General features: G+C 34.9%; 1 non-coding gene across 1 annotated transcript; it reads left to right on the top strand.

The window, feature by feature from the left end:
* The first annotated feature begins 12,075 nt into the window (after window positions 1-12,075).
* Window positions 12,076-12,149, top strand: Trnat-cgu (transfer RNA threonine (anticodon CGU)). The gene has a single exon. It is a non-coding gene; the product is annotated as a tRNA-Thr (tRNA).
* The last annotated feature ends 132,030 nt before the right edge of the window (window positions 12,150-144,179 follow it).

Raw genomic sequence — 144,179 nt, 5'->3', positions numbered from 1 at the left:
AGGAGAATGGATGGAATTCAAGAATATTATGTTGAGCAAAATAAGTTAACCTCAGAAAATCAAGAGTTGTGTGTTTTCTCTCATATGGAAACTAGAGAGGAAAGAGGGGAAGAAATGTATGTGTATATGTGGGGAGTGGGATGAACATCTCATGAAATTTGAATGGATGTCAGTAAAGGAAAGGGACTAGGAAGAGGGAGATATATTAAAATTACATGCATACATATTAAATGCATGTTGCTATTACATATAACTTAAATTTGTGTATATATATATATATATATATATTTCTGATGGTAATGAAAGACAAAAAGAATATTTGATGCTGATATTTGTTAAGTACAAAAATAAACTGTCTTCTAATCTAAGAGCTATAATCTTGGATAAAAAATATTAATACATATATATTCATGAAACTAACTGGGTTTGAAACTTCATTGTCATTTAAAGGAATTATTTTATTCACAAAAGAATATTTCTTTTAGTGATGAAACTTATTCTATATTATGAAGTGATAAACATTTTATTTTTATCAATTCTGTATTAAAATAAATTATTTAACAAAATTATATGCTGTGTTAAAATGAAGCTTAACTAATTTTCAGACCTGCATAGTAAGTTGCTTTTACTTACAAACATGGAAATAAGCAATGATATATTTCAAATTCATCCCAGAGGCTATTTTCAACTTCTCATTTAAAATGCAGTTTTTACATTCCATGTCTTGGTACAAACAAAATTACATTTAATATTACTGAAGATGCTTCTTGTTTAATGATGCTGTTACATAATAATATTCTATTATGCCATCAGTAAAAAAGATTCCATTATGTTGGTATAATTGTCATCAATTACACATTGTAAAATGCAAATATGTTACTAATTGAAATTATGTAGCTAAAGTTTTACTAAGGTGTGTGTTTTATTGAAGATATGGAAACAATAAAACATTTAGTTCCTTTAATGACATATTTTATGATTTCTGGGCACAAGTCAGGAACCAATGTGCCAAGGAATAGTATGACACATTATTAGTTTTTTGATGTTCTTTACTCTTCAATTAGTCAACTGACATGATTCTTATCATTCAGTTATTCTTCTCTCAAATTAATTTAAATAATTTAATAAACTGAAAAAAATGTATTTTGTTTCAGTGGTTGTATAGTTATAGTGGAATCTCTAAATGCTCAAAGAAGATATTACGTCATACTATACTTCACGAGAAAGAATGGCAGAATACGCTTACAAAACTCTTCTGTGAATTTGCTTAGAACAACAGGAAAACTATCAAATTGGCTTTTCAAAATTTTGGAAACAAACTTAAGCAGCACAAAAATCCTGGGGTCTGGACTCAAGAAAAGAACTGCATATTGGCAGTGATAGCGAACTTTGTTGAATTTTAACTTACCCTATTTCCACTGTAGGCTTAAAAACCAATAGTCTGGAAGTCAGTGGTGGGGTCGCAGAGGAGGATTAGAGTTCCTTCAATGCCTTCTTCTCAGTGAATATCTTTATCTGATCTTTCTGAATTTCCTGGAAAGTACCACTTGCAAATGCTTGTCTTCATTTGACCTAACCCAGATCAGCTACTGTGAGATCATTGGCCTTTTCCAGGGACTTTTGACAAAAACCATCAGGGGCAGTTCATTGTTTAACAAAGCAGTTGCTTGGGGTGACTAGAATTGGGTCAAAAATTAAGCAAAACAAACAAACAAAAATGATTTAAAAAGCTGAAGAATAAGAGGTCCATAGGTTCATTAAAAATTTTTCTAAGGTAATTCATATTTCTGCAAATACAGGGCCATGTGCAAGACTAGGCAAGCCTGAGAAGGAAGCTCACTTGCCTAGGAAAGACTTAGGGAGGCCCTAAATTCTCACCTTTCACTATCCTTAAGCCTCTGTACATGCAGGAATTGGAGAATAAGCAAACTTTTAAAAGGTCTGCCTAAGCTCCTAAGAGCATTGATCAACCATTAGCTACATTAAGCAGAAAAAAGAAAGAAGACTGATACATTAATATCAGAGATGACAGAAGAGAGATTATTGTCAACTTTGCAGAAATAAAAAGATTACAAGGGAATCTCTTATATGAACAGTTCTTTGCTAACAAATAACCTACATAAAATGAAAGCGATGAAACAGGGAATCTGAAAGGAACTATAACAAAGAAAGTGATTCAACAGTAATGAAAAAATTTCCACCTGGCTTCACTGTTGACTTCAATCAAATATTTATAGAAGAATTAACACTACTTTCACACAAACACCTCAAAAAAATTGAAGTGAACAATTCTCAACTTTTATGAGACAAGTATTACCTTGATACCAACATCAGACCAAGTGATCCAGGAAAAAAAGAAAGAAACAACAAATATCCTTTACTATTACAGACAAAAATATTCTTATCAAAATACTCGTCAACCAAATACAGCAATATATAAAGAATTACACTTTATTGCCTAGTAGGATTTTTGTCAGTAATGCAGTTTTTCTTCTATGTATCAAGGTAACACACCCTGTTACTATTATAAAGACAAAAAACACATGATAATCTTAGGAGATGCAAAGGAAATATTTCACAACATCCAATACCCTTTTATGTTAAATGTTCAGGAAAGTTGAAATAAAAAGGACAAAATGACAAATACCAAAAACCCAGAGCTTACACCATATTTAATGGTGACAGACTAATGCTGTTGCCTTAGAATTAGAACTGTCCATTGTCATATTGGAGGTTCCAGCCAGGACCAATGAAAATCATCCAGAAAAAAAAAAAAAATAGAACTCTTCCAGAAAGGAAGAATCATATTATCTCTATTTAGATGACTGGGGATACAGCTCAGTGATAATGTACCCCTGGGTTAATTCCAAGTAGCCACCTCAGCAAAACAAAACTAAACAAAACAAAAAACTATTAGAGCTAATGGAAGAGGTAAGCAGCAAGGAGAAAGATACTAAATCAAGGTAGAAAAATTCTTTTTATCTCTAAATTCTAGAAATGACCAATCTGAAAAGTAGGTGATTCCATTTATACAGGTATTTGAAAGAATAAAATAAAAATAGGAATAAAATTAACAAGAAGCACATGAATATTAACTAAAAGAAATTTAAAAGACCTAAATAGGTAAATGATCCCAAACTTCATGTTTTAGAAATTTGAATATTGTGAAGATGATAATAGGTCTTTGATTGGACTATGGATTCAGTGCAATCCCTATCAAAATCCAGTTGTTCTTTTCACAGAACCATGAATCAATGAAATAGAATGAGGATTCCAGAAATTCGCCTTTATATGTATAGTCAATTTATTTTTTTCTACAAATTTCCAAGACAATTCAATGTGGACAGGATAGTTTTGTCAACAAATGTTACTGGGATAGAGACACCCATACACGGAACACAGTGACAGTGACCACCATCAACATACTATACATCCATCAAGCACAATGAATTGAGCACATAAATATAAGAGCTGAAATTGCCCTTCTTAGCTAAAAAAAAAAAAAAAAAAGTAGTCTTGATCCTCTGTGAGTTTGTGCAATGATTTGTAACACTAAAAGTACAAATAGCATAAGAAAACAGATAAATTGGACATCATAAATAAAACAAACATGTGTTGCCAAAGACAGCATTAAGAAAGAGAAACTGCAACCCATTGTTAGAGTTCAGGTACAAGATTCCCCAAATATTTCAAATTGAAAAAGTTTGAGAATCCAGCAGCAGTAAGGCAGTCTCTCTGACCTTCCCATAGCCTCTCTGCTGTGAACTGCTTTTAAAACTTAGGAAGGATTTTCTGACCACCCACTAAAGAAGGGCAAATAAAGAGGTGCCCTCTGCATACTTGGAGAAAGGGAGCTCCCTTATCCCTGAAGAAGACAGGAAAGGATCTCTGCTCCTTACCCCGTGATCATCCATGCCCTGTCATATTTCTGAACTGCTCATCAAATCTACTATTAAAAACAAATAACAAGAGAAACAAAACCCGTCTAACTCTCTGTGATCTCATTTCCTTCTGAAGACTACTAGGGAAAGGTGTTCTAAAAACAACTAATTTTAGTAACAGAAATCAGAATACAGGTAAGGAAGGAAAACAAGAGAAGAAAGAAGAAAAATATTTTTATTTCCAATAAATCCTTTTTCATTTCATTTTTAATGTATTAGGATAAAGAGCATTTCATTAAAATTGCTAGGAATTATCAAAATATATTTTAAATATTATTCTATGACCTCCTACAATCCTTTAAATAAATTTAAATGATGGTATAAGTATCATGCATTTATTTATGTTCAAATCTTTGCTGAGCAACTAGTAAGTGTAAGATTATATATTTGATTCTATTAGTAAACTACATGTAGTTAAAACCAAACGTTTAATTATCTTTAATTCTCTAAGTGTTCACAAGCTGAAGTAAAATACTTTAATACTTTATTCTTGCACAGGTAAAACCTTTAAAGATTTAATTAAATACACTTACAGAAGGTTTTTAGGTTCAAAACTCCATTCACTGTCCTAATGAAAAAAATGACCATATAAATTGATGTAATTAAAAAGCAACAGTGAGCTGAGTGAGGTGATGCACACCTGAAATTCTAGCTACTCTGGAGGTCGAGGCAAAAAGATCACAAGTTCAATGCCAACCCACGCAACTTGGCAAGACCCTGTCTCAAAATCGAAAGGGCTGGGGTGTAGCTCAATGGAAGAGCACCCCTGGATTCAATCCCTCATACTGCAAAAAAACTTAATAATAATAATAATAATAATAATATACAAAAAACCTGAATTCATCCTATATATTTTAATATAATCACGAACTATTTTACACAAACACACGTCTTCAAAGCTAAGTATAGAATCATGCCATCACTAGTGTGGTTAATTGTTCATTGTTAGATATTAACAGAGGTAAACAGAATAAGAAGTGGATGTCCGTGAAGAGGAATTTTCATCCCTTTCTCTCTATTTTTCCATGGTTTGAATTTTTGCAACAGGGATGATTGACTGATTAATTTAGAAGAGTATGGCTTTCTCTTCTCTGCAATTACAAATCATGAGAGTTAGTTGGGTAAAAAGCATCACAATTACAGCTGTGCTCCATTTTTCTCCTAGTGCTCAGTACAAGATGAATGGCAGGTGGGGGAGGAAAAGTTGAAAAGGAGCCCAAGTAAATGCTTTTGATCCAAAGTGTGAATAGTAAGCCCGGAAGACACGGGATGTACATGCACCAGAGATGGAGTTTAATCAATCACTGTTACTAAAGAGATGTGTGAGGTGAGAGGAAAAGTAAGACTTGACGTGAATGATCAAGAAGGTAATGATAATTTTGATTAATAAACAATAAAGGAAATGAAATAATTAGAAAGCTGTATTTTTAAAATTGTGTATGTGTTTGCACTGTGTAGGAGGGAGGTCAGAGAGGGTAGGAACTTTTTGATTTTTTTAATTGAGTTATAAAATTTCAAGAGGAAGAAGAGAATTAAGAGAGAAAAATAACAGTCAACCTTGGAGACAATGATGCCTACATATCAGGTGTTAACGTCCATTCTCTTTAGTAAATATAAAAGTTAAGATATAAAGAATTCACATGTAAATCCGTATGTAGTTTCTGTGACAGCCCCTGATTTTATGGGGTGCTTGCATTTATATGTTTCTTTTACACCTTGCGTAGTAATGGCAAATGAAAGAAATATAGGACACATTAACTTACACACATATACTCACATGCTTATATAGCTGTGTGCAGAAGGAGCAGTTTGTAATAAAACTGACAGCTCTGAAGTAGTGAAGAGTTTTCTCTTTCTAACTGAATTTATATGCATAGAGTTGATATTTCAGATGTTATTTTTGTGGTGAGATCGTCTTTTGGGACTTCAACTACTGGGGATAAAAGGAATATGATGTTGATAGAATTCAAAATGCTGTTTGAAGAGGCAAGCAAACGTGGATCTCTCTTATTACCTTCAGAAAAATTGTGGAAAATAGCAATCTTATGTCAATTATATTAAATATACTTATTTTTATATTTTCAGCACAGGGCTTTGAAATTTTAACAAGATTGATATGTAAATGATAAGTTATCATGATATGATTTTAATAGCACCAACACATCAGAAAAAGATAATTACCATCTTACACTTTCAACCATCCTTGGAAAATTTAAAATATGCAGTTGGGTTTAGGCATTTGGTAGTTGTCTCACACAGAACATATTTAAATACAAATGCTTTCTAAATACAAATCTTTGACAGATAAACATACAATGATTCAAAATAAATATCCTGGCTTCCAAAACTTTACTATACATGTATGTATCAACATCTACACATAAAAATCCAGCAATTGATTTAAATTCACCTATCAAATGGCAACAATAGAACTAAACTAAGCATAATAATAAATATTTGGATCACACAACATCAGGGGTTGAAAAGAATGTGTACATCTAATTTTAACAAAAATTTGCTGCCCTCTTAACAATGTATCCATAATAATCTGTCCCATGCTGGTTTCTATAGTAATGACATATCTGTATGTGAATCCTATTCATTTAAGACTAGTTAGTAAAAATAAATGGCCATTATCTGTCACACAAAATAAGCAAGATATTAGGAAAACATTAAATAAGATATAAATGTTAAACATTTCCTGGGGTTCTACGCATGTGGTTCTACACTTTGCCTTAGTAAAGGCTACATTCACTGAGCAATTGTTTGTTGACTTTCCACTCTAAGTGGACATCAATCTATACCGTGGAGAGTAGGCAAGGTACTCTCCACAAATGTGGTTCTAACACATCATGTAGTATAATTACAGACAAATAAACCATTACTTTTATCTAAAGATAGAGGTACCATTAAGAAAAAGATCGTGTTTGTGATACACATGTTCACAAGTGATATGCAGGACAGAGGTGACATTTGAACTTCCTCCAATGACAGGAAGTAGCCAGTCATGTAAAGATGGAGTTGGGGGAAGCAATTTGTAAACATCTTGAGATGGGATGAACTTAGCATGGTCAACAGAAAGAAAGGAGGACTGTATTTATGGACACAATGAGAAAGGAAAAGATTGGGAAGAGATGAGAGGAAGGTAAGTCAGGTCTCCTTTTTATAGATTGAAATTATTAAACTTTGGAAACCTCAATAAGTTCTAGGGTGAGGTACTATGATTATCACAGGAATATAAGTAATAATCTCAGAAAGATTTTAACAAAGCTCCGTGTATGCCACAGCAAAGCTTCTAAATTTGTTTCAAAGTTAGTAAATCTTTGAAATTCAAACATGGTTATAGGAAAGTTATGAAATAATGTAGCTATTAAAGCATTAGCTAAAGTGTATAGTGACTCAAAAGCAATTTTTAGTATTGGCAGGTTTATGCTTCTAAGTTATTTCTTTACTTCATTATTGTCAATTACTAAGTTGCATTAACTCATCATGATTTTTCCCTAAGAATGTACTCTTATATCATTCCTCATTATTCAGAATCCCTTTGTTTACGATCCCATTTTTGGTCAGTTTTTCTAGATTTTATAATAGGAATGACTGAAAAAAGAAAAAAAAAAAAAAAAAGGATATACTTTCTCCTTCTCTCAATCACTATGCTATCTCTTGTCAGATGATAGAGTCTGTCATAGGCCCAAGAGGAAAAGACCCAAGGTGGAATTTTCTCTAACATTTTTAGCTTCAGGAAAGTAAAAGAAGTTGCGAAGTCAACTGATGAAGCCCAAGTTGTCTTGTGAGGTGTACCAATAACTCCAGAAGTGAATATTGTCTCTGTTGTGTAAGACAACCATCTGCACCAATCAAGGAAGCAAAGGCAAACTCTAAGGGTGAAAACATTCTGAAAAGCCTCAAAGAGAATTGTTCTTTCTCTTTTCACACGTTCTGCTTCCTCTCTCTCAGCAACTTACCTATAAGATTACCTACAACTTACCTACAAGATTATATTTGTGTCAGTGTTACCCAGGGTTACAAAATCACTAGGCTGTTGCTTTTGCACACGTGACAGTTAACTCATGACCCATGAGCTGTTGTTTAAATATATCCACTCAGGGCAGTCCTCATTGTTGTCTTGCCTTGATGTGCTTGTGAAGCCATGAGATTTCCAGTCCAGTAGAAAACAACTTATTGACATTATAATTTACAATCTATATTTTATGCTATTCATTCTAGTATTGAGCACCAAAAGGGAGACTATTGAGAAAAATAATTTTATACACATATTAACATCAATTTTAAATTGATTCTTTCCAATCTATCAAAACTTTTTGGTGGGGGACATAACAAGAGGATATGTAACAATTTGTAGGCTATTTTTAGTGAAGATGTGTGTGTGTGTGTGTGTGTGTGTGTGTGTATGTATGTGAGAGAGAGAGATAATATCAATATGTATATAATATATACTATATTCACAAGCAATCATGTATGTATTTATATAGGTACAAATGTAAATGGTTCAAGAAATATAACTTTACAGAACAAGGTCTTTAGTGACTTTTATATTTGGATCTATAATGTTCCCCAAAAGTCCATGTCTTAGAGGTTTGCTTTCCCAGAGTGATACTATTAGGAGGTGGTGGAAACTTTTAAGAGGTGGGACCTAACAACAGTCTAACATATTGGCACAGGAATTGACTTCTTTAACAAGGTTTCTAAAGCACAAGAAATAAAACCAAAAATCAATAAGTGGGATGACATTAAATTAAAAAGCTTCTGCACAGCAAAGGAAACAATTAAGAGCCTGAAGAAAAAGCCTACTGAATACAAGAAAGCTTTGCTACCTGCTCCTCAGATAAGGCATTGATATACAGAATATGCAAAGAACTCAAAAACTTTAACAGCAAAACAACCAATAGCCCAGTTAATAAATGGGAAGAACAATTAAACAGATACTTCTCAAAAGAAAAAAATACAAATATACAACAAATAGATGAAAAAATTGTTCGACATCTCTAGCAATTAGGAAGATGAAAATCAGAAATTCATTGAAATTTCCTCTCACTCCAGTCAGAATGGCAATAATCAAGAATAAAAATAAATGCTGGCAAGGATGTGGGGAAAGTATACTCATACATTGTTGGTGAGATGGCAAATTATGCAACCACTTTGGAAAGCAGTATGAAGATACCTCAAAAAACTATGCATAGAACCACCTTCTGAACTAACTATCCCACTCCTTGGTATATATTCCCAATATCAGATGTCAGCAAACTACAGGGATGTGTCCACTTCAGTGTTTATAGCAGCACAATTCACAATAGCCAACTTATGAAATCCACCTAGATGCCCTTCAACAGATATGAAAATGTAGTATATATACATAATAAAATATTAATCATAAAGAAGAATAAAATTATGTCATTTGCTGGTAAATGGATCCAACTGGAGATCATCATACTATATGAAATAAGCCAGACCCATAGAGTCAAAGTTCAAATGTTCTCTCTGATATGTGGAAGTTAATATAAAATAAGGAGAAAAAAGAATAGAAGAATGATAAGTCAAGTAGATTGACAAGGAGAAAGGAGGGATGGGATAAGAACAGTGGAATAAATCTGACCTAACTTTCCTATATGCATATATATGAATATACAGCAGTGAATCTCACCATTAGGAGCATCCGCATGGCACTCATTAAAATTAAAAAATAAAAAAGCTCTAAACAAGTAGCAGAAAGGTCAGTAGAGGAAAGGATATGGGGAAGGGAGAAGTAGAGGGAAAAGGGAAGTACTGGAGACTGAAGTGAAGCAAATTATATTGTATGATTTTATAATTATTTCAAACTGAATCCAAAAGTTACATGTGACAGAAAAGTAGAAAAAAATAAGAAATCTAAAATAAATTTAAAAAATAAGCTGAAGAAATAAAAATAGGTATCTCACCTCTAAGATACCAGTGTTAGGACTCTAGTTGGATTAAAGAGTTATTAAAAATAATTAGGCTTACAAAGAAAATTCAGGCTAAGGGATAAATACAGATGGTCTCAATGGTTCAATCCCCTTCCAACTGTATATTTCTCACATCTGAAATCCTTTTGGTTTAATAATAAAATTCATGCCTAAAAGGAAAAAAGGAGGTGGGACCTAGTGGAAAGTAGTTAAGTCATTGGGGGCATACCCTTGAAGGGCATTCTGAGATGCAGAGCCTCTTCCTCCTCTCTCCCTCATCCTGGTGGTGATGGAAACAGACTGTCTCTGTCTTGTACTGCCCCACCCTGATCTCCTGCCTCACCACAGGCCCAAAAGCAATGGGCCACCTGACCCTGACCGAAACCTTCCAAACTGAAGTCAAGTTGATTATCTCAGGTATCCTGGCAACTGGAAACTAACACCACATCTTAACCTAATGAAATCAATCACGACAGCTAACAGTTTTCTAAGGTCTTTTAATAGAAAAGGCCCAAGATATAGTGGAAGGAGGAAGAGAAAGGGATTTCAGATGAAGAATTAAATGTGTAACATAAGACAGAGACACAATTTGGCTGGAGCAGCTTTCTGCAAATTGGAGGAAATTGTTCCTGCCACAGTGGAGGCCTTGCCCTCAGGCTCCCTTCTTGTGAGCTGTGTTTTCTTGAAGTTCTCCCCTCTTGGTTGCAGGGACTCTGCACCTCCAACACTTCTTGTTCTTGGCTAAGCATGCACCTCATTGCTCACACGCCCTGCTCTCTCCCTTGCCACCTGTCCCACTCTCTGTTCCTCTCTCTTCTACAGGCATTTCTTTAATCCACTGGATTCTAGCATTCTTGAAGAATCACTCATTGACCATCTTCCATTTCTCTACCCAGTCTCTTTGTCAGAGGTTGACTACAGAGTTTTCAAATCTCACTTTAATTATACATGCCGAAAAGTCTGCCATCTACAGTATCTGAAAGATCATGACTGAACCAATTTACTTCTTCAAACATTAACAGAGTTCTCAGTCTATATCAAGTAAAATGGCCAGACCCCGGTGGCAGATGCCTGTAATACCAGTGACTCAGAAGTCTGAGGCAGGAGGATTACAAATTTGAGGTCAGTCTGGGCAACTTAGCTAGATTATGTCTCAAAGTGAAACATCAAAAGAACTGGGAATATAGCTCAGAGGTTCAATGCCCAGTACCAAACAAAACAAACATCAAAAAAAGGTCATATCAGGTAAAACCAGTAGCTACTCCAAACTACCTTCTCTATAGGCATTTTCTTAAGTTTACTAAGTGCAAGATTAGACATCATTTGTTATTATTTTCCCTATCACAGATAGTATTTAATATTCATTAATTTTATTTTGTAATGTTGCCCAAAACTTTCAGTTCTAATATAATCTCAATCCAGGCGTATCACCTCATTGAAAATTAGATAGAAAGTAGATTTTTTTTCATTTACTTTCTCCTCACTATTCCAGAGAACCAATTACTAACCTTCCAAACAAACTCCGTCTTCTTTCATTATGGACTGATAGTGCTTATAAGCGTTCCCCGATACCAAGTTGCAACACCTTGAAGGTCTGAGTCTGCAGTCATTACCAAGACTGATCATCAGGATCAGGGTAAGTCCAAGAGTGAAGGACCTGAGATAGGTATAGTAACCTCAAACCGACAGTTGATGAAAGATTCCAACTCTGAATATGTTAGCTGGTTTGATATTCAAGTACCCAAGGGTGCTATGGAATCTGGGAAATCCCAAAGACTAATTTTAAGAACAGCAATATAAATCCTTCTCCTGCTGTCTCCCTCACACATGCATGGGTTTGAACACACTCAATTTTTCTTGTGACTCTTTCCCTTATTTGTGATATAACTGAATCTTTGAAAAGACAATTCCATTTATGTATTTATTATGAACATATGTGTGACTTAAGAAAAAGGATTAAACTGATTTCTTTATTTACAGTAGTAAATTAATAATATTCTGATGAGTGAACCAGAAGCAGAGTGATAAATCCATAAGAGTGATAAAATGTTTTATTAAATATTTCAAAATATTTCAGATGCAGAGAACAGATGAGATTGTAAAAGAATGGCAAATGCTATGTGGCAATGAGTTGTTTTTTTTTTTTTTTTTTTTAAGTAGTGTAGACCAATATTAAAAACAATCTCGGGGCTGGGGAGATAGCTCAGTCGGTAGAGTGCTTGCCTCGTAAGCACAGGGCCCTGGGTTCGATCCCCAGCACCCCCCAAAAAAAAAAAAAAAACTCTCTTATATGGGCCAGATTCCCAAACTCCACAAGATTTCCAGATAAATTCATACTAACAATTAATAAAATGTGTTCCAAGTAGCTTTCTGGCCTTGCCAACTAGGGAGAGGATGAGAAGGAATCTCAGATTCCCCATGCTATCTCCAAAATCACCTGTAATTTTTGTTTCAAATGTTAAGTTCCTTGCAAAAATTTTTTTCAATTGAATAAAAATAAAATTCTTTGAAAAGAAAATAAATGGTAGTAATGTTAATAACTGGGAACTTATAGACATGGTTTCTGAATAACATGGAAAAGTGGACAAGAAGTTTCTAAGGTTTAGTTTGAACTCTAGCTTTCCAGGATTTATGCTCTTGCATTCTCATAACTCTAGTGAATTTACCCATCAATTTTTAAAAACGTAATGGACTGTCAGAAGGTGTTTGGAGAAAGCACTTCATTATTGCTACCAAATGCCTGATGCATGCCTGGTTCTGATCCCTCTATTAAGAATCAGTAAACACTTGCAAATGACCTTAGATGAAGGGTACAATGTGACCTCTGTGTAAAATAAGAACACCTTCAAAAAAATTCTTCTTATTTATCTAATGACAAAACCGAAATTCATATTATCTGACTCAGACGCATCCTTAAGTCCAAATTTAAAGAAAATTGGAACATCATAAAAGGGCCGTCCTCAACACCCCAACCTGTGCTTCTAGATAACCGTGATGGGTACTTGGTGAATCTTATTGGCTTCCTGTTCCTCTCCTCACACACTTGCCACCTCTATGACTACATCAAACTCTGCATTCCACCTTGTATTTGAGTCAACATTTGCAATCAAGACCTTAGAAAATGAGTTAGGATAGATTAAAGAGCCTCACTTCTCAGGAATACCTGCATTTTTAATAACAATTAAAGACTATACCATAGATGTTAAAGGCCCTGAGCTTTTTAAAGGTAAATGAGTCAAACAAAACACTTCTAGAACGTTGAGTAAAGCACCATACAAAATACTGCAGACGGCGGAAAATCAGAGTCCCTGGTAGTTTTAAGGCAGCAAACCAAATCACATCTGAAGCTGAAGCACAGGACATGGGTGTAACTTTTAGCTGACACATCCCTCACTAGTTCCCAATATGTTGTGCTTTTTCCAGTGAAAAGACATACCTCCTACTGCCCACTCTGCCAGGGTATCGCCTCATATAGCCCAAGAAGGTGATAATAACAATGAACAACAACATACTGATAAAGATTTCATGAAGGACTTCTCATGTGCCAGACATGTGCCAGACATGAGTTCAATGCTTTTTACACATTCTCTCACTTAGTCCTCATAAATGGTTCATGATTCAATGTGTTTTCATTGTTCCCCTTTCAAGAAAAGTAAATGGGAGCTAGGGAAATCAGGTATCTAGTCGATTGTTTCAAATTAATGTATGAGAGGGATAATTCAAACCTAGGTCTGTTTGACTCCAAATTACTCAGAAAAAAAAATAATTGCTCTTGAAGCTCATCTCCACTCTGATGATTTTTCTGATTTCTTTGGATTATACAACTTCTCTGAATTTCTGCAGTATATTATGTCTCTATTACTTAGTCACCTATTTGAATTTGAACATCTCTAAAATCTGTATCTTGTCATTCCACATGAATTTTTCTGCTTCAGATATATGATATACATGCATAGCCAGCAATGCAAAATTATATTAGTATTCCACTTATCTTCTCTTGGGAATAATTCATGGCTTTTTATTTTAGTATGTAAATCATACTTATAAGGGTTTATACTTAATACCATTTAATACCATGTGTTGCATGGTAATTATAGTTCATGATACATATTTAATTCAATTATTCAAAGGTTTGAATGTACATAAACAGAACTTCTATACCACAATTTTCCCGTTCTGAAGTTCTTAATTTCTTTAATCTACTGGTGGGCTGTATAATGCCTGGAGTTGGGAAATCAATCTTATGAGAAAGCTTTTTAATTATATATTTCATATTACTTTTCCAGTTATCCCACTTGTCCCAGTTGCTCCTCCAGGAGTATCAATAACTTACAAGTTGGTTGCAGTCAAAGCATGTTTCATGTATGCATATGCATACTTGAAAATGTCACAATGAAATCCATTAATTTGTGCAATCAATATGAACTAATGATTGAATAAAAATGATTGATAAATTGGAATTTTGTTTAACATCTTTCAAACTTGCTTTGTATCTTCTTGCCTTACAAATCTGAGACATATTCTCAACTTTATTCCTCATAGACTTTCTGTAGACTTTGTATAGGATGGCCTGCCCTTCATCTCCAATTTGATAATTAATAATATCTGTGGGGAACATTCATTTCCTAACATTCATTTTTGAAATTTCATCTCATAAGTCATGTGTTTTTGTTAGCCAACTCCTTCTGTTTTTTTTTTTTTTGTAGTTAATGTTTATTTATAAAAATTTGTTTTTGTTTCTTGAATACTGCATTTTTTGTTGAAAGAAAATAAGCGTAATGTTGTTATTTTCTTTTAAAAATGTTTCTTAATCTTGAACATCTGATTTTTCTGCCAAAGTAGGAGAGATGTTCCAGTGTGCCCAGTGATTAAATGAATACCACCACAGAGCTGTTGGATTGCACTTCTAGGACCAGTATCTGGGCCCAGGATTCAGTAGCACTTGGCAGAGTGCTGAACCAAAGGGCCATGTTGAATTTGCTTTTAACAAAACAGCTGGTTTATTCTTTCTAGTTTTCTATTTGACCTGACATCAACTCTAGATCTGTGGTTGGACTGTGCAGGATCCTAATTCTGGCAATACTGCTCAGTGGGTCCTAAACCAACCTTGCCACATCAAGGACAAGTTTCCAGCCAGTTCACTGCTTTGAGTGCTCTTGGGGGCATTCACTTAGCACAGTGATCTCAGGTCTGTAAAGGACTTCTAAGGGGGAGAAACATAAGTCCCAGCTTCTTTTTTTTTTTTTCTTTTTCCAAGTTTTATATCACATTAGTGAATACTTACAAGGACTCTGTCAAATGACTGAAAATCCATTAGCCACACTTCTTTTTGCCAAAGTTCTGCTTCAGTCTGTTCCTGTCTGTACTGTGTCTGGCAAACACTTACATTCACTTTACACCATTCATCCTTCACAAAATTCTTTATGCTAACATAGATTTTCTTCTTTATATTCTTTGTTTTGTTGTCACAGTCATGACTTAGTAGGATGCTATTAGATTTTTATTTGACTTAAAAATCTCATGGGTATGAAATTGAAAGGTGTGGTAAAAGATCTGGTATTCTAGGTAAGGCATGAGGCATAACTTCCTAAAGAAAATCTGATAATCTAATGCAGAGGAAAAAGGTAACCTGACAGACATATGGAGCATGAAAAGGGGTGGTCAAGAAACAATATTTGGAGATTCCCACAGACAGGAAAGAAAATAAGCAGAAGATAGGGAAACATCAGGAATGTCTATGAGTAGGATCTGTGACTGAGACTAAAATAGAGAAGCAGAATTTAAGACTCTAAAGTTGGGAGGATTATAGACTGATGAGATCAAAGCAAAATTGGCTTAAAATCAAGATCTAGTTATCACTAAGTCACAAGATACAGGTCACGACAAATCAATTTTTCAGAATAGAACTAAAATGACTTATAGAATACTGACCTGCAGTACCTTAACTCTTAATGTGTAGGGTCACAATGACACTGATCATTAAGGAAAAGAAGATGACTTAGTTTGAGGAGAGAAGAGATACAGAGACAGATACTGATATTTGCTATAATTTTATCTCTTGTGGTACTGGTCTGTGTGATAAGAATCATGGAACAACTCACTAAATACAACTCACTAAGGAATGGTATGCTAAACAGAAATTGGAGTTTTCGTGGTTTATCCAATAACTCATTTCTCATTTTCTAAATGCTAAGAAAATTATCTTTAAAAAAGTGATGTTATTGCCTAAAGATTTGCTATTTGTTATTAGCATTTGTATTATATAAATTGAAATTATCCTTAAGTTACTTTAGGAAAATGTTCTTTATCATATTAGTGGAACTGGGTCTCTTATTAAATATTGGTTATTCATAAGCGTTCTTACAAAGTTTCATCAATATATAAATTTTGTTTTCCTAATTATAATATTTATATTCATTTAATAAGTATTTTTCCTATACCACTTGAATGCCCACTTCCATGTTAATTGTTATATATACACCTGATTAAAGAAACCTACTTAGAGATATGATTTCTTGCCTCATAAAGGCAATAAAATATTTGATGACAAAATATATGTATGAAGAACTAACAAAAACTGTTTAGAAGATTAGGGGTATGATTGAGTATACTTTATCCAAAATGCTTGGAAACAGAAGTGTTTCAGATTTTGGAATTTTTCATATTATGAGATATCATATAGACTTAGCAATAAAGTGTCCCTAATCATAATAAACACTAACTGAAATGTTCAGATTCTCTGATTAGCGGTGCTTAACCTGTACAAACATAAACTTGCTTATACATTAATAATCATATATTAAAAACAAAATAATACATTTTTCAAGAACATTACTTATGGAAAATTTAAAAAGCTGCAAACTTGCTATGGAAAGAAAAACATATCACATGGATTATCATTAAGGGAAACTTCAGTTGGATACACAGATGTTCACTTTGGTGAGCTACCCACCTTAATCTTGTACGGCTGGGAGTCCTAGCTGAATTTCCCTGCCCCAATCTTGATTATCTTGTTGACAATGACCATGACAACTGAAAAGAACCATAACGGGAGTGAAAAGAGGTGTTCCCAAATTCCTGGAAAATCTCTACCTACTCTTAGGAAAGATATGAATATTCTCCTTTATCAGCCTAATCCTACCCTTCATTTCTTTAACCCTCCATCTAAAATCTCCAGATTCCCAACAGGTGGAGAAGTTGGTTTGCAAATTCATCTCCCACTTCTGCTATTGTTAGTCAAGAATAAATTTCCCTTCACTGATCAATCAGCACCTGGTCTGTACAGTTTGGGGTCACAAACTGGTGAAAAGTTCAATCCAATTAATGAGTAAATAAAAGTGAGTAGAATCTCAAAGAAAAAAACAGAAAGAACTGTTGTTCCCGTTGCATATTAATTTCATTTTGGTCTATTCCTTAAAGTAGATCATAATCTGATCAACTACACTTATTCTCATGATATTTTAATTCTCAGAAAACATGTATTTTCATGCCTTCTTTTACAATTAGATGCATAGATAGATTTAAAGTAAATATATTATAAATCTCATATGAATGCAGTCTGGACTACTCTAAGTATTATTTTTCAATATATACTAAATGAAGTGAAGTCATTTTGAACTAATTTTCTGCTAAGGAAGTTTGACATTTTACTATTCTTCCAAAAGACAACAACTACTAGATCTAAGGCACTCTGTTTTTTATTGAGGTAAATGTACATTTCAGCAATAACAAAAAAAATTCTAAAACATGGTTTTCATCTAACCACTCTATGGATACAAATCATCTAATAGTTCTGCCATTACCTATTAAGTAAAGCAGAACTCAAAGCTGAACGTTTAATAGTGAAGTGACTTGAGCCCTAGAAGTCATCTTGCCTGAGAACCTACCTAATGCAGCTATTGTGGCTGCATTTCATTAATACAAAGAGTGAAGTCAGGAGAAATAATATGCACAGGAGGGGTGAAGATGGGTCTTATCACAAGCATGGTTCACTACACATATAGCCAACTCTTTGTACTTGAATGCATCCACCATGCTAGAGCAGAAAGAATCCAGTGGATGTCAAATGAAACAGAAGTCCGCTCTACACTAGGCCTTCCCTCAGAGGAACACAATTTTCCAAATTTCAAGCAAGTAATTATCACTGTTAAGAATGATGCTGACGAAGGATTTGGGGAGAAATAATTCTTCATCCTTCATCCTTGAGGTATAGCACAAAGAAGGCAGGAATAGAACTGAATACCAATAATAAAATCTGTACTCTATGATGTTCTCAATGAGATATAAAGTAATCACCTAAATTTTTTATTACAGTATTAGGGATTGAATCCAGGGGCACTCTACAACTGAGCTACATCCCCATCCCTTTTCAGTTTTTATATTTTGAGACCAGAACTGCAGTGTCACAATCCATTAGCTTATGGTACTTACAAAATAGTTTTTATCTGATGATCTGGTTTCTCTAAATTGCCCAGGCTGGCCTCTGACTTGCAATCCTCATGCCTCAGCCTCTCCAGTGAATGGGATTATAGGTATGTCTCCATGTCCAGCAAAACTGAGGAGTCTTAATAAAATATTTCATAGTTTAGTGGTTTCTTCTGAGTCATGAAAACCTTGTTCAATCAATTATCTAAAAATTTGACATTGAGTACTATGCTTTAAAAGTAGGTTTCCTTCCAATACACTCAACCTAATACTCCATGCGATAGTTTGAAGAGGTGAATCTTTGGGGCAAGTGATTAAATCACAGGGCTTTGCATCATGAATAGATCAGAGTCCTTGCAAAAGAGACTGAATGCATACCCTATTGCCTCTTTGTCCTACCGACTTCCAGCAATAGTGTACCTGGAAACAGAGAGAACCTTCAACAGGTACTGAATCGGCTGGTACCTTGTTCTTGAACTCGCTGATCTCCAGAATTGTGAGAGAGGAGTTTCTGCTGTGTACCCAGTCCAAGATATTTTGTTATCATAATAGGAACAGACTAATACATTGAGTCATGAAAGATCTTTTGGGAAAACAATGTTGGGAAGACAAGAATATAAATGAGCTTAAACAAATCATTTGAATAATGAAAAAAAAGGAGAAGCAAATATAAATGACATTTACATAATTAATAACAATGGAATCTGTTAGTTAATACATTGGGATATCTGAGGGAATGTTTATAGAAGACTATTCCCATCAACTGAGAAGTATTTGTTGCTTTCTGAGAAGTAACTTCTATTTCTTTTTTCTATTTTCTTTGTATTATCACTTATGGCAGCAGGAATACATTATTAATAATAACTTATACCAATAGCTAAATGGAAACTAGGTTTAAGTATAATGACCCCAGAGCAGCTATACACTAAAGTGATTACTGAATCATTAAAGAAAAATTATTTTGTGTTCAGTACATATATAAATATATATATATATATATATATATATATATATATAAAACCCTGATTTATAAATGGTTTGCAAAACACAAAAAATTATACTCATTCACCAATCAACTTGAATCAGAAAGAATAATTAAATTCAGAAATTTAATTGAGAAAGTTCAATTAAAATTCAATTTAAATTTTAGGAGCTATTTCCTTTAACAAGAGACCTATTAAATTACATGCTATTGCAATCAGGCATTAAAATAAATAATAATAAGAGCCACCAGAAACATCTGTTAACAGCTTGCATTGTGCAGCACAATTTTCTAAGTACTCTATTTGCATTAACTCTACAAAGTATTAGTGATATTAATTATTGTATTAATAATATTTCATAACAATAACATCCATTATAATAACACAAAGTCACATTGATAAAGGAAGAAGTAACAAAAAATTGAGTTTTAGTTGAAGATTATGTACCTTAAATAGTTATTCTATGGCAAATTGGTAAGGATCATAGGACATTTTGATTTCATGCAAATGGGTTCTCTATTGTTTTGTATGATATGTAGAACATATATATTCAGGTAGTTTGTTAAATATTTTATCTCCATACTCTAAATAAATTATCAATTGACTATTTTTTAGTTATGACAGAAGAAATTATTTATAATCAACTAATAATAATCATTAAATATATTACAAACACTGGAGCTGAAAAAGTGATTATATGCTAGTCATATTCCTTAAATTTTAACTTATAAATGCTTAAATAATTTAAATATGCTTAATTGTCATTAGATCCTGTGGATGATCTAATGTTGATTTTTATTATAAACAGAAAAATCTTCAAAAAATACAACTTTGTGCACGGAATAAGAATTTTGAAATTTAATTCTTCATAGATTTCTACAGAGAAAGAGAATAGCATGACATGAATTTTGTTTTAAGAAAGTCTGCAGTTAATGTATATTCTACATTTTCTTTCTTGCATGTATAATTATCTCTATGAAGTGTTCCCCTGCCACACAGTCAAGTGTTCCTAATGGACTTTTTTTTAATACTCCTTATCAGCAACTCTGATCATATACAACATCTTACACAGACTATAAATAGCCAAACCACCTTTGTGGTTCAGAGACAACAAATCAATGCATGATAAATAACAGTGCTCTACTTTTGACTAAAAAATGGGAGGTTAAAGTGTTTCCCATTATCACTAGCAAGAAAAAAAGAAAATTTTCTGTCTTTGAAAATAGATGTTAGTTTGTCTTCTTGGCAGAATGTAAGTTCATCCATAGAAGTCACTGAATAGATTCTTAGTAAAATGTTTTTCATAATAATCTATCCAGGCCTTTCCAAAATCAATGTAAGAAAAATTCTTTATTTATACATACTATCTGCAATAAACATTTAACACATTTAATATATCTACGAAGAATTATTTAAGTACTGAGTATATCAGGTACAAAGAGACACTTTGTTCCTATTACATGGTTCTAGAATACATAAGGGAAATGTAGGTGTGAATAAATATATACAAAGTATTATGTATTTGCAGTAGTACAAACAGAAAAAAATTAGATTAATTATGATGGTGTTTTCATATAGGTAGAGGTAAATAAAGGACCAGAGGAAGATTATAAATGAGAAGAAAAAAATGATGAAAGAAATGGTATTCAAACTGGATCTTGATAAGTAAGTCAATTACAGCATATTAATGAGTAGCCCCAGAGAAATCCACATTGACTAAGTATATACTCCAATACCTATAATTTAAGTAGGGACCACCGAGACTGGAGAACAGAAGGACCAAGGAAGGAAGTCACATGATTAAATATTGGTTCTAGCTATGGACAGCCTTGAGTGCCAAGACACAACATTCGTAATTGATTTGGTAAGACACAGAATATAAGTTATAGAAGAGCAAACATGACTAGGGAGGACAAGAAGTCCACTGAAATTTGTAGGAATGATCTTGAAAGACAGTCTACATAAAACAAAAGGAAACCCTGAAATGAAGGAACTTATTTTAATATGTGCTACACAGCTATGGATATAATCTGGCACTTTCTTAAAGCTAACTTTCCCAAAGAAACATGTCTTTAAAAAAAACAAACAAACAAATAGGCAAAAACATGCTAAAGAAGATCACTTAGGAACTGGGGCACAGTGACACACACAAGTAATCTCAGCAGCTCTGGAGGCGGAGGCAGGAGGAATGCAAGTTCAAAGCCAGCCTCAGCAACGTGGGCCCTAAGCAACTCAGTGAGACCCTGTCTGTAAATAAAATTGTAAAATTAGGGCTGAGGATGGGGCTCAGTGGTTAAGCACTCCTGGGTTTAATCCCTGGTACCAAAAAGAAAAATGAAAAAACAAAAAGAAAGAAAGAAAAATAGGGAAGGGCAGCAGAGGAAATTTGTATCAATTTGTATGAGCAATTTCTTTTCCTTTCTTTTGTTTTTGTGTTTTTTGGGTTTTTTTGCTTTTGTTTTGTAAGCCACTTTTATGTATTTATTTGTTTTACCTTACGGATATTACCAACTTCCATGCACCTTTAGAGAAAGAGAAAAGTGGTTTATGCTTACTATACATTAACACACATACACACACACAAAAACGAGCATTTTTGTGTGATGCTTCCCCTAGTAGCAAGTCAAAAGGCTACCCACCCTCTCAAGTATTTTCCTACAAAAAGACAGAAAAGAAAAAAAGTTCAAATCAAAAAACCTTTTCTTTTTGTACAGCGACATTAATTATGTTGTCGGCTGAAGCCGAAAGAATGAGATAGGCAGAGGCAATCTGATTCTCATCTTGTTTAAACTTGTCAGTTTCAAAATGAAGTAGAGAGTTAGTCAGAGAAAATGGAGAAGGCCTCCTTCCTCATTTGGAGATAAATGGGACATCTAACTCCTGCCTTTTTTTTTTTCTTTTTCCTTCTTTGGAAGGAGGCTCGCTCACCAGCAGACACCCATCTCCTGGACTGGGCACTGCAACTTCAGACCCTCCTCGGAGAGCCAGAGGCTGAAGTGCATGTGAACATCAGAGGACACTCCTGCAACCCAAACAGTGACCCAGCATTCCTTCTGCCTCGGTCCCTTTGCTGAGAGAAGACATGTCTCTAAAGCATTAGGCACTGCCAAGACTTATACATATCTTCAGTTCAATTTTGCTTTAACCCAGTGTTCTCACTTGGAGCTTTGCTGTTTCCTGTAGCTCACTAGGCAAGCCCAAGCGCAAGAGAATTTCAACAAGCATCTATTTGTTAAACTCTGACTCCCCAGATGGTCTTAATATGTTGTATATAGCCCAGGAAAGCAGCAGGGTAAGGAAGGGCAAGCCCATGAAAGGGCAAAGGTGGATGAGGTGTGAACAAGATCACCCAGTGAAGGGAGGTTTAGAAAGTACAAGGGACAGGAGGAAAGCAACCAGGGGAAAGAGCAACCAGTTTACAATGTGCACAGAAACCAAAACACAAGGATATCTTGCAGGACATTTACCAGAAGCTTAAATACAGACTCTGCTCAGTGAAAGTATGTTTTATTAAATTGTGGATTCCCTCTCCCCATTAGAGTTTGTGAATACATAACTATTTTTTTCATCCTTCAAAAAAGCCTTTAATTTAATCAGGTGTTAATAAGGGTGGAAGGAGAAGAATAGGCCTTTTTTGTTTCTCATTTCTGTAATAGAATTTTTATCCCAAAGAAAGTAAATAGATTGAAATAATCTCCATTTAAAATTAGCTAAGACAATGCTACGCATGAATGCTCTTATTGTTGAGATTAATATAGTTCTCCAAAATCCATCTATTATTTCACGTCTACACTACTCTGCTTACTTACATGTATTTTCTGGATTAGGTGTATTTTTAAAGTGTGTTCTTAAAAATTGGTTTAAGTGTCAATTTTTTAACCGAAGCTTAGAAGTACTGGTGAGTATTGACTTTATGAGAAAAAATTATCACTTGAAGCAAGATGTGTACTTTGTTCTATTCACCAATGCTCTGCTTATATACAACTTCCTTGTGACACTCCAATAAGACCCAAAGGCTGTATTCCTCCCTAGATTTGGGTTAGGGTACATGGGCTGGGAGATTACAGTTTATCTTGTCCTCTTCATGACCTCAGTCTTAAAGGTCATTTAATGATGGCAAACAGAATACAAAAAGAAAGCAATAGAAACAAAACCAACAATATAGCTTTCTTGTCAATTTAAAAAAAAAAATAACTGATCCTGATAAGTAACAAAGAATCTTGATTTTAAAAAAGAAAGTGCATTCACCAATTTTTCTAATCTCTTTAAAGTTTTTCAATAGTTCCAAATTAAATCCTTTTCACCCCTATCTCTTTATCCATCAGAAAATCCGAAGGGTATTTGGATTCAGACATCCATTGCACCAAAGATCTTTCATTACACAGCACAAACAGGCACTTTTATTGAACAAGAACCCAATTACTTAACCTAGCTTCAGATTTCATTCTACCCTGCGGCATCTATCCTGACAGAGGCCTACTAATCTCTTCTGATGGACACTGCTACATATCAGTTCTGATACACAGAGATGATTCCTAACCTTCTTGTAGAGAACCACTGATTAAATAAACTGAGATGCCCATCTCAGCTTCCTTGGACCAATGAATAACAATGAGAAGGCATCTAGGGGCCCTTCCCTCACAAGTAGGGTATGCTCAGAGAGGAAAAAGAAGAAGGAATATACATTCGGAGAAAATGACCAGCATTTCCCAAAGCATTACCTAAAGTTCTTCCTAGTTTATTTCAGCACTTTAAATTATCATCATACTTCCTGAATTTTCTAGAAGAAAATCAACTTCTTAAAACTCTAATACCTTTGTTGGTGCCATTTATTAAAAAAAAAAAAAGTTTTGATTAACTCATGTTAATGACTTTACCAATTTTCAACACTGAAAGCACAGAACAACCTAGTAACTTCTAAAGGAGACTGCCCCATCCCTAGTGATGCTAATTTATTTCAGGCCTGAAACCTGGGTATTATTATTTTTCAAGGTTTTTCAGGTGATTCTACAATATATCTAAGATTGAGAAACATTTTCAGGGGTGTGCTGATTATTATCTTAGAATAATGAAGGGGTCTTGGAGATAATTTAGTCTGTCTGCCTTCCGAAAAACTTCTCAAAAGCGACACTGATAAACACATCAATCACTACCTCACAAAAAGTCTATTTCTTTGTTTCTTTTAATATTAACTCTATGTTAAAATGTCTTCAAGAAAACCCAAAGCATTCATGTACAGGACTGTTCATAACACTATTAATATGAATAAACTCAAAAATGTAATGCCCACCAATGCAGAACTGGAGCCTGTAATATATGTGAAATAAATTATATATGTGTGTGTTTGTGTGTATTTAAACACACATATACATCCTTAGGATAAGGTTCAGTACAGGAAATAGGAAGAATACTTTCAGTGTAAAATCTTTTAATGATGGACTTTTGTTTATATATACATGTATATGTATGCATAATGGCTTTTGGAAGATATTTTAAATAGCATTTTTATAGAGGAATGTTTAGGTGCTTTTTATGCTTTTATTATTTTTATTTTCTAATCATTTGTAAGAATTACTTTCATATATTTCACGTAGCAGAGATTTTTGAATACTTGGATAACATATCACTGTTATGTTTCCTTTGGAAAATTTTCAGTGTCTACTGAAAATTGATATGAAATCTGTTCCCCACACTTCTTTTACAAGGGGACAGAGAGAAGTTACCATCTTCTACATGATGGTTTTTAACTCACTGAAAGAACAAAACATTTTTCTTTGGTGACAGAAACTACTTTTTCAACTTTTCTTTTTTTTTTTTTTTTTTTATAGTATAAAAATGCTTTATTATTGTTTTCCTTTTTTTGAAATTTAAGTCTATGATTTTAATTCACTTGAATTTTTTTTTATTTATTTATTTATTTTTTTTTACGTTTACATAAGGTAATGATGTTTATTATATTTTTCCCCTCCCTCCCACCCCTCCCACCCCTCCCACCCCTCTTTTCCCTCTACACAGTCCTTCTTTCCTTCATTCTTACTGCTCTCCTTAGCCTAACTCTAAACCTAACCCTAAACCTAATGCTAGCCCGTCCCACCCCCCATTATATGTCCTCATCCGCTTATCAGCGAGATCATTCGTCCTTTAGTTTTTTGAGATTGGCTTATCTCACTTAGCATGATATTCTCCAATTTCGACCATTTGCCTACAAATGCCATAATTTTATCATTCTTCATTGCGGAGTAATATTCCATTGTATAAATATGCCACAGTTTCTTTATCCATTCATCAACTGAAGGGCATCTAGGTTGGTTCCACAATCTGGCTATGGTGAATTGAGCAGCAATGAACATTGATGTGGCTGTATCTCTGTAGTATGCTGATTTTAAGTCCTTTGGGTATAGGCCAAGGAGTGGGATAGCTGGGTCAAATGGTGTTTCCATTCCAAGCTTTCTGAGGAATCTCCACACCGCTTTCTAGAGTGGTTGCACTAATTTGCAACCCCACCAGCAATGTATGAGTGTTCCTTTTTCACCACATCCTCGCCAACACCTGTTGTTGCTTGTATTCTTGATAATCACCATTCTAATTGGGGTAAGATGAAATCTTAGGGTAGTTTTGATTTGCATTTCCCTTATTACTAGGGATGTTGAACATTTTTTCATATATCTGGTGATTACTTGTACATCTTCTTCTGTGAAGTGTCTGTTCATTTCCTTAGCCCATTTGTTGATTGGATTATTTGTATTCTTCGTGTAGAGTTTTTTGAGTTCTTTATAGATTCTGGAAATTAGCGCTCTATCTGAGGTATGGTTGGCAAAGATATTCTCCCACTCTGTAGGCTCTCTCTTCACATTGCTGATAGTTTCCTTTGCTGAGAGAAAGCTTTTTAGTTTGAATCTATCCCAGTTGTTTATTCTTGCTTTTATTTCTTGTGCTATGGGAGTCCTGTTAAGGAAATCTGATCCTGAGCCAACAAGTTGAAGATTTGGACCTACTTTTTCTTCTATAAGAAGCAGGGTCTCTGGTCTGATTCCGAGGTCCTTGATCCATTTTGAGTTGAGTTTTGTGTAGGGTGAGAGATAGGGGTTTAGTTTCATTCTATTGCATATAGTTTTCCAGTTTTCCCAGCACCATTTGTTGAACAGGCTATCTTTTCTCCATTGCATATTGTTGGAACCTTTGTCTAGTATGAGAAAATTGTATTTATTTGGGTTTGTGTCCATGTCCTCTATTCTGTACCATTGATCTACCTGTCTATTTTGGTACCAATACCATGCCATTTTTGTTACTATTGCTTTGTAGTAGAGTTGAAGATCTGGTATTGCAATACCCCCTGCTTCGCTCTTGCTACTGAGGATTGCTTTAGCTATTCTAGGTTTTTTATTCTTCCAGATGAATTTCATAATTGCTTGCTCTATTTCTGCGAGATACATCATTGGGATTTTAATTGGAATTGCATTGAATCTGTATAGAACTTTAGGTAGTATAGCCATTTTGACGATATTAATTCTGCCTATCCAGGAACATGGGAGATCTTTCCATCTTCTAAGGTTTTCTTGAATTTCTTTCTTTAGTGTTCTGTAGTTCTCATTGTAGAGGTCTTTCACCTCTTTTGTGAGATTGATTCCCAAATATTTTATTTTTTTCGATGCTATTGTGAATGGGGTAGTTTTCCTAATTTCTCTTTCTGAAGATTCATCACTTATGTATAAAAATGCATTGGATTTATGAGCATTGATCTTGTAACCTGCTACTTTACTGAATTCACTTATGAGTTCTAAAAGTTTTCTGGTGGAATTTCCAGGTTCCTCTAAATATATAATCATGTCATCAGCGAACAGGGATAGTTTGAGTTCTTCTTTTCCTATTCGTATCCCTTTAATTTCTTTGGTTTGTCTGATTGCTCTGGCTAGAGTCTCAAGGACGATGTTGAATAGAAGCGGTGAAAGAGGGCATCCCTGCCTTGTTCCAGTTTTTAGGGGGAACGCTTTCAGTTTTTCACCATTTAGAATGATATTAGCCATGGGCTTAGCGTAGATTGCCTTTATAATGTTTAGGAATGTTCCCATTACCCCAATTTTTTCTAGTGTTTTGAGCATGAAGGGATGCTGTATTTTATCAAATGCTTTTTCTGCATCTATTGAAATAATCATGTGATTCTTAACTTTAAGTCTGTTGATATGGTGAATGACATTTATTGATTTCCGAATGTTGAACCAACCTTGCATCCCTGGGATAAAACCCACTTGATCGTGGTGCACTATCTTTTTAATATATATTTGTATGCGATTTGCTAAAATTTTGTTGAGAATTTTTGCATCGATGTTCATTAAGGATATTGGTCTGAAATTTTCTTTCCTTGATGTGTCTCTGTCTGGTTTAGGTATCAGGGTGATATTGGCTTCATAGAACGAGTTTGGTAGGGTTCCCTCCTCTTCTATTTCATGGAATAGTTTGAGGAGTATTGGAATGAGCTCTTCTTTAAAGGTTTTGTAGAACTCGGCTGAGAACCCATCTGGTCCTGGACTTTTCTTTGTTGGTAGGTTTTTGATGACCTCTTCTATTTCATTGCTTGAAATTGGTTTATTTAAGTTGTGTATGTCCTCCTTGTTCAGTTTAGGTAGTTCATATGTCTCTAGAAATTTGTTGATGTCTTCAAGGTTTTCTGTTTTGTTGGAGTATAGATTTTCGAAATAGCTTCTAATTATGTTTTGTATTTCACTCGTGTCTGTTGTGATGTTTCCTTGTTCATTCCGAATTTTAGTAATTTGAGTTTTCTCCCTCTTTCTCTTTGTTAGTGTGGCTAAGGGTTTATCAATTTTATTTATTTTTTCAAAGAACCAACTATTTATTTTATTAATTTTTCCGATTGTTTCTTTTGTTTCGATTTCGTTGATTTCGGCTCTGATTTTAACTATTTCCTGTCTTCTACTACTTTTGGTATTGGTCTGCTCTTCTTTTTCTAGTGCTTTGAGCTGTAGTGTTAAGTCGTTTATTTGTTGATTTCTACTTCTTTTTTTGAATGCACCCCATGAAATAAATCTTCCTCTAAGTACTGCTTTCATAGTGTCCCAGAGATTTTGATATGATGTGTCTTTGTTCTCGTTTACTTCTAAGAATTTTTTTATTTCCCTCCTGATGTCTTCTGTTATCCATTCATCACATAATAGTGTATTATTTAGTCTCCAGGTATTGGAGAAGTTTCTGTTTTTTATTCTGTCATTTATTTCTAGTTTCAATCCATTATGATCTGATAGAGTACAAGGTAGTATCTCTATCTTCTTGTATTTACTAACAGTAGCTTTGTGGCATAAAATATGGTCTATTTTAGAGAAGGATCCATGTGCTGCTGAGAAGAAAGTGTATTCATTCTGTGTTGGATGGTATATTCTATATATGTCTGTTAAGTCTAAATTGCTGATTGTGTTGTTGAGATCTATAGTTTCTTTATTCAATTTTTGTTTGGACGATCTATCCAGTGGTGAGAGAGGTGTGTTAAAATCGCCTAGTATTATTGTGTTGTGGTCTATTTGATTTCTGGAATTGAGAAGGATTTGTTTGACGTACGTGGATGAGCCAATGTTCGGGGCATAGATATTTATGATTGTTATGTCTTGCTGATTTATGCTTCCCTTAAGCAGCATGTAATGTCCTTCTTTATCCCTTCTGACTAGTTTTGGTTTGAAGTCCACATTATCTGAGATGAGGATGGATACTCCAGCTTTTTTGCTGTGTCCGTGTGCATGGTATGTTTGTCCCCATCCTTTCACCTTTAGTCTATGGGTGTCTCTTTCTATGAGATGAGTCTCTTGCAGGCAGCATATTGTTGGATTTTTCTTTTTAATCCAATCTGCCAGTCTGTGTCTTTTGATTGATGAATTCAGGCCATTAACATTCAGGGTTATTATTGTGATATGATTTGTATTCCCAGTCAATTGACTCATATTTGTTTTGGACATGATTTGGTTTCTCCTTTATTTGGCTATTCCTTTAGGCTAGCGCCTCCTGTTGCTGATTTGCATCGTTGTTTTTCATCTCTTCCTCATGGAATATTTTGCTGAGAATGTTCTGTAATGCTGGCTTTCTTTTTGTAAATTCCTTTAGCTTTTGTTTATCATGGAAGGATCTTATTTCATCGTCAAATTTGAAGGTAAGTTTTGCTGGGTATAAGATTCTTGGTTGGCATCCATTTTCTTTCAGGGCTTGGTATATGTTGTTCCAGGCCCTTCTAGCTTTTAGGGTCTGGATTGAAAAATCTGCTGATATTCTTATTGGTTTCCCTCTGAATGTAATTTGATTCTTTTCTCTCGCGGCCTTTAAAATTCTGTCTTTATTTTGTATGTTAGGTATTTTCATAATAATGTGCCTTGGTGTGGGTCTGTTGTAATTTTGTATGTTTGGAGTTCTATAAGCCTCTTGTACTTGGTTTTCCATTTCGTTCTTCAGATTTGGGAAATTTTGTTATTATTTCATTGAATAGATTGTTCATTCCTTTGGTTTGTTTCTCTAAGCCTTCCTCAATCCCAATAATTCTCAAATTTGGCCTTTTCATGATATCCCATAGTTCTTGGAGATTCTGTTCATGATTTCTTACCATCTTCTCTGTTTGTTCAACTTTGTTTTCAAGGTTAAATATTTTGTCTTCAATGTCTGAGGTTCTGTCTTCCAGGTGTTCTATCCTATTGGTTATGCTTTCTATGGAGTTTTTAACTTGGTTTATTGTTTCCTTCATTTCAAGGATTTCAGTTTGGTTTTTAGTATCTCTAACTCTTTATTGAAATGATCTCTTGCTTCCCGTATTTGGTCTTTTAACTGTTGATTGGTGCGATCATTTAATGCCTGCATTTGCTCTTTCATCTCCTCCTTCAATGTCTGCATTTGCTCTTTCATCTCCTCATTAGCTTCCCTGATCGTTTTAATTACGTACATTCTGAACTCCCTTTCTGACATTTCTTCTGCTGTGCTGTCATTGGGTTTTATTGATGTAGTATCTAGGTTTGTTTGGGACATTTTCTTCCCTTGTTTTCTCATAATGGTCAGATGTCAGTGGGACCCTGAGATATTGCAGTTTTCCACTATTGGCTTATAGTGTCCCAGTAGATTTCCAGTGTATCACCTCCCAGCCTTCAGTAGCCTGATGTCTTGGAGGAATCTGATAAAGCAGCTCATTCGAAGAATACTGCCCCTAGCCCCCTACTGGTTCCACGTTTTGGAACTGGCTCTGTACGGAAATGCTCTCACTGTGGGCCTGCACTGTGCAGCTGGCCGTGTGGGAAGAGCCCACTGCCGGAGTGTGGAAGACTACCTTGGGAAGACTCAAGCTGCCCTGCCCGGCTCTGCTAAGCCACCTCTATCTGGGCCTGCCACCCGGGCTGAGCTTTACCCAGTGGGCAGACTCACCCGTGGCTCCACTTCAGTCCGAGTCTCTCAATGCCTCCCCTTCTTAACTCCTGGGTTGTGGAGCGACTGGAAGTGCAGTCTCCCTCTAGGCCGCCATCTTGGATCGCCCCGTGAAGAGAGCCCGCAGCCGGAGTGGGCAGAGCCGCCTGAAGAGGTCTCCGGCTGCCCTGCCCTTATCCCTGAGGCTGATTGCAGATCGAGGCACTCCGCTGGTTCTTTGCAGGAGTACACTGCACTGCAGCGGCTCCGGGACTCGGAGCGTGCTCTGTTCAGACAGGCTCTCACTAGCGGGCCAGTTCCGTTCCGAGAACCTGGAGAAGCTGGCTGTGTGGGCGGGGCCCACCGCCGGAGTGCGCAGGACTGCCTGTGGATGACTCTAGCTGCCCTGCCCGGCTCCGATAAGCCACCTCTATCTGGGCCTGCCACCCGGGCCGAGCTTTACCCAGTGGGCAGACTCACCCGTGGCTCCACTTCAGTCCGAGTCTCTCAGTGCCTCCCCTTCTTAACTCCTGGGTTCTGGAGCGACTGGGGGTGCAGTCTCCCTCTAGGCCGCCATCTTGGATCGCCCCGTGGAGAGAGCCCGCAGCCGGAGTGGGCAGAGCCGCCTGAAGAGGTCTCCGGCTGCCCTGCCCTTATCCCTGAGGCTGATTGCAGATCGAGGCACTCCGCTGGTTCTTTGCAGGAGTACACTGCACTGCAGCGGCTCCGGGACTCGGAGCGTGCTCTGTTCAGACAGGCTCTCACTAGCGGGCCAGTTCCGTTCCGAGAACCTGGAGAAGCTGGCTGTGTGGGCGGGGCCCACCGCCGGAGTGCGCAGGACTGCCTGTGGATGACTCTAGCTGCCCTGCCCGGCTCCGATAAGCCACCTCTATCTGGGCCTGCCACCCGGGCCGAGCTTTACCCAGTGGGCAGACTCACCCGTGGCTCCACTTCAGTCCGAGTCTCTCAGTGCCTCCCCTTCTTAACTCCTGGGTTCTGGAGCGACTGGGGGTGCAGTCTCCCTCTAGGCCGCCATCTTGGATCGCCCCGTGGAGAGAGCCCGCAGCCGGAGTGGGCAGAGCCGCCTGAAGAGGTCTTCGGCTGCCCTGCCCTTATCCCTGAGGCTGATTGCAGATCGAGACTCTCCGCTGGTTCTTTGCAGGAGTACACTGCACTGCAGCGGCTCCGGGACTCGGAGCCTGCTCTGTTCAGACAGGCTCTCACTAGCGGGCCAGTTCCGTTCCGAGAACCTGGAGAAACTCTCAACTTTTCTTATTCCTTGAAATACTGTGAATCATGTGACCAGTATTAAGATTCTAATATTAAAGAATATGGAAGGATATGGAAAATATATCACAAGGTCTTGCCAAGAAGAAAAAAATAAAATCTAAAAATATCAATGATAGGTATCAGAAATTTGACTACGAGGTTATTCATGAACAGGAACTGAAGGCCAGAGGGTAGATCATTCTTTTATGCAGCTTGATAGTAAATGGGAGTAGAATAAAGTTGGTAAATTGGCATGGAACACTCCTATCAAAATTTACTTCTCCCATTAACAATGCACTTACATGCTTTATTATATTTCAATCCTAGATCATGATCCTATGTCATTAATCCCACTTTATTATTATCAGACTGGAAGTGTACTTTATTATTATCAGACTGGAAGTGTATATTATTATAGCTTTATGATTCTTTTCTTCTCTGAACTTTATCAGTGTTGCTCTGAAATAGCCACGTCATAACTGGAGCCGTTTCCTACATAGTGCAGTCAGAACAAATGGAGTCACCAGGTCCATGGCACTAGCACACTTAACAGCTGGGTCCTGAGTGATGATCCTAGCAACTGGTATTGCAGAAGATGGGCACATGGAGGAAGAGGCAGTTGAGTCTCCCTGGAGGAGCCAAGAAAACTTTGGAGGAGACAGTGTTGGCTTAACTAGTATGAAAGACAAGGGATAATTTTCCAGAGGGTAAAAAGGTGTATCATTGCTGGTAGAAGTGACTCTTGCACCTCTGTGTCTGTGGCTCCAGCATCCTAGTCATCCATCCACAGATAGAAAGTGTCTGAAAACATGTGTGTCTATACTGGATATGTACGGACTTTTGCTGTCATTATTCACTAAAAATAGTGGAAATAATATTTACATAACATTTACATTTTATTAGGTATTATAAGTCATATTGAAATGATGTGAAGTATACAGGGAAACGTATACAACGTGTATGCAAATACTACAATACTCCATTTTATATAAGGAAATTGGTTATCTACAGATTTTGGTTTTCAAGTGGTTCCTAAGTCAGTCCCCCATGGAAACTGAACAAGACTGAAGGCATTAAGGATGTTTTGGGTGTTGTACAGAATCACAAGGAGAGGAACAAAGAGACAAATGGAAGTCAAGGCAGAAAGATAGAAAAAGACAAGCCATTAGCATCCTGGGAATTTGGGTTTGCTCCTACTGGCAATGAAAAAAAAAAAAAAAAAGAATACCTTACTATTTTTATTTTGTCCTGAGAAATATTTGTGTATTTGTATTTGAAATAAGCAAAAAGGGACTAAAAGTACATTTAATAGACTCTCAACTGACATAAAATGTCCACATAAATAACAGTAACTTTTAAATTGAAATGACAATTTATTGCTTTTGTAAATTTTATACCCCCTAGTGGGAAGAGTCATACATTTTGTGAGAAATGATTGACTTATTCATTAAGTCATGTACAGTATGAAAGAGCCAACAGGTGTCTAATATGACTGCTTGTGGTTAGGATCACTTTCAAATTTGTTTTGATACAGTATTTCCTTCAGAACACTCAAAGTCAGTTAATAAAAAATATGGCCTACTTCCATTAGATACCATTTACTGCAGGCCTTTTATTATGATATCTTTGCTTCTAACTTCTTGTTAAATCAAAGGCCATATCTCAGCTTCTGCTGAACAATTTTGAACTTCTACTTCTATAGTATGAATGTCTATTCATTTTCTAAAATTGGGATCCCCATTGGGAACAACAGGAATCCATGGTAGGGAAAGAAAATACTCAGTGATATACACGAGAAGAGAATTTTTTCTCCCTCTCTTAGTTTTAGTATTCTTTAACCAACATGCCACTTTCCTCTTATGTGCAAATATTCCTAAAAAAACACAAATTTAGGATCATAAACAGTACCCTATTCTGTGAAATGCTAATAAAATATTATTTTTGAGAATAAAAAAATATGAGTTGATAAGTGCTTCCAGACAATAAAAAAAAATCTATTTACTTCATTTTTAGAATATGAGACAAAAAAGTTTTGTGGAATCCACTGTTAGGAATTATTCTGATTATTGTTAGTTGACAGAAGTGTAATTCATAACTTCAGCACGTAGATTAATTATTATTGTTTCATGTTTTATTGTCAAATTTCCTCAGCTAATAAAGCCATAGATAATGAAGCTGGCAAATGAGATCATTTTCTGGTGTTTCAAGGTCAATATGTCAATTAAGATTGTGAGCTAATTCATTAGTACTGAAAAAAAATGAATATGCTGAGCTACAGGAGATTGCAAGTCTAGGGTATCAAACATCTGTACTGACTTATGGCAGCTTCAGGTTCTCTATTTTCTGAAATGATTTAGAGACAAATTGCCTGTTCACTAATTTGACAAATATGACAAGTTTTTAAAACTGTAGAATGTAACAGAAAGTTCAAAGATTGCTGGCTCATTGGAATCAGTGAACCACAATGCATGGTTTGAACCAAATTCTCTAGGTGCATTTGCATTCTATTTCACTCACAGGTAGCAGGACTTTTTTTTTTTAATTCACTCATTTTTTGATAAGGATTTCCTAAATATATGTACTCTGCATTCTGTGTTAGACACTTTGGGGGCAAAATGAAAGAAGCAGCTGTGTTCTCCACCATCACATAATTTAAGGAGACAGATTTTAAGTAAGTACACAATTAGTGTTAATTGTAGTTGGCATGGGCTACAAGGGGGAAGTACTGTGTGTTTCCAGTGCACACCATGGTAATTGTAGCATATCTTAAAAATGAAAAAGGAAATCTGGTCTGAACATATGCACAGAATAACTCATAGATATCAATGATATATATATGTCAACAAGTATTTGTTGAGTACTACATTCCATTCATTCTCCTGGTGCTCAAGATATTAGGAAATTATAGGATATAATAGGGGAAACAGAAAAATGCACAGATAAATGATCATACTAAGCTCTGGAAGCACAGAGTAATTCATGAAAATTGAAAAAAAAAAAAAAAGACTTGAGAAAGGCAATTCATTCATTCATTTATTCAGAAATAGCTACTGAACTTTTATCCTAGTCTCCAAAATGTGTTTATTATTGGTGATTTATGTTCTTAAAACAAAACCCTTATCTGTAAAGAACTCAGAATTTAGAGCAGCTGACTCAAGCCTGGTCAGTTTTGTCCTTTAGGGGACACTGGGCAATGTCTAGGGATCTTTTACTTCGTTACATCTACTGGAGAACTGTCATAGGTAGGTAGAGGCCAGAGGATGTAGGATGTTTTAAATATCCTGTAGAGCAGGACCGCCTTCCCACAGTCAATGTTCATCCAACCCAAGATGTTAGCAGTGCCAATGCTTGGATAAACCCTGGTGAAGAGCTATAGAGAATTCATTAAATAATCAGGTAGAGGGCTCCGTTGTGGCTCAGTGGTGCACACTTGCCTAGCATGTATGAAGCCCTGGGTTTCATCCTCAGCACCATATAAAAATAAAATAAAGGTATTGTGTCCACCTAAACCTAAACCTTTATATATACATTCTAACTGATATATGTATATAAATATATCAGTTAGAATATAAAATTATTAGTGTTCGAATGTGACTGTGTTTAAAAAGACTAACAGGAAAGTCTTGTAGGGGTGAGGAATCTGATGTGTGAGGAAGAACAGGTAGGAAAATTACCAGGCTGGTCTGCTTTTACTGCAAATTGTGGTGAGGTGCTACAAAATCCTAACTGTCAAGATGAGGATATAACGTTAATAAAAAGCAGACATGAAAAAAATTTTGAATTAAAAAAACATAAATTGATCAATTATACAGTGAAAATTGGGAAAGGCCAGAGTTAAAACAGATGAGTCCATGACTTCCTTAATAGTTGTTTGGTTTTGGTAATGAACTTGTGTTAAGACTAACCAACAGTGGAACAAAGAAGGAACAAGTTCAAGGGCAATTAATGATGATAAAAATGATTTTTATGTGTTACTATGGGTCAGGCAGTGTGTTAAATCATAGCAAACATTAGATGTGACATAACCCAGATAGTGGTTTTGAAATCAGTACTCTTACTTCTGTTTTTAAGACAGGATTGGGGGCTTAAACAAATATTCAGTTCACATTGCTTAAGAGAGACAATACATGGTCTCCAACTGAAGTTTATCTTACTTCAAAGCCAAAGTTCTCAACACCTATGTACCACTTGGCAAGCCACACAGAGGATGGGAAATCCAGGTAGATTTTGCACATCCTGAAGCCCAGTTGCCTGCATTCCCCTCAAATGCAAACCCTGTTGTAAAAGCGTATATTCTACAAGCTATCAGAGAGCGCATCCCAGAGAAGCAGAAGTGAGGAAAAATGAGAGTGAGTCCTGGAAGAAGAGAACAAACTTTCAATATTAAGACAAGCACACTTGATTGCTTGGTCTTCCAGGAGAATCTTGCAAGAGACTCTTCTGACGACTGTATTTATAGATAGCACCTATAGAGGAAGAAAGGGAGATGTGCCTGTCTCTCAACACCTTTAGACATTTTCCCCTACAGTTCTAATTCACTTGCCTTCGAAGAGTATTCAGAAGGGCTTCAGTGGCAGTGAAGATACCCTGAGACATGAGAAAAGAGATACAACATGAGCAGAAGATGAGGTGTTGCTGAGTTGTGCCCACAAGAAATAATCACAAGCAAACTGCTGCAAAATCAGTGCCCAAGTTCAGGGGACAAGAGCAGTTACAATGTTGTAAAAAAAAGTGGAAGATATGTCTAGTCTCTGCAAGTTACCACCTTTGTTATAATGTAAGTAATTTACTCCATAGAATGGAGAAGACCATAGTCACTATCTATTAACATTGTGGTAATCAAAAGATTTTATAAGCATCAGTGATTTCAAACAGAACCTAGCACAACATGAGTACTAGATGAAATTTGTTATAAGCATCACCATCATCATCATGGCTGAGAAAGTACAACAGTCCCTTGAATACAGAACATGGTTCCTCCAACAGCAAGGTCTTAATGCTTACTGGGCCTGGAACTCACACCTGATCTCTCAGAACACAGAATCTGATAAGGTCACTTTGTGATCATGATGAATTACAGCATAAACAAAAACAGAAACAAGTTCAACTCATAATCATGTATACATACAGACAAAAACAGTTTCACAGCCCACCATAAAATTCCAAATGCATTCTGGTCCTTGGTAATAAGAAGGACTGCTCTCTTTTGTCTAGGAGAGTTTTAGCTTCAGTCTGTTATTCTTTCCCTCTAAATAATATTCATGGATACACCAAATCAAGATTTGTACTGGCTTCATTATAGCTTCCAATCCAGAGGCAAGTCCCTTTTACTGGAATCATCCCACAAATCCCACAACCCCACCCCATATCTTGTAAGTCCCTTTAAATACCCTTTTTACTAAGATGTCCCAGCATTTGCTATGTGTTCTGCCTCACTGGAAAAGCAATCAATCTACCTTGCTCGTCACAAGGTTCTACCTGGTGTGATGTGGCAGAATGGCAAAGACACTATTTTATCACATCACCATATTCTTCTTCTGCGGAAGACATTAAAATGTCCACATGTTGGAGAAATTTTAGTGCTTGAGTTGTAATTTAAATCATATTACTGAAAGAAATGCACAAGAGAATGTCAAATGGGAAGTTGCAAGAACTGAACCAGAGGACACCAGTACTAAATAGAAAGTATTAATTACTTTGTCCAATGAATGGATGAGTGATAAGAATGGGAAGATAGGAGAGTTCAGCTTATGCAAAGGAGAGAGCCTGTAGAATGTCCTGGTGTCTGAATCAGAAATGTTCAGGCAAGTCAAGGATGAGGGAAGAGTATCAGGTCTGACACATGACAGGTTTGATGGTCAACCCTGCAAAGAGTGTTTGAACAGGTGAAAGACTGTGTGTGCAAAATGGTAAATAGGAGATGGGAAATTGCTTTTCTTCACAATGGGAATGGGAATGGGACAGGTGGGGTTTTGCTTGGAGGAAACAGAATTTCAGAAGGGGTTCCTCATGTCTCGGGGGAAGTATATATTTTAGTGCACTTTTAGAAGGGTTTGTGGAAGGGAGAGTTTGCAGCTTCGAGAATGAGGGGAAATTTGATTGATCAAATCCTGGTAGTGGCTGGGAGTAGGAGGAGATTAAGAAGACCACAGTTGGAAACATGACCCTAAAAGAGAGCGAGGCATTTCCTTTCCTGGAACCAAAAGAATGGAAAACAGATGAATACTTCACTAAATATGAAGGTTCTGTGTTCAAGGGTGAGGAGAGGCAGGGAAGGAACGCTATGACTGTCGACTTTTATTTCTTCAGTCAGAAAACAATCCAAGGACATCTATTGAGGGCTAGGAGGTTGAAAGAGCCGCAACAGAAAAGGAAACTACAGTAAAGACAAGGAGAGGGAAGAAAAAGGAAGAAGAAAAAGAGGCATTATTCACACTGAATTAAGACAGAAGCCTCCTTTCTCATGAGGCTAATGGACCCACTAGTGTACTGTGTGGTCAGGGATGGTTTCTCTGGTGGCCCAACACACTGGGATCAGGACAGGACCCATCAATTGCCAGGACTGGTCCCTGTAGACAAGGGCAGGTTTTCTGTGGTTGAATGATAAGGGGAACAAAGGAGGAAAAAATCTGCCGAGAGCACAGTTGAAATGAGTGCATAGTGGGTCCAGGCAGGATAACTAAGGTTGCAAAAGTGGAAACTGACTAAGCCAGGTCAGAGTCCCACGGGAGGCAGAGGTTGAAAGAGGCAGGTGGAGTTCATAGGGCACTGCTGAAAGCCCAGCTCAGCAGCAGGGTCACTGAGGAAATTTGAATTTCACAGGGAAAACAGGATTCACATTATACTGTTAAAAAAAAAAATACGAAGACAACCAACTCCTTTAGTGTTTCCTATTATAATTCAGAAAGTGCACCATATTGTGTGGTAACAATATTATTAAGCTGAAGTGAAATTGTTTTCACTTATTTCTCACATGCTATGTATACACATTATCTTCTGAAGAAAATACGAAAAGATGTATTCACGCCCAGAGGTCATGCATATGTATAAGAAAAAGACCTACACAGGAATGTGAGTTCTAGAAAGAAGCATATTGCTGATATCTGCTAATATAACTTTAAAACAAATTCAGAAGTCTTAAGCAACTTATACTGTCAAAGAATGTTCATCATTGTTGTGTTGTTTTTCTACGTAGAGAACCTTAATAGGAAGGGTAACTACACAAAGCCCCTAGAGAAATTCAGAATTCTCACTATTGGCAAGATTTTAAGGAATAATTCATCACACCTATTTTTTTCTCTAGAATATCTGACTTTAGAGGGGATTTACTAGACTAAAATAAAAAAATACACATATTTTCACTTGATAGAAAATAAGACTAGATGCCACATCTTTATCATGAACAAAGAAGACATATTTCCAGAGAGATAAGTTATCTGATTTTATTTCTGAGAAAACATGTGTCCATTAATTCTTAATATCTTTTCTGCTACTTTTGGTAAGATCTAAATTTAGGTTTAGAGAAACTGATCATAGATGGATACAGTGACAATAATCAGAACTACTAAGATCAGATGGCAAAGAGATGAGAAAAATAATTAAATGCAAATATACTGGATATGCTGGTTATTTTCATAGTCTTACTGTGACATGCTGAATTTTTTTAATTAAGTGATTTAAGGGTTATATAAAACTAAAATATAAAAAAGTCAACATTTTTATAGTTTTTCCTTCTGAACTCCCCAGGTAACATTATAACTGACTTATCTGACTCATGTCAATGAGTTTTTAATAAGGTATCAAAAGGTAGACCAATTTTCTCTAGATACTCCAGAGAAATGGAGATAATTAAATGACGGTACAATCCTGACCAACTCCTAAGGATATTTTCTGGTTAACTTATGAGACTCTTTATTTCTAACTAATTTTCCTTGGGCCAATGTGCCATTCTGACCGCCTCTTTACTCTCTATGGGTGGTTAAGATCTTTGCTTACTTATTTTGCTATCAAATATGGATAACTTTATTTTAAACTTTTGAATTACCTGTGGGGCTGAGAGTCTTGTCAGCTATTATCTAGGATTGTACTCTGTTTTACCCTTGAAAAATTTCACTCTGAGTTTACATATAAATGATGAAGCTGAATTGTATGTTCTTGGTCAGTAACTCACCTCTCCATTTATTTGGATATGATGTAAATTTCAAACATGTGATCCTTTCTCTTTTCTTTATATTTGCACATACCCATCGGAATAATGGGAATTTTTAATTATGACACGCTAATTTTAAATATGTACCTTTAACTTTGCAGGTAATATGGTACACATAGTCGTATGCATCTTTGAAATCTGTAGCTAGTCTGGGTTGAAATGATATGTAAGTAGTAAATAAAAGACTGGTGCTGATATATTAGTATGAAAAAAAGTATGCTACTTAATAATTTAGATATTAATTGGATTTGAATATTTTATTATTTCTTAAAATAAGACATTATTAAAAATCATTTTACCTCTATTTGTTTTTAAGTGTGGTCATGAAAATTTTAAAATGATACATGTGGTTGTGTTAGTCGGCTTTTCATCACTGTGGCCAAAATACCTGACAAAAACAGCTTAGAAGAGGAAAAGCTTACGTTGGGATCACAGTTTCAGAGATTTAGTCCATCATCATCCAGCTCCGGTACTGAGGTGAGGCTGAACATCATGGCGTAAGAGCTTGGCAGAAAAAGCTCCTCAGGTCATGGCAACCAGGAAGTCAGACAATTTGTAATCCAGGTCACACCCCACACAGAACTTCTTTCTCCAGTCATGTAACTGCTTTCTGCAGTTACTGCCCAGTAGTCCTTTTAAATTGCTAATCTGTCAAATGGATTAATCTACTGGTTAGTTTAAGGCTCTCATAACCTAATCATTTCATGTCCGGACGTTCCTGCGTTTCCTAACAAGTGAGTTTTTCCTGGTCCTTAGAGATCCAAGCCAGGGGTTCACATTTGTGTTTCCATTTTAATTCTACTGGACAGAACAGGTCTAGAAGTTGGAAATTAGTCCTCTCGGCATACGTTGTAGTTCACAAAAAAAGGTAGACATGAAAAATGTTATAAAAGTAATATTTTGAGACTATGGAATTACACAAAATAGTATTTGTTAATACCATTGCTATCATATTGGATAAAGTAGAAAAGATCAGAGGTTGATGTAAATGCTGTCTTGACTCTTATTTCTCAGGTATCAATCCTCTGGGCCACTATTCACTTCAGAGAAGAGGAGAGAGAGGGAAACCCTACTACCTCCCCCACTATTTCTCATGGGTTTTGCTTATTTTTCCTCTCTGAAAGTAGCCAAGATTTTTAAAGCAGCTGCTTTAATGCATGGAATGATAAGAACCAAATTTGAAAGTGTTTTCACTAGTTAAGAATATAGTCTTCCAGTTGCATCCAACATAATGTATTATTTTGCTGGGATAATATATTCAATATGCCTGATGAATTATGAAGTTAAGTGGAACCCCTTGCATCTTGTATCTCTAGCACTCTTTGGACATTAAGATAATGAATCAAAGGCAGCAAAAATTTTTTAAAAAAATTATTATGTATTTATTTTTCTTGTCACAAATGTCCAAATGATTCCAAAAGTGGTATTTTCAAAGGACCCCAGTGCTGAATGTATTAAGTGATTCAGTACTTCTCTGGTCCTGAATAATTCATGGGGACTTGACAAGTACCAAATTTGTTGAGCTATGTGATTCCTACAGAGTCTTTTAAAACTTGATCTACAGACTTATTCCTATTACTCTATTTTTACCGTATCTTTGTGGGAGGACAATTACTGTGATGGACATAAAATCTAAAACTAGTTAAATGATACTACAAAACGCTTCATAAAGTTTAAGTGCAACATAGAATGATTTCTCCATTTCTCTTACTGTGATGCCCAACCTTGGTACTCATGGAAACAGTAAACCTCTGTTTTAAGCAGGGATGTTTTAAAAGCATATCAATATTAAGTTTGTAACCAGAGATAGCATGTTATGATTTAAAAAGCTATTGACTTTCTCAACTCTCTTCCTTATATCTGCCTCTTACACTTCTTTTTAATCATCTTTATTATTATTGTAAAATAAAGAATTCATGTCTATAATAATGAATTATAATGCATATATATATAATTTTGTATATAATTCATGGTATCTATAATATATAATTCACATATATAATTCATGTATATATGATTCACTTATAATTCAATAATCTATATAATTTATCTATGTAGTTCACATATATAATCACATATACAATTCATAAATTAAGTGGAAATATTTTATTTTCTTTTATTTCATATTGGACGAATGATATTAGATCTGGAAAAAGACATTAAAAGTTCAAAACACTCTAGTTGTCTAGCCTTTGAACTACACTACATTTCAATGAAGAATATCACCTCCAAGTCAATTTCCTACTCCTGGAACCATACAGGTCTGAAGTTCTTATCTATGTGTACATGAAATTTTTTGCCATTTACACCTACTGATTCTAGCTTACATTGGAAACATGAAAAATAAATACAACACATTTTCCATGTGAATTGAAATACTCTCTCAAAGCATCTTTCATGTCATTCTGTTACCTCCAAGGTAACCTCTCTCACACACGTTTACATCTGCAACCTAGAATATTTCTCTGTGAGCTCTAGTCCACATACTGGATCATTCAATAGGCAGCAGTTTGTTATCTAAAGGACATCTAAAATTTTGTGTATTTGAAATTAAACTTATGACCACCATACCCAAATCTGATGAGCAAAGGTACTCAGAAAGAAATCATTCTCAATATCGACTTTTCCTTCTCTCCTCAGGTTCCATCCATCCGCATGTTTAGCACAGCCTCACTTCCTAAATACTTCCTACCATCACTAATTTCTCTCCAGACACCGCCAACTCTCTAGTCTCTTTTCTATCATCTCTTACACAGATGAAATATTACTGATACATTTTTGGGGAGATGTAACCCAAGATCTAGTGTGTGCTAGGCACACCAGAACCCAAAGTGTTGATGTAAATATGTGAATGAGATAAAGCAACTTCCTGATGAAATTTTTCTACTGATGTTTTCCTACTATTTATAAAAAGTCCAAAAGTCTTAACAATGGCCTACATTTTACTACAAATACTGGTCTCTGCTTACTATATCTTGCTTTATTAACTCCTCACAGTTCAGATATCAAGTAGAAATATTTTGTCTAAGAACATTTTCCCTGACCTGACTGATCTATCATTCTATCCTACGTTAAATTTGCTCATAACATGTATCTTAACTTCCTAGCAATGTAATGTTACAATTTCATATCAATTTTAAAAGAATAAAATAAGTTAAAATTAGCTTTTAAAATATCTAAATAAAATGTTTATATTGAGAACTAAATTCTAGAGTCTAATATGCATTCATTTTTAACACAACTCAGATAAGCAATAAAAAATTCTTGCTTAGAATTCAAAGATGCTAATTACACACCCAATCCCACAAATGTACACAAGCATATTAAACTATTTTATCTTCAGGCAGTATAGAAAACAGACTAAAAGATAATCAAGTCCAACACTGTGGCACATGCCTGTAATCCCAGCTGCCTGGAAGGTTTAGAGAGGAGGACTCCAAATTCGAAGTCAGCTTAGCAATTTAATGCAGTCCTAAGAAAGTTAGCAAGACCCTACCAAAACAAAATATAAATAAAAGAGGCTGGGGATGTGAGTCAGTGGTTAAGTGCCCTGGGTTCAATTTCAATTTCTGGTACAAAAAAAAAAAAAAAAAAAAAAATATATATATATATATATATATATATATAAATATATATATATATATATAAATATATATATATATAAACTATAATCTGTATAGAGGAAGGGGATACTCATTTTGAAGATGAGCATTCTGATAGTCATAGACAAAGGAAATAATAATATAATCCTGAGAAAACTCAAAGATAAAATATATCACACAATCTTTGCTGAATTAGAAACTCTATTAGGCCACCAGATCTGTTTCTATTGCTAATGTAACTAAGAAACAATGATGAGATTATCTTCAAGGATGTCACAATTTTCTCATAAAGATTTTTTTTTAATGAATACATGTTTCATCTGGATGGAAATTAAAACACAAGGAGAAAAATATCAAAGTTTCTGACCAAATTCTCAGATGGTCACCACTAAACCCATAGTAAAACAGCATTAATGTATAAAACCATCAAAATAACCATCTGTTAGAATTATGTTGGGAGGGTGCATTTTTCCAACAGCAACATTTCTGAACTTACCCAGCAGAATCTTAGAAGGAGACAGGCAGATGGCTCCTGAATTCTATAATACAAATAATTTCTTCCTAACGTGTAGAGGAATAAGAAATCATACACACACACAAAAAAAAGGAACGGGCATTTGTTGCGTTTATTTTGACACGATAAATTAATGCAGTTGTTCTTAAAGAGCTTATACACAATATGGATTTTAAAATGAAGTACATGTTTGTGTCAGAGTTTGGGCCCCTGGATGGCTCTGTTCTCAAAGGTCAATTGAAGATGCCATGCTCTTGTCTTTTGAGGTTAGGAACAGTGCTCAGTTGTTGGAGGGAAACAGGTTTGTTTCCTGATCTATTTCACTTATTGGGATACTGATTACTACTTGACATTTTAGAAATTTCGCATCTTACAAATCCAATGAATAACTCAAAATTTCTTCTCTTCTTTGAGTACTAAGTTCTTAGCAAACACTTTAAATATTTGTGTTGATCTAACTGTGTCTCACTAGTGGACTTAGAGTACTTCAGGAGGTCATTAAGGTTAAGTGAGGCCATGAGGTCCTAATCTGATAGGAGAAGTAGGAGTAAGAGACCCCAGAAAACTCTCTCACTGTGTCTATATGGAGAAAAGGTAAGGTAGGATCACAATAAGATATAACCTATCTGAAAGCCAGAAAGAGAGGTCTTGCCACAATTGAATCTCTTCAGCAACTCCACCTTCAGTTCCAAGCATCCAGAGTCAAATTAATTTCTATTTTTAAGCCACCTACTCTTATTTTTTGGTTATTGTAACCTAAGCTGACTGATAATGAATCTTCAGAGGGTCTCAATTTCTTTAGTTATTTTTTTTCTTCATAAAAATTTGGACAAATCTATATAGCATTTCAGGATTATGAAAATAATTATGCAAACTCTTTGAAGGGCTAAAATTATTTGGATGCTGAAAAAGTTTTTATGCAATCTCAGTTACTTGTTGAACTTATGTTTGATGTGCTTGTAAAATGCACTAGCAAATTTGAAATTGCAGAAAATGTGGCAATAGAAAGAAAGTTCCACTTACACTGCTTATCTCAGACTGTCTCCTCAATGATTAATGATGATATTTTCAGTATCACCAATGACAATCTCACACTACATACCTTAGACAATGTCAGGTTATGAAAACTATGTCCTTACCAAAAGAATAAGGTGACTACAAACATATGAATTGAATATGAATGTTGCTTACTTCTTTTATCATAGAATGCTATAGTTTCCATAAAATCTTAATTTCCTAGTTGGTCTTAGTATTGAATATGAATATTGACATAAAATTAAATACTAAAAAGGTATAGAAAGTGGAAAAATTTCACAAATATGCAATTAAGAAACAAAAGTCAAAATAAAATAGTTTTGAGAAAAGTTTTCATTTACTTACAGATGAAAATTTCATATTAAAATGTGCCATGATTTTTGCCTATTCAGTTAGCATATTTTGATTTTATATTTAATTATGAAGTAAGACCTTTATTATGGAGTGAAGGGAGGGGGAGGGTTATGAGGGTTGGAAGGGTAGTAAAATGAATCAGACATTATCACCCTGTGTACATGAATAACTAAACAACTGGTGGGATTCTATATCATGTACAACCAGAAGAATGAGAAATTTTACTCTATCTACATATGATGCATCAAAGTGCATTCGACTGTCATGTTAACTAATTAGAATACAAAATTTAAAAATTAAAAAGTGAGCGAATACCACACTGTAGAAATTCAAATTTGTAAAATTCCAAAAAGTAGTTGTCCATCATATTATGGTGTATATGTAGAGAGATCTAATTTGTGAAGATTAAAATATACATACACTTAAATTTATTTTAAAGTAAAAGGATGGAATATGTTAAAATCTATAGAAATTTTAAATTGATCATATTAAAAGATGGAAATATATATTTATTTTGGAGGGCTTGTAGAATAAAAGTCTATGATATGGAAAATTTGACATCCATGATAAATTTAAAAAAAAAATACATGACATGAATACATTTGAATTAAAATTTATATTTATGCAAAGATTATATATTAACTAAAATATAAAATATCTTCTCTAAATAACATTATTTAGTGTTTTCTATATTATTTTCTATATTCTACTTTCAAATTTTCCAAATTTTTAAATATTTTTATCTAATTAATAGATTTATTCATTAATCTTTTTTTCTTTTGATTCATTGTACAGAAATGGGGTACATGTCATTTGCAGATAAATGGATAGAATTAGAGAATATCATGCTAAGTGAAATAAGCCAATCTCATTCATTAATCTTTAAACAAAGGCCAATGATATTATTGAAATGTAAACTTTAATTCATTTTCTAATATTGCCAAGTTTGTTTTCAGAGAGAAGACAATTTCACAAGTCTACGTTAAGTATTTGGTCAATGCAGACCCTTTAGGGTCTGAACCTTCTCCTGAGTCATTTTTTTATTTCAAATATACATTAAAGACCTTTAACATATAACCAGAAGCATAAAACAAACAATATATTTCAATATGCATCCAAATTGGGCAAATATAAATTTCTGGAATCTGTGGAAAAGGGTATATTCCTTGGCTAACCACCTCCTGAGAGTGGGTATAGAGTACTTGACATTTTCTAATTTTTTTTACTTCATTTTATTTTATTTTTACAGAATGCATTTTGATTCACTGTACTCAAATGGGGTACAATTTTTCATTTCTATGGTTGTACCTGATGTAGATTCACACCATTCCTGTAATCATACATGTACATAAGGTAATGATGTCTGCCTCATTCCACCATCTTTCATATCCCACTCCTTTCCCCCTCTCATTTCCCTCTATGTAATCCAAAGTTCCTCCATTCTTTTACCCTCCACCCCCACTATGTATCATCATCCACTTATCAGGGAAAACATTCAGTCTTTGGTTTTATGGGATAGGCCTATTTCACTTGAACTTAAAATTTTGTCCTCAATGAACTAGCAGACCTTCAAGCAATGCTTCTTATGTAGATAATAACTACTATGGGTCTGCTCAATCTAAAAACTTATCAACAAAATTACTTGAACTTGAACATCATACATACTATGATTCAGTACAAAGTACTTAAATTACTTAGACATTTTTAAAATGTTATGTTTTAAAAAATTTAAATTATATAGTCCTAAACTGATAATACATCATACATTAAAATAAGTCAATCCTTTCTCTTTTATTCACATATTTTATTATCTACAGTTTTTGCCAACAAATGATCCAAATAAGAAAAAAAAAATTAATTACATATTGTCAGGGTGCCCAATACATGAGAACAAGCAAGTGGAGACTCATTCAATGCCCCTTTAAGAACACTGATAATCTCAAGCATTTCCATACAGTTGAGGCTCCTTGCACCTGATTCCTTTGCTTTTAATTTTAACCAGAGTCAATGTTGCCCTGTCTTCCTTTACATTTGTTGTGAAATCTTCTGCCACTTTCCTTTTCCCTCTCTTGTTGAAGTTGTCAGATTCTATATTTTCCCTTCAGAATTTCACTCAGGCTTAATGAAAATTAACCTCACAGTCAAAATAAAATGAAGTTAATGGAGGAAAAGCAGAAGGTAATAACTTTATAAGAAAACTGATACCATACCTAGGAAAATCAGTGTCAAGAGCTGTGATGATGTTATAGCTTGATGATACAACATCATTAACACAGTCGATGTATAGTTATCCTGAGTCTAAGAAAGTGTGTCTGAGAGAAACACAGGTGTGGAGTGTTAAACCACCCAGGATTCCACTCAGACCTGTGAAGGTCAGATGTTGTCATCACATTTCAGGATCTGGTACCAAAATAGCAGGCTCTTTGATGATGAAAGATAAGGTTGAGGCATGAATGGAAAGCCAATTGCCTTCTTTATAATGCAGAAAGCTCACACTGCAAGGCATTTCCATTCTAAAAGAAATACACTTCACACAGTCTACAGATCAAGAAATATGTGAATCTCTCATATCTGGTCTATGAGGATATTTTGTCTGATGTTCCAGACTATTTCCCTCTCTCTCTCCTCCTCTCCTTTATGTTCCCTGCTCTCTTCTCCTTGACCCCAGACCACAACCAATGTTTTGACTTTGTTTTGTTCCAATACATATAAACCAATGAAACCGATTAAAGATCTGCACATGGAAGTTTTATTCCAGGTTAGGTAGGAAATAAAACTTGGGATACAACAGGCACAGTGCAGCTCACATTTTCAAGGTGGCATCCTTCCTAACGATCTACCTTTTGTTCACTCTGTGACTTCTATAAAAATAAAGCACAGGAAACCAAAAATACCCATAGGACAACCGTATGGCACAATAAATATCTTGTGTCTAAAACACAGCTTTTCTCAAATCATTAAAAAAAAAATACAAACTTACTTACAAAATAGATTTCTAAAGAAAAACACCTGCATGTTTCTCTTTTATTTACTATGCACTCAAATAATTGCATTGCAGAGTAAACTAGGTTGTGATTATTTAGCATGGTTATGTGTGATATTGCTAAAGTCTTAATAATTTGTATTTAATATGATATTTCTAGTTTTTAAAAGAGATACCTTTGATGACATTAACTATTTACTTTCATGACAGACAGGTCTGAATCCTTCCTGAATTTCTATATCCTTAGTCAAGGGGATACTTAAGGGTTTAACTATTCCAGGCTCCTTGATAAACCTCCCAAGTTATTGTAGATCTATCATGTAGGAGACAATATATGGTTTGGGTCATTGATTCTCTTTTGTGAAAACATTCCTATTCTCAGTACATGCAATTTCCATGAAAGTGGTTCCATTCTGCAGGTCCAAGGCTGGCATGTGACTCAACCCTAGCCACTACCTCACAGAAGTCTAGCTCCAGGGATCTGCTCAGATTTGTGCACATGGCCCCAGCAGAGCCAGTAAGACATTCTGTAACTTCTGCTGAGATTTCTCATGCATGGATGGTCTTCTTTACCTGTAGTGTGTAGACTGGTGGTAGCCGCCTGCAAAACCATCAAAAATTTGTCTGAGAATGGAGCTAAGTGAAAGTGAAACATGATTTGGAGAGAGATATTGGATGGAGGGCTGTTGATTGACTTAGGAACAAGCAATTCCTAATTAGTTCATTCACATCATCAGAAGACTCAGTACCTGAGAAACTGATTACTCTTTATTTTTTAAATCATATTTGGTTAAATTTTCAGTACTTTGCAACCAAAATATACTTAATGGATAAAGTGATGATCAGTCTCACTTTGTACTCTCTACAGAAACTAAAACTGCATAAAAAGGCCTCTAGTAATATGTGGGGGCCTACATCATTTTGCATATTGTGAAGAATACTTGCTTGCATCCCCTTGACAGGATTTGATTTTCCACAAGGAAAATTACATATTCTAATTAGCCCTGTTCTCCTGGATACATTCTCCACAGCTTTAAGTGCAAGTGTAATGCATAGGTACAAAAACATGGCTTAGCAAAACACAATTTTGTTTTATATACCTCTAACCTGACTTTCTCACTTGAGTTGTAATAGCAAGAGAAAAGGAAGAAGGTTCACCTTGTTCAGATACCTTTTTCCTTTTTTTGCTTAATTATTGGATGGCTTTTTTAGAAATGAATTTTATAACAACACAATTTCTTCAAAATGACAGAAGTGCATGAAAAGACATGAAGGGTACCTCAGGCATTGGAAATCCTCATGCAGGTCTCTCTAAGGATTGTTTCTAGCATGGTCTATCAGGACCTGAGTCCCCCTAAACCTGCTTTATGCTATTCTGTTACTCTGGGTGTCATAATTATCATCTGTGCCAGTCCATGGTGAGATATCACTGCTTTGCATATGGTCTACACTGTTCATGGCATGAATACCTGCCTGTAACTACAGCTTTCAAAGATGCTTTTAGGTAGAGCCTTTTTATCAGTTTTTTATTTATTTATTTTTTTTTATTTTTCTAATGCTTCCTGATAAATACCTATCTTGGTTCATTATTATCACCACCAAGGATTGACATTTTTTTTTTTTTTTTTTTTTTTTTTTTTTGCTATACATCTCTTACTCTCAGTACTCTGCATAAGCTGTTTTCCTTACTTTCCCTTCAGGTGCTTGAGGAATGTGATTTGCACTAATTTGAAGAAAGCTTCCCCCCTAGATAAGTATTAATTTTAAGTAAAAAACAAAACAATACAAGAAAACCTAGATATCACATCATTTTCTATTGATTAAATTTTTCCGGTCTGAAAGTTACAAGGATTTTCTTTTCTTTTTTTAAAAAAATTAAATGCCATGACAACTGTATTCACTGGGAGTCTTGCATTTAAGATGAAGTCCATGATTATATGTTGCCTAATAAAAGAGAATAGACTCTATTCATATTCCTTTTCTGTTTTTCTATGAAAAACGGTGGCATTCAATGTAAGTCCTATTATAGGAAGTGTGCTTAGTTTAAATCTATTAGCTGAAATAAGAGTTGATAGGCTGATGATCAGTAACTCAGTAAATTACTAAATTCAACTGAATGCATGTGTCAACACCTAATTAAGAAGGTCATCAACTCAACAAGAATTATGCTACCATCTTCAGTACATTATTAACAACCTCTCAAGGAACCGCTCTTGAGTCTACAGGTTCTGTTCTGAATCCATTCTTTGAGAATAGCACCTAATCCAAGATTAATTTATTCAAACTTCGTCTTTGTGTAAAACCTATTGACTTCAGACAGGCTTAGTGGAAATATTGGAACTTAGAATCTCTGCAATGCCAAAGTGTGACAGAATTTTAATATAAGAAATTTTTATTACACCATGTGAACATGGTCTTTATATTTTGGTTTATCAGATTAATGAAACTATTTTCTCAGTTTGCCACAAACTTTCATTATATACCTTTTATATGTAGTACAATATATTAGGTAGTAAGCATTTTAAGTTATAAAGGTTTCTTCTGAGGAATTTCCAACATTACTTGTGAATATTTAGAATTCTACAAGAGCATGTTATGAAATATAATAACTTCGGTGGGTTGAGTCCCTCTTTGCTATAATGGGAAGAATGAAAATTGTGATGAAGATAAAAGAAATGTTTCACAGAGGTAGAATATGAAACTCTAAGATTGGTAAATGGCACTCTTTAAGGGATTAGAATGAAAGCCAATGAAATCCTCAAGAAGGAAGATTTTAACACTGCCCTAGGACAGAACAGTCGGGAGACTAACCTTATAAAACAAAGCAAGTGCTGAGGACTTTGGACAGCACAGCAGGCAGTGGATGATATAGGAAATTAAAATCCATACCGACATCTTCCAACATTAATTTGTAGGCAGTAAAGTCACAGGAACCAAACACTACATTTGTGGAAATTTCCCCAGACACTCTCAAGTGTGGTCTGATTATCTGTTGTTACTACCGTTAGTCCTCTTCTGTGATCTTAAAGTCAAGATAACAATGTGTATTTTATGTCAAGGATTTGTAGAAAAAAAATAATAGAAAAACGTTTGAAGCTTAGGTAAGGACCAGAGTTACACAGGAATAAATCCAAAGTAGCAAAGAGTGAGCAGGTTGAGAGAGAGAAACTCCTGGATGCAGGTGTCTGATGAAAACCAGGTGAGGCACTGTGCTTCTTCCTCTGCGTTGCTTCTTGCACAGGAACACACATGTATGATTTTGTCATCTGTTATTTTTATTTCACAGGTCTTAATAGATAAGCTAACCTATAATTACTAAAGAATGAAGAGCATAGCTCTTCAGATAGCAGGACACTGAAAACACATTTACACTTAACAGGAAGTGATTAGTTGGTCGAATGTGTTAGAAAAGCTGCAAATCCCACACATAAATATCAATCCCCTCATTCGGGGGTTGTTTTCCATCACTGATTGAAACACACAGGGAATTCATTTAACCATCCTTTATGTTTTACAATTGCTCCAGAGGCATTATGAGGGGACTTTCCATAACGTCACCACACATGGATTAGTGGAGACGCAAAAGATTAGCCAGATGTAACTGAATGAACTGAAGTCTCTGGGAAGCACTTAGCTTCAAACAGTACACAATGTAAATAGTGTGGTCTTTGGCATCAACACTCTATTAAAGAAACATTGTTTTGAGTCTATTATGTGCCAAACACACACCAAGACCTCAAAAAAAAAAAAAAAAAAAAAACAAATATGCTCTCAACTCATCATTTAGTGAGAAAAATGAACAGTGAAAAGTAACACGTACCAATGAGATGACATGATTAGTAAAACATCTGAAAAACATGGAAGAAAAACAGTTATTTTAAAACAAAAGAAAGTGGCTGAGTTATTCAACAATAAAAATTGTTTCATTGTTTATTTTGCTTATTCTTTACTGATTTGATTTTCTGACTGCTAACTAAGAACCTCCTGATAAACAGGAAGTATGGCTAGGTGAAACCATTCCATGGTTTGGTAATCCCAGGATGTTCTATGAGGCTGGCATTTACTCAAAACAGTATGGCTGATCTACTTGAAACCATCCCCATCAGCCCCCAGAGATGTCAAAAGACCACAGAGGCCTTGCCATTGAAACCCTACATTAGATATAATCCGAGTGAGCCCTTCCCTAGAAACGAAACCCAACACCTTCTCTAGCCCTATCATTCACCTTATTTCACTTTTACCACAGTTTTCTTTTACTGTAAAACTTAGGACTGTCTGATGGATTTTGCAATTGATGTACTTATTTATTGTATATATATATATATGTTTTCTAAGAATATAATTCCCCTCAGAGCAGAGTCCATATCATTGTATTCTGTGGAATAATCTGAGGGCTAACCAAGACTTTTATTTATATGTCTACAAAAGCAACAGAGAAGCATGCAGAATTTCAGTCATCATTGGGGAGAATGACTACATTTAAAGGAAGCAAACAAATAATCCTAAAATCCAGAAGCTTAAAGAACAAAAGGAATAAAGGTGGCGTAAAGATCAGTCTCATTTAGGAAGGTGTGATTTTCTATAAAAATTCATGTCTACTTATTTACTCAAAAAAGTAATACTGATACATTTATTTTTAGAATTCATCAGAAAGATAAGACAATTTGAAGAAAGAGCATTAAAAGCAAGAAAAATTTGATGGTGAAAAATTAACATTTAAATCCTCTTTTAAAGATTCTAGAAAATTGGGTATTCACTAATTTCTTAATGGACCATTTCCCCAAGGAAAGAAAGAGCTTTCAGCCTTTTTCCTACCTACTCTAATAGTAATACAAATCACATATTATCCATATGAGGCTACCAGAAAACTAGCTGTCTTGTTATTGTCTACTTTTATAAATATATAATTATGTTTCAAGACTGATTCTGTATAGAGATTTCACCTCCAATGTGTTATGCCTCTAAAATGTGTACAAAATTTTTGACATTGTTTACATCAAGAGGTAAAGTCTATGTTTCCCTATCTGTTGAATTTGAATGGACTTGTGATTTGCTTCTAAAATAAAATGACATTAAAGTGACATAGTAAGATTTCAGAAGCCCCATTATAAAAAGTAATGCAGCTTCCATTTTGAGCACCACTAACTTGTGGATCACTCATTTACCACTGAAGAATGTAACCATTCCAAGGAAGACATGCTGAAGGAAGCTATGCATAGAAGATAATTCACAAGTCCAAGTTAAGGTTCAAGCTAACATTTAGAACATATTGCAAGATTTGTGAATCAAGATACCTCTTGATACTAGTAACTCACCCTCAAATGTTGAGTCCTTCCACTGAGGCCTCAAGTTTCATTGAACAGAGAAAATCTGTTTCTGCTATGATCTTTCCAAATTGTTACCAAGCAGAATTAGCAAGCATAACAAAATAATTTTAAGTCACAACACTGATTATTATGCAGTAATGATAATCATTATGCAAGAATTACAAAGACATCATATCAGCATGAAAAAATGATGCACATAATCATGGATTATGGATAGACATCTAACACAAAAGCCATTCACCACATAACCAAAGACTCATTGTGGAAAAGTATTCTATCATTTAAAAGAACATTATCATTGGCAATTCTAAACATTCGCCAGAGTGCTGTTCCAGTATTCTGTCAAGCCAAGTCTTCTAAGGAACTAACTACTTCTGTAATTAAATCCGGAGTTGCCTTGTCTTCTTCGACTAAATGAGTGATTATGAACTGGTATCCCTTTCACACATTTAAAGTTTTACTTCTGGGTACTTCTGTTTAAAATAGAAGTAGTGGTAGAATACTATCTCAGCATGCATGAGTCTCTGGGTTCAATATTCACCATTTAAAAAAAGGCAGGAAAGGGATATTAAAAACTAATGAACAGAAACAACAGCAAAAGATAACTTGGTTTTCATCAGAACTCTTATCCTAGAAAATTTATTTTGGACAATTCCTGTAACCAGTTGATTAACATAGTTCAAGCTCTCTAAGCAAAGGATTTTATATCGGAATAAAAATATCAATGGGATTCTGGTTATCATAATTTCACTCATAAAAAAAATAATGTTTTTGCTAGTGTGGCCTCTGAAAAACAATGAGTTTCAGCATAGGTTCTACATGGTAGTGAAGAATGAATAATTATCCATTCAACCTGGTATATTTATTCTCAATGATATTTCAAGTCTCCCAACAAATGCCTTTTTCCTAACAGAAGGAAAAAAATTACTGAATTTCAATGATCATTCTGTGTTACATATCATTCCCAAAATAATAGCAATATTATTTTGTCTAAAACTCTGTTAGAATTTTGTCATATAAATTTTAAAATATGTCACCTTCCATGAGCATTTAATTCATTCAAACAACTAGGTTGTTAATTCTGGGAAACATACTGAAGAGAATTTTGGCAACTCTAAGGATCAGTGCCAACAAGAGAAATGCAATATAAACCCCAAACAAAACCTGCAGGTAGAATTTTTAATTTTCTAGTAGCCACGTTTTACTTTTCCAGTGCTGGGAATCAAACCTAGGGTCTTTGCATGTTAGGTAGGTCTCTGCCTCTGAATTATGCCCCACCTTGTGTAGTAGTCACATTTTTAAAAAAATGAAAAGAAATGGGCAGATTAATTTTAAAATATACTTAACAAAGCCTAATATGTCCAAATATTATCATTTCAACTTATAATCAATAAAAAACAAGTATTTTACTTTCATTTTATTAAGCCTTTGAAACACTGACTCTGTTTTACACTTACAGCGCTATGTGAACTAGCTTTAAGTGCTCAAAAGCCACAGGTGACCAGTGTCATCAATGCTAGGGGGAACAATACAGATACAGCTATAAAATGACCTACTGTGAAGGAAATCTCAAATGTGTGCATTTTTATCTTCTTCATTTTCCCTTTTTTTGAGCAAGTCTCTATTTCTTTTTCAAGTAATTCAAAAAATAAGTAAATGTTTGATCTTGAACTTTGCTGAAAAATAAAAGTAATATTTATCATTTGAAATAAACTGATTTTTCCCATCAGTTTTAATAACAAATGCCTACAGACTACTTAACATGCAGATTTATTCAAAGTTTACCAAAGCCAGACAAAAGACTGAGTTTAACAATTTCTCCATCATCTTTAAATATCAGCTACTTGGAGAGACTAGGACAAACATTTTTTGTGGTCTGAACACAGCGTATAATCACTGCATCATGAAATCCTGCTTAATTTTAGTCATGGTTCCTGTAACTCTTAAAAGTGGGCTCAGACTGAGGTAGGTCAGTGGTAGAGCATTTGCATAGCAGGTGTGGGGCACTGGGTTCAATCTTCAGCACCACAGAAAAATAAATAAATAAAAGAAAGGCACTGTGTCCATCTACAACCAAAAAATAAAAAATAAAAATAAAATAAAAAATGTGCTTTTTACTTAGTAACAGTTATAACTTTGGTCCTGTATTACAGTTTCTGGAAGGGTAGGCAAAATTTTATTCTAAGTACCAATTATAATATAAATCTGCAATCACCTACCACTCCCCACCCTTTCGCTGCACCGATTCCTCCCCCTCCCCTCTTACAACCCAGATCATCAGTCTGTGAACATCCTAACCAGTCATTGGTCCCCTTGTCAGCCTGTGAACATTCTCCGCAACCATTGGTCTGATTGTTTACCCATGAACTTCCTCATGAGCCATTGACCTGATCCTTAGTCCACAAACTTCCTCGTGAGCAATTGGTCTGATCATCTTTAGCCCATAAAATTCCACTACTTAAGAGAAGCTCTTCCGCCATTTTTCCCCTCTCTTCCAGTCCTGAGAGCAGACACTCTAATCATCCACTTACTAAAATCTCTTGTGTGAGTTCCTGGGTGCATTCACTGGGGCTGTGACTGAGACCAGGCACCCCAAACTAATTGCTCCCCTGGATTCAAGGGTCTGAGCTGCCTTGGGACCTGAACTGAGCCACAATTTTCTTACACCAATGCTGTTCATTGACTGAATACTGTTCATTTATTGCCCAATAAATACAAGTTCACTGAATTAATAAATATGTAATTGCATTTTAATGACACAATTACTCCTTCATACAATTTGCACTAAGAAAATCAACTGAACACTGTTTAGAAAGTTTCTCCTAATTCTCACCATCTTCTCAGATTTTGCCAGGGAAGCATGGTGACTTTCATGGTGCTTTGTATGTTAGAATGCCCATCCCTAAGAATTGCAAGAAATTCAGATGGAGAACTTCACCTTTGTGAGTCTGGAGTATGAGAATATTCTTATCCCTGCCCCCAAATGTCATCTCTAGTCTGGCTAATACAATGCTATTCATCCAACATAAAAACATGTTTCTTTCTTGTTGTTCAAAAAGGCTCTCAAATTTAATTAAAGTCAATAAAGAAATTAAAAGCTTAATGAGAACAAGAATCCTCTGAGTGTGTTCATGCTGCTATCATCCTGTGATGTTGTAAAAGATAGGATTATGATTTTATTGCCTGGATGAGCAAGAGAGAGGAACAAGGATAAAGAGAACTGTGAAAACCCTCCTGGTGAGAGAAACCTCAGAGTGAAAACTGTTGCCTTAATCAACTCAACAAAAGGTGTGACTTGGGACCATAACCACCTATCTAAAAGAAGATGGGGGAGAGGAGGGGACATCATTTGAGAGGGACTTACTGAGATTCCTATTCAACAAGAAACTTAGTGTGATTCTCTGGGACAGTGTCTGTTGTCTCGTCCCAAAGAATCTCTAAACAATAAAAATTGCATTGAGTCATATCATTAGTAATACTTATTTTTATTTCACTTAAAAAAATCAGAAAGAACTTCAGACCTTTTTTTATTTAGCGTAAGACTCATTTCCATGGGATGTTGAAAATCTAAGAAAGTGATCAAGAGAGAGATGCATGAGTGTAAGAGTCAATCATTCTTGGCTTCCACAGCTTCTGCAGAAGGAATAGAGAGGATCCCCAGACACCCACAGGTCTCCTCACTCTTGTCTTCCATGAGACCACCATACTTACACCCTTTGCTCTTGCTATTTCAGCCCAACAGCAGGCGCTGCTGAGCTCATCCCTCATCTCCCCCATCGTTCCACCACTGAGCTGCACATGTCTCATTACTCCACCTCTTCAAGGCTCAGTGGTTGCTGGGACTTTCTCACTGTGCTCCACACCATGGCCTCCTCAAATTTTCCTCTGATGTTCCTACATCTTCTTTCTCAAAGGAAGCCTGGGTCTTCTCAGAGGACAAAGCATTCTCTGTGGAACATCAACCATTTTTCTTCTACGTCACTAGGCCTGATGGTTGACTCAGTTTCCTTCCTACATCTCCTCTCCAGTTCTAGACTCTCCACTTTGACTTCTCTCTCAGTTGCTCTAGTGTTGACATCATCACACACTGGCTCTTCTTGCTTTCAGCTACTGCCCCCCAGGTTACTAGTCATTTCTTAAAGATTTTAGTTTCTGTTTCCCTGTCTCTCAAGACCTCTTCAGCCTCAAATCTTGTTGATATTGATTTATATGAGATGATTCTCCCAGCATCCCCACCTCTCAGTACTGAGATAATGTCACCCCAAGGATGCAGCCATCCACCCAATCTCAGCCATGCACCTAACAGTACCCTCTCCAGAGTCATGATGCCAGGCAGCTCACTTCTGCTCCTCCTGCTTCTATCCTTGCTCTCCAGCCCACTGCGGACTCACTGTCAACAACTTTCTCCACATCTAATCCCACTGACTCCACAATTTATTTTCTCACCTTCACTTTATGTTTGCCCACTTTAAATACCAGAGTTAATTCATCTTCTCCAAGTACCCTTCCTCAAATCTCATTTGTCTCTTGTATTATATTTTACACGACAAAACCCACAAATCTAATGAAGTTAAACTTTTCATCAATGCTGCATTTGTACCTACCTAGGTGAAATGGCGAGAGGAAAACCAAAACAGAAATATATTTTAACTGCTCCTATGTTCAACTCTTGAATAGAAGCCTCAGGTGATTCCTCAGTACCCGCCATGCTTATATTAAGCTCTTACACTCAACTATGTGTGCCTTTCCCCTCTAAACCTCCAATACCTCCTCCCTCAATTTCATATTCAATTGACAACCTCATTTCTCATTTACATGGGAAAACAAAAGGAGCTTTCAAAACTTCCATGTGCCTACCAATCCCTGCACCCACTCATTCTGTTTGGCATCTCAGTGATGGAAAGTTCTATGGAGCTCAGTTCCATGGCTTCCCACTGACTCAGGGTATCACTCTCTATCTTCCTATTTGCCCCCTGCGCCAGATCATTTTCACCTCTACTTCATTTCTGCTACCTTCTCTTTACACAAAACACATTTTAATTGCCTACATTCACTGGTTTACATTTTCTTCTCATTCTCTACTAAGCCCACTTTTGTCAACATTAATTCCCACCAATTATCAGTACTGTGGCTTCACCCAAGGGTAACAGGTGACAAAACTCCTGTTTGAATGCACTTTCTTCATTCAGTGTTTGGGTTACTTTCCCACCTGTCTGACCAACAAAGAGGGGTTGCAGTCCTTTCCAATCTTGGAAGAACTGGCTTCAGAGACCATCGGTGTAATCATTATGCTTTAGTAATGAAGGCATTTTAGTTAAATTAATAAGATCCTAAAGCCTCAGATGTCTGGCTGTGTGGCTTATTTCACTCCCCTTCCCCTATAAGCATCTCCTTGCCTCACTCCTCCATTGCTATTCCTTGAACTGTTTACTCCAACTGAAATCCTTAATCATCTCAACTATATCCATATTCTTTGCCTCTTTGTGTGCAGATCCCATTGACACTTCTAGTTTTCTATTCTTCTACCTGCTCATTTCTGAGACACTCTCTAGTTTACTTCTTCTTCTCCCTGCCATATAGCTTCTCATTGATCATTTTAGTCAGTGATATCAAGCTGGCAGTGTGGTAGGGTGGCATCTGACCAGTGCTACCTGACAGCACTCTGGCCCCAGAAAGCAGGGATCCAGGCAATGACTTCTGAGATGACAGAGCTGAATCCACAGATCTTTCACCTTCTGACTCCTTTTCATCTTGAGTCCTTGCACTTGCTGTTCCCTATGTTTGTAATGCTCCACTTCTGGCTTAGCATTGCTAACTCCAGCTGGGCACTCACCACTATGCTCTCAGGTACAATCCCTCTTTGAGAAGTTTCTCTGACCACTCCATCCAACAGTCTTCATCACGCTCATGCTATTTTAGCCCAGCACACTATTTCATTTTTATCACAATAATTTATTTCAACGTTTCTCGTTCATTTTATTTACATTTACATGATTACTTCACCCAAGTAGAATATGACCTCAATTAACAAGGACTTTTTTTCTTTGATACTGTGCCACCAAATCAGAGACTTCACAAAAAAAATGATCAGTAACTACTTTGAATGCAGGATCACATCAATACTTTTTAAAAATTTTATGGGTGAAAAAGTAGCAACATATATGGGAACTTTTGAATTTTGTCTGCATTTCAGAATTCAGCAGAGGAATATTTAATTTTTCTCAACTAAAGTAGTATGTGTATACTGTGGTCTGTTCCCAATTTATCTTAGGAGAACATAAATGAGCTATACAATTTTAGTGACTCTAACAAGTATTCAACAAACACAGTCTTTATTTTAGTCTCCATCATTAGTGTGAACTTTCTATGATAGAGCATTAACACATAGCTGAGGCATGCATACATACACACACACCACACACATACATGTGCACAAACATTCACACACATACAAACACATATATGTATTTGTGTGGACCCACAGTGGTCCATACAAACCTGAAGGACATTTGTTCCAGAACCTTATATTGACAACAAAATCCATAGATGCTCAAGACCCTTGTACGAAAGAAAAATTTGCATATCACCTACCCACCTCCTCCAGTATCCTTTACATAATCTATACATTTATTATAATACATAAGTCTTTGGCTATATTGTTTAGGAAATGATGACCATAAAAACAGGTCTGTGCTGTTCAATACAGTTGCAACCACAATAGGCCAAACTACATTTTCAGTTGGTTGAATCCGAATATAGAACACATGGACACAGAAGGTTAACTGTATGCATGCACAACATGTAAATACATACACACATCTGCACATGTGTGTAATATTACAGTATGGTTTTGAATTACTTAGAACACTCTCACACTGTCCTTTCCATATGGATATTTGACAGAAAGTTGTTTGTTTTCTTATAGTTCAAGTTCAAATGAGAAAAGCCAAGATAACAAACCAGCAAACATACCCTATGAGAAAAATATATATTATTCATGAATGCTATGAAACACATTCTGACACTTTGGCCTGTTATGCTACAGCAATTAAAAGAGGCTTCTTAGTTTGTAAAGAAAATGTTGTGACCCCAATCCTTTGTGAATTGATCTATGAATAAAAACCTGGCATTCAATTCAATATTTATGAGTGACAAAATAAACCAATGGTTGATGCTTAGCATAAATAAATTCAAAGGGTGAGAATTTTAGGAAACTGCACATCTCTCAGATAAACAAATTATTGACTTGAGAGCTATGTCAGTTATAACACTGATGGTAATAGAACACTTAGATGAACTGACCTAAAGTAACTATAAAATATTATTTTAACTTACTCAGGTGTCATTCTTCTTGTTCTAATTTACCTAATATTGTACTGTGAGGACTCAAATTTAAGCAAAAGTTTTAAAAATCACTTTTCTATTCTCTTAGATTTAGAAAAATGTGTGACCACACACAAAAAATGAAAACTTATGATCTCACAAAAACCTTGACATACATGTTATAGCACTTTAAAGACTGATTGAAAACTAAATATCCTTTAGTTGGTAAAGTTAAACTGTGGTATGTCCATATTGTGAATTCTAATATAGTGACAAAGAGGAATGACTGATTCACACATGAAATGATTTGAATGAATGTCGAGGGAATTATGCTGAATGATAAAAGTCAATCCTATCAGAGTACACTTCATCATTCCATTTACAGAGCATTCTTAAAATGACGTGATTTTAGAAATGCAGAACAGATATGAGGTCACTGTAAGTTGGGGGTTTGCAGCTAGAGAGGTGAGCCAAACTATAAAGGCAATAGAAGGGATTCCTATGGTGATGGAATTGTTCTTTATAGTAAGCACATCAATGTCAATTCCTGTGTGTGATTTTGTTTTATAATTTTTCAAAATGTTGCATTGGGAGAAATTAGAATGGGTACAGGCAGTTCCCTTGTATCAGTTCTTAGGACTGCATATGAATCTATAATGCTCTCAAAATAAGAAATGCAATCAAAAATAGCGTAACTTCATTCCTAAAACTTAGTTAATATAATCTCAAATTAGAATATGAAAACCTAGAAATTAATCAACTCTTTAGAATTAAAATGTATGCTCTTTTTAAACTTTGCCCTGTCCAACCAATATTTCTGACATTTACAAGGCAAACAGTCATTCACAAGTGTTGGTAAGTAGCTACATAATTAAGACTAGGTCATATTTAGTTTCCAACATTATATTTCTTTTGTTAGAGAAGTGTCCAATACATGTGAGTAAGTTGGAATTAAAAAATCAGTTATCCTGCCTCATATTCAGCAGGCCCAAGAGTAAGTGTGGTTTTATGAAAATGGAAATTTTGTGTTTAAACATTGCTTCTGACCTTTGCATAGGTTTCCTGTTCATTTTGTCTTCACACAATCTAACATTCTGAATTGCAGAATACTTGCTTCAGAGAAGAAAAAGCTTAGTATTTGAAATTGTTAAACAAGAGTTCAAGCTCCAGTACCTTCTTAATAATTACATAATGCATAGCAAGCAATTTTCCTGCTTTGAACAGATTTCCTTTGCTATGAGGGAAACATACCTATCTCTGGTAAGGACTTCTTAGATTTATTACGAGGAGAAATGCAAATACTTCAAGTAAAACAACCAAACTCAGTTGATAGGTGATCATTTTATCAATCACTAATACAGTCATTCAACAAATATTTATGGTCTAGGAATTTGGCAAAAACCAATTTAGCTTCCCTGGAAGTTACTTTATACTGAGGAAGATAGGCAGTAACAGTATAAAAAGGTAAATAATTTAATTAATATCTGGTATGGTATGTTTTATTTAAAAAAATAGGTTAATGGGAAAAAAGGAAAGCTTATAGATAGAAGATGAGTAATCTTCTATCTATCTGTTTGCTAGGAGGTCAGGAGAACCTCTGGGGTTCACAGTTCTCTCCCTGTAGTCCTTTAAATTCTATTTCATTTGCCCATCCATTAAAGGTCAGTATCATTGCTCATTCTTAAAGAAGTAACATTTCACTCCATTATCAGACATTCACATCTCTGTGACAATAAATAACAGATATTTAATGCCTCCTTTTCAGTATCTGATTTGCAGCATAAATATAAAATGATGCATGTTTTCTCTGCTCTTTATATCCTGAAAATTCTATTTGAAAACATAAATGCCATGGGATAAACAAGCTAGGATCATTTTTATACAAGTTTCTTTTAGTTGACATCCTTACCAGAAGAAGTTCTTCAGTAGATTAAGATCCCAAAAGATGATTTTCCTGGTGGGAGAAAAACACAAAAAGCAGAGAAAATGAGCATGGTATTAGATGACATTTAGGAGGTATAAGTTTTCAAAATTAGATTCTTTTGTTTTTCTTGAGCTAAAATATATGTATTCAAATAGAACTACTGTCACTCTTTACCAGTCAGAATATGTTAACATTTATTGCAACATCATTACAATAGGCTTATTACAAAGTAAAAAAAAAAAAAAAAGAATACCAAGTGGGGTGAAAATCCTCAGAGATTTTTCACTTCTATTTCTAATACAAATTTATTGGTCTCAGTTCCTCTTTTATAAAACCATGGATTCTGCCTAACTGGAGCTTAATCATATCTGTAATTTGAATTCTATTTAAGGCAAATTTTAACCAGTAAATTTAGCCAGTAATTTTAACCAGTTTTTAAAAAATTTTACACATGTTAATTTTGTCATGTCAACTAAATACACACACACAAAACATCAAGTTGTGTTGCATGCAACTTGCATTTAAATTCAAATTCGAAGCTATCAAGCAATTTTCAACTATTTAATTTGAATCAAGGGATATATTTTCCTTATGCTTATTATTCTAAGCAATGAAAAACCGAGATGAAACAGCAAAAAGAAAACTTTACTTTGTCCTAGAGTGATTTAAATGCCTTTAAAATAATCTTTTGCTCATAGAAAATATTACTCCAGAATTACTTTTTTCCATCCTTACCATGTTTTTTCCACTAGCATACTTTAATTTAAATTTGGATTACAAACTTAGAATTGAGCAAAAGCAATAGATTTCCAAAATCAGAAAGCTGCTGTGAATTACTTTCAATAAGAGAAGAAAAACAAATGAACTACAGCCAGCATTAGACTCTGGAATTGAAATCACAAGCACTCTGAGTAGTATTTATGGTAGGTGGCCCAATGTCCTGCTGCTCAGGTCCATTAACATTGCAGACCCTGCTGAATTATGAAAATGCTCCTAAGATCTAACATTTTCACAAAAAGATGCCGAAACCAAATCCTCCAAATACTCCCTTGATAAATAAAAGGTTATATAAGACTCAATATTTATATTGTAGTCTTAAGAAAACTTTCAGACATGCAGATATATTTCACATGTTAAACGTAGTGAAATGTCTGGTATTAAAATGAATGAGCAGAGCAACTGAAAACTCCATTAAATAGATCTGATTTTAAATTCCATCACCAACAGAAAATGACTTGGGTATTCCCAAAATAATAAATTCTTGTGTGCGGCTCAAGAATGCAGAACCGGGGCAGCTGAAAGTTACAGGAAGGTTGATTCCATTTTAATATAGAAGAAACACGACATCATGAGATTGCATCCAGTAACTAAAGATATATAAAGAGACACTAGATGGCCCCTCTCAGGCCATTCTGAAAAAGGATTCTTGAACTACAGGGTCTCTGCGCTTCCTTCCAGTACCCCAGGTTGTATAATTTTGTTTCAATGATACTTTTAGAACCCCTGCAAGAAAATATGAAACACAAAGAAATTTGTGCTGCTACACTTTAAATATCAAGTCTAGGACACTCTCAGCCTCCCTCTTTACCAAGAGTTCCTGAGTCTCCTACAGATCCTAGGTTATTTATTTCCTTCCTCAAAAATTTTTCTGTCTTCTTCCTCCACCCAAGGCTAGGTTAGATTGTGCCTCCCTAACACACACCTTTACTCCAATGGCACTGCTGTTCATATTGTATTGTAACTTTTAACCTTGACCACATGGTCCTATAGGCGGTAATCATTAACTTTACTTTTTCAAAGTTACAAGTTGAAAAATAATAACTTTCACAATGTAAATTCCATATATGAAAGGATGGATAACTTCACTTATTTTAATGATACACAAAAACCTACAAGATTGACATGTTAGGTGTACCAGGTAATGCACACCAATACATGCATTCATTAAACAATGTTTAGGTTAGCTTGCACATGTTTACATTCTCAAATATTTATCATTTCCTTATGACAAAAGCTTTGTTTCTTTAAGCTTTGTGAAATGTAGAGTATTCAATTTTTATCTATAATCACCATGATGGACAACAGTACCCCAGAGCTTCTTACTCCTATTAACTGCAACTGTACCCATTGTTTGACCGTTCCCCACCCCTTCCCTCTCCTGTCTACTGCACCTGGCCTTGGACAATCAACATCCTGCTCTTAACTTCTTTGAGATCAATTTTGTTAGATTCCACATGAGTGAGATTCTTCATTTGCCTTTCTGTGCCTTACTTATTTAACACACCGATCTCCATTTCCAACCATTTTGTCAGCAATGACAGGTTTTCAATCCTTTCTAAGTCTAAAGAATATTCCACTATGTGTGTACATTTTTTTAATCTATTCATCCATCAGTGGACTCTTAGTTTATTTCCATTTCCTGGCTATTTTGAACAGTACCGTGCTAAGCAGAGCAGTCCAGCTAGCTCCACAACATCCTCATTTCATTTCCTTTGGGTCTGTACCCCAAGGCTGGGTGAGGTTGGGAGTGGGATTACTGGTAGTTCTATTTCTAATATTTTGAGGAGTTAACATACTGGTCTCCATAATGCATACTCTAATTTATATCACCATCAATAGTATTCTTCACATCTTTACCAGAGTATTTGATCTTTGGTCTTTTTGATATTAGCCATTCTGATTGGAGGGAGGTGATATCTCTTTAGATTTTGATTCATATTTCCCTGATGACAGTATTGTTGAGAATCTTTTCATCTATCTGTGGACATTTCTGTATTTTCTTTTGAAAATTGCCTAATTAAAACTAATGTCCCTTGTAAATGGGGTTATGTGGGCTTTTTTTTTTTCCTATTGACTTTTTGGATTTTTATATATCTTCTGAGTATCAAACCATTATCATATGTGTGTGTTAAAAGTCTTTCCTCCCATTCTGTAGGTAGTTTTTGCATTTTATTGAGTGTCTCCTTCACTCTGCGGAATCTAAGTTTTGTTTTATTTTGTTTTGTACACCATTTATCTATTTTTGTTTTTGTTTCCTGTGCTTTTGAGGTCTTATTCAAAAACACTGTATAGAAAGATTCCATTTTTTATTTTTTAATTTCAGTTTCATAGTTTCAGGTCTTACATTTAAGGTTTTAATCCATTTTAAGTAGTCCTTTGTGATAGGGTGACTTGGGGATTGAATTTTATTCCTGTGCATGTGCACATTCAATTTTCCCAGCAACATTTATGGAAAAGACTCTGCTATCTCCAATGTGTTATCAGCACTTTTGTCATAATCAGTTGACTGTGGAAATGTGGGTTTACCTCTAGGCCCTCTTTCTGTTCCAATGGTCTGTGTCTGTATTTATGCCAATACTTTGCTGCATTGATTACTATAGCTTTGTAGTATGTTTCCAAGTCAGGTAGCATATGCCTCTTGCTTTATTCATTTTACTCAAAATGACTCTGTATATTTGGTATAATTGTGGTTCCATGGGAATTTTGAATTTTTTTTTCTAGTTCAGGAAGGATACCATTGGAATTTTGATAGATATTACATTGGATCTATACATTGCTTTGGGTAATGTAGATATTTTAACAGTATTGATTCTTCCAATTCATGAACAAAGGATGTCTTTTCCAATTTTTTTTCTGTCTTTTTTTCAACTTTGTTCCTCAATGTTTTATTATTTTCTTTGCAGAGATCTTTAGCTCTTTGGTGAAATTTATTCCCAGGTATATCTGTGTGCTTTTTGTAGTTACCATAAAAAGGACTGTTTTCTTGATTTCTTTTTTAGATAATTAATTTTTGCAAGTGGATATTGCATGCTGCAAACTTGGAGACACCAAATACAGAATACAGATAAAATACTTGGGGGGAGGGGTGTTTGAAATATAATTCGGAAGATTCTTTGATTCAGAGGTTAAGAAAATTTATTTATGAAGAACATCACGAAGCTATGAAAGTGTTTTATGACCCATGAGCTACTATCAAGAGGCTAAGAGGATGTCCAATTTCTCAGTATTTTTGATCTTTGATTCATATTTTCTTGAAGCATTTGAAAAGACTAGAGTTCCTTGCTAATTTCTTTAGAAAACACTTGATTATTTTATTTAACAGTTCTCTGAATATTACTTGGCAAAGAGAAGCATTCGAGGAAAACTAATTACATTAGTTATTAAAGTCTAAACTAACTGGTCTTTAAGTTTCTTAAAAAATCCCACTATATCCCACATCAATTTTTTCTTTATATTAAAAAAAAATTAGATCATCTTTTCAATTTTGAATACAAGAATCCTTTTAGTGATATACTTGGTTGTTTAAATTATGTGAGAATTTAAGAAGACATTATATAATTATGTTCTCTTATACACCAGAAACTTTAAAAAATTAATTTAATTTATAGCTGAATGCTTCTAACTACAGTGTAATGATTGAAGGTTTCCCTTTCCACACAACCCAAAAGGGCTTACATTTTATTCTACCCAATACTTCATAGACATTAGTTTTGGATTTATCTTCTCTGGGCTAAAAATCCTAGATTCCTTATTCTTGTTGCAATGTAGTTTCCAGATTTCCAGGTTAACAGCAATCTCATTTGAAGTTTCAGTTTCTTGATTGTGGCGCTTTCTTTCTGAGCTCATTGAAGTCAAGGTAAGAGAATTTTAATACTTTAGAGAGATGCCCAAGCCCCATCCTGTCATCTTTATCCTACTCATGTTGCTCCAGTTGCCCAGAATGCTTTTCTCCTGCCTTCTATTCAAATATGAGATGATGTTCAACTCAACTGCCCATGCTAGTGCTTTAAATGTCTCCTCCTGCTCTCCAACAAGTCATTTTAAGGCTCTTGGTCGGTAATGACAATTCAACCTCCCAGGTTTCTGGATCCCTAACTGATATTCCAGGTATAATTTTTTCTTCATTCAATCACAAGTTCCAAGACTCACGAGGGCCAATACTGTGCTTTCTATTTTTCTAGACACATGTGAAAACTATTCATTAGCCAGTTACCTAAAAATAGAAACAGATTTATACGTCTGTACCCCTGAGAACCCCTTGATTCTTGATGTCGGTGGCCTTGGGTAAAGGCCTGGGGGGCACATGTAGTGGTTGTTATGCATCATTCTTATTGAACTTTTATGTTTTTTCCTGTATTGAGGGGCAAACTGGAGGAGTGAGGTGACAAGTTGAAAACCTGAAAATGTCACTAGATTGCGTTGCCTTGCTTCATGGCTGGTTCTACTAAGGGAAGGCACTGGTAGGAGACATTCTGCATGTGATTCTCAAATCTGCAATAATGCCATTACTAGGAAGGTGTGGACTCCAACATCTTCAGGTCCTTCAGGTCCCAACAGGAGTAATGGCAGCTGGCATAAGTGGTACAACAGTTGAGCTAAGGAGATGCTCCTGGTCAAGGACAGCTTCTTGATTTAGAGGAATACCCCATATTCCCTTTTCCTACCCATTTATCACCTTAGTAAACATTTCTCTACATTAATAACCTCTCTGTGAGGATATCAATGGTTCCTGAAACATATAAAAAGCATCAGGGAATTGCAAATTATAACCATGATACAATGCCTCTAATAATCTCTTCAGAGGCTAAAAAGAAAGGCAGAAAATACCCAAATACTAAAATTCTCAAACACTCCTGGGGTATAAAATTGGGGCAACCTCTTTGGGAAGCTCTATGACTATTCTGTTGAAGGTGAACATTCATAATCTCTAAGCCCCATACTCTCCTTTGTCCCCTGATACTTTCCCATACCTCCCTCTCAACCTGCTTTCTCTACTTTAATGGTCTCCCTTTTATTTTTGAGGTGCCCTTTTTAAATTCCTTCTTTTTTCCCTCCCTAGCTCCCGCATGAGAGAAAAAACTTGACCCTTTTCTCTCTGAATCTATCTTATTTCAGTCATATAATACTTTCAGTTCCAACCATAATCTCATTTTTCTGAGATAAATAAAACTCTGTTGTGTATACAAACCACATTTCTGTGTCCATTTTTTTGTTGATGAACACTGAAGCTGGTTACATAAACACTGACATGCATGTACCACTAGGACATGCTGATTTTAGTTATTTTGGATAAATACCAAGGAAAATGATAGGGGGCCATATAATGATTCCAGTCCTAGTTTTTTGATGAATCTCTACACCAGTAGTTATTGTCACTTGTAGTCATTTTGTTTTTTCTTGTACCAGGGATTGAACCCATAGGTGCTTCACCACTAAGCCACATCCCTAGTCCTTTTTATTTTTTATTTTGAATCAGGGTCTCACTAAGTTGCTGAGGATAGCCTTGAACTGTGAACCTCCTGCATTAGCCTCCAGAATCACTGGTATTACAGGTGTGCACCACTGTACCCAGTCTATTTGTATTCTTGACAGTTTCTACTCTAATTGGAGTGAGATGAAGTTTCAGTGTAGTTTTGATTTTCATTCCTTTGATTACTAAGGATGTTGAACATTTTTTCATTCATTTGTTGGCCGTTTATATTTCTTTTGAGAAATTTTTGTTTCGATCATTTGTCCATTTATTGACTAAGCTACTTGGTTTTTATGGTGGCATTTTTTGAATTATTTATTTATTCTGGATCTTAATGCCCTGTTAAAAGAGCAGCTGGCAAAGATTTTTCTCCCGACTTGTCAGCTCTCTCCCAACAGTCTTCTTTGTTTTGCGGAAGCTTCATAATTTGATCCATCCCATTTGTGGAAGTATAAAAGACACAAAATAGCCAAAGCAATACCGAGTTATAAGAGCAATGCTAGAGGTTCACAATACCTGCCCTTAAATTTTACTGCACTAATTTTGCAAAAACAGTGTGGTATTGGCATAAAAACGAACATGAAGACCAATGGAATAGAATAGAAGACACACTTATCCAAATAGACACAGTCATCTTATCCTTGACAAAAGTGCCAAAAATATATGCTGGAGAAAAGACAGCCTTTTTTATGTGGAGTTAAAAAAAACTGACATCCATGTATATACAGAATGAAACTAGCTCCCTCTCACTGTGTACAAAAATCAACTCAAATTGAATCAAAGACCTAGGAATTTTACCAGAAATACTTCGACCGCTACAAGCAAACAGGGTTAACACTCCAACATATTGGTGCAATCACTGACCTCCTCAACAAGGTTCATAAATTTAATGAATTAAAACCTAGAGCCGTGGGAAATTTGAAAGTATTTCTACTGCCTTTGCCCAAGAAAGTCATATTGTTTTGATGTAAAGTGTGGTTCATCCTTTTAGTGTCAAATTTCAATGAAATTTAACTTTATAAAGGAGAATTCTGAGGCTGAATACTTTTGCATTTTTATGCAACTCTGAGTTCTCTCCAAAAATTATGGATCTTTTCTTTTTCCTCATATTAATATATATGAGTATACACATATATATGTATATATATGAGATTATAAACAGATATATATGTGTATATATATATGTATATATATGTGTATATATATATGTATATATATGTATATATATATACATGTATATATATATATGAGATTATTTATATATATTGGCTGGCTGTTTCTTTTATTCTGTGCTCCCTGGTTTGTGATGGGAACAGTTTTGTCCCACCATATACTTTCATTATTATGTGCTACCTCACCACAGTCCCAAAAGTAACAGGGCCAATCAATCATGAACTATAAACTCCAAAATTGTGAGTCAAACATTTTACCACTGTACGTTAATGACCTCTGGTATTTTTTACAATAATCAAAAGTTAATACACTCCCCAACTTACTGTGACAACCAACCCCTACCTCCAGAAATTGCCACCTATTCCTTGTGAGGCAGCATCACCCTGTGAGAACTATTGAACTACATTATTGTTAGTTATCTTTCTAAAATACTCATTAACTCATTAAATTATCATATTCTTCTGTTCAAAAGGATAAATCTGTTACTTTATTTTGTTTTATTTCATTCACTTTTATTTTTGCAGTGCTAGAGATTGAATCCAGGGCCTTGCATATGCTCACCCACTGATATACGACTGATCTACACCTGAAGCCCTATTCTAATATTTAAATAATTGATTTTAATGATTTTCTTCACCTCTTGGATATGCACCTTATCCAGACTTTTATAGTAATTCTGGGCACTTAAATCTGAAATTAAATCATTATATCATTCACATTGGCTTCAATCACCAAGTACTAATTTTTTCTCTGACAACATACTTGTTTATTCTTTTGTGTCTTGTATATGTTGATTCCTTGGCAAAAACTGTCTTTTCCTCCATTTCTACCTGAAAAATTATGACTCAACTATTAAAGCAAATTAAAATACCATCTCTGTGAAGTTTTCCTTTTATGGATACATATGCATCTTAAAATATTATACATAAGTTGGAAATATTTTCTCCTTCATTTATTCACCCCAAATCATTTTTATTAATTTGAACCATAACAAAATTTTGTATTTTAAGGATTACCACATAATGATCTGGTATTATGCCATCCATTGTTAACCAGGAAAGGAGGATCCATTAAACTGTAAGGAGAGAATCATTTTCACCTAACTTTATCGCAATATACTTGCTTAGAGAGAAGCTCATCTGATGCATGCCTGTCCCTCATAAAGCCTGCAGGCACAGTTTTTCAATTTGGCACTTCCACTCCCAGAAGAGCTAAGTTTCATCTGCACACTTGAAGATTTCACTGGCTTCTGTCTCCTGCAACTCATTTAATAAGCCCATTAGTAGCACCAATCCCGAGTGGACTCCGGTAACTAAAATTCAGTAAAAAGCAGGAAAACTTTATCTGAAAATAAAAGTAAGGTCACTAGTTTGTACATTTGCTCTGAGTAGTTGCCACATACTTTGGGTCAGCCCTCTCAACAGAATTTTCTAGAGTATGGAAATGTTCTATATTTGTGTCATTCAGTATAGTGACCACATGTGATGTACTTGAAATACGGCTAAAGAGATTGATCCAGACAGGGATACTTTACTTCCTCCATTCCTATGTGTATGTTTTATTTCTCTTTATTGCCTAATTGCCCCCTGGCTAAAACTTCTGGCACTATTTTGAATAAGGGGAATGAGAGTCCAGATCTTGGACTCTATTTCTATTTCATTTAATTTTTGTTCAAACAGTGTCATGCAACTAAAGAATACAGACTTGAGCCATCTCTAAGCACTGTTTTCCAGGATATTCATAAAAAGAATATTAGAGATTTTCATCAATTACATTTCATGCTTCTACTGAAAATTCAGAGAGATAAGATTTTTTTTTTTCATTTTCTTCTATGGCACTAGGGATAGAACCAAGGGGTACTCTACCATTAACTTATATCCCCAACCTACCTTGTATTTTGAGGCAGGGGACTCACTAATTTTCCAAAGCTGAACCTAAACTTGCAATCTCATGCACAGATTCCCAAGTCTCTGGAAATACAAGCATGTGCCACCATGACTGTCCCAAAGAGATAAGTTTTAAACTATGTCATTCTGTCTCTTATTTTGTATTGTTTACTCTGGCAATATGAAAAATAAGGAAGTTTAAGAAAACACATAATTCAATTTGAAACTATCTCAAGAAATAATTACATTTTTAGTTACTTGAGAGCAGTTGAGAAAACAAACTTTGATTGAACTCAACTAAAAATTGAGCATAAAAGTACAAAACCAAAAGCAAGTATGACCACAGAGAATTTAAAAAAATATATATTTTGTGCAGCAAATAGATCAACAGTGTAATGTTCACTTTCAGATCAGCAAAATGTACATCTGACAGGGGGCTAAATCCAAAGTGCTTAAGGATCTGAAATATTTCAATAGCAAAACAGCAAACAGTCTGATTTAAAATGGGCTGTCAACAACGTGGGCTCAAGTGGAAGAAAAGAATATCTGAATTTAAGACAAATCTTTTGAACCATCCTTTTCAGACAAACACAAATTAAAATTTAAGTTGAAGAAAGAAAATAAGAAAAAAATAAGGAAAATCCAAGAAGACATTCAAGATCTTTGTGATCCCATTTAAATGATCACATATCAGTATTTTTGGAATGCCTGAAAGTGAGTAGAACAAAATAAAGGCAGAGGAAACTTATTCAATGATGTAATGGCAGGAAACTTCCTTAATCTTGGGAAAGATGTGGACATCCAGGTACAGGAGACATTTAGGATGTCCAATAGATATGACAAGAAGAAATCTTCACCATTGCAAAGTATAGTCATATCAACCAAATGAAGGATATTGAAACCATATGATCATCTCTTTATACACAGAAAATGCATTTGATAAAATTCAGCATCACTTCATGACAAAAGCCTTGAACAAATCACACATGGAAGGATGGAACTTCAACACAATAAAAGGTATGTATGACAAACAACAGCCCCAACATCGAACTAATGAGGAAAAACTGGAAGTATTTCCTCATAGACCAGAATCAAAACCAAGATCTGGACTCTCATTCCCCTTATTCAAAATAGTGCCAGAAGTTTTAGCCAGAGGGCAATGAGGCAATAAAGAGAAATAAATCATACACATAGGAATGGAGGAAGTAAAGTATCCCTGTTTGCAAATAAGATTTTAAGAGTTAAAAAAAAAAAAAACCTAACAACTTCACCAAAGGCACTGACTGAATACAAAATTAACATACAAAAATCTTTAGCTTTTTATACACCAGTAAGAAAATTGCCAGAAAAAAAGCATTTTCCCATTCATAATAATTACACAACATAAGAAAATACCCAGGAGCAAACACAAGCAAGCAAATGAGAACTCTCCAATGAAAATTATAAGATACTGATGGAAAAAATTGATGAGAATGTGAAAAGATGGAAAGACATCCCATATTTAAGGTTTGGAAGAATTAATATTGTCAAAATTTCTATGCTACTCAAAGCAATCTACAGGTTCAATGCAATGCCATCAAAATGTCAAGATATTCTTTGAAAACCTAAAAAAATCCTAAGATCCATGTATAAGCATAAAAATTCCCAAATTCCATGAATAGTAAAAACCACCTTGAGCAAAAAGAACAAAGTTGAAGGTATAACAATAGCAGATTTGAAGATTTACTACAGAGGCATAGTAACCAAGACAGCATGGTTTTGGTATAAAAAGATATGCATAGACCAATAAAACAGAATAGAGGTCCTGGAAATAAACCACACATCTATGATCAATTGATTTTCAGCAAAGGCACCAAAAATATACAGGGGAGGAAAAAGAGACTCTTCAATAAAAGATAGAAAAACTAGATACACGTAAAAGATTAACACTTGACACCTATTATCTCACCCTATTAAAAAAAAAATCAAGTCAAGATTGGTTAAAGACTTTAAGACCTAAAACTCTGAAACTACTAGAAGAAAATATCAAGGAAATACTACAAGACATTGGTAAAGGAATGATTTTCTTACTTGGACTTCAAATACACAGGAAATAAAAGCAAATACCAACAAGTGTGATTATATCAAACTAAAAAGCTGCTACCTATTGAAGAGAATAATGAAGAGAGTGAAGCCAATCTACAAAATGGAGAAAACAGTTGTAAGCTATTCACCTGACACTGGGTTATTATCCACAATGCATAAGGAGTTCAGCAAACTCAACAAATAAAAAACAAATAATTCAACTAAGAAATGGGCAAATGCCGTGCCCTTCTGAAAAGAATAAATAAAAATGACCAATAAATACATGAAAAGATTGCTCCATATAATTAGCTATCAGGAAATGGAAATCAAAACCACAGTGAAAGTCTATCTCACACCAGTCAGATGGCTATTATCAATAAAAGGAAATAAAAAATGATGATGAGGATGTTGAGTAAAAGGAACTGTTGTACGCTGTCAACAGGAATGGAAATTAGTATAAACATTATGTAGAACTGGGATTCCTCAGAGAACTGAAAACAGCCAAACGTGGTGGCATATACCTATAATCCCAGTGACTGGTGACTGAGGCTAGAGGAGTTCAACCTCAAGTCCAGCTTATGAAACACATAGAAACCTGATCTAAAAAATAAAATTCTGAAAAATAAAATAGATCTGCCATATGATTCAACCATACCTCTTCTGGGTACATATCCCAAACAAATAAATTCAGCCAACTAGATATACCTGCATGATCAGATTTACTGTCACATTATTCACAATATCTTAGGGTACTGAATCAACCTAAGTGCCCCTCAACAGATGAAAGGATAAAGGAAATGTAGTGTACTTATCTAGTAGAGTATTATTTAGCCCTAAAGAAGAATGAAATCCTGCCATTTAGAGGAAAATGAACAGAATTGGAAGACATTAGGGTAAGTGAAATAAATCAAACAGAAAGATGAGTATCACATGTTCATTCTCATATGTGCAAATTAAGAAATGTCAACCAGAAAGTTGAGCAATGAGTAGCAGGGATTGGGAAGGGTAGACAGTGGGAAAAGAAAGCCTGAAATGGATCCGTGTTTGCTGTATGCATTTTTGGAAATATCAAACTGAACCTCATTAATATGTACAATTAATATGTGCTCAAAAAAATGGGCTAAATATCTAAAGAGAGATTTCTCAAAAGAAAGATGCTAATGTCCAACTGTTGTGTGAAAATATGCTCAACATCACTAATCATCAAAGTATCAGGGGAATGCAAATCAAAACCACAGTGAGCTATCACCTCATGCTAGTTAAAATGCCCATTATCTAAAAAGACAAAAGATAGCAAGCATTGGTGAGGAAGTGGAGAAAAGTGATTCCTGCAAGACTTCCAATGGGAGTGTAAATTTGTACAACCATCATGGAGTTTTCTCAAAAATAGTAAAGTTATAACCACCTCATGATTCACCAGTCCCATTGCTGGATGTGATGTCATCAAATCAGTGATGTCAATGTTAAGGAGACATCTGCACTCCTGTGCTCACTATAGCATTAGTCACAAGAGCCAAGATATGGAATCAACCTAAGTGTCCATCAACAGATGAACAGATAAATAAAATGAAGCACACCTACACACTGGAATACGATTTGGCCACAAAAATGAATGAAATCCTGCCATTTGAGACAACGAGGATGAACCTGGAGGTCACTGTGTTAACTGAAATAGACCAGACATACAAAGACAAACATCACTCAACCTTACTTACATATGGAATCTAAAAACGATGCTGGCTCATTAGTAGAGAATAGAAATGTAGCTACCAGAGAGTAGGTGGTCAATGCAGAGGGGGAGATGGAGAGTGGGAAGTCAAAGCACATATAATTACTGTTAGCTAGGAAGAATAAATTTCAAGAGATCTACTGTACAGCAATGTGACCACAGTTAAAGATAATACATTGCATTCTGGCAAAATGTAAAGAGAGAGGATGTTATGTCCTTTTACAACAAAAATAACTGTGATAGTAATTCATTTGTTGATTAGCTAGATTTTTAACTATTCCATAATGTACGAGTAATTCAATGATGTCTTACAAGATACAATGTTACCAGTCAATTTAAAAATTAATATATATGTATATATGTGTATATATCTATATGTCCACATATATACATCTACATTTAAGTATAATAAAAATAGCATGGAAAATCACAAGCCAGCGAGGTCATTGATAGACATAGAAACCAGTGCTTTAACAAGACTGAAGACTGCTATTACAAGCTCCAACAGAGGAAGAAAAGAGGTCAAAATGAAACTTGACAAAGATGATTCCTTTAGTTTGGCTTAACAAGATAGAGGAATATTGCAGAAGCAATGTCTCCATAGTGCAGAGTCAAGACAAAGGGAAAAAAGACAAAACAGGAAAATAAGTTAAAAAAATACAGGACTTTTGAAATCAATTCTTTCTCACAGCATATTTATGCCTTTTAAGACCATATACCTGGTAAGTGCACCATGATGAATTCTAATTTATCTCTCTTCTACAATGTAATTTCTCTAGCTATAATTTACAATTTAATTATGTTCTTAATTAGCCATCTCTGCTCAAGGAATGATATGCCCCAAGAGTGGCAGAATACAATTATTCATCTACCAACTTTGCAGCGAACATCTTACATGGAGGACCAGCACTTCTTGACTAGAGAGAGGACTTCCAGCTGGGAGATCCCAAGGACCTCAGAGAGGAGGTGGCCTGGAAACTGACCTTGGCAGATGGGTAGGAAATGAGGTAAAATGACATAGGTGTGTCTTATCAGTGGTATTCTGCAAAATTACTCAAAAACCCACCTGAGAATTGTTAGTTATTTAATTCCCTCAGAGAGTGCCTCTTTGACATATTATGTAATATTACTTAGACACCAACATCTGGAGTTGAATGTTAATTTGCAGGTTTTTATGCTGTAAGACAGTTTCCAGGTTTGAATCCCAGCTAGAAATCTTATTCTACCATTTTCTCCACCAATTTCTATACACACTTGTTTCTTCAAATGTTCTTACCATTAAACTTCACCACCTTATTATCCCCTCCTTAATATGTTAAATAAATTATTTGAGATTTACAGGAGAGTCACACATACGGTTTAATAAAGATTACATTCTAAAACCAGATTGTAATTTTTAAAAGAGCAAGAACAATCCAAGTACAAGGAAATGAGTGATAAAAAAGCAAATCAGGATATATAAGAGCAAAGAAAAACCTCATTATTTCAATAAATTGAAACCAAAGTTTGTTCCAAGAGGACACCAAAAACACTTTGCAGTTAATGAGACTGGATAGTTTATAATAACAAAGAGCAAAATTTCAAAAAACAGAATGCAAAATAGACAGAAAAGTTATTTTCATTAACTCACCAATGAGTTAATGAAATATTAATGACTGACCAGTAATCAATTTCTTCAATGCCACTGGTGAGCTCAATGACCTATCTGTACCAAAAGCAACCATGTGTACATTACATGTTATTTAAAATTCTGTTTTTATTATGACTTTATAAAATTGCTTTTGTCTGTGAAGGTTATGAGTTAAGGTGTTTTCTACCACCTCCCAAATATGTCAGCATCGATTACCCTTGTAATGATTTGTTTTATTCAGGTACAAAATAATTGTTTTCTAAATTACTAAAACAGAGGAATTTTACTAGGACAAAATGAGAATGGTAGGGAAAAACTGAAAAATAAATTCCAGGCCTGCTTTTCTAATGGTTACAGAGATGCTTCAAGAACTTTTAGGTAAGTAAAATTGCAGGTAGAATTAGAAAGGTTGAATGTGTGTTATTCCCCATTAACTACAATGAGAGATGCATGTTGAGGATTCAAGCTTGGAATCAGACCCTTAGCACCCAATGGTGGAAGGCGCTGTTTTCTTTGACCCCTTATAGAGCTATCTGCCGCAGAAGAATACATAAACAAAACGTCCCACATGCAGCTGGGCTGGAATAGGGGTGCTCCACAGACTGAATTTAAGAATGTTTGCCTTTCATTACCAAAGTTTGCATAACCAGTCTATTAAACGTTTTTGAGTTATTCCTCTGCTCTGATGACTTTTTATCCGCAAACCAAATGTGACATTTCCAAAGGACCTAATCTTAGTTCATTACCAAAATAGATGGAGAACTGATTTACTTTAAAACTAGTTACTGCTGGGCTGGAGAAAAGAAGGTACAGGGTAGGAAGCATTGTTCTTAAAGCTTTCACATGATGGGATATGGGAGTCTGTCAAAGTCAAAACATGGCAATGTTATTTTCCTTCCTCTTTCGGATAACAAGATTTGGCTGGTCCTTAACAGTGAGTGTGACTCTCTTCTGAGCTGTCAGGGCTTTGCTGCCCTGGCTCATGCTTCCCCAGAGTCCTGTTTTGTAAACAGAAGCCACTAATAAAAGTGACCTTAATGGCTGATTTGGGTGCTTCTTACATTGCACCTGCATCCTCAATGGACCAGACGTGAGCAGCAGCAAGTGGAGGTGGCCTCCGTTGTGAACCTTCAGGTGTCATTAAGGGATCATTGAGTCAACAGATCATGACAGCTCCTTTGCCGAACTCCAGCTCCAGGTTACCACACACACTGCCCAGGGAGTTAGAGGGAGACTTTAACAGCCCACAGTGTGACTTAACGAAATTCAAGGGGAGGAAGGGATGTGTTTCAGTCTTGTCAAAGAATAGACTATCCAAGTAAGTGCACAACAGTCAAAGAAATGTAGGCTCCAGGGGGACAAAACGCTAGAAAAACATTCTGGCTATTATGGTGACTTTAAAACATAAAATTTTACCCTCACAAGTTAAGAGTCAGTTTTCTCCTAAATACCGACTTCCTAAATGTAACCACCCTCCCACAAACATTTTACTTACTTTTAGTTTAGTTCTGCTTTTTTTTTTTTAATCTTCTTTTCTGAGATACCAAAACCATGTACTTCAATTGTTTTGACCTAAGATCCTGTAGTAGACTTTTTTTTTGTTAATATTTCCATCAACTTAGATGTATCTTTTTTAAATTCCTATATGAAAAATCTGTGATACACTCTTAGGAAGGAATAACTTGGAAAAGTGACACTATCCAATAAATCAATCACTTGCCAGGCCTGTGATTTGCCTGGATGGAAACCTTCTGCCTCCTATTTCTGTGTATTAAACAGAATTATCTGCAAGTGGTATTTGAACATGGAGAATAAAAACTTGAGAATTTGATTCAAACTTCCAGAAAATTTAACTGTTCCTAATAGGAGAACATATTCATTTTCTTGTTTAAGAATATTGCCGATTTTAAGTCCTTTGGGTATAGACCAAGGAGTGGGATAGCTGGGTCAAATGGTGTTTCCATTCCAAGCTTTCTGAGGAATCTCCACACTGCTTTCCAGAGTGGTTGCACTAATTTGCAACCCCACCAGCAATGTATGAGTGTTCCTTTTTCACCACATCCTCGCCAACACCTATTGTTGCTTGTATTCTTGATAATCGCCATTCTAATTGGGGTGAGATGAAATCTTAGGGTGGTTTTGATTTGCATTTCCCTTATTACTAGGGATGTTGAACATTTTTTCATATATCTGGTGATTACTTGTACATCTTCTTCTGTGAAGTGTCTGTTCATTTCCTTAGCCCATTTGTTGATTGGATTATTTGTATTCTTCGTGTAGAGTTTTTTGAGTTCTTTATAGATTCTGGAAATTAGCGCTCTATCTGAGGTATGGTTGGCAAAGATATTCTCCCACTCTGTAGGCTCTCTCTTCACATTTCTGATAGTTTCCTTTGCTGAGAGAAAGCTTTTTAGTTTGAATCTATCCCAGTTGTTTATTCTTGCTTTTATTTCTTGTGCTATGGGAGTCCTGTTAAGGAAATCTGATCCTGAGCCAACAAGTTGAAGATTTGGACCTACTTTTTCTTCTATAAGATGCAGGGTCTCTGGTCTGATTCCGAGGTCCTTGATCCATTTTGAGTTGAGTTTTGTGTAGGGTGAGAGATAGGGGTTTAGTTTCATTCTATTGCATATAGTTTTCCAGTTTTCCCAGCACCATTTGTTGAAGAGGCTATCTTTTCTCCATTGCATATTGTTGGAACCTTTGTCTAGTATACTACAGAGATACAGCCACATCAATGTTCATTGCTGCTCAATTCACCATAGCCAGATTGTGGAACCAACCTAGATGCCCTTCAGTTGATGAATGGATAAAGAAACTGTGGCATATTTATACAATGGAATATTACTCCGCAATGAAGAATGATAAAATTATGGCATTTATAGGCAAATGGTCGAAATTGGAGAATATCATGCTAAGTGAGATAAGCCAATCTCAAAAAACTAAAGGACAAATGATCTCGCTGATAAGCGGATGAGGACATATAATGGGGGGTGGGAGGGGCTAGCATTAGGTTTAGGGTTAGGTTTAGAGTTAGGCTAAGGAGAGCAGTAAGAATGAAGGAAAGAAGGACTGTGTAGAGGGAAAAGAGGGGTGGGAGGGGTGGGAGGGGTGGGAGGGGTGGGGGGGAGGGGAAAAATATAATAAACATCATTACCCTATGTAAACGTAAAAAAAATAAATAAAAAAAAAAAAGGAAAAAAAAAAAAAAAAAAAAAAGAATATTGCCAGCTTAATAATAGCTAACATTCATAACAGTTTTGTTGACTGACTCCATACTAAGTCATATATATATATAAAATTTCAGCAGTATTGTGGCTGAACCCAGGGCCTCTTGTATGGAAGCCAAGCTCTGTACCACCAAGTTACATTCTTCGACCTTTTTCAGTTTGTCTTGACACAGGGTGCTAAGTTGCCCAGGTGACCTGAGATATTCCTGTCTTAGCCTCCAAAGTAGCTGAGATTAGTGGCACATACCACAACTACCTGCTACCCATATTGTTTTTATACCTGAATTCACTCATCAAAACAGATAAGGCATTTATCCCGTTTTATAAATAAGAAAAGTAAGAGAAGAATCTTACCAAATGTCATCCTCCTAAGAAGTTCCAGGCCAAGATTCCCAGTCTAATTCCTGACTCTGAAGTTTAGAATTCTGCATCAGGATTTCCAGCACAGTTTAGTTTTATCCTGTTCTCCCTTTTGTTGCTTTAAAGCAATGGTTCTTATTTGTCTTTTCAAAAAACAAAAAAGAATCCTAAAGCAGTTGTTCTCTAACCTGCCTCAGAATCACCTGTAGGACTTATTAAACCACAGATTGTTGGACTGCACCCCAGAACGCCTGACTAAGCAGTTCTCTGGTAGTGCTTAAGAATCTACATCTCTGACGCAGGCACCCCACATAGGAGTTTGCTATCCAGGCCACTCTGGTAGGTGAGGCAGGAGGATTGCTGGAGCCCAGGATTTCTCCTGTCTGGGCAACATAAGGAGACCCCACCTCAAAAAAAAAAAAAAAAGAAATGCATCTTTAACAAGTTCCCAGGTGGTGATGATGATGCAGGCCCACACTTCAGGAATAATTGCTCTAAAGCTTTGAGTGAATATCAATAAGTTTCTCTATCACCTGCTCAGATGAAACAAATGTGCCCTTTATTGAAGCAAAGGGCTTCACCACCTTGTCAATTATTGTAAGGGGATGCTGCTATTATTAGGCATTAAAAAAGCATGCTGGGACTATGATTCCAGGTTTAAGAAATTCCTTGAAATGTTTAATGAAAATCTTTGCACCACTTTCTGATGGGTTAAATGGGAAATTTGAAAGTCGAGAATAAAGAAGTCTGAGTGTTTTCTGTGATGCTGGGGATTCAACTCAGGGTTGTTTTACCCCTGAGTTACATCCTCAATTTTTTTTTCTTTTCTTTCTTTATTTTTTTTATTTTATTTATTTATTTTTATATTAAGACAGGGTCTCCCTAAGTTGCCAAGGCTAACCTCAAACTTGAGATCCTCCTGCCTGAGCCTTCTGAGTTACTGGGATTACAGGCATGCACTACTGTATCCAGCTTATGTTTTCCTTGTAATAGATTGTTTTTTTTTTTTTTATTTCTTTGTGTGTCTTTTTAATTTTCATGTTTTTTAGTTGTAGATGGATGCAATGCCTTTATTTTATTTATTTATTTTTATGTGGTGCTGAAGGATCAGAACCCAGTACCTCACATGTGCTAGGAGGGTGCATTACCTCTGAGCCACAACCCCAGTCTTGATATTTTAACATGAAATATGTCAAAAATAAAGTCCTTTTTAAATTTTTGTAAATATGACATACATCAAGGTCTCAGGACACATATCTATGTGTGCACAGGTTAAAGTAAACTGTATAGAATGTGATGAGCCCTGAAGGAAATTATAATTAGACCCAAATTTACACTTGGAAGAAAGTAGTCTTGTCAGAAGTATTATACCACAGGTGTCCCTTCCCTATAATATTAGATTATTAAGTGAGGACCGTGGATAGATTTGAAGGAAATGTTTTTGGAATAGTAGCCATTAAATCTGACACTCTGCTGTTAATGTTTAATAATCTAATAATCTTTATAGAGATATGTCATGGTAAAATTGTCAAGGAAAATAGTTTTGAATCCTTTTCTCTTGAATGGTTAGTAATTCTTGCTTAACATGAAAATTGAAGAAAAATTGATATACTTTTTATAATACTTAATACTGTATGATGTACTTAAAGATAAATCTATTTTATAGATAGTTGTTCTTTGCAACATAAATAGTAAGAAGTGCTGTTTTGACAAGTGGCACCCTACATCTTGAGTATTCTATGCTTTCGTAGGAAGTACACTGTAGTATATAATAGTGTTTTTGCTTTATATTTGCAATGGAAATTATGTGAAGAGTAACATAAGACTTTGGATTTTCTTATAATATAAATTTCAACAATATGAATTTAATTTTACAGTCAGTTAATGGGTTTTCTCTCTTTTATTTCTATTCGTTAAGAATTCAGTGGTTTGAATTTTTTTATTTTTATTTTTTTAGTTTTTACAGACTGCATTTTGATTCATTGTACACAAATGGGGTGCATCATTTCGTTTCTATGGTTGTGCACAATGTAGATTCATACCATTTGTGTAATCATACATGTACATAGGGTAATCAAGTCTGTCTCATTCTACCATTTTTCACATCCCCACCCACTCCTCCCTCTCATTTCCCTCAATGTAATCTAAAGCTCCTCCATTCTTCTCTCACTCCCCACCCCACTCACCCCCATTATATATTATCATTCACTTATTAGGGAAAACATTCGGCCTTTGGTTTTCTGGGAATGGTTTATTTCACTTATGATATTCTCCAATTCCATCCATTTATCTTTAAATTCCATAATGTTATTCTTCTTGGTGTGGATGTGGGGGATAAGGCACACTTTTACATTGCTGGTGGAGTTACAAATTGGTGCAGCCACTCTGGAAAGCAGTGAGGAGATTACTCAGAAAACTTGGAATGGACCCACATTTGACCCCATTATCCCACTCCTCAGTTTATACCCAAAGGACTTCAAATCAGCATACTACAGTAACACAGCCACATCAATGTTTATAGCAGCTCAGTTCACAATAGCTAGATTGTGGAACCAAACCAGATGCCCTTCAACAGATGAATGGATAAAGAAACTGTGGTATATACACACAATAGTGGTTTGAATTTTTATCTTCAAATTACTTTCATAAAATAATTGTACAAATATATCATCTAGTGGGATAACATGTTTTATTTTCTGGCTTGTTTTTACTTTTAATCTGATAACTTAAATGTTATAAAACAAGTTCTTCATCTCTCAAGTGCTAAATTTATAGTAAAATAATATTTGCATTTTGGTTGTTTGATTTCATTTCATTTTGTTTTCTCTAGAATCTGCCTCATTCTTTCTCAAGTCAATGAGAAAATGTGTAAAAAGAAATTTTGTTCTTTTCTCAAACTGTTTTGACTTTTCACAGCATGTTTTTTTCCCCATCTCCTTACCTCTGTCAACACGACTTTAAATAAAAAGTAAATTTCAGATTTTTATAGATAATGACCATAATGTGTTATGTGCTTCTTGGGGCCATGCTAGTTTATTTTTGCAGGACTGTTTCATAAAGACTCATGAAAGCACCCTGTGTGTTTAATCATGTGCCCTCTGTGCAGTAATGGAGACTGGCCACGGCTGATGCTCTTCATTCAACTGCATCTACCCACTCTGCTCTCATCTTGACAAAACATTGTTTAATGGTATAGTATAAAATCTTCACAAGATTAATTGTGAGAACACTGTAATTTCTGAAAAGGTGTCATAGAATCTAATCTTCAAGGAACTATCACTGCAGAAGGTAATTCTAACTCTTCACTCTCACTTTTCTGTTGTTTCATGACCACTCACTCACTAGATTAGTCAATAGTTTTTTTAAATAACAAAAAAAAAATTGTGCATTGTGCAAAAGTTGGGATAATCTTAAATAATCCTGGTTCGAGATGCTGAATCTGTCACCTTAGTGGTGATCAGAGTTCGTGAAGTCCAGGCATTGCCCTCCTGATTGACCTGTGTATGGTACAGCATATAAAGGTCCTGGCATCTGCAGGGGATGCAAAAAATAACTATGGAGTATGAACAGGTATATCTATAATTATTACAAGTGAAAGACAGGAGAAATCAGAGTTTGTACTAGGAAAAGCCCTGAATCATTCTCACCAAACTTGTGAGACTTCATCCACAATAATGCATTCAAAATTATCGAAAAACTAAATGCAAGAGTCACAGCTATAAAACTACTAGAAAGAATTATAGGAGTAAATGTTGTGAACTTGTGTTAGGTTAAAGTCTTCTAAGATATAACATAAAAAACATGTCACAAGAAGAAAATAGTTAACTTGGATGCTATCAAAATTAACATTTTTACTTCAAAGGATATTGTCAAGAGATTACTGCAGAATGGAACAATTTTGCAAATCATATATCTGATAGAGGACTGAAATCATAATATATGAAGAATACTTATCACTCAATAATAAGTTAAGTGCATACCTGTAATCCCAGTGGCTTGGGAGGATGAGGCAGGAGGATGGCAAGTTCAAAGTCAGAATCAACAACATAGTGAGGCCCTAAGCAACTGAGTGAGAATCTGCCTCCAAATTAAAGAAAAAAAAAAAAAAAAAGTTGTCTGATGATGTGGCTCAATGGTTGAATGTCCCTATGTTCAATCCTTGATACCAAAAAACAAACAAACAAAACAAAAACCCATGCTCAACATTAGCTGTCAGTGAAATGAAAGTCAAAACCATAAGGAGATACCATTACACCACCATTATGATGGTTTTAATTGAAAAGATTGATAATTACAATAATCGGAAAGGGTTTAGAAAAACTTGAATCTTCATATATGGTTGTGGTTTAAATAAAAAAGTGTGCTACGATTTTGTAAAACTATATGGAAATTCTTTAAAAGGATTAAATACAGAGCTCTCTCATGTCTTAGATATCAATTCCCAGGCATATTTACAATAAAAACATATGTCCACTTATAAGTAGATGCTCATTCTCACATGGACATGGGGACCCTGGGGTACAGACTTGTCTGCAGCAACCTCTTTCTCACACACAAACACACAGGGTTAACCATGGTGATGCTTTTTTACCTAATTTGAATGTGATATTTTCAATATAAGAAGCTCCCTATGAGCTGGTACTTCTGTCCCTTTATTTCTTTTCTTTTAATTATTATTTTTACAGATCCCATTCATTGTACACAGATGTGTTACATTATTTCATTTCTATGGTTGCACATGATGTGGATTCATACCATTTGTGTAATCATACATGTACATAGGGTAATCAAGTCTGTCTCATTCCACCATTTTTCACATCCCCACCCACTCCTCCCTCTCATTTCCCTCTATGTAATCTAAAGTTCCTCCATTCTTCTCTCACTCCCCATCCCCTCACTCCCATTATATATCATCATCCACTTTTCAGGGAAATCATTCGACCTTTGGTTTTTTGGGATTGGCTTATTTCACTTATCATGATATTCTCCAATTCCATCCATTTATCTGCAAATGCCATAATAGTATTCATTTTTATGACTGAATAATATTCCATTGTGTATATATACCACAGTTTCTTTATCCATTCATCTGTTGAAGGGCATCTAGGTTGATTCCACAATCTAACTATTGTGAATTGAGCTGCTATAAACATTGATGTGGCTGCATTACTGTAGTATGCTAATTTTAATTTGTTTGTGTATAAACCCAGGTGCAGGATAACTGGGTCAAAAGGTGGGTTCATTCCAAGTGTTCTGAGGAATCTCCACCCTGATTTCCAATACATGTGAATTCTGAGCAAATGTTTATAGCAACACTGCTTACTAAAGCTAAAAGCTAAAAACAATACAAATTTCTACTAGGTGAAAATGGATAAACAAAATGTGGCATATCCACACAATGGGTAATATTGAGTCATAACAAGTGTGAAGTACTGATAATTTCTACAATATGCATTAAACATGAAAATAGCATGAAATCAATCAATCACAAAAAATAACAAAATATTTTCTCATATAACATTCCCCAAATAGACAAATCTTTAGAAAAAGAAAGATTGTAGTTGCCAGGACTGGGGAAATTGAGGGCAAATGAGTAACTGACAATAGGTATATTACTTTGTTTTTCACCCTTTTTTTAAGGATGATGAAAATGTTCTGGTATTGATTGTGATGTTTGCAAAACTCTGAATGTACTAAAAACCACTGAATTTTTAAAAAGAAAGACTTCAAAGATATATCAAACAATTTCTTGTAATGGATGGATCTTGTGATCATCATCCTGATTTGAACAAAATATGAAAAGTCAAGGAAAAAAATAACAGTTTGGAAGGTAAGTATGATATTGACACTAATGCCTTCAAATTAGGCCCAACTGAAGCACCAAGATTAGCCCTCTTGTGTGCATGCGAGAGGATTTTCTGCAGGCAGCTTTCTTTACCATTCATGTTTTCCACAGGTTCTGGAGTTCATCACTGGGATCTGAATTTATCTGCTTGGAATTGGTCCACTGGCAATAATGAAGACACATTTGGTCATCTTGCTGAAGTACTTGTTGAACTGGAAACAGACAACCGAGTGTTTTCTAACTTCTTTTGAAACAGAACATAGACACTGTTTTATGCAGAGCAAGGGCTGGGGATAACTGAGTAGAGCCCACTCTTCACATGTAAAAGAGTGGGCCAGAAACTCTGTCCTTCTGCCGTAACTGATGAGTATATAAGCTGTCTGCTTTGAAAGTAGCCCAATGCATTTAGTCAGAAGCACCTAACTTGATGGCGACTCATACAAGGTACATTTATTCAAGCATATATTGATGCCAGAACATAAGAGGTAATCTGTAGTCAGGGACTGGGCACTGTCTTTGGCACTGGCATGAATGATGTATTTATCTGTCCAATATTGACTGCCTAAATAAAAACTCACCATTCTTCCCTCAATACATGTCCAAGTTAGCCCAACAAAGGTGTTCTGGGTTTGGAATTGTAGGAGAATCTATGTCTGTGCTGCACCTGATTGCAAGTAATCAGAAATGTGCCCTGGGGTCAGTTCATGGGGTTGCAGAATACCTAAAGACACAGTTCCATTATTAACTTTATGAATAACCCTAGGTATCCATCAATGTGCACTAGCCATTGAAGAGACAAATGGAGCCACAGGCATAAGAGAAAGGCAGCTTACATATGTAAGGCATGGTTTATTAGCTATTTCATCTGCTGGTAGGTCCTCAATTCTCTTTACAGAAGTAATTTCACTTTTAGGGGACAGGACATCAGCTGATCCATCTCTTGTCTTACCGAGCAATGGACATGGTTTATCAGGACAAGGTCAAGGGGAGTACTTTCTTACTGTCCACGACAACGCTGAAGTTGTAAAAAGTAGACAGGAAGGACATATCACAAGGGAAATAGGTAAGAGATAAATGAGTTTCAGGGTAGGAAAAGAGCACCAACCTTGTAGAGACAATAAATGAGTAGTAAACTTCAAGTAAACTAATGCAGAACAAAGTGCATGGTGATCCAGACAAAACTCTTGTGAGCACCTTCTGAAAGGGCCGTGCTTGGTTGATTAATTTTCATGCACATGCTGGAAACTATTCTCTCAGGAGGGACTTGATCTTCCACACTGAAATGTTCTTTGTGACTTTGGCAGATCCACATTTCCACCTCTCATTTCCCTTTGACAAATCTTATAATGAGTGTTGGAGATGACTTCTTTCAGCTTTTCTATGTCTGAAAAAGTCATTGCTTGACCTCGTTTTTCAAAGATAGTTTTGCAAACTATAGAATTCTAGGTTGACAGATTTTTTTTTCCTATCAGTACTTTAAAGATGTCCCTGACATCCATATCTTAGTCTGTAAATTCTTCCCTCCAACTCTAGCAAGCAGTTGCTGGTAAGACTTTCTCTTTACAACTAGTTTTGATCAATTTGATGATATCATGCTTTAGAAGAATTCTCTTCATGTTCCATGTGCGTGTAGTCCACTAGAAGTTGTCCCACAGATTAGTGATGCTTTTATTGATTTTTTTCAGGATGTTTTTTTTCTCTGCTCTATTTTGGATTGATTCGCAAGCTCCCTACACTTCTCTTGTTTCTATTTCCAATATCAAATCTGCTATTAATCTTACTCTTTGCATTTTTCAGTCAGATATTTTAGCCTTCTTCTCTGGAAGTTTGATTTGTTTTATATCTTTCACATCTCTTAACTTTTTAGACATAAGAAATATAGTTATAACCACTGTTGTAAACACTTAGCCTGCTAGTTAACTTCTGTCAGTTCTGGGATAACTTCAGTTTATTGACTTCTTTTTATCATGGGTTATATTTCCCTTTTCCATGCCTGGTAATCTTTCACTGGATGCCAGACATATCAAATGATTTTTTGTGAATAAACCTTTTGTGTGCCTATGAATATTTTTGAGTTCCATCTGAAAATTTTTGAGTTTCATCTGAAAAAGAAGTTACTTGAAAACTCAGTTTGCTTTAAGTTATTTGAATAGTTTCATGTTTCAGGAACTTGACTTTAAGATTCATTTGGCAGGTCCAGAGCATTCTAGTCTAGTACTAGTTATTCCCTGCTACTAAGACAAGACCCTTATGATTCTCTCTATTCAGTGATTTGTAAGGAGTTCTTTGAATCCGGGGGCAATAGGCAGTATTCTCTGTCCTGTGTGAACTGCAGGTATTCATCCCATTACCCTTCCAAGATAGTTCATCCCATGCCTTGGTGCTGATCACAACTAGGTGCTGATCAGCACCTTGCCAAATATTGAAAGGACCCTTCTGCAGGTCTCTGGAATTCTTCCTATTGTAGCTGTTTCTCTGGACTCCCTCAAATGAGGCACCTCCTCTGAGGGTGAGTCTCTCCTCTCTGAGATCACTAACTCTCACTGGCTGATATACAGTGACTTTCAAGGCAGCTTTCATATATTTTACCTGTTGGGTATGTTTGTTGTTCTTTCTTTTTCTTTCCTTTTTCATTTGTATTGACAAAAGGGTAAATCTTAACTCTACTACTCCATTTTTCTTCACAAATAGAAGTCCCTCAGCAATGAACTCTTAACGTGAATTCTGATTGTGATTGGTTTATATTCCTGATCTAATCTGTATTATTAGATCATTGAGCATTAACTTAATGAGTGTAACCTATAAATTTATTGGAGGAATGGATTAAATGCTATCTAAATATAGTACCATTTAATTTGAAGTATTTTCTAGAGATTGGAAGACATGACTACAAATTCTTAAGAATTGTCAATTTCTCATGGCCCTTTTCTTCTTTATTTATAACTCAGGCAACATATTATTTTATTCTGACACTGATGCATGCTTCATATGAAGGAAACTCTAACCACACAGTTAATGTGTTAATAAATTGACTAGTTATCTGGAAAATATTATTGATTAAATAATAATCTGACATAATATATTTTTTTCCAAATTTCAGCTATGGTCCTATGTGCATATAATTAAAATGATTAGTTTTATCAGTATTTTAGAGACAGTAATTTAAATATATCTTTTCTCATAAGGTTTCCCCATTTGCACTGATTATAATTTGCAGAAGCAAATTTCATACTGAAAATCAAGGAAAGTCACATACCGTGGTTAATTGTGAAAGCTGAACTTCTAACATATTTTATCCTAACTGATTAGGAGCTCTGCCTCTTAAAATCAGACATACATTTTCAGTGCTGGAAACTGGTGATGATTGACAAAGGACAGACCTACTGAGCTTGCCCTCCTTTTGCTTTCCGGAAAGTTGCTAGCATTAGAGAGAATTGGCGATTTTCCAGATATTTCCAATCTGGGAGGAAAGAGAAAATGAGCAGATATTCAGTATGGAAGGATGGAGGTGTAAAGAAGGGAGGATGCAGTGAGCAGGTTGAAGAGGGAAATGTGCACTGAGTGAATTGGCAGGAAAGCTGGATTTCACTTCCCAGAGGAGAGTGTTCTCAGAAGGTGAAAACCATTCTAGGAGGGACAGTCATTAAGTGTCTCAATGTTTCTAACTCTTTCTTTTCTTGGTAAACATGCAAAGGGAAAGAATAATACAGAAGAAGCTGTGAAAATTCCTTTTAGAAACTAGATATGGAAGAAATATGAACCACTAGGCTTAGAGTGGTCAAGAATAATTCAAATGCCTCAGCTCAAGAGGCTTTCCTTGGTATGACTGTCACTGTACAGACATATGATGGCTTTCATTTCTTTATTAGTTTATTCATTAAAATATATATGATATAACTGGGCATGGTGGCTTACGCCTATAATCCCAGCAGTTTGGGTGACTGAAGCAGGAGGATCACGAGTTCAAAGTCAGACTCAGTAAAAGTGAGGTGCTTAGCAACTCAGTGAGACCCTGTCTCTAAATAAAATGCAAATTAGGGCTGGGGATGTGGCTCAGTGGTCGAGTGCCCCTGAGTTCAATCCCTGGTACCCCCCCAAAATTATATATGTGTGTGTATGTGTGTATATGTGTATATGTGTGTGTATATATATATATATATGATTATATATGTATGATATAAAATTTGGCATCTTAATTATATATATGTATGTGTATATATATATACATATATGTATATATATGTATATATATGATTATATATGTATGATTTAAAATCTGGCATCTCAACCATTATATATATGTGTGCATATATGTACACATTTATATGTATATATGTGATTATATATGTATGATATAAAATTTGGCATCTCAACCATTATATGTATGTATATATATATATATATGATTATATATGTATGATATAAAATTTGGCATCTCAACTATTTTTAAGTGTACAAGTTGGTAACATTAAGTACACTTATATAGTTGTGCAACCATTATCACCATCCATCTCTGGAACTCTTTCATTCTTGCCTTCCCAGCATCTGGCAGCCCCCCTGTTATTTTATGCCTTTATGAATTTGACTACTCTAAAATATCTTATATCAATGGAATCATAGAGTATTTATAGTTTTGAACCTGGCTTATTTTGCTTAGTATAATATTTACAAGGTTGTAGGTGTCAGAATTTCTTTTGTTTTTAAGGCTGAATAATTTTCCATTCTGTTTATATACTACTCTGTGATTATTCAGTCATCATCAATTATACTTGATTTCTTTTACATCTTGGCTATTGTGAATCATGCTACTTTGAACAAGGTGACATGAACATTTCTTCAAAGCTCTGTTTTTAATTATTCAGGATATGGCCCCAGTAGTAAAGTTGGTGAATCACATATTAATTCTATTTCTTTTCTGTTGTTTTTTAAAAAAAAAAATGTATTTTTATTTTTTTAATTTTTTAGAGATTTTTTGTATTTGTTTTAATTAATAATACATGACAGTAGAATGCAATTTGATACATCATATGTAGTGGAGTATAATTTCTCATTCTTCTGGTTTTACATGATTTAGAATTCCACTGGTCTTTAATTGTATATGTACACAGGGTAATAATGTGTGATTCATTCTACTATCCTTCCTATCCCCATAGCCTCTCCCCTCCCTTTGATTCCCTCTACCTAAAGTAACTCTGTTCTTTACTAACCCACTCCACATTGTGAATTAGCATCTGCATATCAGCTTTTGATTTTGGGGGATTGACTTATTTCACTTACCATATTCTCCAGTTCCATCCATTTACCAGCAAATGCCATAATTTCATTCTTCTTTAAGGCTGAGTAATATTCCATTACACACACACACACACACACACACACACACACAACATTTCACATTTCTAATTTTTTGGGGGGAACCACCCTATTGCTTTCCAAAGCGACTGCACCATTTCATGTTCTCTTTAACAGGGCACAAAGCTTCCAGTTTCTCTGTCTTCACTGATATTTGCTTTTTTTCTTTGTTTTTGTTGTACTAGTTGTTCAAATAGATGTGAAATCATTTGATTTTCAATGAATTATCAAACTGATCTAAATTTTTGGATCCTATCATTCAAACAATATTCCATGGAAATTTTTTAAAGGACTAAATCAATATAATACTAGTAAGTACATCCAAAATTCCCTGTAAAACTTAGAGAGAAATCAAGTTCTGTAGAAAATTTTCTATCATCAAAATTTGTAGTATGATAATTCAAAGAGTAGACTCTATTTTGTTTTGCAGGCCTCCTTGGGTTTCTATAATTCCATACTTGTGAGGTTTTTGGAAAAAAATAAATAAATTTCCAAAGTGGATTCACAATTAAATATACAAATAACCAAAGAAAAAAGAAAATAATTCAAGTTATTTTCTCCATTCCATTTCCTACCCTTTTCTTACAAACACTGGTGTGAAGTTCTGTCAATATCAAGATATCATTTCTATATATGAATGCTTCAGAACACAGGAAAGTCCCAAATATCCTAAATTCATTGTTTAAAGCTAGTAGAAACCTAAACAAGAACTAGACAGAGATACTATAATCAAAAGACAAAGAAAATAGTGTATTAGCACAATAAAATATTATTTTCAAATAATAATTTACTATTCAATTATTCAAAGAAGTCTAATCTATAAATGAAGTATGTGTTACTAATGGAAAAAAAATATATTAGTCAGAAAGACAAACTGAAAGAACAAAATCATACTAAAAGACATAGTAAAATTTCAAGACAGCACAATTAAAATTATAAATCTTTGGAAACTGGAGTAACAACATCCATCAGAAAGAGGGTTTTTCTTTTCTTTTTCTGAATTTTTAAACTTTTAAAAATGAACTAATAATTGTGACTATCTATGGGGCATGATGTAATGTTTTGATCCCTCTGTACATTGTAGAAAGGTTCAGTCAAGTCAATTAGCAGATTCATCACCTGGTCAAATTATTTTTGTGCTCAATTATTTCAGCAATTTTGAAATATGCACTATTATTAACTGTCATCACCAGGCAGTGTAAAAGATCACTAAAACGTATCCTTCTAGTCTAGCAAATTTCGTGCTCTTTGTTCGATGTCTCCCTGTTCGCCACCCTGTCTCCAGGGCTGAGTCTAGTGCCACTTTTCCAGTCTGTTTCTGATACCGACTTTTTAAAATTCCACATGTAAGTGACATCATACAGTATTTGTTTTTCAGGGTCTGTTGGCTTGTTTTATTCATCATACTGTCTCCGGTTCCATCCCTGTTCTCACAAATGACAGGATTTTCCCGTTTTTAAGTTGTAGAGTATTTCAGTGTGTAGTATGATTTCTTTATCAATTCATCAACTGTTGGACACTTAGTTTACTCCATCTTTTGGCTACTGTGAGTAATTCTGCACTGAACATAGGAGTGCAGATGTCTCCTGACAGGTTGATTTTATTTCCTTTGGATATATACACACATATATGTCATATATATATACATATATATACATATACATGCCCACATATATATAGGGTATTTATGTGTTACATGGAAATTGTATTTTTCAATTTTTGAGGAATGTCTATATTATTTTCCAAAATGACTGCATTAATTTTCACTCCCATGGTATATGACGCTCCCTTTTCTCACCAATATTTGTCATTGAACTTTTCAATAATTGCATTTCGAATAGGTATAAAGTGATATATTATGGTGGTTTTGATTTTCATTTTCCTAATAATTAGTGATATGGAACATCTTTTCATACACCTGTTGATCATTTGTATCTCTTTTTCTGAGAAATATGTATTTAGATCCTTGGCTCATTTTTAAATTGGCTATTGACTTTTTTGATATTGAATTTCTTATTTCCAAATATTTTGCATATTAGTCCATAATAAGATGTCAATTATTTCTATATTCACATTTATTAAAGCTTCCTATCGAGTCTATAAAATTATTAAAGATATCATCATAAATATCAGAACACTAAGTATCCATTCACATTTATGTGTAGGAATGGGGCCATACCCTTTACTTGGATTACCTCATTTGGTCCTTATAATCATTCCAGAAGCTAGAGTCTCACATAGGTCTGTTTTACAGGTAAGGAATGCTATGGTAAGAGAAATGTAAAAGCATGCTAGAGTCTCCAGAGCTAGTACTAGTATTACTCCAAATAGGAGCCCCTCCTCAGAATTAAGCAAGCTAGAAAATGCATTTTGTATTTTATCAGTTTTAATACTGTACCACACTGTTACATAGAAAATTCTCAATGAGTTTTGTAGCCAGTTTTCTACTGGCACTCTAAATATAAAAGCCTTAGATGAGTGTCCCTGTAAAATTGAGTTCCTCTTACTCTTTGATACCATCTGTGATCACATCAGCAGGTGTTAATTGTTCTTTTGATAATACCCAAACTAATCCTATTAGGGCTAACAGTGGGAGTGTGGCCTACCGCATCTTAGTACCAAGGTCCAAAACATGAAAGGAGATCTTACATCCATTTACACCTCCAGATAATATACTTTTTAACTGCAATGAAGTGGTCAATTCCCTAAAGACATTCTAAACATCTGCCTGTAGCATTAAATGAGTTAGTTCCTCCATCAGACCGATTTAGAATAGACAGATTAATTGGAAAGGTAATTCATTGTACAATGTTATGTACAATTTACAGGCTTGAAAAAAAAACCACTTAAAAGATAAAGGAGACTTCTCTAATGTAAGAAGATGGAATTTCTGTTGATAAAAATGGAACAAACTAATAACAAAAAACAAAATGGTTAATTGTTAATCAATTAATTATCTGTAGGTCATTATAAACATTTGTAAGCAATAGACAGTAAAATATTCCCCTCTATATTTTCTTGGAAGCCAAAAGAAAACCCAAAGAGAAAAATTTTCTAGATTATTTTTTCCTGTTAAGAGAACATATACTACTTTGCCTTTTGCTAGAAAGGTAAAAGGAAATTTAAGAACCAAATATGGAATTTGGCAATTTAATTTGAAATGCAAAGTGATGATTTTGCCATCCTCATGCAATTGAATATAATATATACCTATGTACATGTATGAGTGCTTGCATGAAGAGAGCGTATAAGACTGCACTTTACAACATGAGTCACCTGGGTTCATCTTTTGGTGGTTAGGATAAAATTATATTCCTTAAATAAATGGTGAACTATGTTCATTAGAAATGCATTGTTAAACTAACATTGGAGCCTAGTAAATTGACCAGAGAGCTAATCATTGGTTTCCCACATCCCTTTTCTGGTGTATTAAGAAGCCCTGATTCCTAAAGCATTGAACTGAGAATTGAAGTGTGAAATTAATCGATGATTTTGAAAGGAACTTTCCTATCCACCTAGTGTGAGGTAGCCACATGGTGTCCCCACAGTCTTGTCCCAATGAAATGGAATTGAAAGGTAGAGTAGTAAGCTAACTCTAAGATTAACTGACAATAGTAGGCTGACTTTTTTTTTTAATCTTCTATTTATATTACAGAGTCTGCAACCAATGGCATAAGGATGTTTTCCTGGGTGGGAATCTGGAAAGAAGGCCAAATGCTCACAAATAATCCAAAACACCACATTACCTAGCAAGAAGAAAAGTTGGAAAAATCTAAGCATACATATAAATAGATATTTTCCCCTCTCCCAAAAGTATTTATAAGACCCAAGTAAGTAAAATGATTACACTATAGCTTCAACTACTTGTTTTATATTTATTCCTCACAAAACTGGTATTATAAGCCACATACAAAATGGGTAAATTGCTCTGAGTCCACAGCATAAAGATTTGCTAATGTCATGAAATATTTTTATAAATTATGATTTTAAATAGCCATGCAATATTTCAGCATAATAATATAATTTATTCATTCAATCCTTTAAGGTCAGCTTTTATTTAAATTTCCTTCTGGGACATAATGAAATAACAATTATTCTTTGGCATAAATTTCCTTGCACATGGCTAATCATAAGTTTAAAAGAAAGAGCTATATCCAAAGGCTTTTGCATTTTGATACCATTGATGATTCTTGCTATCAATCCTCTCCAGCATGCCTTTGCTAGTGCTAAATAAGTGCATCATATCATAAATATTCTACTTTCACTAACATTAGGTATTAAACTTATAATTATCAATATGATAATCAAAATGTATAATTTTTTACATTATAATTTTTATCTACCACTATAGAAGTTTATAAATTCCTATGTTATGTATTTTTTATAAATAAGCATTTTCACTTAGGGATATTCATAATTTTCTTCATAATTTGCCTTAAATTTTGAGGCAAAGAATAACAAGATGAAAAAGAAAACACTTTAAAAGAGAACACGTATATTCTTTCCAATTACTATGTGTATAAACTTGGACACATTGCAGGTTTTCTATAAATCACTGTTGATTTTTGACCTAACCATGAAAACTTTGTGACACCTTTATCAAGTGATAATTAAGAAGTCAGTGGCAGGCCCAAACCTAATATAGTCAAATGTCAATCAAGGAGCAAACCATAAACACCAGATTAATCTAAATGCAATTAATATCGCATGTGTCTAAGTATTTTAAAAAATGTATTATTATAGATAATATAAGGTAAACATATAGAATTAGCTTACCTTAATTAAAAGTGTAACAAGTTTCCATTTTAGCAACTATTTTGTTCGTCGTTTGTTTTCCTGTGTGAATACAAATGACCATTTGCATATACGGGGTGAAAAGAAAGGAGCCCATACTGAAGCAGGAAGTGACGATTGCATGATAAATTATATGGGATATTTTAGTGAAGGCAATACATTAGGTGTTTTTCCAAGTATGATGTGAGGCCAGTGCATGACATTGACAGAAAAGAGATATTAACTGATGGGATGTCAAAAGATCACACTCACTTGTGAGGAGAGCAAACTGGGAAGGTAAGAGTGAAGACCGGAAATGCTTAAGCAGTGGCAGCCAGAGTCCAGGCGGAAGTAGCAACTGCTAGCAGTAGGTTGGTAGCAAGAGAAGAAAAGGACATACTTTGGTGCTGATTAACCATGGATTAATACAGTAAAGGGGGAAACCTCATGATAACTCCTGAATTTTGGGCTTAGATACTAGATGGTACAATTTCTGAAGATAAGGAAGGATAGGATAGAAGTGAATTTGGAGCAGTGGATACAGATTAAGTGTTCTTTCCTAAGAAGGAGGAGGAGGAAGAGAAGTGGAGGGGAAGGGAGGTTATTAAGTTATTTTGAGTGAATATTCAGACACTTAATTTTTTCCCAATAACTATATCAGGTCCTAGAACTTAAAATGTTTCGTCCAATGGAAATAGGATCCTTGAAAATGTGATCAAGATTCTTGTGGGAGCAGGTTATTCTGGATTATCCAGGTAGGCCCTAAATGTGATCACATGTATCTATCTGCATAAGAGGGGATGTGGCAGAAGATCATAGACACATAGAAAGCATATGTAGATGGAGTATAGAGATTTGAGGATGCTCGCCTTAGTGAATGGAATCCAAAGATCACAGAGGGGAATATGAGAGTGAGCCCCAGCCAACACCAGGATTTTGGCCCCAGGATACCAATTTCAGACTTCCAACCTCTAGATTTGTGAGATAGTTTCTGTTTGCTATTTTTTTTTAAGCCACTGAGTTTTTGGTAATTTCTTACAGCAATCACAGAGTTCTAAAACAGATTTTGATACTGAGATTGGAGTGTTGCTGTTATAAATTCCTAGAAGTGTGGAAGTGCCTTTGGGATTGAGTAATGTGCAGAAGTAGAATGATACTGAGGTACCTGACTCCCCATTAAAAAGGCTCAGATTGCCCTGAACAGACTTTAATTAAAAACATGGATGCTCAGCAATGTTTGGTAAAGGCTCAGAAGGAAAGAGTGGCTACAGGAAATTGGAGGGAAGCTGATCCCTTATGGGGGGAAAAGTCCAGCAGAATTGCTCCCTACAACTCCTTGAAAAGTCAGCTTGTGAGTGTTGAACTTGAAAACTGAACTGAGGAGATTTCCAAGGGAGGAGTTCAAGAAGTGACCTGGTTTGTTCCTATTACTTATAGTTAAATGTAATAAGAAAGAAAAAATTGAGGAAAGAACTGTTAAGCCAAAATGAAGAAAGATTTGACAGCTTAAGAAATTTTCTGCCCATCAGATTACAAAATGTGCAAAAATTATAGGAAAATGGAATTTGAATCAAAAGTCAAGGGTGTAACTGGACAAACACTGGATGGTGACTGAAAAGATCAGAATGTTCCTTACAGAGAGGGTTCTTGGAAGATTTTAAGTATGGACAGGAAGAACCATTCAACTGTCATAGCACAAAACAAAAAAAAAATCGGGATGACTCAGAAATGATAGATAAGAACCCTCTCATCTAACACTGTGAATCCCTGTAACATACACAGTAGACCCACAAGGATTAAAGAAGTATTATACCAAAGATAGACTGCCAGTCTGTCCTGAAAGAGACAGAGATGAGAGATATTCAGGAAACTTAACTCAAAGTGAAGAACCTTGGTTTCAGAGAGTCGGCCATGGATGCATAAGCCAGTGACACATGGAGGCTTGTGCCATAGAGGATTATTCCTAGGTCTTGACAACTGATGGAAACAGTTGGGTTGGATTTGCAAATCTCTTGAGGTCTGGTGACTTTAACGTTCCTTCCATTTCACTGTTTGAAATTGTGAATATATATAACTATTATACCATGCCTCTCTTCATTGTATTTCAGAGGCAGAAAACTTGTGTCCTAATTTCAACAACCCAGAGATGGAGATAAATTTTGGCACAAGATGGATCATACCCAGACTACTACTCATATCTAAATTAGATTATAGATAATGAGATCTTGAACATTTAAAAAATTTTTTAGTTGTCAATGGACCTTTATTTTATTTATTTATATGCAATGCTGATAATTGAACCCAGAGCTTCACACATGCTAGGCAAGTACTCTACCCCTGAGCTACAACTCCAGCCTGAGACATTGAACTTTTGAACTTATAATATGAAGATAAGATTTTATACTTGAGTCAACCTTGCCATCAGTTGAGACTTTTGAGATTGTTGGGAAGGGTGACCATATTTTGTTTGTGGAACAGATGTGAATCTTTGTGGGCCATATGGTGGACAATGGTGGGTTGAATAATGCCCCCTCTCTAAAGATGTTCACATCCTAACCAACAATATCTGTGAATTTTACCTTTTAGAGCAAGAAAGGACTTTGCAGATATGATTCAGTAAGAGGTGGTGAGATAGGGAGTTTATCCTGGATCATCCAGTGTGACCTAAATGTTATCACAAGTTTCTAATTAAACAGAGGCAGGAAGAAATGTGAGATAGAAGAGATGGTGATGTGAACTTGGAGGCAGAGATTGAAGTAACGTAGCCACACGCCAAGAAACAAAAATCAAACTGTCTCATGAAGCTTCTAGAGGGAATGGACCCTGCCAATATTTTCATTTAAGCTCAGTGACATGTATTTTAAATTTCTGACCTCCAGAACTGTGAGAAAATATGTGTGTGTTGTTTCAGCTACTCACTTTTTCGTAATTTGTTACAGCAACCACAGGAAACTATACACAGTGAAAAAAACAAATAATTAATTCCTTAGTTAACTTTACAGTCAACTAAAACATCTGACCCAACTTGCACCTAATTTGATTGGGCATGAGATCTTGACAGGGCTGTTGGACATGACTATTTGAATTCAACTACCTAAGGTACAACAACCAGATACTCCAATATATGACAGAGTACACAGTTCTATCTAAGAGGTACAGTTGTAGCTTTCCATGTCCTAAGACTGGTGAAGGTACATGAAGATCTGTCTGGTGGGCCATGATAAATTTATAACACTTCTTATGAGATAGGAAAAGGGGAGAGTTAGGGATAAAATGGACATATGATCTACTTCATATCAACAAAATTAAGCTAAATCATGGATGTCAACAAATGTCATTGTGCGTTCTATCATATTTGAAGGAAGGCATTCTGGGAACTTCAAGTTCATGCCTCAATTTTCATCTGTAGTGAACTGTCAATGTTTTGTGAAATTTTGAAGTAACCTATGGTATTTGATTCTTGTGCCATTGTTCATTCTAGCTATAAGTCTTCCCTGCATTTTAAGTGTTTAAGCTGGAAATTCTTTATTTTTCAAGATGAAGTAACTCAAATTTCTCTTAACCACTGTGATGTCCTGTCTGTAGAGTAATAGAGTATATAATTGTATTGTATATGATAATCTTATAAAACTATGTGCATAGGCTTTAGGTCTTCATAAATTTTTGAGTGCCCATTATATGTCAGGTACTTACATAGTAACTACAGAAAGAACCCTCAGAATTTCTTGCCTTCCTCAAGTTGACTTTGCAGTAGTGGCAGACCATTAATAAACAAAGAAAAAGTAATCAAATAGCCAGGCATGGTGGTGCACATTTGTGATCCCAGTGGCTCGAGAGGCCGAAGCAGGAGAATTGTGAATTCAAAGTCAGTCTCAGCAATTTAGTGAGGCCCTGAGCAACTTAGTGAGACCCTGTCTCAAAATAAAAAAATGAAAAGACTTGAGAATATGGCTCAATGGTCAAGCATCCCTGGGGTGGTTCAAATCCTGGTAACTTCCCCCCCAAAAAGTAAACAAATAATGACAGCTGGTTATGAGGAAAGGGAAAACAGTGTCAAGTGGAAGGATCATTGATAAATTAACATTCCAACAAAACTTTTTGCCATCCTTGTTACCCTTTATGCATCATAATGCCAATCAGAGTTTCAGTGGAAAACATATGGTACATTTGGCATGGTGTTCATTCCCGGTTTTATTTGCCATACTGAAGTAAAGGGCAACATCTACCATTTATTTCTAAAACACTAATATAGGGTTGATCATATTGTGATTTCTCCTCCCAAGGTAAACGCAGGCATCTTTGCTCTGTATATTAAGGGAGGGAATACACTTAATCAGGGGAACTTGTTTCCATAAGACATGCCCAGTTCAACATAGTAGCAAAAGCGATATGCTTAAACCTGGCACACTTACCCTCTGGCAAAGGAAAGAGTCTCAAACTTGGTTAAATCATCAGTTAAGTCATTTGGCTAGCAGGCTAGACCAAATTCTAGTAAATACATCCTTGGACTCCATGCAGAAGGCTTTGAGGACTTCTGCTCCTGCTGGGATAGCTGCAGGTCATTACCATATAAAACTGCCTCTGCTGCTGTATATTTCAAATTAGTATCCTTTCTTCTCTCCCCGTCATCCCTTTCCTGACTACCGGTGCCCTTCCCACTGTGCATAAAATTAAGCATTAGACGGCTATTTAGTAATCATGATGTGGTTTGTTTATTTTTGGAAGTGCATATGGGGGGTGTTTTTACAATTATCTTTATTCCCTGTAATTAATTTCCAAAGCATTAAATGTAAATTAGCCCTCTGCGTGAAGTGTCAGGGCTCTCACCTAGGCAAGGAAAGAAAGAGGTTCAACTATCTAAACGAGGGGAAAATTCCTATTTCATTGTGCTAACTCCTTGCAGAGGGAAGTGCTTATGTTTAAAAGGAGAAAAGAAAAGTTTTAGTAGGCTAAAACTTTCTCTAACTTCATGTCTTTCCAAGCTCATAATTGCTTTCTGTAGTTTGTGGTGTATCCTTGGAGGACCAGCACTGGATGATGCTGTATGAAGTAAGCTAAGATCTAAATTTCCAGTAGGTCATAAAGCTCTGGGTTGATAACTGTTAACCCAAGAAGCTGGTTTGTTCAGAACTGAGCATGGAACAATTTCAAATGCACAATGAGCTCTCATGCCTGAATGTGCTTAGAATGTCATTGGGATTTTCCAGGCAGATTTGAGCAATTTTCTCAGGAAGACAATGCAGTAAGATGTAACCTAGAAAAGCAAGGTGAAAATTTTAATTATTGTTTCCCTTTCCATTAAAATGAACTGATCTGAGTCACACAAATTGAGGATCGTTACATATATCATGTCATGTTACACACAAGCCTCTGTGGTCTCCCTTTGAGTTTCTCCATTGATTTAGGATCCCTGCATGTGATTGACCACAAGAAGTGTCTATATTAGCTCATCTCTCTTCATTCTCACCACAGTGTCCCCTAAATGTGGTTAAAAATGTATATTTAGAAAAGGAGTTAGTCTAAGATAAGGTATTTAAAGGTATTTAAATCCCACATTTCTTTCATCCCATCACATGACTGATGTAAACTGGAATGTCATTCTTATATCCATGGGACCAGTTTCATAATCAAAGACTGTATTTGTTTGAGAGAAATTTCAGCATCTACTGTTAGTGCTTTGGAACATTCTTTTGACAAAACCATGTGGAAAAACTGATGTCAATTCTTCACCTTCTTCTTTCCCCTTCTCTTGATAAAAACATATTTCAGTCGTCTAAATCACACCAGGCCCTGAGAGGAAACTAGCACTACAATGCAAAAGGTGATCTCCTCTTTGTTTTCATACATGCATCTTTAAAATTGAGATATATGGAGAAATAAGTAGATAATGGTCAGTCAACTATAAGATATAGATGCCATCTCTCTACGTTGGAATATGAGCAAGTTAAGGACTTGAATTTTGGATTCCAGTAGACTAGGCTCTGTCCTGACTCTTGCTGGCCATGTGACTTCAGGCAGATAATGTAAATTCTGTGAACCTTGGTTTGTTCATTTATTTGCAAAAAAGCAACTTAGATTCTACCACCTAAGGTGATTGATTGTGAGGATGAGTTAGAAAATACGGACTGTGTGGTTTTATTAAGAATTCAAGTTGGGCATGGTGAAACACACCTCTAATTTCAGTGATTCAGGAACCTGAGGTGAGAGATCACAAATTCAAAAGCCAACCTCTGCAACTTAGAGAGGCCCTAAGCAACTTATCAAAACCCTGTTTCAAAAAAAAAAAAAAAAAAAAAATTAAAAGGGCTGGGGATGTAGCTCAATGGTTAAACTCCCCTGGGTTCAATCCCTAATACAGAAAAGAAAAAAAAAAAAAAAAGATTAATCATGAATGTATTAATGTTGATATTAGAATAAACTTAAAAAACTGAAATACATTAAAACATGATGACATCTTAGAAAACATTCAGAACAGAAGGAAAAAAAAAAAGTCTTCAAAGCCCACATTGGCAATATAAATAGTGTGGACAGGGACTCATGGTGACCAGGCCTTGCATAGAGTGCCTGTAGTATTTAAAAGCTTAAAAATGCTCTGCTTTAGCTTCCACATATGATAGAAAGCATTCTACCCTTGATTTTCTGAGTCTGGCTTATTTCATTTAGCATGATTTTCTCCATTTCCTTTCATTTACTGGCAAATGCCATTATTTCATTCTTCTTTATGGCTGAGTAAAACACTATTGTGTATATATACCATATTTTCTTGATTCAAGAGAGAAAAGAAGAGAAAGTGGCTGTGGGGAGGGAATCTGATGCCATTAAGATATGCAGAAGATCAGTGGAGTAGAAATAAGAGAAGAGAGAGGAGGAAGGAAGGATTAGGGAACAAAATGTGGAACAGATATAAGAGAATCACATTATATACATGTCTAAATGAACCAAGAGAATATCTCCTTTATGTATCTGTAAAAAGTACCAATCAAAAGTAGTAAATAAAGGTGAAAAAGTAAGATCAGTAGAGGAGGGAGAAAAGGGGGAGCCAGTAGCAGGGAGGAAGGAGGCAGGAATGAGGATTGGAATCAAATTACTTGTGTGCACAATCATGTCAAAAGGAGTCCAGGCACTACATATAAATATAATGCTCCGAATTATACTTAAAAAAAAAAAAAACTCTACCTCCTCCTCTGTTTCCTCCTTCTTCTCTTCTCCTTCCATCTTCTCATGTACAAATTAAACCAAATGCACTCAAATGACAGAGTAGCCCAGAGTAGCTGGTGTGTAGCCCCAGATTTAATTTCAACCCCTCATTAAACAGAATGAAAGGAAGAACAAAAAAGGGGATCCTGCCCAACTGTGTATGGTTAGTTAATGGCAAGAGTTTCTCTCTCTTCACTCACAAGGGTATATTCTTCACTGTGAATTATCTTATTTTATTAAAAGTAAAACAATTTTTATTTTTAATATTGAAGAAAATCACCGCTTCATAGGCTGCCGCTTTCTGTAAAGCCTATAAAAGCACACAGATCATGTTTATGATTTTCATAGAGTCAATTCACCTCTAATAGTGATTTAGGCAGCACTCCAAGTAAACCTGAAGAAGGAAGGTGACCTTATCCTAAGACATTGTTCAGCAGATTCCTACCATCGGCATCTTGATGGCTTTTAATGCATGGTTATCACCCTCGCAAAAGACTGAAGTTGAAACATTTGTCCAATGTCACTGTTCCTATCTGCTTTCATCATTGAGTTCCTCACTCTTGCTCATAATAACTTTACCACTAGGTGGAAACCTTTAAAAGATGATAGCTGTTTCTTTTTCTGCTATACCAGATTTAACTCTACCATATGGACAATGTAAGAAGTTTGAAAGTTGTATTTTCTTCAAATTAAAAAAAAAAAAAGTAAGACTTTCAAAAGGCTCTGAAACAACTGGAAATTTTTATTCAATTTCAATTTAGTTTATCTTTGGAAATATTTTTTGAAAGAAGTCATTCAGAACATAGGTATACTGAATATTTGAACTAATGTTCAGTCCAAAAGCATTTGGAAAGTCCTTTCTTTTGCTCTTGTCAATTTTCCACTTCTTGTATTATGCCTTAATATGATTTTATTTTGTACTCTTTACCTAATAATCTTATATAACAGTTAGCATATTGAAACTGTCCACATCTGCTTGAGAGGTTCATTAGGCACTTAACTAGATCTTTATTTGATTTAGGCCTTAGAGCACTTGGCACTACATCTCCCATGAAGTTGCCTGTTCATGCTCTGAGCTAGTTCAACCATAGAGAAGCCAAAATAAGCACCCTTGGCAGGGGGTATTGGGTCTACTGCCATCATTTTAGTGAAAAACCTCGCTTTAATCATTATTAAAATGAAAATAACATTTTAAAACTTTTTTTTAATAAAGAACATATGCATTTAGATTCATTCTTCTGAACCGGAATTTACTTGGATTCATTTCCTCACCCAAATATCCAAATCTCTAATTTTTTAAAAGTTGAAATCATTAAAGCACAACAGTTCCAGAAGCAAGAAATAAACTGGCATAGATTCCAGAGTGATTTCTTGGGGTTATTTAGAACACACTGGAACATTTATCTCTTACTGAAACAGGCAAACAACTGTGGGCTGAGTTTTTACAACTTACTGGGGGAGGATTGGGGTAGCTGATCCTCGCTCTCCTAGCCATACTTCTAAAAGTGTAATTAAAGCTAATAGTTCATAATGTCTGAGCAGTATCTGGAGGAACAAGGGAGAATTGTTTCTCACAGCTGAGTTCTGCACAGTTAACTGGTGGCATTCAGGAATGTTCCAGCCTGCCTTCCAAGCATCTGGCATTAACTTCTGCTGACAGCAGGCGAACAGATTTGATGGATCAGTATTGAATCTGGAATGGAAATGTTATTTTCCCTAATGTACCCAGATCCCTTTCAGGATGTCTGATAAAGCTTTACTTTAGGGATGGGATATATAAACTATCTCCATCCATCCATTAATCTAATACTCCTTCAGGGGGGAATCTGTCATATTTAGTCTATGTGCAAATGTTGATGTAAATAGCCTAAGGAAAGAGAAATGTAAAATGGCTTTGGTATTTAGGACCATGCTACTTTAGAACCAGGGGATTGTTAGAGTTAATTCTAATGGGCTTATCTTATTTTCCTAATGAGGAGGAAATCTAGAAAAGTCAAGTTGTTTTCACAAAGTTTAGATTTGGAACCTAGATCTTTTGACTCTCAATTCAGAGAGCATTCCAATATATCTAAACACTTCCTTGCATTCAGTTCCGAAGTTTATATGTGGGAACATTTTAAATGTTGCTTGTAAAAATCACAGGCCAGAGTGGAAGTGTTAACAAACAGTATGAAAAATATTGTTCTGTAGGCTGTACCATAGACCAATTAAACCAGACTATAATGTGTAGTGTGAGGTCTCCTCATGAGTATGTATGCATGTCTGTATACGTGTGTGCATTTCATTTTCAAGATGATTCTAAAATTATTATCTTGCAATGTGTACATTTATGGAAACAACACACTGTATTCCATAAATCAGTACAATTACATGTTGATTAAAAAATCAAATTTATAAATGCAGGCAGGAACTCTAGAGGGATATGAGGGGGGAGGGGAGTGGGGGTATGAAAGACAGTGGAATAAGACAGACATCATTACCCTATATACATGTATGATTACACTAATGGTATGAATCTAGATCATGCACAACCATAGAAATGAAAATTTGTACCCCATTTGTGTACAGTGAATCAAAATGCAGTCTGTAAAAGTAAAAAAAAAAAATTGCAGGCAGGGTAAGAACCCTGTGGGTTACATTTTAATCAGATTTATTAGAAAATAAACAAATATCTGTGTCTGGTCCTATTCTCTGCTTCATTAAGCCAGTTTCTCAGGTTCAGGATTTTCCAACCAAAACTTCTTTACCTGAGAAAGTCTCCAAAATCACTAACATCTTTTCTCAAATGATAATGTATTGTACATAGAAAATATCTTGATAAAGCACTTCATAGTCACTAACGGTATCTAATTTAGTATTTCACTACTGTTATCTAAATTAATGACTATTTTGTCAAGGAGTATTTGCATTTTGAGTAGGAGGAAAGTAATAGAAATAGAACTTACCACAGGAGGATTTAAATGCATCAAAGTTTGCAGAAAATGTTTGGGATGAAAGACCTCACTAGATTCCATAAAACAATGTCCTACTGATGAATGTCTAACCCACCTTCATGTTGATTTTATCCTTTTGTACAGCTGTAAACTGACTTTCCTTATGTGAGTGGTTTTTTCATCTATGCAAGTTAATTGGTAGTGAGGTACCAGTAACTGAACGCTTTATATGCCAAGGACCACACTTAACTGACCCAATTAAGATCCTCCCTCCTAGGAAGGATATGCCTCTATTCCCATATCAAGGATGGAGAAACTGATCAAAGAGGGTGAATGGCTACATTCAATCATCTACTTGGCCATAGAAGTAAACCTCAAAATAATTTCTGCCTCCAGAGTAAATAACTTTATAAATATGCTTTACAATATCTAGAATGGTCAGGATAAAATAAAATAAACCAAACAAAACACCTGCATGGAACCAGAAAAGTGATCGGCTTGACATTCCCACCTTTGAAAAAATCAGACATATGCTTTCAGATAGTTTCTATGAAAAGTTTAAATTCTTAATTGGCAGCAAGCTCACAATAGTCAATTAGTTCCTTGGATGAGGAGCACTATAATTTCATGCCTTATAAAAACTGAAACTTCTGCATACTATTTTTGAAAAAGAACCTTGCCTTTCATCTTTAACACTGTTGACATTAAGTTCTTTGTTGTAATGGAAATTTTCAAGGGAAAAATGCATTCACATGAAAAGTTCACATAAAGAGAACGTTGTATTGACACATAGATATATTTTATTCTTCAAAGTTATATTTGTTCCATAGGATTTATATAACAAAATTTATAAAATGGTAATGAAAAAGTTCATTGAATTGGAGATAACATCATGTTCATGTACCAGGAAATAAAATGGTGATGATACTGATTCTACCCAACAACATATAAATTTAATGTCTGTTCTGCCAAAATGCCAGAAGAGTTTTCATAGATATAGACAACTTACTCTAAAATTTATCCAGAAAAGCACAAAACCTAGAATACATAAAATAATTTTGGATAAGAAGAATAATGTAGGGAGAGTGAGTATACCCGATATTCAATTCTAGGCTACTGCATGAACCAAGACCATAAATATTGGTTGAGGGTTAGATACATGAATCAGAAGAATGGGATGAAGAGCATAAGTAAACCCAAACAAGTTTTCTCATGATTTTGGACAGAAGAGAAAAAGCAAATTAATGGAAGAAGAATAGCATTTTTGTCCCAAAGTACTAGAACAAATCTCAAACTGTAAGTAAAAATTGACCTCAAAATGGATGGCAGATTCAAAATGTAAAAATATAATCTGTAAAACGTTCAGAAAAATAGAAGAAAATGTTTTAGATCTAAAGTTAGGCAAAGATTCTTAGATTTGGCATCCAAAGCATGATCCATTAAAGGAAAAACTGGAACACTTTGAAATTAAAAAGCTTTTGTTATGCAACATGCTCTACTTAAAGGATAAACATACAAGGAACTCCCCAACCACCCCCACACGGAGAAGATGAGAAGCAAATGGGAGGAAATATTTGGATAGGATTTATCCAACAGAGGACCAGTAAGCATATGTACAAAATTCTCACTGTACAGTAGGAAACAACAACAACAAACAAAACCCTAAAAGATTATATGAACAGACATTTGTGATAATCCCAAATAAAGCACATAAAAATATTCAATATCGTTAGCTACCAGGGCAGCATAAATTAAAACCAAAATAACATACTTCATATTAGAGAAAATCTAAAATAGAGAATAGACACCAAATGCTAGTGATAATATAGAGAAATGGTACCATTCCTATGTTGCTGGTCAGAATACAAAATAATGCAGCCATTTTGGCAAACTGTAACTCAGAATTCTTTGGAATATACTTTGATACTTTCTTTAAAAACTAAACATGCAATTACCATATGATCGATCACAGCATTAGCACTCTAGAGATTTTTGTTTTTATCCCAGAGAAATGGACATTTGTTTTGACACAAAATTCTGAACAGGAGTGTTCTTGGTCACTTTGTTCATAAACTGGATGTAACACCCATGTGTTTTGAATGATAAGTGGTTTAATATACTGCTACATCCATTTTATAAGCTACTCTCAGCAATAAGGTTCATCTATCGATACACAAAACAGTTTAAATACTCCAGGGAATCATGGTGAGACAATTCCCAAGGCCACATACTTCATGATTCCATTCATGCATCATTGTTTAAATGAAAAACCTATAGAAATGGAGAACAGATAGGGATGAGGTGGGGTGGTAGGGCAGGGAACTAGATGTGGCCATAAAGGGACAGTTATAGGGGTTTTAGGTGGTGACGAAACTGTTATACAGTGACTACATCAATGTGAATATTCTGGATGTGACATCTTATTGCAATTTTGCCATGGAAAAAAACTGGGTAAAGATTACAATGTGTCCGTCTCTGTTACTTCTTACAACTGCATGTGATCCACAGTTATTTCAAAACAAAAAGTTTAGTCAAAATGTATTTTTCAATCCAAATACTTTCTCTGCTAAATTTATGATACTAAATAATGAGAACTAAGAGTCGAAATACCTTTTTTATCCTATTTATGACTTACATAAGTCTTAAAATAATTTTTAGCACCTTTGGAATTAGAGGAACATGAATTTTAGGAAGGAAAAACATTGAGAACTCAAGAGAACTAGACATGGCATTGTAACTTTTTATTAATGTTATGTCATATCTTAGCTGAGTGTTAGTTCATACAGACTCAAACCATTGAGGTTAGATTGAGAAAGAAAGGATACTGGTTGTGGTGATGGTGATGGTTGTGATGATGGTGATGGTTGTGGTGATCATGGTGGTGGTGGTGCTAGTTATGGTTACGGTGACCATGGTGGTGGTGGTTGTTGGTGATGATGGTTATAGTGATCATGGTGGTCACTGGTGGTGATGATGGTTCTGGTGAGTATGGTGATGGTTGATGTTGGAGATGATTTTGGTGATCATGGAGGTGGTAGTTGGCAGTGGTGATGGTTATGTGACATGGTGATGGTGGTTGGTGATGGTGGTTTTACTGATCATGGTAGTAGTAATGAGATTAAACTTTAGGGTTAATAGTATAGGTATACTCTTATAAATCACAGCTGTTCCTGTATAAGAAAAGACGGTGTTCAAAAACTAGAATAAGATTTTAATGTCCAAGGTGCTTCATTCTTACTTTACTTGCAGGTTTTCCTGCACTTTGAAATTCACTTCATGATTTTTTTCTTAAGTGAGAAATGCTTTGTGGGTAATTGAAATGCATTTTGTTTTTGTTTTGTTTATTTATCTCAGGTATCTTATAAAACTAATCTCACCTCTGACTATTTATTAACACAACTTCTGCCTCAATCACTTGGTAGTATTTCTGCTATACCCTCTTTTCCTAACTCTTTTTCAAATATCATGCAGTTATACCGCGGCCTCTTTAAAATACCAACGATTTGTAGAAATTAAAATTTTAAGCCAGCAACAGGAGGTCATTTAACCCTTACACTTAGAGTCTCTGTCTGCATAATGAATTTTCATGTACCTACGTCTATTAACATGCACTGTCAATCTCCATCAAAGAGTCCAATTTCTCCTTGAGGTAAAAAAAAAAAAAAAAAATCGAGATTATAAACTTGTACAAGCTAGACATGCTCTGATTTAAAGTATAAAACAAACTTTGTGTGTTTGGAAATAACATTTTTTAAAGCTGAAATGAGAGTATGATATTTTTTTCTTTTACAAAATCATTATCATAAAATCCTCCAGTAGCATAAATTGTGTTGTATGCTAATTGAGAATTAACAGCATATCGAAAACAGTGACAGAAATGTTCCCAGAGTTCATGCTAATTACAGCAAAATTACACCTAAAGATAAACTTATCTTTTTTTGCTGTTGTCTGATTTTCACCTACTGCATTGTCCTGATATCTATGTCAAGAAATAACATATAATGTGTCATAAATTTGGTTTGCAAATATGCACTTAAGTTGGGAAACCCAGGAAGGTTTGATAAAGGGACCGTTCCCTGTCTAAGAGTATAGATTTTATGTTGCTATTTAGAACAATGTGAAATGTCTAGGAGGTGCCCTTGGGCAGGAACTCTTTGTTAACAAGCTATCAAGCTTAACTGGAATAACACATAGGGAATCTTCACTAAACAAACAGAAGCCAGTCAATTCTTGGGAGATGCTTGTACATATCAGCATGGTACAGTCACCGTCATCTTTAAAGACTAATCCCTAAGCTGCTGCTAGTTGTACTCTAATTGTTGTGAGTCAATTCAAATTTTATAAAACATCCACTTTCCTCATAGTCTAAATCCCATTTTCTTACACCTGCTAGGATATTTTTATGCAAAAACTACTCGTCCTTGAATTTAATTTAAAAAGCTGTGTGCTTCCCAAGTTCACTAGTTTGACATGGTACAAAATATGCAGCATTTTTCAGCTAACTTTCAATAGACTCTGAATGATAGAAGCATGTCAAGTCAAAGTTACATGAAACAAGACAAGAATATTGATTATGTAATTGCTTACCTGCTGTCTGAGCTCCCCAACATTGCTTGGAAAACTAGTCCCTGGGGTAGAACCTGGAGTGGAATTAGGGCACTCTGTTCATGTGTGGGGATTGAGTGAAGGGTTGACACTTCTTCTCATCTATGAACATTAAAATGTTCCCAGGTATGGAGTCTTCACACTGTTGGATTCGCCTTAGGATAGTACTGTTAGAGGGATGACTGTGCTTACAAAAATCACCAGCGAATGCTATAAACATTAGTCCCTACTGCTCCCGACCCATTGCCCACCTGAGATGTAGCTGGGTTTCTAATTAACACATGCTACTCTTCTGCAGGATGCTGTCTTTTTGAGGTTCTCCCTGAGGTTCCCACAATGTGATTTTTCATGCACCACACACTGACCATAATTCAATTCCAACCCTCCCAACTACCTTCTGGTTTGGCACTACCTTAGTACTATATAATAATGTATAGTTCTTCACTGTATAGTTCTATACAATTCAGAAAAATGTGAATGATAGCAAACCAAAACTTTAATAATGTTAGATATTTTAGAAAACTAATTAAATACTGTACTAATAGATGCACTGACCCTATACTAAATATTGTATTCATAGATTCTGCCACTTGTTCCGAGTCATATTTAACCTTTAAAATTTATAGTTAGGTATTTTGTTACTCAAATAAAATGATCAATACCTTTTATTTACTCATCTGTTTCACATCTTTTTATCACCTTTATTGAGGTAGAGTTGATAATAAATTAAATATATTTATGGTATACAATTATTTCATACGTGTACATGCTGAAATATTTACTGTGATCCAGTAAATATGTGTGTTGAGAACATTTTTAAGATGTGCCCCCTCTTAGTAAATTTTGCTGTATGATATCATTGATTATCTCTCATCATTGTACATTTGATCCCTAGCGTCTATTTATCTTGGATAACTGAAATATTGACCCTTCCAGCACAATGTCCCCACATCCCCATTTCCCCAGTCCCTGTAACCACCACTTTCCTGTTTAAGCTAGTTTGACTATTTTAAATACCACATAGAAGTGACATCATGTGATCTGTTTCCATTTTTCTATGTAATGATTGTTGCATAGAGTAATTCAAGATTACATCTCCTCCCCAGGTTCACCTTTTTCTCACATGGCAGGATCTTAAAGTCAATGCCTTTCTCACCTTCAAATCTATTATTCAGGTAAGATTTGGGCAGTTATCTTTGTTACAGCAACACCTTACAAAATCTGCTTTGTTCTCTTCATGTTTTGAAAAATGCAAATGTCTCTCCTACAGCTACAGTGCCCAAATAAGATGAGGTGAAAGTGAGTTTCCAATGAGACTTAGATCATTTTTAGATTATGATTTGTAGTAGATCTTGATGGTCTGCCTACTTGGTCAGAGAGAATTTCTTTGATGAGGATTGTAAAAGAAATATTTGGCAAATCATAATACTAATTATCTTGGCCTCATCCATTAATTACATTTATAAAAAAAATTTCTGAACTTTAGAGTACAATTTGATTCAGTTAATGAATTTAACCACTCTTCACCCTTGACCTGCTCTGCCCTTAATTCTATATTAAACCAAAAGGTTTGCTTACCAGTGAAACTTTCAGAGAATTCTTATGTGCTAGCCTGGCAAGTATTGATGGGTACAATAAATGTCTATTAAACCTTTTCTTTATGACTGGTGCTAGGCAAGCCACTAAATATATCATAGGGAAGAATTTTCTTCCCTTATGGAGTTTCTAGTCTAATGGTGATGTCATCTTTTAAAAAACAACCATTTGAATAACACAATCATATTTCATAATTGTATTTGTCAACAATACTGGAGGATATATGAGAGAGTATAACCAAATGCTATGTGGACGTGGAGTCTGAGGAGGTAAATCAGAGTAGGCATGCAAGGACCAGGACCACTGGAGTTTAGCCAACACTGTTTCAGGCAGAGGAAATGTCCCGAGTGAGTTTCAGAAGGCAGCAAAGAGCTATGCACACTTCAAAATCCCAACAGAACACCTGGGTCAGAAACTGGAGACACAGGACCAGAGAGAGAGGAGGCCCCTGTGCAGGAGCCAGATCATGTCTGCTGTGATGGGACCTGTTTCCCATGGGTACTGAAGGATATAGAACAGAGGCTCATTGAGGATGAACTGTTAGTCTACCCATTTGCCCTATTCAAAGAAATTAACTGTAGCAAGTTTCACCATCTTTTCTTAATCTCACAAGGGGGGAATCAAAACGTACAGGCAAAAGGAAGGGAAATACAGATACAAATGTACTTTGGATTATTTGTCATTAGGAAAGAGTTGGTGAATATTCATTTCAGACCTAGGGATGGGGAGAGAGAAATTATGCACTTCACACACAAAATTTTAGGTAATATTATTTTTGTACAAGAATTTATTATATTTGTATGATGACATGATACCCTATTTCTCCAGTCTTGGTAACTTAGGTATATGTCTTCACTAAAAACTGAGCCTACAAACTGGTATCTTAGACCAAAACACTTAAGGTTAGAGGAAAGCATATTTTTCAGTAAGTCTCTAGTTGCCATGGAAAAACATTGCAATATTATAAGTAAACAACAACCTGGGAGCTCATTCTTCTAAACAGATTGAAGACAGATGCTAACATGTCAGTGAAAGCTGAGTACAAATCCAACATCCTTCTGTACATCAAATGTTTACATAGACATTTAAGTGGTATGCTTATTATATTATGTGAATGGATAATACCCTTTTTCAGTCTATGGAAATCAATGGAACACTATTATTTTTCATTAAAAATGTTTCATCCTGAATGAAATTATGCTCTTTGAATTTTCTCATGCTCATAGGAACACTTGTCCAGAAAGCTTAGTTTCTGCAAGATTCAAGTTTGCTATAAAACATGACATTCCAAGTTTTAATGCCAAGAGAATCATATCTCAGTTACTTTTGAAAATCTCTATTTGTATCATTGTAGCAAACTTCTGATACTAGATCTAACAGCTTGCATATATTGAGACATTATTTTATTAAAAATATCCATTCTCTCTGAGAATAACATAATTCTTTATAAATTGCACCTTGATCTTTATATTTCAAAGGTATTTGACAGGGCTTGGACTTTTTTCACCTTACAAATTAGCCATCAGCAGTTTAAAAACTAATCTCGACAGAGAAAAAAATTCATCTCAACAAATTAATTGCTGTCATTCTTCCTTGCCTGGTGCCTGTTCGTGAACTTATGTAATTTTCAATTTATAATTATGGCATAGAAACATTTAGTCTCTCTTATCTTTTCTGTGGCTTAATGAAGTAGATTTGGTTTTGAAATCAGACTGAAGTTGAAACTCTGACACTCTCCTTAACTATGTATGTGGTCATCAATAAGTTATTAAATCACTCTGAGGCTGAAATGTTGTTTTATCATTAAGTTGGTAATAATAACCTACCTCAAAGAGTTGCCGTGGGATCTAAATAGCCTAGAGCCAACCTGGCCCATTATAGACACAATAAACTACAGCTATTATCATTAATAATAATCAGGACATCTGCATCTTAAACTCCCCGAGTGATTTTATGCATACTAAAACTGTTTAAGGATCACCGTTCTAGAACAATTATGTGATTTATATGATAGTGAAAGAAAAGCAGTTAACTGATACAGGGAAAGCAAAGAAACAATCTCACAAACCTTGTTGGTGAGGGTGCAAAAGAGTACAGCATCTCTGGAAAACAGTGTTACAGTTTCTTTGAAAGCTTACATGAACTTACAAACATGCTGAATACATACTCTTAAGTACTCATCCTAGAGAAATGAACAAATATTCAAAATAATAATGATAAAAAAGACTGTATGCAAATGTTCAAAGTAAATGTCCTTCAACATGTAAGCAGATAGACACACTGTGGTACATACATATAATGAGATATTATTTTGCAATTAAAAAAGACTATTAATGCTTCAATTAACTTGAAGATACCTTAAGACATAATAATGAGTGAAAAAAAGCCAATATCCAAAGAGCTTGCATGTATCATTATTACATTTACATACCACTCTCAAAGTGATATAGTTACAGTGGTAGAGACAGATCAGTGATTGACAAGAGCTAAGGTAGCAGTAGGTGAAGGGATAATCAAGAGTTCCTTGATGGTGGATGGAATAGCTCTGCTTGTTGATTGTGGAGATAGTTACTAAGATTGACTCCTGTGCTACTATGCATCAAAGTACACACACACTTACACAAGCACACACACAAAGCACAGGTAAGAACTGACAAGATAGGAATAAGGTCTATACCATCAAAGCACACCCATTTCCTGGTTCAGACAGTGTGCCCTGGACATTTAAGAGATGATCATGATGTCTTTGTGATTGTACCTGGTAACTTCATTATTTTTTTGCCAATATTTAAAGTCTTAGGATATTTTTTAAAAAGTTGTTTTTAAAGCATTTAACTAGGTTATCCCAGTGTCCAAAGCTTTAGTTTTATTTGTTTCAGTGACATCTTTTGCAGCATGAGAAATAACCTAATCATTTTTAAAGGTGGAAACATTAATTTGAAAGAAGACTGTAGACATAGGATATAATGAAACCTGAGAAAAAATTATTTATTTAAAATGCTTTGAAGTATATAAAAAATATACTCCTCTACCAAAAAATGTTTTATCAATGAAGAATTAGGAATGTGAAGCTCATTTTTTGTTCCTTAATATAATAAATCTTTTGATGGCCTAACCACCATTTTATTTAATGAAAGTTACCAGTGAACTTCAAACACAAAAAGATGTTGATCATAAAATATGGCCTTGGTGTGTACAGTGAATTATTTTTGTATTGCAATTCCAAACAGATGCAGCACCTCATCCTTTAAAACGTATCATAAGAAATCAACATAAAATATGCTTATAATTCCTCTTTATAAAAATAAGAAGTATTTGACCCCTAAAATAATTAACTAAACCAAATTAAATGAATACCTCCATTTTTTTTCTTTTAAAAAATTACGGGGCTGGGGAGATAGCTCAGCTGGTAGAGTGCTTGCCTCGTAAGCACAAGGCCCTGAGTTCAATTCCCAGTACCGCAAAAAAAAAAAAAAAAAAAAAAAAAAAAAAAAAAAAATTACTCTTTGGACAAATTTCAGTCATCTTTTGAGTTTTTAAAAAATCTTATGTTGCACATTATGTTACTATTAAAATGTTTATATATGAATTTGATGTAAGTGTACAGAAAAATGTAATTTTTAAAACTATTTTTGAAATGTTCACAAGTTTTTTATAAAGTTGAATTTTATAAAGTTTTAAACTTTATAAAATCTGCAAATTTAACACCACAGGAAGAAGGGGGAAACTTGTAACTAAGAGCTTACTTAGACTTTGAAGGACACACTTACGGTTTTTTTTTTTTTTTTTAATCTCTGCCTACTTTCACAGTCTGGGTGATTCACATTATTTCAACTCTCAGAGACTCAGAAATAGAAGACACTTCTCCTGTGTTGTAGCTGTTTATTTTTTATTGGTGTTATAGTTCCTGGTTGAGGTGGTAGTGGTTAGACCTCATAAACAGTTGATTAACCACATTCTTCAGTTATCAGCACTTCATCATCCAATGAGTAAGTACATTATTTCTCTGATCACTTATTCCCTTTCATGTTCCACTCCATTCTGCTACCTCAAAGATGATTGTTTTGTCTAATATTAATTTATCCTTTTCTATAGATGTATCATTACAAGATACATTTTAAGCATATATAAATGATATTTTGCTACAATTCTCATCATGCTTCTTAATATTTTGACCCAGAACAATGTGTACAGAACTACATGGAGTACTTTGAATCTTGGCTTCTGACTGCTGCAGAAGGAGCCATGATGTGCAGCCAGCTTATTTGGTCTTTCCATCCCCTGTTGCTGATCACCTATATTGCTGCTGCTACATATAACACTGCAAAGAACATGCTACATATTTCCCAATGGACTTGTGTGCAACTTTGCCACAAGAATATGAGATGATAATATTGGCAATATTTACCTTTTTTCCCAGTTAAAGTAATCCTATTTCAAAATTTAGTTATAGGTATTTCCTTCATAACATTCTTCCCTATCCATATCTTATGTTATTATTCTTTCTCCAATAACACTTTTTATGAAAGCATATAGCAAATCAGAAAAATTCTCATGATATGATTTGAGTGTTTGAACCATGACTATGCAAATAATCTGTCCCTTAAAACTGCATGAGCTTGAGAAAACTACTTCTCTGTTAATCAGTTTTCTTATCTGTAAGATAGAAAGAGAACAGTAATTATCTCAGGTCCATCATAAGAATTTCACCCAACTTAATGCACATGTACCTCTTGTTTAATTTCATGGCAGTAGCATTTTAGTGCTGTTGTGGTATTGGTGGAGTCGATGACTAGGATGTTGCCAAAGATGATGATGATGCTGTTGGTGTGACTTTGATGAAGGTTAAAATGACAGTATTTAAATATCTATCTCTATTTATATCTATGGGCCCTGATATAATTGCTTTGGAAAGTCATTCTTGCAAATAACACTAAAGAAGCAGAAGCAAGATAGGGAAGAGAGCCAGTAGAATGTATTTTTATGTAGGTTACTGCTATAGATAAATGAAACTGAGTCCTGTTGGAGAAATCTAGGAAACTGAATAAAACGTGTACTTAGAGTTGTCCCACCTGAGGACTGAGGCATGAGTATTTATGGAATCACCTGTTCCATATCAGTGTATTATTATAATTGGCTTCTTGGAATACAGTGGTTTGGCTTGGCCCACAGATAATAAAGTATCCAATAGGCCAGTTCTCAGATGAAGAACACAGGTATTGATTGATAGCTGGTAGTTGGCAAATATACAGTGACTAGCTAAAGTGAGTAGATTCTGGCAGAGCCCTTACATCTGCTGTATATACTCTATGTGTTCTGTATGTGTTGGAATTTAATAAGACTTTTTGAGTTTTAACACATGCTCTGCCATCTTGTAGGTAGGCTCCTTTTATCATCATTTATAGTTATTTAATTAAAATTCAATTTGGCATAACCTGTATTTTTAGATGATATTATTTTTACAAATACAGTCATGTATCACTTAAAAATGGAGGTGTTTTGTGGAGATGGGCAATTGGATCATTGGGCAATTTCTTTATTGTGTAAATGTCATGGAGTGTATTAACATGAACCTAGATGATTCAGGTAAATCACTCACCATGACCTGTTGATGCAATGAAGAAATACAATAAACACAAGATATATGAGGTTGCTGCCTGCATGATGGCGTGCTCTTTTACAGTAAACTTTATGTCTCATAAGTAGGTGGAGTACACTCCAAATTACAATTAAATTAGTAGTATAGTATACACAAAAATCAGTAATATGGTCATTTATTATCTCTATCAAGTATTATCTAATTTATGTGTCACAATTTTATGTGACTTACAATGCAGTAAGGTTTCTTATACCAGCATCAGCAAAAACACATGATTAATGCATTGCTCCATAGACATTATGATGGCTACAATGTCACTGGGTGGTAGGAATTTTTTAACTCCATTATAATTCTATGGGACCACCATTGTATATGCCATCTGTCATTGATCGAAATGTTATCGTGCAATGCATGACTGTACTCTATAAATTTCATCTGTATCTGTTGCTACAGTGAATCAACAAATGATTTCTCATTGCTTGTTGTCACAGAAAGCAAGGTTGAGGATTGTGCTTCCTGTTAACAAGTAACATTTTAAGCATCCTGAAGGAAATAGGTAAACCAATACAAGTTGAGAGATCTCACATATCAATATCTATATTGAGCCTAAATGATGTAATACTCCATGGTGAAATTTAATGAATCTTAACCCATCTATTCGATTGAGTGGCTTAAGGACATAGCAAGGTTATAGCATTCCAACATCAGGGCTACTATTTCTTACCGAAAATCAGTTTGCATAAGTCAGGTTCTTACTTGAAAAAGAATGCATAATCAATAATATGAAATGTAATGCCAATAGCATTTGAAAAGCAAACTTTTATAATTATTTCACTTATTTGCAAGACTAAAGATATCATCTTATTTGAAAGCATCTAAATAATGATATAAATTTAATGTTAGCCTATTTGAATTTGTTAGTAAAAAGAAGTTATGTCAAAGGTAGGTTGGAATCTAATATGGAAGAAAATGATATACAGAAATTGTTATTTTCTCATACTTTTCACATATATCTACTTAAATATATATTATATAATAAAAACACAGGTAGAATGAATATTTTGGTTCCATGGAAAGCTCAGGTGTAGGCTAATGTGGCTGACTCATGATTCTAGGAATGGGGAGGAGCAAAGCGAGAAGATTCACAAAGAGTGTCCCTCCATTTTTCACACTACCTTTTACTTATATGCCCAACTTAAAAATGAGATAAATAGGAGTAAACTTGACAGAATACATGGTATTGTTTCAAATATCCATTCTTTTTCCCTAAGAAAATTAGTTAAAACAAACTGATAATCTAGAGGTAAACGCAGATACAGGAACAAGAAAAATTATTAAAAACCAAGCTAATGTGAACATTAAGAAAACAGAACTGCCTTAATTTCTATGTTGGAAATTGCTAATTACATCTATGCCTTTTGTCATATTTGTGAAATGTTCGGTTTGGCATCGCACGTGTAAAAGTGAAAGGGGACTTTTGATAAATTACTATAGAAAATGTAATAGATCATATTTTGATTTAACTAGAATTTATTGTGCCTTTGATGATAATTCTATATTCATATTTTAATTTGTGGGTATGAGCAGGACATACATTGTTTTAAGCCTTTCATTTTCTGTGAAAGAAAAAGACAAGACATAGAATTTAAAGAAGACTTATTATTCCTGGGATGCTTGGCCTGAGAAGATGAATAGAAACTCCCTTTTGATTTTGCAGCAGTGTTATTCTAAAATGCTCATGGAGGTCATTACTTATTCCAGAGTAGGATCAATCAAAGGGAGGTGAATCAGCAAGGCGCAAAAGAGGAAACCACCTTGAAATGGATTAAGTGAAATAATTGTGTGAACATATGGCCTGGAAATTAAATTGATTCAGCTAAACAAGTTATATTAAATAGATCAGGTAATTTTCAAGCATCTGGTCAGGTGATCACACTTTGAAGCAATTATGTAATTTGAGACTTTGAGAGAGAATGGACTATAAATCTATGGTTTACAGAGATAGAGACAGAATACAAAATGAAATGCAAGTTGTTAGTGATCTTTTAAGAGTTTGCCCTCTTTAAAATGTGCACATAAAGATAGGGTGCTTCAGGAAAGATGTTAGAGAAGTTTTCTAATTGAAATCTGTTAAACATCTAAGTGTTAATAATTGATTCATTTGTTTGCTTTCTTAGAAAACAAATATTCATTGAACACCAACTTTTGTGGGACTTATTATCAAAGTTCCTACTTTTCAAATTTCCTATTCTAGAATGCTGAATCAAAATATTGTGTGACATTATGATGTATTAAAAATAGAAAATCATTGCCTTTTAATGGATAAAATTGTGTGAACAAAATGCTCTTTAACTTGAAGATATTTTTTCTTGGTCACCGGTCTGTTCTTTCCGTTCAAAGTAAAACAGAAATTTAACTATCACCTCTCTTCACTTTGCTATTCCCAAATATTTAGATACAAAAAGTTTCAAAATTGTGTATGTCAGGTGATTTATAAAACACAAATGTGCATTCACAAAGCCATGAATGACAACTTTGATTTTTTTTCAAAATTTATGATATAATATAGAAAGATATTTTGACATAGGGTATAAAAACAGGTCACAAAATATTTTTCTTGTTATTAATAACCTTATGAAAGTAGATAACTTTTACTTACTGAATTATATGAATTACTATTATCATGTACTTTTAGATATTAAGGTCACTAATATTGAGATCATTAATTATGGTAGAAGAAATGCTTCTATCTCTCAACCATAAGTTGCTTGAGTGAATGAGATGTCCTGTTAGATTTAATGTATATCACCTGGACATTTTTTCTCTAACATGGAAGACATACACTCACGTAAACTTTTTTCCATGTTTCAGTTTCTTCATTACATATTACCCATGTAATTCTTGGCAATAATATATCCCTGTTCATTACAATAAGAATGAGCTCAACAGTATTAATTTTTTTGCAATGGTAATAGGTTGTTCTTCTGGTTTGGTTGTTAGAAAATTAATTCATAGATAAGAAATGAAAGAACTTAAAACAATAGTAGGCAATGATATGTACAAGCATTTTGTAAACAGCATCATATTTTATAAAATGTCCTCTCATACATAGTCTCATTGAACGACCCAACAACCAGATGATAAATTCTGATATTCTGCATGTAGATGAAAAGCACAAGGCTCAGAAACCTTTGATTTTCCAGTGTGTGCCCAAATAAATAAAACAGGTAGCCAGGACAAAAATCAAGATAACTTTTTAATTATTTTTGGACATCAACAGTACCATGCTACAAAAAGACTGGAAAATTAATCACAATAAAATTTGGGAGCTGGTCAATTGAGAAACTTGTCTTCCTGAGCAAGAGGAAAAATAGATATTGAATAAAATTTGTAAATCAGTAGTCGACTTCAGATTTATCTCAACCTATAGTGACAGTTCTGCTATTTCATTTCTCTAGAAAAATACTATACCTTCACTGGAATCATCAGGAAGATGGAAGGATATGAAGGATAGAAGTTGAGAAAGAAGAGATGAACACGGAGTGGAGAGGGTTAAGAGAAAAAGTAAACTGAGGTGATCATTTTTGGTCATATTGCAGGTAAAGACATTGGAATTTACTAAGGGTATTACAGAAAAATGAAACATTTAACCAATAGTGCTAACATGACCAATTTTTACATTGGCTGTATGAAGGAGACTAGACAAAGACCAGTTGAGATATTAGGTTAGTGGTACTTATCATTCAACCAGTATAGAGGCGATGGAATCCAGGAGAGAAACAGTGGTCATGGGTTGAAGAGGGCAAGAATAATTTTAGAGATACTCATGAGAATTTAGTTGTTGAATAAATATATTATGTGGAACTGCATGAAATTGTCTATATTTCACTACTTTTGACAAAAAAGAGACAAAACAATATGATTACAGTATAAAGTTTTTTTAATCTCACAGAACTAAACATGGAAGAGTTATCATCCAAGATACTCAGATTTCTGGTTTGAGTATCTGAATAGTTGTTGAGATTATTCATTATGATAACAAATGCAGGAGGGAAAAATATACATCTGTTTGAAGTTCTACAGAAATTTAAATGCCTTCAAGAAATTAAGTTACGCTGTTTAGTCAGAATAATTAGATATGTAGATAAGAGTTTCATAATAATGATAGTATAGGAAATAAACATTACTTAGTTGTAAATCAAAAATTATGCAAATTAAATGCAGAGGAAAAAGGGAGGAAAAATGAACATTTCTGAGAAAAGAGAAAGGAAGACTAAAAGGCTAAAAAGAACCAGTCAAGAAGGTAGAAATTTTTTTGACTAGAAACTGATATTAGAGGAGCCAAAAAAACAGGGTCACAAACAGGGGTGACTCCTTTATTCATCATCTTACTGGAGATCATAGTCAATGCAATAAAGATAGGAAAAAAAAAAAGAATAAAAGGTAAACATACTGGAAAAAAAGACAGATCTTTCTTTGCTGATTGTGTGACCATGTACGTAAGAAAAATTGCAAATTATCTTCCAAGAAGCTTGTGGAACATATGAGTTGAATATTTTTGAAAAGTAATCATGGTATATACTAACAGCAAATAGTTGGAAACTGTAATTATAAAACAAGTATTCTTCATAATAACGCTAAAAAAGTACTTAGGTATATATTCAAAAACCACAAAAGCAAACAACCAAAAGACTATGTGCAATATCTAGTAAACATTTCAAAATACTAACTGACAACACAAATCAGAGAAATGAAAAGATACACTATGTTTATTGGTTAGAACACTTACTATTGCCAACATTAACAAGATGTCAATTCTTCCCGAAATGATCTGTTTACTGAAATTTCAATCAAAATACCAGCAGGGTTATGTTTGAAAGGAAGTTGATGCTAAAATATATGTGAGAACACAAGAAGCTAAAATACCCAAAATATTTTTGATAAAGAACAAATTTGGAGGACTCAGATTAATTGGTTTCAGGTCAAACAAGGAATCTACAGTAATCAAGATAGCAAGAGAGTGTGGTATTGTCAAATATCAAAAGGGATAGAGATCAATGAAAAATAAAAACCCGAAATTCACAAAAATATGGTTACCTCCAAAATTACTCTTTTTTTTTTTTTTTGGCCAAAGGCATGAAAGCATAAAGTGTAGATTAGTCTTTTCTAAAAATAGTACTTGAAAAATAAACTTTTTGATCTATCTGTACTTTTTATCAAAACATATACACCAAACCTCAAAATTGATAATGGATCTAAATGTAAAATCTAAAATAGGTAACTTTTTTTTTTGTTATGATACCAAAAACATAGTCCATAAATAAAAATAACTGATGCTGAATTTCATCAAAATGAGAAACTTATACTCTTATAACTACTATTAAAGCAATATTACCTCATATACGTGGATGACTGCAGGACCGATGTAATCCTACAATATGTATAATCAAAAAATGAGAGATTACACTTCATTTATGTTTGATCTACCAAAATGCATTCTACTGTCATGTTCAACTCATTAGAACAAATACAATAATAAATTGAAAAAATTGGAAGAAAATATTTCCAAATTCATATCTAATAATATTATTATTAAAAAAGAACTCTCAAAACTATAATAAGAAAAAAATTCTCAAAATTTAACAAAACTGTTGAAAATTATGGAAAATATTCAAATGGTATATAAGCACAAGAAAATATATTAAAATCCATGGCTTTTTAGGAAAATGCAAATTTAAACTAAGAATATAATATCACTATATGCCTTTTAAACTGACCAAGAAATAGGAAAAGGAAGAAAATTAACACAACCACATAATGACTAGAATGCAAAAGAACTGAAACCCTTACTATGATATTGGGAACTTAAAAAAAAAAAAAAGAAAGAAAGAAAGAAAGAAAAAAAAGGCACCATTTTGAAAACTGTACGGCAGTTTTTTACAAAGTTATAGAGTTAGCATATGACCTGGCTATTCCACCAAGTCTAAATATTTACACTCTAAATATGAAAATTATGTTTACACAAATATATCTACCCCAAAGTTTATGTAGGATTTATTCTTACTCACCAAAAATGGAAACCGACCCAAATATCCTGAAGTCAATGGATGGTTAAACAAACTGAGGTAAATCTATACCGTGGAATACTACTTGACAACACAAGGAAAGAACTAGTTATACAAACCACAATATTATGATGAAATACATACCAAAATGCATTACGTTCATGAAAGAAGTTAGGTTGAGAAGGCTACATACTCTGAATCCATGTATAAGAATTTCTATAAAGGACAAAATTATAGGGTCATAAAAACAGATTTGTGGAGGTCTGAGATTTGAGTAGGTAAGAGAGTTTTGTTACAAGGAACACAGGAGAAATTGATGAGGGAATGATGAAACTATTTTGTGTCTTGATTTTATTAATACTACAATTGCATGCATTTGTCAAAACTACCAGAACTCTAAAGTACAAGGTACATTTTACTTTACATAAATCATACCTTATTAACAAGTGAAAAAAATCAAGCCACTTTCAATCCTTCAAAGATACAATGCATGAATACTGACTGTTTTCACTAAAGAGCAAGACTCTCCTTGTTGAGAAAAGCTTTCAACTGCTCTAGAAGGTGTGACATATGAAGTCAGTTTACAGTCCCATGCAAACTAGGAGGAACTGAGTTTCCCTCAGGAAACTGATAGAAACCAGTACAGAGAGAAGGTGTTGCTGTGATTGTAAATATACAAGTGAATGAGAATATTTTTTTTTAAAAAAGAAGGGAACTTAAACATGTTCTTAAATATAGGGAAAGGACAAGGAAGGCAAAGTCAGCAGAAAAAAAGAGAAAAGGTTTAAAGTGGGAAGGCTCTTCAAGGAGACAGTGGTCTCCACTCTTGGAATCCAGAGCCAGGTGAAGAACACCATTTCCATCTAAGTTGGAAACGAAGGGAGATGGGTGTGAATATGCAAAATTTGGACATAGGTTTCTAATCAATGCCTGCTGTTTTGTACTATGAAGGAGAACGGAATCTAAATGATATATCTGTGGAACTGCAGGACCACTTGAAGCTGGGAAGACTAAATCTGATACACACCAAAACTCTGTGTGTGTGTGTGTGTGTGTGTGTCCTAGATGCAGTTGCAAAGAAGAACACTAAAGTCATCCAAGGTCCCATTTTCTTTTTTTTTTGCAGGATGCTGAACAGGAAAAACAAACAAGGCATGAGAATTGAGGCTATTCTCCAAACAGGTGTATTGTAGATTAAGCTGTTTAAGAAGGCAAGCCAAAACCTGGGGAGGAAGAGGAGTCAAGGGGCTGGTAATCTGAATGAAGTTGAACCACAGAGGCAGGTATAACAAGGCAAAAATCCTGAGCAACAACAAAAATTAATATGCAGGCTATTATCACAGAGTGGGATTTGGGGGCTTGTACATTTCAGAAGTGAAATTGAATGAGAATGAAATTCATCGTGTGACACCGGAGTGGAAATCTGAAGTAGAAAAGTGGTGATCTCCCACGATCGCAGATGCAAAGATACTGAACACGTTCTGCAGGGTCTTATTTACAGCGTTTAGAATGCTGGAGCACTTTTTTAAAAAAGAGAAAGAAACTGTGGAACAGATATCAAAATATTCAGTAAGGGAACAAGCCTGCATATAGAATTCAGAGATGAACAATGGTGGGGAGAGAAGCGATTGCTGGTGTCAGAGCTCTGAAAGGCTCAGATTTCTGTGAGGATTCAGGAGTGAAGGTCTTGAAGAGGCTCTGGGAAGAGAGTCGGGGTAGCTGAAGTACTGGCTCCTCTCAGTCACTCAGGAAAGCAAGTTTCTCTTAAGAATGTGATGGCAAAAATGGATGAGGAGAGGCAGGATTGAGGCAAGGCAAGGAGGATGTACTCTTCAGATAAACAGAATTAATTCCTAGGGGAAAAGTGATTTCCAATGGAGAGAAGAAAGAGGTTGGTATGGAGTCTATCTGCGTGCGGGGCAGAAGGCTGGAACTTCAGCAGAGGTGAATGGAAAACAGAGTCAGCGTTAAGGAGATAGAACTCCTAGAGACTACTCCATCTTTCTGTGCAATCAACAAGAATGATAGTGCCGGGAGGGAGGCACATCCTTTCTGTTATTTCAGAAGGATCCTGCAGATACTATGTGAGTGGTGAGAGCAGTTGTGTCCTGGGATTTCACAGAACATTAAAAAGGATTAGATTTGGTTGTACTATATTGAGCAATGGCCGATACAGGGCTTGTATTCTGCTCTTTCCCACTGCAGAGTCCATGGCAGGCGGGAGACAGGTTTTGGTGCTCTTTCCTGCTAACACCAGATTTAGCTCTGGGGAATCTCAGGAGAACACCTGTTCAGGTAGGCATTCCCAGTTGGTCAAAAATAGCACAGTAATTAAATCTACTTTAAAAATCCTAAAATTTATGACGAAAAGAGGAAATAGCCCGACAGACACTATTGAAACACAGAAGATAATCAAAACTAGTTTGAGAATTTATACTCCAATAAAATAGAAAATCTTGAAGACCTGGACAAATTTCTTGAGACCTATGACCTTCCCAAACTGAACCAGGAGGACGTACATGATTTAAACAGATCACTTTCAAACAATGAAATAGAAGATGCCATCAAAATTCTATCAATTAAGAAAGTCCCAGAACCACATAGAATCTTAGCAGAGTTCTACAAGACCTTCAAAGAAGAATTAAGGTCAATACCCCTCAAAATATTCCATGAAGTAGAAAAGAGGAGACCCTACCAAACTCATTCTATGAAGCTAGACACATCAAGGGAAGAAAACTTCAGGCGAATATCCTTAATACACATAAGATGCAAAAATTCTCAATAAAATCCTGGCTTATCACATATAAAAACATAGTAAAAAGATGGTGTATCATGATCAAGTAGGATTCATTCCAGGGATGCAAGTTTGGTTCAACATACAGAAATCAATAAACTTAATCCATCACATTAATAGACTTAAAGATGGGAATCATATGATTCTCTCAATAGATGAAGAAAAAGCATTTGATAAAATATAGCTCCCCTTCATGCTCCAAACACTAGGAAAACTGGGAATAGTAGGAAAATACCTCAACATTATGAAAGCTATATATGATAACCCAAGGCCAACATAATTCTAAATGGAGAAAAATTGAAAGTATTCCCTCGAAGAAGTAGAACTAGACAAGGATGCCCTCTTTCACCACTTTTATTTAACAACATCCTTGAAACTCTAGCCAGAGCAATTTGACAAAAGAAAGAAATTAAAGGGGTACAAATAGCAAAAGAACTCAAACTATCACTATTTGCTGAAGAAATGATTCTTTATTTAGAGGATCCCAAAAATTCCACCAGAAAATGTCAAGAACTAATAAATGAATTAATCAAAGTAACAGGATATATTTATTAGTCACCTGTGTGTCTCCTTCTGTAAAGTGTCTGTCCAGTTCCTTGGCCCATTTATTGATTGGGTTCTTTGTATTTTTGGTGTAAATTTTTGTAAGTTCTTTATAAATTTTGGAGATAAGTGCTCCATCTGAAGTGTGTGTGGAATAGATTTTCTTCCACTCTGTAGGCTCTCTCTTCACATTCTTGATTGTATCCTTTGCTGAGGAAAAACTTTTTAGTTTAACTCCATCCCATTTATTGATTCTTCCTTTGATTTCTTGTGCTTTGGGAGTCTTGTTGAGGAAGTCTGATCCTAAGCATATGATGAAGATTTGGGTCTACTTTGTCTTCTATTAGGTGCAGGGTCTCTGATCTAATTCCTATGTCTTTGATTCATTTTGAGTTGAGTTTTTGCAGGGTGAGAGATAGAGGTTTAATTTTATTTTACTGCATATGGATTTCCAGTTTTGCCAGCACCATTTGTTGAACAGGCTATCTTTTCTCCATTGTATGTTTGGCTCCTTTGTCTGGTATGAGGTGACTGTATTTATGTGGTTTTGTCTCTGTGTCTTCTATTCTGTAACATTGGTCTGCCTGTCTATTTTGGTGCCAACGCCATCTTGTTTTTGTTACTATTGCTCTGTAGTATAGTTTAATGTCTGGTATTGTGATACCTCCTCTTTCACTTCTTCTGTTCAGGATTGTTTTGGCTATTTGATGTCTCTTGTTCTTCCAGATGAAGTTCATGATTGCTTTCTCTATTTCTATGAGGAATGTCATTGGGATTTTAATTGGAATTGCATTGAATCTGTTAGTGCCTTTGGTAGAATGACCATTTTGACAATGTTAATTCTGCCTATCCAAGAACATGGGAGATCGCTAGTAATTAGAGAAATGCAAATTAAAACAACTCTAAGATTTCATCTTACTCCAATTAGAATGGCTATCATCAAGAACACAAACAATAATAGATGTTGGCATGGATGTGGGAAAAAAGGCACACTTTTACATTACTGGTAGAGTTGCAAATTGGTGCAGCCACTCTGGAAAGCAGTATGGAGAATCCTCAGAAAACTTGGAATGGACACACCTTTTGACCCAGTTATCCCACTCCTCGGTTTATACCCAAAGGACCTAAAATCAGCAAACTACAGTAACACAGCCACACCAATGTTTATAGCAGCTCGATTCACAATAGCTAGATTGTGGAACCAACCTAGATGCCCTTCAACAGCTGAATGAATAAAGAAACTCTGGTATATATACACAATGGAATACTATTCAGCCATAAAGAATAATAATATTATGGAATTTTCAGATAAATGGATGTAATTGGAGAATATCATGCTAAGTAAAATAAGCCAAGCCCCAAAAACCAAAGGCTGATGTTTTCCCTGATAAGTGGAGAATGATATATAATGGGGTTGGGGGTGGGGAATGAGAGAAAAATGGGGGAACTTTAGAATATGTAGAAGGAAATGAGAGGGAGGTGGGTATGAAAAATGGTGGAATGAGAAACACATCATTACCCTATGTACATGTATGATTACACGAATGGTATGAATCTACATTGTGTACAACCACAGAAATGAAATTTTGTACCCCATTTGTGTACAATGAATCAAAGTTCAGTTTGTAAAAAATTAAAAGCAAAAATAAAAAATAACAATAACAAAAAAGTAGCAGGATATAAAATTAATACCCACAAGTCAAATTCATACTTCTATATTGACAATTAATCCACTGAAAGAGATATTAGGAAAACTACCCCATTCACAATAGCCTCAAACAGAAGTATTTGGGAATCAATCTAACAAAAGAGTTGAAAAACCTCTACAATGAAAATTACAGTACACTGATGAAAGAAGAAGACCTTAGAGGATGGAAAGATCTTAGAAGATGGAAAGATCTCCTATGCTCTTGGATAGGCAGAATTAATATCATCAAAATGGCCATACTACTAAAAGCATTATACAAATTTAATGTATTTCCTATTATAATCTCAAAGCAATTATAATAGAAAAAGCAATCATGAAATTCATTCTGAAATATGAGAGTCAGAATAACCAAAGTAATCCTTAGCAAGAAAAGTAAAACAGAAGACATCACAACACCAGACCTTAAATTATACTACAGAGCTCTAGTAACCAAAACAGCATGGAATTGGCACCAAGACAGACACACAGACAAACGATACAGAATAGAAGACACAGAAGCAAATCCACATAAATTCAGTTATCTCATATTAGACAAAGATGCCAAAAATATATTATCTCATGTTAAACAAAGATACCAAAAGCATACATCTCATGTTAGACAAAGACACCAAAAACATATTATTGGAGAAAAGAGAGCCTCTTCAACAAATGGTGGTGGGAAACTGGAAATCTATTTGTAGCAAAATGAAATTAAATCCCTATCTCTCACCTTGCACAAAACTCAACTCAGAGTAGATCAAGAACTTAGGGACTAGAATAGAGACCCTGTGCCTAATAGAAGAAAAAGTAGACCCAAATCTTTACCATTTCAGATTACAATCTGACTTCCTTAAGAAGTTCCTTAAAGCACAAGAAGTAAAAATCAAGAATCAATAAATGGGATGAAATCAAACTAAAAAGTTTCTTCACAGTAAAGGAAACAATCAATAACATGAAGAGAGAGCCAACAGAATGAGAGAAAACATTTACCACCTGGACCTCAGATAGAGTTTTAATCTCCAGGAAATATAAAGAGCTCAAAAAACTTAACACCCCCCAAACAAATAACCCAGTCAATAAAGGGACTAAGGAACTGAACTGACACTTCACCAGAAGAAGATATGCAATTGATCAACAAATATATGAAAAAATGTTCAACATCTCTAACAATTAGAGAAATGCAAAATCAATACTACACTGAGATTTCATCTCACTTCAGTCAGAATAGCAATTAACAAAAATATGAGGAACAATAAATGTTGGTAAGAATAAGGTACACTCATACATTGCTTGTGGGGCTGCAAATTGTTGCAACCACTCTGAAAGCAGTATGGAGATTCCTCAGTAAACTTGCAATGGAACCACCATTTGACCCAGTTATCCCACTCCTCAGTTTATACTCAAAGGACTTAAAATCAGCATGTCAACGTTTATAGCAGCTCAAGTCACAACAGCCAAACTATGGAACCAACCTAGATGCCCTTCAACAGATGAATGGATGAAGAAAATGTGGTGTGTGTATATATATATATATATATATATATACACACACACACACACAATGGAATATTACTTTGCCTTAAAAAAGAAAAAGAATGAAATTATGACATTTTCAGGTAAATGGATGAAGCCGGAGAATATTTTGCTAAGCAAAATAAACTAATCCCAAAGAACCAATGGTTGAATGTTTCCTCTGATATGTGGATTCTAATTCACAATAAGGGAGGGGTCTAGGGAAGAATAGAGGTACACTGGATTAGAGAGAGGGGAGAGAAAGGAGTGGGGTATGGGAGCAGGAAGGATAGTAGAATGAATCAGACATTATGATTACATAACCAGTATAACTATACATTATGTACAACCAGAAGAATGAGAAGTCATAATCCATTTATTTCTATTTATTTATGATGTTGTCAAAATGCATTCTACTGTCAGGTATAACTAATGAGAAAAAATTTAAAAATCCTTCTCATACTTTTCATAATTTTTTTCCAATTTAGTCTTTCTTGTGGAAGACCTAAACCTCACATTCCAGAAATAAGGCAGATCAATATCTCCCTGTTATCTTCAGTGTGCTTTTTCTTAAAAAACAAACAAACAAAAAATATTTTCTCTGCTTTCACTCTTTCAGAAATATAAAACCTATCAGATTTGAAGATGGTTCTCTGGACTTCAAAGGGGAATATATTATGCTATAAAGAACTATAGGTCCTTTGTTCCCCAAATTAATATTCCTGCTCTGTGTTACAGAGGAAAAATAAATTCATATTATTTCTTAATCTCCATTCAAGTGTTCAGAACAAAGAAAAGTGCTTTGCTTTGGTGAAATCACATCTGTAATACGGTTTTTATTTAATTACAATCCTTGAGGAACATTTATAAAATCCAGCCCATCTACATTATTATAGTGCCTCACCGTTCAGTGGAAGGAGGCCAGCTGCCAAATTCCACCTGGTCCTGGCTATGTAATTTAGGCCCAGTTCTGACACACTCTTCGCTTTGTTTCCAGGTCTAAAATGACACGTGAGCAAGATGAAAATGGCAATGGGTTGTCATGATCATTAAATGAGAGAATAAGGGCTTGCTGCTTTCCCAGGGCTCAGTAACAGGCACAGGAACCTCGAAGGGAAGACAATGGAAACTCTTCTCCTCATAAGGAACAAAGAGGCTAGTGAGGGCAGAAAAGAGGTGATTGAGAGAAGGAGTGATTTAGCATTTGTGTGGAATGCAGGCTGAATAAAGTTACACAGAGTTGTACGTTGGCTCTCTTTAGGTAAAACTGGCCAATAATTAGCACGATGGAAAATTGGGTGCCCTGTCTGCATTGGTAAGTTGCCTCTTGATGAACCAGGAGAAGCAGGGGCTGCATGAGCAATCATCATAAAAGCTGTGAACTGAACTCTCATAAGAGCTTCAACTGGAGGCTATGACAGTCTTTATTACTCTAATTTTGTGTTTATTTTGCCAATAAGACTTACTCTCAGATTGTTAGGCTGTAATGAAGCTGCTTAGAAAGAAAAGGAACACAGAAGGATTTCAGGGATAATAGGTTATTGGGTCAGGACAGAATTGAGGAGTCCAAATTTAAAGATAGTAGTAAATGGAAAGTATAGGTTTTTTTTGTTTTGTTTTGTTTTGTTTTTATTGAGTACAGTAATTAAAAGCATACTCTGGAGAGCTAAGAAGTAGATGACCACTAACTTTTAAGCCTTCAATTTGTGATATGCGTTCCATGCAACTTGGAATCATCATGAAAACATTATGCAATTGGCACTTAAAATGGTGACATTGAATTTCAAAAATGTGTGTACGTAAGAATGACGAGTGTTAAGAAACAGACCCAGATCTCTGTCAAAGATCATGCTTCTTAGTGCTGTCATGTGCTCCTGTGTGCGAACACACAAACACGCCATTAATTTTGTTATATGTAATAATGGAGAAGCAGTTTACAAAGACTATTATTTGCTCTTGCTTATTATTAAAAAATTCACTGTTTAAAGATGTTTTGTTTTATTTTATGTGTAAGGATAGTAGAAATTTTGATAGCCACATGAAAATTATTGAAGACATCCACATCTTGGAAAAGGAATTGGAAGAAATGTTTTCAAAATAAGACCATTTTCTTGAATTCTAAGAATATTAATACTTTGTATATGAAGAAAATACATAAATGCATAAATTCAATTTTATTTTCTATCACCCTTTTTACTCTCTCCCTGCCAAAACAAACATTTTTAAAAATCTGACTCAAATGGATTTGTAGATTGAGAAAAAAGTGAGATATAGATTCAATAAGGAAATCCATTAAAATAGGTCTGAGACTGAAAACTAAGTTAGGAGAACAACTTCTATATAATATTTTGTTAGCTAGGAACTAAGAAAATACTAGCTAATTCACCCTTGAAAACCTATCTCCTAAGTCACATTAAAACAGGGTATACTTATAATAAGTTCAGTATTTCTATAACTATTTAATCCATTCCTGATGAATTATATTTGGATATGAAGTATGAAAAGAGTAAAGCCATTTCTGTATTTATAGGGTAATATTTTCTAGAAAACACAAATATTATTGCCTTTGAAGCAAAACCTGAAAACTTTTAGTTAGAAATTCAAATCACAATTTTGGTCATATGCAGCCTAAATTTGGGCTTCCTCGTCTTTATAGATTTTGATGTCTATCTATAGATGTGTGTAGTGTCTATCTATAGATAGAGATACAAGGTGTGCATTTTAATATGTCTGCATACAAATATAATGTGTACATACACATGCATACATACATATATATTCTATATACTTACTTTAGTGTGAATTTATATGTGTATGTGTGCTTATCTGGTGTGTATATATGCACACATATGTATATTTACACACACCCATGTATACATATACACACACATGTAGTCATGACCTACATAATGATATTTTACTCAACTGATGATGATAATGATAGTGAGTCCATAAGTTTTTAATGAAAGTGAGAAATTCTTATTGGTTGGCATTTAACTGTATTTTTTCTATGTTGAGATATGTTCATATACAGACTTACCAAAGTGTTACAATTGCCTCAGAATTCAGTGGAGAAACATGCTGCGAAGATCTGTATCCTAGGAGCAAAAGGCTATGTAATAAAGTTCGAGTTTATTAGAGGAAGCTGTACCTTTGAGATCTGTGTAAGTTCAGTCTATGATGTTTGCACAATGGTGAAATCACCTTGCAAAACATTTCTCAGTATATATCCCCACTGTTAAGTGATGTGAGTCTTGCATACAAGCACGTACATGTACACACACACACACACACACACACACACACACACTAGTGGACGGACAATTTGAATTAAATTAGAAATCTTGAGGGAGAAACTAAAAGGATTGTGAGCTTTATAGTCTTGGCTTGAGGATTTAATTTGATGATGGTTTTAGTCAGCTTGGCAAGAGCTTTATAATTGTTAATGGAAAGTCTGCCAATTCATTGAAGAATGAACAGTAATTTTATCATGTGTAGTTCCAACCTAAACATAATTTTTTATCATTTCATGCAGGTATGACTCTGCAAAGCTCAAACTAAGTTTTTTCAATTGTATTCACCAAGGTTAACTTTCTGAACAACCTTCAAATAAATTGCTTTATGTGAATTACCTACTCATCCTCACACAGAGTGCAATATAATAAACCTTGTTTATTAATTTATCGTTTCAATATGATCATATGCAGATAGAACTTTACTCTGAAGTATATGAAAACATCTAAATGGTTATAAAAGTTCAGAAACCAAAAACCTCTTAATTATCTTTAATTAGCTTATTTATTCTTAACACTATCTAAGGCCTGTCTTTGAGCTATAGTGGGGGAGATTTCTATATCACACTGTGAGTTCTCAGTTTATTTTATCTTTAATCTGTCTCCATTACTGAAGAAACAGCTAGATTTTCTTAATCTACTCTCCTCAGTGTATTAATAATAAGGAAAATGAGGTCATTTTTTTTTTCCTTTTGGAACCCTTGTCTGGTATTTTTGTTAATGTTTTCTAAATGTTTTCAAAAACCTAATCTGTCAATGGTAGTATGCAAACACTTGAGAAGTTTTGTTTTGTTTTGTGATTCCAACAGTTCATCTTTACATATAGAGAGGAAAATATTGGGGGAGTCAGAGTAAACCATTTATACTGGGGTCAGCAAACCTTTTTCTGTGAAGGATCAAATAGTAAATACTTTAGCCTTCGCCAGCCACACTTTGTCATAAGCAATCAGTGGTTGTTATGGCTTGAAAAGAGGTACACATAAATTGTCAAGGAATGCATGTGACTGTGTTCCTGTAAAACTTCAAAACTTATGGATCCTGAGTCTTGAAATGTATTTGCTTTTCACATGAAAGTTTTAATTTTATTTTTATGATCATTTTAAAATGTATCAACAGATCTTAACTTGAAGACACTACAAAAATGGGCAGTGACTTGATTCAACCAATGGACCAGAGTTTACTGATTTATATTGTAAAACCTGAAGAAGAGAGGATAACATGAACATTATTCTCACAGAGCTAAGAAAAATTTCTGGACTAGAGTCATCTATATCCTTGCCCTTTAGGAAATTTCAAAAGTGCAAAAAGTTTGGCCTCAGTGACAAGATTATTGTATAAAACTCCAATAAATTTGAGAAGATGGTGAGAGCAGAAGGGGCTGTACTTTAGGCTTCAAAGGACATAGAATGGAAAACCCAAACCTTGGATAAAACTCCATATCTTAACTGTTGGGAAACTTTTATATCACCACAAATAGTGGGTCAAAGTGGTTGAGAGCAAGAAGCAGACCAAAGAAATCTACAGGAAGGACAAGATATACAGAGTGTACAGATCCTGGGACTGGGTGTGAATACCAACCTGCACCTGGGAGGGCCAAGGAGAAATGAGACCCACCTCTACAGAGAATGGAGAAGCTAAAGACTCAGAAGATAACCACCCATTTCTATCTTGATGCTAGATGAAATAACCAACATTTAGAAGGGGCCATATGGACGTCTGAAAACATTTACTATAAGTCATCAGTTATGTAAGAAGGACCATAAAGCAAAACAGGGACATAAAAGAAATGAGTTCAGTTATAAGAAAATAAACAGAGTTTCCTTTAGTTTTTCAAGCATATTTGAGCTTAGGTAGGGCCTGTATGGGTTGAGACCAAGAACTTTTAAACTTATGTTGATTAAGTAAAGCAATACACTGTAATATTTAATGCCGAATATGGGTAATCTTGATTATGCTAATCACCATGTGTATTGACTTAAATGTGAAGCATTAACTTCTCATAAAACTTTCCTGAAAAATATGCCAAAATTATACTGATACGTGCACAAATCTAAAAATAGATTTGCTTTCTAAAATGTTGGCTGGAGCAGTTAAAACAGATATGATCAAATCAACTGTTTCAAATTGATGGCACCTGTGCTAACTGAATTATATTCCCATCCAAACCCTCACCCTCTTACACGGAGTTGGTGAATGTTATTTCTTATTCAAGAAGATCTCTGCCAATGCCATTTGTTAAGGATCTTGAAATGGTGATATTTTCATGGATTATTCACCCAGGCTCGAAATACTATAGTAAATGATTTTATATGAGAGAGGCAGATGGACACTGGACAACACTGAGGAAGCAATGTGACCAAGGAGGCAGGTCTGGATCCATGTGGCTCTGAGCCAGGGAAAGCCAGCGGCCACCACCAGTGTTTCTGGAGGAACCATTCCAATACCTCAACTTTAACCCCATGGAATTGTCTTCTGATATTTGCCTTCTAAAATTTTGTGAAAATACATATTTCTTCTATGCCCTCAAGTATGTGGTTTCATGTTGTATAGGCACAGGAAGAAAATAGTACTTACAAACTCTAAGGATTCACAGCCTTGTGAGGAAAGGGGATTCTGTTAATTTTTCACATCTCTACTTTGTTTTCTGTTATTTCATGTTAAATGAGAAAGGAGATTTGGGGTGATGGATTACCCAGGATTAGGATCTGTATTCAAGATATCCCACTTTTTGTAATCTTTTTAGCCACAAAACATGTGCCATAGAATAAATCATTGTAAATTTGGACAGTTACTCAAAGATTCTTCTTTTTTAAATTCTAGTCTGTTTTGCTTTCATGTAATCTCCCTCAGTCAGTCCTAGTTTTTCTCTCTCAAGCACCCCCAAAAGGGTATATGTGCTATTACAAAATAATTTTGAAAAAACTTTTAAAAATACTCATGTCTGTCTCAAAACTCCTCCCTACTTCAGAATATGCCCCCCTAGCCTAGAACATTTTCTAAGCAAACTGTATCTAATTCCTTTTTAATATCTTCCATGTGACAGTAATCTCTGTAAACCTCATTCTCTGGAATCCAAAAACAAACAGAAAGAAAGACAAAAAAGAAAGAAAGAGAACTATAAAACTGATGACAACAAACATGTTTTGTCCTTAGTAAAGAATACTGAAAATCTTCATTTTTACAGAATTTCCTTCTACCTTTTACACAGCTATGGTCTATGACTACCTCATGTGGAATTAACAGTGAATTAAAGCTTATTTTTCTTTCAACAGAAGTACCTGTTAAACCGAGCATTATGTGTTTGTGAAAATTCTTTCCTAACTATGTATAATGTAAGTTTGGATCCTATTAACTTTTTAAAATTTTTTATTTGTTCTAATTTGTTGTACCTTTCAATTTTTAAGTATGATGATTCATAGATTAGATTAATCATAACACTTTCTCATTATTAGTTAATTATTTAGCTACCTTTAATAATGTAATGTGTACTGAAAAGGCAATCTATAACATAAAATCATGTTTGCCATCATCTTGTCTGCCCTTTAACAGTTTTATTGCATTTTTTATGTATTCTTTAGGTCTTCTGATTTACATTGCTTTATCTTACATAAAGGCATCATACTATACCTTTTTATTTACTGTGAAATTGCTAAGATTCATATATTGTTGTTTTGCATTATTTTTTCCTCTAAAATAAGCCATTACATTACTATTCAGTTATTCTCCCATTATTGTTTGTGTACATTGAACATGAGTTCACATTTTTGTTGTCAGTTTGGGAACAAAAATAACTTTTTAGGGTACCTGAAGAACAAATGTTCTTGATTTTAATATAATTAAGCATTTTTCTTTTAGAAACATTCTTCCTTCTCAAGAATTAAATATTTAAAACTAGATACGTATCTAATTTTCAACAATGATGTTGACTTGTTTTACTTTTAATATTATTGATTAATGGTGACTTCCTTTTCTATGCGATAGGGATTTTATTTCATCTCTTTCCCTGTGTATAACTATTCTTCCACCTCCACCAAATGGTCTTTCCTTTTTCCATTAGGTGAGAGTGATCATTGTGGGACATTGAATTTCCCATTTTCAGGAATTTGTTCTGATTCTTTATTCTATGCCATTGGTCTATCTGTTAATAATGTATTATTTTAATCACTACTGCTTTCTAATATCACATAGAGAAATTTCATGTTGTAGAAATTACCAGAATCACCCAATGTCCTCCTTTACCCTCTCTGTGCAAACAGAATATTTGATTTCACAGCTCCTAACTATTCGATCAGATATGTGTGATGGATTCTAGCAAATGAAATTTTGTTTGAAGTTATATGTGTCACTTCCAGACAGAGGCAAGAAAATGTCTCTGCTCCATCCTCTCATTTACTTTTCATGATGTCCATTGACCATATTTCATACAGACAGTGTGACGGAACCCTAGGCAACCTGGATCCATGAGCAACTATATAGATCACCTATTGAATTTGCATGGCAAAAAAAGAACATTTTGAATAAATAAGGTATTTATGTTTTGGAGTTGCTTGTCATTGTATTTTGCAATGTGTTCATTATATGAATTCAGATCATTATGGTATTTTACTAAATATTGAAAAGCAGCTCTCTCTCTCCCGCTCTCTCTCTCTGGTAAGTATCAAAATGTTGGTGCTAACATGAACTAGTATACAAGGATTCTTTCTTCCTGTGTTGTATATTTCTATACCAAAGGCTTAAATTGACTTATGTTCATTTCTATATTAAAGGCTTGGTAGGGTTAGCAAGAGAGAACAGGGCAGCAGGTGAGTGAATTGAGAATCTGATTCTCCCTACATGAAGTATCTGTAAGTCTCTCATAGGTTGAGTTTACATTCCAAAAATATATAGTGGAATATTCAGAGAAATCCCCAAATGTAGAAAAACAGGGCAAAAAGTGGTAGATTATAATATGTCACATAGAAAAGACTATAGATTAATATCAGGTAAGGTTTTCACCTTGCACAGATGTTAAGGTATTTCTTTTATCTTTCTTTCTGTATACAAAAACATTTGTAAAATCGTTTGTAAAAGCTAGGGACTTGAAAGTATAATTTGTGTGATGAAGATCTGGAAAGAATAAAGATAGTCAAAACTTGGGCTGTGCCATAGAATAAAAAGAAAACTTACATGAATGACATAGTTTAAGTGAATCTCTTAGCAACCAAATTGGGACAATATAGGTTTCCACCGTGTATTTTGGTTTTCCAGATTGAATCCTTACAGACTTATGAATAACTATGATGCTATCATTGACAAAATTCACTTATGTGAGAAAACTACTCTAATTTCATAATAAGAAAAAAAAATGTTTTGGATGAGTTGAAACTTTTCTGCACTTCAGGACTTATGCTATAAAAATCCTGTTGCCATAATACTTGCCTGCAGCTAGATATTTAAGTTATCATACTTAAGATTGATTTAAATTGAGTATAATTATATGCCTAGACTGTAAAAAATTTTACCCTTACTTAACCCTTAATTTTCAAAACCATAATTATACACAATAAACTTAGTTGGTGATCTGAATTATTGTCTATAAAAATAAAATCTATATTCTGATTAATCTGATTAGAAACAAAACACATGCACAGTTATTAACATAGTGAACAATTTTGTGAATTTGAAAATAAGATCTCTTGGAACTTTCAGAGCTGGAAAATGTGCTGGAGTCACCTACCTTAAGATGTTGCCCACATTCTCATATTTACAGTAGCCGAGCACTTTAAAAAATCTAAGTGGGATTCTATTTTTAGCCTATCAGAATGACAAAGGTGAAGTTTTAAAATATAATTCTAGCAAATGTGTAAAGAAAAACAAGTGCTTTTATACACATTGTGACAAACAATAACTGGGACAATTTTAAAGGTTCTTAAATAATACATTTAAAAATTTTAAATCATCAAAGCATCGACTTGCAATTTCTTTTCAGAAAATAATCTAACATATTGTCTTCTGTTAGTGTTCATAGGTATGTGCAAGATTTATTCTGTCAGTGCAAATAATAAATGTTCTTAAGGGCACAGTGAAATTGCAGCAAATCTTACTATTTAGTCATTGGAGGAAAAAAAGTCAGACACCCATATGAGTTGATACACAAGTTCTCCATAAAAATAAATTAAAATAAGCAGGGTGCATACTCTGCTTTGATCTGTGTATTTTGAAGAGTTGTTTTGTGTATGCATAATACACCCACATATTTATGTGTTTTTGCATATGTAGACCATTTCCGAATATCCAAAAATGATTTGTAACAGTGGTAATGGAGATTCAGAATCCAGAGGAGAAGGACGTAACAGAAAATTTCAACATTTTATGTGCTGAAGTTTTAAACATCATTATGAAATCAAAGTAAAGGGAGGGAACTTTTAGGTTTCGAGCATGCAGCATTAAAATACAAAAAAAGAATATGAAGATTGAATTACATATCCTTCTCAGTGGTACAAAAATCCTCTCCTCTATCATGCCAGTTCAATCTAGTTTTCAGTGACTTTCACTGACCTCAATTCTAGAATGAATATCAGAGCAAAGCCTACTAAAGAAGACTTTGGTTCTCTACATACTGTTATTTTTATGAATATAATTTTTAAGTAGTAGGCAAGTAAGAAACTTTTATTTTTTTATTTTTTTTACTTTTCCAACAATTAGATAAATATGTTTACCCAAGAGATACTCACACCTTCCCACCTCTCCCCAGGTATCTGCTCATCTGCCTTTGATCTATACCTCCATGGTTTACTTCTTTTTATTCTAAAAAGAATATGAAAGACTTTTGCCAAGCAATATTACAGCCAGGAACCAATGCTGTGAGACTAGGAGCCTGCTCCGTGCTGTAAAAATAAGATTGTATCATTAAATCGGGCTCTCAGGTATTTGCCAACCTGGGTAATGATGTCTCTCTGGGACACCTGCCCTTTTGGCAGTCTCCCACCCAGGCACGAGTCAGCAATCACAATTAGTGTGAAGTGGAATAAGGGTGCCAAGTCTACAAAAGCGAAGGCATTGAAAATACAGGGAGGTTTGAAACGCAGTCACAATCCTCAAGGCAAAATCTGCTCCATTCCTAAAAGGGAAAAAAGCAATGGAAGACTGACTGCCAAGCTAGATTCTCTGTGTGGGTATGCCTGATGGCCCTGTCATTCTTTCAACCATTTCAGAGTGTGCCTGATGTCATTCTCTCCTCCCAAGCAGTGTCATGAGCCTTTCCCCAGGTGTTCATGGTAGAGAAAGGTGACACAGAGTTAAGGACTCCTGTTGAGGGTAACCAGAATAAGTTCATCCTTTGCTGAAAACAGAGTAAGATAGAGGAGAAAATAAAACAGCTAGAGTTATTTGACTAAATTCATACAATGAAATATTCAGGTAACAGATACCTATAAGTGGTGTTGGAAGGTAGGTCTGCAAAATTTCTAATCGATGTATTCCTTTCTTTAACCACACTCCCCATGCTGGCTAGCCATATTGAAGTTATCTCTCTTGGGATGCCTCCCTCCTAACTCCAGTTCCTGTTTGTGGTGCTGCATACCTTTGGGTCTTTGTTGCTCCATCCCACCACAGACAGCTCAATGCCTGGACTGTGAGAGATGTGAAGCTGAGATTTGGCTGGCCAAGTTTAGCATTACATGTTGATAGATGAACAGTATTTTGACTTAAGTGGTAGCTTAGACCCATCTGGAACCATGACAAAGTATGGTTATTTTCTGATTTCTATCTAGGTATTAGGTGGTCCACATTCCTATTTGGCAATGTCATCCAAAGAATTGATCTACTGCAGGGCTGGGGAGATAGCTCAGTCGGTAGAGTTCTTGCCTTGCAAGCCCAAAGCCCTGGGTTCGAACCCCGGCACCACAAAAAAAAAAAAAAAAAGAATTGGTCTACTGCAAAGACAGACTCCAAACTGTAGAATGTCCACTTTGCCTCTTTCTGTTGTTCTTTGACAACTTCAGATGAACTGTATAGAACCACCTAAAGCTACAATTGCATTGCCAATTAACACCTTAGATTTAAACTTTCTCTTCCTCCTTCCTGAATGGAACACATAGGATGCCACTATCCCAAGTCACATATGCTTCTAAGTTCTGGTTAAATTAGTTCCCAATTGAATGTTAACATCTTCTGTTTCTTACCACGCAAGTGCCATTATTGAAACTCCTTAAATTTATAGACACCAAAACTATCAATGAAAAAAAAATCTTGTCAAAATGGGCTTACAGGTGGACATTCTACTTACTCTCTCATGCATTTAATTGAATTCTGTGCAATTTCATGTGCATTACAATAGACTTCTTTTACACCATCAGGAAACAAGTTTTAAAACATGTGCTGTGCATTAAACATCACATAAATATTCAGCAAGGGAAAGAAAAACAGTTCTAAAGAAGTATAGTAATTTTACACTCTCTGGTTTCTAATAAATTTTTACAGCAATCCTAAACTGCATTAGCAAGTCCCAGTTTAAGGTCAGGCTCCTGCACAACATCCTTCAATGACATGTCAAATCTTTACCATAGCAGTTGAACTCTTAAAGCTGTCCTCATTGGCAAGAATCTTGTCAGATTAAATTGCCAGCTCTTGTCAAAGTAAAGATATAGGATCCGATCATGCTTTCCTGATGATGGTGTATGCTGTTCTTTCACTATGGCTGCATTGTAAATTCCTGGGACATCCCGGTAACCTCAGACTTCAAGCATGTAAAGGGAATTTATTGACCTTTCAAAAACATGATCCTCCCCTGAATGAAATATCTAATCATCTTAACAACATGACCCTTATATCTGTGTTCTTAGTGGATATCATTTATCAACATATTTGCTAGGTA

This window comes from Sciurus carolinensis, chromosome 6, assembly GCF_902686445.1.
Source record: "Sciurus carolinensis chromosome 6, mSciCar1.2, whole genome shotgun sequence".
Classification (NCBI taxonomy): domain Eukaryota; kingdom Metazoa; phylum Chordata; class Mammalia; order Rodentia; family Sciuridae; genus Sciurus; species Sciurus carolinensis.
The sequence above is the reverse complement of the archived record's forward strand: the minus strand, read 5'-3'. Positions and strand labels throughout refer to the sequence as shown.